Here is a 121896-nt window from a genome sequence, read left to right on the forward strand (position 1 = left end):
AAGAAATGCATAATATATGTAAAAATCATTTATATACCTATTCTGGTTTTAATTACTGAAGTTAAAACAAGTAGATAAATGGAAAAACTATGTCAAAATTACTCTGCTCTGAAACAATTGTCTGGAATCAAAAAATTAATTCTGAGCTTTTTAGATTTAAAACAAAGATGGCATTTTTCATCATTTATTTATTGATCACACTTAAAGGACAACTACACAGCATTAAGGATTACTTGTTATTCTCTGCATTTCACAAGAGGTAAGTTTGAATATGACAGTGAAACAACACACATTCAATGATGAGAACAAGTAATTTTATTTCTACTTATAACTGATTTTTTTGTCTTATAGTAATATGTATCAAAAGTCACAACCACTAGAGTGCTTTTCAATGTCATTTTGAAAAAAATAATTACTAAGGAAAACATCTCATTGTTGCGAGAAAAACAAGCAAAGATTAAGAGGATCCTTAAACTTCTGAGAATTCCCTCTGAGACCAGATTTTTAAAAACTCTTCCTTTTTATAATTTTGAAGAATTAGAAGCAGAACTGCTTCTGAATGTGAAGAAATCTCTTTCATTTAGAAATGGAAGAGACTTGTAATGTGTTCTCTCTGTGGATTGCTGTTTCCCCAGTCCCCAATACACTGGATTTTAAGAGCCAGATTCTCCCCAGAATGAAAGCTATATACATACACGAGGTCTAAAAATAATCTTGTAAAACTACATCAGCTAATAAAAAAAAGGTACAAAATGGCAAATTGAAGAACACATATTCTAAACAATTAGATTTAGCTCTTAATGGAAAATACACTAAACAGTACTTAGTATCACAGAGCTCCAGCTAACAAATAATTAATTCCCCTTTACTGAAATTACTGATAGTAAGGAAATTAAAATGACACTATTTAAGACCACAAACTTTGTGGGGAAAGGAAGTCTCATGTGTGTAGTCTTTCAACCTCCCACTCAGTCAGATAAAGATGAAAACCTCCTTACCAAGAGAGAGGAGCCCACAGGGCCTGTGCAGGGCTTATCACCTTTCCCGAGAGTAGCTTTCCCTCTGTCAGGCTCAATGAATGCCCGTTTGTCTCAGCTTAAAGTATGTGTGTCATACATTACATGAATCCTCACTGTTTTATCAGTCCTCTGTGGAGAGGGGACAGCACAAGAGAAGAGTGCATATGTAAACTGTCCTGCACTGGCCACTGGGAGAGACTCATTGGCAATGGGGTAGCAACACCCACTATTAAAGGTAATCTTGCTCTGTGTCCTTCCTATGAAAGTAAAGCACTGTGCCATCTACTGCTTGTGTTTTCTTTGAAGACTCTGACACCAAGACGCAATGGGGAGAAGTGTTTAGAGTCTTCCCCTGGGATTGGTAACCAGTGTATGGTACTGCTTGACAAACGTGATAATCATAGGTCAGTAGAAGGCAAAATTCAGCCTCAGATAGTCTTCTGCTATGCGCAAGCATGTATTACTGATTATGGAAATACCCAAAAGTTGTCATTGTCAACAGGATGACCTGGCTCAGTTCTATGGACTCCCTGCATTTTGAAATTCGAGTGTATTCCAAACTAGTACGCACGTACATAAATGCAATTGAAAGTAAACTTCATGAAAAGCATACCTACTCAATAGATATGATGTGCTCTGACAGTTTCTACTCTGTTGCGTTTTATTTCAGTTTTTAAAAAAATTCTGTCACTACCAACTAAATATCTATCTTGCTAAGTTTGCTGTAAAGATTAGATATTTGGTATAAAAAATATAATACAGTGCCAGACATACATAATAGGTACACAATAAATTCAGCCATTCTCATTGTTATTGATATACAATGATCATTTGTTAACTGAGTGGTATGCAGGGTAATCTGTGGAGACCAAGAAACCATCTCAAGAGCATGGTGGTAGTGAATTTTAAAAATGATAACAACCGGGGCTCCTGGGTGGCTCAGTGGGTTAGGGCCTCTGCCTTCGGCTTGGGTCATGATCCCAGGTCCTGGGATTGAGCCCTGAGTCGGGCTCTCTGCTTGGCGGGGAGCCTGCTTCCCCATCTCTTTCTGCCTGCCTCTCTGCCTACTTGTGATCTCTGTCAGGTAGATAAATGAAATCTTTTTAAAAAATGCTAACAACCAACAAAATCACTGGTCAAATTGCTCTTCCTTTCTTGCCTCGCATCTCTACTATCTGTGCATTTTGCAATTAAAGTTCAGTAGAGAATGTATTTGTATTAAAAAAAAAAACAGTAACACATGGTAGGTAAGGCCAATGATCTTTAGAGCAAAATGCACATCAAAAGAAGTGGTTTGCTCTGTGAAATCTTCAAGGTATCAAATACTGAGTCTAGGTATTTCTGAATTCTCCTTATTAGTGTTATCTCTACAGTAACTGGGGCAGCTGGTGGTTCTTTGGCAGGCATCCTATTACTAGCAATGTAACATATAGAAATATCAAAGGAATAAATTACAAGATGTCCAAGTGAAGGTAAAATTTTATATACTGTTCCAGTTTGTTGAGGGAACATTCTAAAACCTCTGACACTGAAAAGGTAGCCCAAGCAACTAATGTTATCGGAAGCCTCCCTATGGTCTACCTTTCTCCATGACCATCTTATCATCTGGAAATGGGTGAGGAGGAAGGAGTTAGTAGAATGACTGGTTCCTTTTCTTTTCAATGGAACATAAAGTCTTCATATGTTAGGAAAATAGAAAGATAATAATATCTTTATATAATGTAACAGTCAAGACTTTGTGGTTACAGGTTTATTTTATCTCTAGAAATGTAAACTAGCTTGAGAAAAAAATACTTTATTGATTTAATTTGGTCTCTGGGAATAGGACAAAAATAAACCCAGTGATAATGGTTAGAATTCAGTAATTCAACTTCTTTAAAATGAAGGGTTAAGAGGGGCACCTGGCTAGCTCAGTTGGTAGAGCCTGAGGCTCTTGATCTCGGGGTCACGAGGTCGAGCCCTACATTGCATGTAGAGATTACATGAATAAATACACTTTAAAAAATGAAGGATTAAGAACATAAAAATAGGCAAAAAGCATGTAAGATACTCGATATCATTAGCTATTAGGGAAAGGCAAATCAAAAACACAACAGGATACCACTTCACATCCACAACTAAAAGTGTTGATGCGGATGTGGAAAAACTGGAATCCTTGTACATTGCCGGTAAGAATGTAAAATGATAGAGCTGCCATGAAACAGTTTGGAAAACTCAGAAAGTTAAATATACAATTGGCATGTCACTCAGAAATTCCACTCCTAGATACCTAAAATAATTGAAAACATGTACTCAAACAAAAACTCGTACACAAATTTTCATGACAGCACTATTCCCAACAGCCATGGAAAATGATTCATATTCGTACAGTGGAATATTATCCATGTAGTGGATATGAAGCAATGACACAACACGGATGAACCCTGAAAACACTATACTAAGTGACAACATTATGCTAAGTGACAGCTGCCAGACATAAAAGGTCATTTGTTTATAGGAAATATCCAGAATGGGTAAGTCCATAGGGACAAGAAGCAGAATAGTGGTTGCCAAGGGCTGGACAGAGGTGGGAATGGGGATTGATTGCTTAACTGGCACAAGATTTCCCTTTGGGATGATGAAAATGTCTTGGAATTAAATAAAGATTATGGTTACACAACATGGTAAATATAATAAATGCTGATAACTTGTATATTTTAAAATGTTACAATATGTGAATTACCTTAAAACAACAACAATGGGATTACTTTAGCTAAAAGTCTAAAGTGCAATCCTGTAGACTAAGCAAACTGGGGCAGAAAACATGGAATAAAGGGGTCCTTTTCTCCCTCCCTCTCCCTTTGTCCTCCCTTCTGCTTATATGTGCTCTCTCTCTCTTTCTCAAATAAATAAATCTTAAAAAAAATAAAAACAGGAGTGTTAAAACCCAACAGGATTGCAAAGATGAGTATCTACAGATTTAAGAAACAAGAATCTCACATATAAGAAATAGATATGTTACCAAATCTGGTCTGTATGTTGACTTTGATTCATATCTTTCCCTCAATATTGGCTCTTACTAAATACTTTCAGTGTCTTGACTTAAAAGTAACATTGCAGGGGCACCTGGGTGGCTCAGTGAGTTAAGCCTCTGCCTTCGGCTCAGGTCATGATCTCAGGGTCCTGGGATCCAGCCCCGCATGGGGCTCTCTGCTCAGCAGGGAGCCTGCTTCCTCCCCCCTCTCTCTCTGTGCCTGTCTCTCTGCCTACTTGTGACCTCTGTCTGTCAAATAAATGAATAAAATCTTTAAAAAAAAAAAAAGTAACATTGCATTTCCTTCCATCCAGATTGCATTTATCTCAGACCAGTCTTTCCAAACATGGGCTCCAAACAAGGCTTCAGCTGCAAGGGTCTGTACTCAAATGCATTAAGGGCACTTACTGTTAAAAAGAAATTATGTTGAGTTTGTACGTAAAGTGCCACAAAACTGTGAATAATCACTTGTAATAAGGTCTTCCTAACAGGTCTGAAAGTCACATGTAATAAGGTCTTCCTATAATTTACACACGACAAGGTTCCCTCATTTGAAGTGTACAGTTCACTGTTTTCTTATGTATTTGCAAAGTTGTGCAAATTTTACATAATCTAATTTTAGAACACGTAGTAAGTTCTCAAGTCTGAACTTTTCTGTATCTTATTTGCAGAGACATAACATACTTAGAGAGACATTCATTAGAAGTGCCTTCCAAGTTGGTTGGTAAGAAGTCCATATATTTTCAGCATTCAACCAGTGGATTCCCCACAGCACCATATCCATATTTACAACCTGTTTAAAACGCCAGTAGGAATAAATTTTTACTTATCCCAGTCAGTAAACACACCACGCTTTTGTTACCCCACTTACATATGACTCCATAATAAAAGTAAATCTCTCCTCATAGTCCTATAACTTGGTCACAGTTGTCTCCTATCAGGATCATCTTCTATTTTCTTTTTTTTTTGTTTTAAAGATTTTATTTATTTATTTGACAGTGAGAGATCACAAGTAGGCAGAGAGCAGGCAGAGGGAGAGGGAGAAGCATGCTCCCCGCTGAGCAGAGAGCCCGATGTGGGGCTCAATCCCAGGACCCCGAGATCATGACCTGAGCTGAAGGCAGAGGCTTAACCCACTGAGCCACCCAGGCGCCCCAGATCATCTTCTATTTTCAAAACTACCTCTTTTCATGAAGTCAATCCTTTGGAATAAATTCCAAAATCCTTTGGAATTTACTGTGTGTGCTTAATAGGATTCATTCTTCTGATCTCCTGTTTTTCTGTGAAGTATTATGTTCCTTAAAGGTGGGGTCCTAACATAAGATTACCACATTGTCCAGTGATCCCACTTCTGGGTATATACCCAAAAGAACTGAAAATAGGGCTTCAAGGAGATATTTACATATCCATGTTCATAGATGTATTATTTACAATAGCCAAAATCTGGAAATAACCTAAGTGTCCACTGACAGATGAAAAAATAAAATGTGGTGTACACATACAATGGACTACTCTTCAACCTTAAAAAGGAATGAAGTTCTGACACATAAGGTACAACATGGATGAACTTTAAAAACATGCCAAGAGAAACAACCACTCACAAAAGGACAAATATTATATAATTCCACATACGTACAGCACCCGGAGTAGTCAAATTCATAAAAAGTAGAATAATGGTTACCATGGCTTGGGGGTGAAGGATAATGGGGGTTATTGTTAAATGGGTTTAGAGGTTCAGGTTGGGATGGTGAAAGTTCTGGAGATGGATGGTGGTGACAGATTCGCAATACACATATACAATTGACTCTTGAATAAACTGGGGGGTTAAGAGTGCCAACCCCCAACACAGTCAAAAATCCACATATAACTACCCAAAACCAGAAGCCTTGACCAGAAGTCTTACTGATAACACAGATAGTCGATTAACACATATTTTGCATGTTACATGTAATATATATGCTATATTCTTACAATAAAGAAAGCTAGAGTAAAGAAAATATTATTAAGAAAATTGTAAGAGAAATTTATCTACAGTACTTTACTGGGGAATTGTGAGTATAACTGGATCCATGCAGTTCAAACCTATGTTGTTAAGGGTCAACTTATTTAATGCCCCTGAACTGTACACCTAAATATGGTTAAAATGGCAAATTTTATGTTCTGTATATTTAACCACAATAAAAGACAAAGTGGGGTTATTTAAGGTTCAAGCATCTGAAATAGGAGGATAAATCAGAGCTGGCCTTTAGAATACACTATTTTCATTTTACTTTTCCCTTGTGACAAGATGTCTATATAATTTACCAAAAAAATGTATCTTTACTAGCATTCAGTTCTTGCAATAAAGGTATGACTTTCTGGAAGTTATATTCCCTTCCTTGTAGTTTCCCCCCATCAACTACTGAATAAAAATATTTCTAAAAATACACATATAAAAATGTCTCTTCTCTAATATTCAAGTTATTATTTATACATTCACTTTCAGGTTCTGTGTGTAAGTATCCTATGAGAAGCAGCATGTCTTATGGTTAAGAATGTGGGCTCCAGTGTTAAACTGTCCTGGTTCAAATCTTGACCCTACCATTCGTTCTGTAACTTGGCCTAGTTATGCACCCTCTCCGTGTCTCTCTTTTCTCATATAGGAAGATAATACCTACCTCATAGAGTAGTCATGAGACTAAAATGAATAATATAAAGGGTTTAGAAAAGTACTTGGCACAAAGTACATAGCAAATTCCAAGAATGATCATTATTAGCACTTACAGAAAGGTTACATCAATAACTTGCTTATAAACATAAACATCTCTAACATATTTTAACATTCTAACATATTTTGCACTATTAAAGGAAAAAACTGACTGTGCACCTACCCTATATATGATACTAGACTAGACTCAAACACTAAAGATTACTTGTATCACTTGTATTAATGTTTTGGCACACATAGTATTTCTGTATTCCCTGCATCATTCCATCAATCCACAACTTACTACTTTTTATCATGAGGAAACTACTCTCCTTTTACTCTAGGAAACTTATGGTGTGGGCTGTGATTTTAGAAGATCTTTGGTCGTATTTCAGTGTTTAGTGACTATTGACACTCCGGTGGAATAATGCTGCTGGAAGGTATTATAGGCATGGTCCTCTTTCTGCTTTTTGATACATGAATAGTGATTTACAATTTTTTCAAGTTAAAATTAGTTGTTTAGAGTAACCCTCTAACTCTCCCACACTGCTCATGACTATTGCTTTAACTTGAGAAATCCTTTAAATATCATGTAGAAGTGGAAACTATGTAACAATTCTGCCTTCCAAGAACTGTATGAGCTGGTTATTATCCCCAGTGCAGATATGCCCTAGTGTCTAGACATTCTCCATACTGCTGGGATTTACCAACAGTAGAGAATTGAATCCTATGGCATACCATGATGTACCATCTTGTTGATTTGACCTCACTACCAGTAGATACCCATGACTTTATTTCATTGTGAGAGTTATGCAACAATATTACCCTGTAAACTTGCCTAAGTCTGTAATCTTGCCTAACCAAACTGCGAAATCGTGAATTCCGAGGTAGGAGTACATCATGTGCTAGCCTAGCTCTACTAGTTCTCATAGCCATAAAATAGACCTAACAGTAATAGTTCAGTGAGCACTTCAATCTTTACCATAATTCCATGCATCGAAAAATATTATTTTTCCCATTTTCAGACAAGGAAATTAGGCCTGATTAAGTAATTTCTTCAAGGTCACACTAAGCTGGGCCTAAAGCCCACGTCTGTCTGACATCAAAGTTGGTGTTATTAAACCATGATATTGAATTTTCTCTTTCCTCTGAAATTTTTACCATTCTTTTGATCCTCAACTTTTAATATCTTTAGTGTATATTTTATGCACAATATCTACATTCTAACAGAGGGTTTTCTAAGAGATAATAAGAGATAACTTTTTGTCTTCATTTTCTTATCTTTGTTTTTTTGCAAAGGATTGCTTGCATGAGCTAAGATGCTGCTTGTATCTTACCAAAGAGAGGAAGGAGGGACCAGGAGGGTGTGTTATTATAAAAACTTTAGACTCACCTATTAATTAAATTCATTTCAACAAGCTGTGCTCAGGCTGTTACAGTATTTTCTCATATATACGTACCACCTCTTCAAACTGATAAAGTACTGAGACAACTAAAACTATTATGGCATGCTTCTTTGTATGTGGCTCTAACTTAGCCCTGGTGACTTGCAATGATAAATGTATAAGACATGTTGTGACTGGTCGGGAAGACTATAGTCGTCAATAAAGAACTGATTAGTTTGAGATGGGACTTCAGCGCACAGCTAGAACTGTACATTTGAGTAGGCCGAATAGAGAAAGCACTACATAGCAAAGGGATCTAACATTGTTTTTTAAAAATATTATTTATTTATTTATTTGACACAGAGAGATCACAAGTAGGCAGAGAGGCAGGCAGACAGAGAGGGGGCAAGCAGGCTCCCCACCGAGCAGAGAGCCCAATGCAGGACCCTGAGATCATGACCTGAGCCGAAGGCAGAGGCTTAACCCACTGAGCCACCCAGGTGCCCGGGATCTAACATTATTAAAGGTTCATCCCTGAACTGAAGGCTTTATGGCCAATGTTCGGGAGTAACTCTTGAGACATTACCACTTGGCACTCTCCCTATCCGGGAATTTCATTAATTGAAATAGTGATGAAGAAGAAAGAGCAAAAAGAAAGAGGGGTGCTAGGGTGGCTTAGTGGGTTAGAGCCTCTGCCTTCGGCTCAGGTTATGGTCTCCAGGTCTTGGGATCGAGCCCCACATCTGGCTCTCTGCTCCGCGGGGGGCCTGCTTCCCTTCCTCCCCCTCTCTCTCTGCCTGCCTCTCTGCCTACTTGTGATCTCTCTCTGTCAAATAAATAAATAAAATCTTTATAAGAAAAAAAAGAAAAGAAAAAGAAAGAGGAGAAAGTGAGTGGCTTGAAAGTCAGAAAACTTGAGTTTCTGTCATTTACTGAGTCGATCCAGCTTCTACACGGAGGCGTAGAAGACTCAAAGAACCTCCCAAATCCGTCTGCCTTTGTCTCTCCTGTTTACATACGAAATAATAAATACACTAGGTCAGGAGGGAAAAAAACACTCCCTTGGTACTCTTCACACAACTGACCTCCAGGGGTTTCCGGCGGGATACTGGAAGGACTTGGGAGTTCACCTTGTTTTTTAAAGGACTTGCCCTTCTTTCTGGTTTCTCCCGTCTCCTACGGTGCACTGGAAATTAACATTCACTGTCCCTCTGCCACTGACTTCATCCACTCCCGCCTACAGGTGCTGACCGGGGGACAGAGCGCAGTGGACTTAGGTGCTCTGGCCACCCGCCGCCTGCCCAGCCCCGGGCCTCGCGTGCCCCAGCCCCGGAGATCCCCGACCGCGCTGGGTATTCACCTACTGCACTCTCGGCCGCCGCCGCCCCCGCCGCCGCCGCCGCCACCGCCACGGTCGCCACCGCCGCCTTCAACACGCGCGCCATTTTAGAAAGTGACCCACTGAACCCGCGGGTGCTTCACGCGGGGAAAGGAGCTCGGTCGAGGGGCGGGTCCATGCGGCTGGGGGCGGGGCCTACGAGGCTAGGGGGCGTGGCGAGCGTTGCTGCGTGCCCGTGGTGCGGCGGGTGGGCTTGTTCTTACTTTACGTGTTGAAGCCACCCAGTGCGTCTAAAGCAGAAACTTAAACGAAAGACACGTCACCCCTTTGGGCCCCTCAGGGATACAAAACAGAAAGTTTAGAGAAAGTTCAAAGGCGCTAGAACTGCCCAACGGCCCAGTGAAAGTTCTTGCGCTGCCATTGGCTCTGGCGGAGGGGTGGGTCCGGAACCTGTAAGCAGCGGAACCTTCGCCTCCAGGGTTCAGGTTGCGCGAGGGGCATCTTTGTGGCGCGATTTCCGGGTGGCCCACTTCCTGTGCATGCGGCGCTGTGTCCCGGTTAGCAGACGGCGATGGCACCGCGGGTCTGGCGTCGGCGGACCCTGGAGCGGTGCCTGAAGGAGGTTGATAAAGCCACTGGCCAGCCAGAGTGCTTTCTCACGTAAGTGAACGGAACCCGGGCTCGGGGTACGGCCCGGGTCTCGCGTGGGCGCGGCCTGCCGGTAGGTTCTGGAGTACAGGGATGAAGGGAAGCGTGCATCTGTTTGCGCCAGGTTTCACGTTACGCTCCGCTAGCCCGTCAGAAAATTTTAAATGGTCCCATGCCGTGCAGTGCGGCTCTCCCAGTCGTGTGCTAACCAAACTAAGCTCAGTTAGTAACGCCCAGAGGCTTCCACTGAGTCTTACGCGTCCCCCTACTCTCACACACAGCTGCGAGCCCGCTAGATTGGTTGCTCTTTTCTCCAACGGGCTCCCAAACCACCCAGTGCTTACTTGCTCATCATACTTTATTCAAAGTATTAACTTTGTTGTCTGTCTGCCCGCGTCCCACGATGAGCTTCTTGAGAATTAGGACTTCGTAACATAAGCTCTTCGTATTTTGTTCAAGGACTTAACGTACGACTTATGAAAGTGTGGCTCTCAGATACCCGACTTTTCCCTTGAGCTTCAGGCGCACAGCAGCTCCAGCCCTATACGTTCTCAGCATCTCAAATTTCTTATGCCCAAAATGACCTGTTTCTGTCTGCTGTCTTATATTCTGCCCTCCCTGAAATCCTTTCCACACGCACCTGCCTTCCCTATCTCAGTAAACGGCTCCTCTGTTTTTTGAGTCATTCAGACGTGTAACTAAGCTTCTTCCTTGACAGCGTCCTTTTTCTCATTTCTGCTTCTAATTCATCAGCAAATTCTGTCGGTTCTATTTTCAGTCTGTATTCTGAATTTGAGTGCTTGTCACAGTATCTGCTGTTCTAACCCCTGTACAGTGGTCATCCTTTCCCTGGATGACCATGTCAACCTAATCACTGTACTTTCATTCCTTTTCCTCTGTTGGTCATCTTTCCAAAGTGTAAATTACATCATTTTGCTTCTTTGCTTAAAATCTTTTTTTTTAAAGATTTTATTTATTTGACAGACAGAGATTACAAGTAGGCAGAGAGAAAGGAGGAAGCCTGCTCCCTGCTGAGCAGAGAGCCCAATGCGGGGCTCTATCCCAGGACCCTGGGATTATGACCTGAGCTGAAGGCAGAGGCTTTAACCCACTGAGCCACCCAGGCGCCCCGTCCTTTGCTTAAAATTTTTTGATGGTGGGATGCCATCAATCAATCAAGTTTGATTTTACACAGAAGTTAGGCTTTTTTCTCCTTTTAATTCATAGTGCTGTGAAATTATTGCCTATAATTATAAATCTCTTTAAACTTCCTCTCTGTGCTCCCTTAATAGGATTCAAGATGAATTGGCATCAAACTTCACTTCGTTAACAAAAGTACTTTATGATTTTAATAAAATATTAGAGAATGACAGGATCCACGGAAGTCCATTAAAAAAACTGGTGATAGACAATTTTGATGATGAACAGATTTGGCAACAACTAGAATTGCAAAATGAACCAATTTTACAGTACTTCCAGAGTGCAGTTAGTAAAACCATTAAAGACGAAGACATCAGTCTTCTTCCAGAGAACGAAGAGCAGGAGTGTGAAGAGGATGGCTCAGCGGTGGAGTCTGATGATCAGGAGGTCCTCAAACAAGATCTGGAGGAGGAGGAGGAGGCTGACCTCAGTGGTGATGATCCTAAAGTGGATGAGAGAGCTAAAAACTTGAGCAAAGTTGATCTGAGGAAAAGTCCAGTTTTCAGTGATGAGGATTCTGATCTTGATTTTGATATCAGCAAATTGGAGCAGCAGAGCAAGGTGCAAGACAAAGTGTCTAGGAAACCAAGAGAAAAGTCCATAGTAGATGATAAATTTTTCAAACTATCTGAAATGGAGACCTTTTTAGAAAACATGGAAAAGGAAGAGGGACAAAAAGATGAGGAGGAAGAGGAAGACATTAATTTTTTTGAAGATGTTGATTCTGATGAAGGTGAGGGAGAACTGCTTGGAAGTCAAAAACCTCAGGTAAAGTTTTGGGAGAAGAAACTTTCTACCTCCTTAATTTAGATTTTGTTCTATTTCTTGAAAAGTGGTTTAAAATACCTCAAAAACTCACCAGAGCGTTAATGAAATATTAGATCTGTTGAAAACAATGAGCTAGAAAAATTAAACCAAAGCCATCATTTCCTTATCACAGAATGCTTGTTTTGAACATAAGAACCATAGTCACACATGTTAGAGGTATTCAGAATTCCCCTCAAACATATTCCATCAAACACTAAAAATAATAGGGAAAGGAAGGCATTTGTATACTTTAGACAGGGATATTTTAGAAATGATTATAGTTAGAAGCTTTAGAGTTAGGATGTTGTACTCTGTTTTATCAGTTATAAATGAATCTACGCTTCTTTCCAGTTTGTTACGGTCTAGTAGCCCTTACGTCTGGGTGGTGATGTTGTCAGTCACCAGTTCCCCATATGTAATATGCATCCACATACATGCATGATTTAATGTGTTCTTCTGTTCTTAATTGAAAGTTTGAAAAATCTTTTTACTTTAGTCAGGTAAAAGTTCCAGAAACCTTAAATACAAAGACTTCTTTGATCCAGTTGAAAGTGATGAAGACCTAGCAAGTGCTCATGATGATGAACTGGGTTCAGATGAAGAGGAGGAAGAAATTGTTGACGAAGAAGGAGAGGAGAGCATTTCTGAAACGTGAGTATTTTGAATCCTTTACACTGTAAGCTAGAACAGTCCAATTGTGTGTGTGTACTCATAGTTATCAAATATGTTTGTCCTAAGAAGTTATATTCTCTAAGATCAGATAGTCTCAAGGTAGCCAGAAGAAAGTGTCTGAGTTTAAAGGGGCTTTAGAGATCATTTAATGAAGATAAATATCACTGGCAGTGACAGTCAAACTAAAAATACCTTAATGTCATTATTGTGAGATACATTTGTCTTACAGATTGAGGAATAATTTATTTTTTATATATTGCATGCTTTTGTTCTGTTTCACCTAAATAATATCTTCTGTTCCTTAATAAATGAATGACTTTGGAATTCTGACTGTTTGTGTTAGGTATACAACATATCTAAAATTACTAGAGAATTGGTTTTGTTTTCCTAATGAAAAATAGTGTATTATCCTTTCATAAATGTTTTGGTTTACTATAGTGATGAAGATAATGAACTTGAAGAAAGTGAAGACAGTAAGCAACATAAAGAAACCTCAAAAAGAGTGACTTTTGCTTTGCCAGATGATGAGGAAAGTGAGGATACAAGTATCTTAAATGTACCGAAAGATTCTGATGAAGTTAAATCCTCTTTTGAAAAAAGACAGGAAAAGGTAAGAATTGAGAATTTATGGAATTTTTTTTATGTTTACCAGGACTGTGGGACTCATAACTAATCTATTCTGTAGTTCTTGGTGGAATACTTAATTATCCTTTAAAAACAAAACAAAAATCTTGCTGCTACTTCCTACCAGACATTGTATAGAGATGCCCATGTGATAGGTAGCTAATTTGCAAAAATCAGTGCTGCATTCCCCAACCTGTGGCCTTCGATTTGTTTAAAAACCTGTTTTTTCCTCTGTCCCTGGTTTCTTTATACCTAATGGCATGTTCTTTTTAATTAGCTGTCCTGTGAACTTCACTTTGTAGCTGTTTCAGCTGCTCATGAGGATACTGCTTCTTTCAGATATTCTGTAGATGGCTCACATAGTCGGAATGTTAATTAATGCCATCTCAAACACATCTTCCAAAGTTGATAAAAATTATTTCCTTGTGATAGGACTTCAGACAAATCAAGTGTCATTTGCAAATAATAGATATAGCCTGGCTCCAATTATTTGTCTTTACCGTTTAACCACATTAAAATGACATCACACAATTAGAAATGAGAATAGGCAAATAATAAAATATAAAATATATCAATGATATCAAAATAATTATTAGAAAAAGAGAATCTGAGTTAAATCCATGATTGTGGATTGTTTCCAGAAGAGAGAGGAGATTTAAGGGAGGTGGTGGGGAAGCATTGGGAAAGAAAATATGAAATTTCATGGAGTTAGTTTCCCAACCTCCCTGTGTCTTTTCAAAAAAAAGAAAAAAGAAAAGCAGGTTTAGTTTTACTGGAGAATTATATCAAGCTTTCAAGAAATATCACTGAATTTTGTTTAATCAGTTCTCACATATAAAGAGGGAACTTCCAAACTTCTTTTTCATGTGAAGCTATTACAGCATGATAGCCAAACCTGACATTAAAACACTCACACATGGTTTCGTTTAAATATCCAAAATAACACAGTGAAAGACGAACAACACCATAACCAGATGTGCCTCATTTTCTTGATTCAGGATTAGAAAATCTATTAATGTAATTCTTGGTTGTAGCAGAATAAGGAGAAAACCACATGGTTTTTTTCTGATGTCAAAAAGGCATTTGATGAAGTTCAGTATCCATTCCTAATTTTCACTTGCAATGAAATAGAAACACATCTAGCGTGCTGTCCTGCTTAGTGGTGAAATTCTAGAAATATTCCTTTAAAACGAAGAATAAGAAAATGTCCACAATTACTGTTACCACTGTTATTTAACATTCTTGTAGAAGTGTCAGTGCAACTACAAAAGAGAAAGATAAGAGCATTAATATTTGCAAAGGATACTGGAAAAACCTAAGCAGATGAATTGAAAGCTATTCAGAAAAACATGAGAATTCAGTAAAGCAGCTGAGAAGGCTGGTATTCTGTATACTATAAAGTCATTAGAGATATCTTTTAGTAGTTAGCAATAATTTGAACTTTGGAGTGTGGGGTCAAAAGAGGCTCCTTCAGTTACTAATGTTCTAATAAAGGATTAACATTCGAATGCTCTAATAATTAAAGTTGGTAGTGGCTTGTGAATAGATAGATCATTGGACTAGAATAGAGCCCAGAAATCTACCCAAATTCTTCTAGGGGAATTCAGTATATTAAAAACATGGCCATTTCAAATCAGGGAGGGAAAGGTCATCTGCAGCTCCTACCCCACCTCAGGTGTCAGGAATCGGGAGTCACTGTTGGTTAGTTATAAAACGGTGGCGAGAACAAAACAAATGTGTTGAGGAATAACGCATTTCTTGTTTTTGTGTTTGTAAAGATGTTAGTTGCTTCTATTTAGTTATAAGCCTGATTTTGTTTCCTGGATATGTAATAACTTTTTGTCTCTTTCTTAGATGAATGAAAAAATTGCATCTTTAGAAAAAGAATTGTTGGAAAAAAAACCTTGGCAGCTTCAAGGGGAAGTGACGGCTCAGAAGCGCCCAGAGAACAGCCTCCTAGAGGAGACTCTGCACTTTGACCATGCGGTCCGCATGGGTATGTGAGCCCGCTGGGCCCTTGCGAGTGTGTGTTTTCATGCTTTTTCTCTGTTTCATAGAGAGAGTCAGTTTTATTTATTTATTTATTTATCTCTGTCCGTCAAATAAACAAAATCTTAAAAAACAAACAAACTTGTAAACATACAGAAAAGTTGAAAAAATAGTACAGCAAACATATGGGTGCCATTCAGGTGGATTCACCGGTTAACATTTTATATTTGCTTTCCCTGCCTTGTGTATATGTGACCCACGTGTGTATGTGTGTGATCGCATGTTTTGTTTTTTGGTTTTTTGTTTTTTTACAATTAAAAAAATTCGTATTAGAACATTTACAGTCAGGGAAGAAAGAGGTATCTACATCATCAAATGTGGAATGTTGAAGAAATATTTAAAATAAATAAAAGACTCTGAACGTGGTTGGGGCTGGCTCAGGCTGGGGGACTCACAGAGGCCTCCGCACATCAGCTCCAGGCTGCAGGGGCCAACAGCCTAGCCATACTGGCCTCCTCCTGGATGCAGCACAGCAGTGCCTGGGACACAGAGTCTGCCAAGCGCTGATGCGGTCAGCAAGCTCCCTCCCTGCTTTCCTCACTTAGCTCTGTGACAATGTCTGTGAGGCTCTGGAGCCCAAAGAGCCCACTTTTTTCTGCTGATTTACCTGAAAAGTAACTTAGCAATATCGTGACACTTCACTCCTAAGTACTAAGTACATGTATCTTCTAAGAAATAGGACGTTCTCTTACATAGCCACAGTACTCTTAATTCACCCAGGAGTTACTAATATGCTAATTAGTGTCTATAGGGTAACTGATGTGTAATCCATAATGATTTCTGCTAGTGATCTGTATACAATGCTTACTGTCATTGTCCTCTGATTAAATTGTGTGCTCTAGCCAGAAACCCTGGTCATCTCATCAAATTTTTTCTTGTACTTATGAAGTCAAAATGAATTTTCATTTTATTCAGTTCTAGAGAGAATAAAAAAGATGGGGAGAGTACCCAGGTGCATGGGCTAAAAGTATTAGTGCTTATTACCAGATAGTCTCTAGTTTTGTGGTTCTCAAACTGGAGGGAGCATCAGAAGGGTTACTTAGACAGATAGGGTGCTCCCGCCAACTTTCTGATTCAAGAAGTATGGGGCAGAGCCAAAAAATTCACATTTCTAACAGGTTCCCAGGTGTTGATGCTACTGGTTCAATAACCACCATTTGAGGATCACTGGTCTAGTTTATACCTAATGAGTCATGTTATATTTCCTTTAGCCCCTGTGATCACAGAGGAAACCACCCTTCAACTGGAAGATATCATTAAGCAGAGGATAAGAGATCAGGTCAGTAAGAATGAAATTTAACTTAATTTAAAATTCACTGAGATTTTTAGAAATAACATGAGACTGTTTTGGGACCGTCACTCTTTCGTTTTCATAGAAATTTTGTTTGTATCAGTTCTTCATTTAAAACCCTTAATCTACCCTGAAATCTGCTACTAAGTCTACACTGTCCTCATCTTTTGTTATTGCTTTTGTTGTGTGAGACACTGCCTTTCACTAGTGCTCTGGAAGGATGGGCAGTTGTGTGTGAAGAGAAGGGGCAGCCAGAGCCACTGCCGGTCTTCCTTGCCCCTTGTTTACCTGTCTGGTGATGCCTGGTGAAGCTGGTGGAAGGTGACAGGTATGGGGACTGATTCTGAATTGATCTGGTCATCCTTGGGACCCTTCCATCCAAGCACAATGTCTGCTGGGACAAATAAAGGGCTTATTTTTTTCAAATGTTAAAAACCTAGCAGAGTTTTTATTTAAGAATTGATCTTAGATCCCTAGAGCAACCACTTAAAAAGTATAGAAAGATAATGAAAACCAGAATTGATACATTAAAATCAAATACTGAAAAGTGTTTCAGTAACCCCAAATGAGGAGGGAAAGGATATATGTGATGATGGAGGTTGAGAAATCCTGTGGTTTGTCTGCAGTCAAAAAACCAGGAATGCTGCGTCCCAGGATCTGAGACCCAGGGGAGCTGGTGATACAAGTTCTAGTCTGAGTCCAAAGGTCTGAAGCAGTGATGTCCAGGGGCAGAAGATGGATGTCCTAGCTCAAGCAGAGAGCAGATTCACCCTGCCTCCCACTTTTTGTTCTATTTGGGCCCTTGGTGGATTAGATGGTGTCCACCCAAATTAGTGAAGACATCTTCTTTACTCATTATACTAGTTCAGATACTGTTCTTTTCCAGAGACATCCACATAGATATACTCAGATACAGTGTTTTACCGTCTTTCTGTCTGGACATCCCTTCACCCAATCAAATTAACACATGAAATTAACTGTCACAGTAGGCAACTGGGAATGAATCCTGCTGGGGACCCTTGAGGATCTGTGTAGGATTTGTCTCAGAATTTACCCCTCTGGGGATGGATCTGCTGGAATATTTATCCACTAAACTCAGTCCTTAACTGGTTAAGAGCTGCCTCCCGAGGTGTCAAGTCCTAGACACCTCAGAGCTGTCTTGAGCACAAATAGGCAGGATGCCCTCGCTGTCCAGAAAACCCACAGGATAAGAAGCGGAGTGCCACCTTGAGATGGGAAGCTGTCGGCACGTACATACACAGTCTCCCTGCAGCTACAGGTGAACTTAGAGATGGGCTAGGGGATATAAAGCAGGGTGTCTACACAGTCTGCTACACAGGTGTTTAATAAATACCAATCACATGAGAAAAAAGAATTGATGTTATTTTGTAAATTTAGAATAAGACTAGGCATATGACACATACAACAAGGGATGGCATTAAAACGTGTATAATGGGGATGCCTGGGTGGCTCAGTGGGTTAAGCCACTGCCTTCGGCTCAGGTCATGATCCTGGGGTCCTGGGATCGAGTCCTGCATCGGGTTCCTTGCTCGGCAGGGAGCCTGCTTCTCTCGCTGCCTCTGCCTACCTCTGCCTACCTCTCTGCCTTCTTGTGTGTACTCTCTCCCTCTGGCAAATAAATAAAATCTTTAAAAAAAATTTTTTTTAAATAAAAAAATAAAAAATAAAAAAAAACCGTGTATAATGTTCACTTGAAATAGGAAGGATTTGAAGGGTGGTACTATATGTGGACTATCCTTAAATTTGAAATGCAACAAGACAAACTCCATGTTGACTTTTTTAAACAAACCATGATGGGGAAGTGGGGAATTAAAGTTGGTAACCAGGAGAAAGATGCATTTAAAACAAAAAGGAAACTTAAGTAATGCCCTCTTTGCTTTTCATAATACTTATTTTTTGTGACTTGAATAGACATTTTGCAGATTGAAATTGATTACTTTTTGCTATAATTTGCTTACTCTGGACTGCCCACAAACTTTCCAGAGGCAGGGTCCTAAGTGAGCCTAGAATAAAATGATAGGTTTTGTTAATTTATGTTCCTTCCAACTTTCATATTGCAGGCCTGGGATGATGTAGTACGTAAAGAAAGACCTAAAGAGGATGCGTATGAATATAAAAAACGTTTAACATTAGACCATGAGAAGAGCAAATTGAGCCTTGCTGAAATTTATGAGCAGGAGTACATCAAACTCAACGAGGTAAGGAAGCCCAGAAGGCAAAGCCATCATTATTTTAAAAAAAAAAAGAGAAGTAGAGAATCCACTCTGCTGGTTCTACCCTGATGGCTGAAATTCATGAAATAAATCTTGAGCTCTTGGTTCACCTCATTTAAATGTGAGACAGTATGTTAGGAATAGAGGGGTTATAGTATTTATGCCACTGAATGTGAGGGTGTAGGAGAGCTTGTTTGCAGTTATTTATTGGTTACCTGATTGTTCCACAGCGATTACTATAGTAGCTATACTCATTTGTACTTTAGAAGTTGCTGATAGAACATTATCTGGGAAATTCAGATTTTTGGTCTGGTGGGTTATTTAGTTTTTCATTCTTGTTTCTTTTTAGTTAGATTCTTTAAAATATACCTGGTTCAGGGGCACCTGGGTGGCTCAGTGGGTTAAAGCCTCTGCCTTTGGCTCAGGTCATGATCCCAGGGTCCTGGGATCGAGCCCCACATCGGGCTCTCTGCTCACCAGGGAGCCTGCTTCCTCCTCTCTCTCTGCCTGCCTCTCTGCCGACTTGGGATCTCTGTCAAATAAATAAATAAAATCTTAAGAAAAATACATATATATATACCTGGTTAAGTAGGACAAATTCCTATTTCCAATAATACTGTATTACCAATATTCCTTCACACTTGATTTTTTGAGAATGTGGTCAATATGTGCTTGCAGATGAGATGGCATTTTTTTTTTAATTTTTTTTTAATTTATTTATTTGTTAGAGAGAGAGATCGAGCGAGCACAGGCAGACAGAGTGGCAGGCAGAGGCAGAGGGAGAAGCAGGCTCCCCGCCGAGCAAGGAGCCCGATGTGGGACTCGATCCCAGGACGCTGGGATCATGACCTGAGCCGAAGGCAGCCGCTTAACCAACTGAGCCACCCAGGCGTCCCTGAGATGGCATTTTTATTTGCAAGAGCCATTTAAGATTCTTGCCAGATTTGATTAATTAATGTCACGTTAGCGGCAATAGCAATCAGTGCCCTTGATGCCACTGTTAAGTTGAAGTTCGGGAAAGATTTGAATTAATTATTCCTGGCTGCTTTGCAATCCAAAGTGGTAGTTGAAGGAACATGTTATTGGACATTGCCTGGCTACTTTGAGAGGATTCAGTAAATACAGAAAAGCATTTTGTAACTGTGAGAGTTAAAAATTAAATATGTAATGCGACAGCTGTACCTGCTCTGTAAATATTGGTTTTATTTATGTCTCAGAATTCAGCAGCCAGTTCACAAGTTTTTGGGTATGGACTTAATTTAGGCTAATTCTGCACCCATTCCATTAAGAGTTCATCTGGGGGGGATGATGAGTATTTTCCGGTTTAGTGTCCATCCTGGAGGTAATAAGCAAGGTGATGGTACACAGCACATGAATGAACTTCTAGTTGTATATGTATAGTATATAGTTGTGTATGTATAATTTCATAGCCATCAGTGTGGGATGAGGTAAACATGTTCAGGATTAAAAAATGAGTTAAGTTAAAATAAGCAGTGGTGAGTGCTTCAATGTGGCTGAAGGTGGGCTCTAATGACCGACGTTGGAGGCAGACCCCAATGCGTCTCTGGCCTCAGGGTCATGGAGGCAAAGAGCCAGTTGCTTCCCTGTTTTGGGTGTGTTTTGTTTTGTTCTGTTATGCTTTAATAAAACAAATAAAAACAGTCTTGGCCTTTTAAAATATACATTATGGGCAGAGGGAAAAGGATTATGAGCTTTTGGGTTGTTTCTACTTTTTGACTGTTGGGAATAGTGCTGCTCTGAACAGTTATATTTGTTTGAGAACCTCTTCTTAAATTCTCCTGGATATTTACCCAAGGATGGAATTGCCGGGTCACATGGCAGTTCTCTGTTTCACTTTCTGAGGAGCTGCCCCATTCATTTCCATTGTGACTGCACCATTTACATCGTCACCAGCAACAGTGCACAACGGGTCCAGTTCTTCAGCATCCAACCCTTGTTACCCATCTCCCCTTTCTTTTAATGAGAGCCATCCGAGCGGGAGTGGCTTAGTTCTTGACAGAAGTAAATACCAAGGGAATGAAACTGTAAGTTGTGAATTGTAGAGGGAGGGTCGCTGCAGCTCCGAAGTGCACACCACATTGCTTCTTAGGCTGGTGCTGGCACCGGCATGGTATTGATAACTCTGATTCTGCCTTGTAATGTGTCTTTGAAGCTGAAACCTTGATAATAAGAGATGGGGGCATATCCTTATTGAGCTTTGTGTTTTGTCCTGTGATGTGTATTAAGCTGCTAAGTCTGATGTCACTGAACTTATTTTCTAAGCAAAAAACAGCAGAAGAAGAAAATCCAGAGCACAAAGAAATTCAGAAGATGATGGATTCCCTCTTCTTAAAATTGGATGCCCTCTCAAACTTTCACTTCATCCCTAAACCAGTAAGTGTGTTAACAGTTTTGTGTGTAATCAGAGCAAACGTGACCTTAATTCCTCTTTGAGCTTCTGTGAAGCTAGCTTTTTGTTTGGTTTTAAGATACAAACCTGTAGGAATTTCTAGTCCCAGGCAGTTCTGGCTTCCTCTGCTGATCCAGCGTGATCTCCCCATGGGCCGTGCTAGACCTAAAGTCTCTTCATTTCTCATTCTTCTTGTTCAGCTTTCAGTTGTGTTTTCATCCTGCGGTTGGTCTTGAGACCTGTGATGTCTGTACCTGATATTTTCTGAGTACCTGCTATTTGCCATACTAAGTCCTTTATGTATATTAACCCCTTTTCTCCAATTTTATTAAGATATAATTGACATGTAATACTGTGTAAGTTTAAGATGTACAACGGTGGTCTGATAAATAGGTTCTCCCACCATCAGAAAGCAAAATGTTCCTATAAAACCTGTCACAAGCCTAAATGGGGTAAAGCAAAGAAGCAATTACCATTAATTAAATGGAAAGTTTTTTGAGCTTTTCAGACTCCAAAAATAACCTGTCCTAGGCTTTCCTGATACTTGAGGACCAATCTTGTAATAGATGCACAAATAAATCGAGATAAAGCACAGATGCTCACAGACACTGTTTAAAGGTATGGTGGCTTGATGCTGAGAAACCAAGTGTAGTTCCTGAGGAAGGAGCTGGGCAGAGCCGCTCACAGCAGAATGCTGAATGCTATTTTTCCTTTCACTTTTTTTTTTTTTTATAAAAGTGAAAATAAATCTGATTTCTGTCAGTTAGCAAAAACAGGTACTCATGTAGGTCTTTTGTGAAAGCAAAGTGGCCTTGCGTGAACTTTCGAAAGGCATGACATACGGGAAATGTGTATATTGGGGAGTGACTACTGTGTTAAGTTTAGTTAATAGCCATCACCCCGTATAGTTACAGTTTTCTTTTTATGATGAGAGCTTTTAAGGTCTACTTCCTTAGCAACTTTGAAATATACAATACAATAGTATTAACTCTCGTCATGCAGCTGTTCTAAAGGAGAGCAGAGCTTTATTAAAATAGAATCCAGGGGAAGAGCGGGCCAGTAAAGAGAGACAAAGGCCCCAGAAACTCTGGGATATGTGCTTCTATGACTTTTTTCTTTTGGGAGGGTCCTAGGGTAGCAACATTTGAGTGACAGTCCTGGATTATATAATAATTAGCCAAGTACTCATGTCCTTTCCAAGATGTAGTCTAAGTGCTTGCAAGAGTGGGCAGCTGCAACATTATTTCTGTTCTAGAGACATAGTTCAAATAAGGACAAATGGCTGCTTTCTGCATAAGTGCAATAAGCACAACAAACTTAACTCTTTTTCTGCTGGGATGTCGCAAGCCAAAACCTGCTGCTAGATGGGTAGAATGTGGTGGTCCTCGTGCGGGGCTCTCCAGCAGGACATCTAAGGTCCATCCTCCTGTTGCACATGCCTAGTTCCTGCCTAACAAGATCACACTGTAATTTGTCTTTCTCTGTTTGACATATCTCAATATAATGCCCTCAGGGTACATCAGTGTTGTCATAAATGGCAGGACTTCCTTCTTTCTATGGCTAAATGGTATTCCATTGTGTGTGTGTGTGTGTGTGTGTGTGTGTGTATTTATGTATGCACCATATTATCTTTATTCATTCATCTCTTGATGGACACTTGTATTGTTTCCATGACTTGGCTGTTGTAAATAATCCTGCCATGGTCATGGGGGTGCAGAATCTCTTTGAGCCGGAGAGGGGCACCTGCTTGGCTCTACAGATGGGCAGGCTGCTGGCTGGGATCTCTACTTGGGCACTCCTGTGAAGAGGAACATGGTCTGCCAAGATCCGGTACTGGTTGCTAGAAGCCCTGCCCGTGTTCTTCATCCCAGTCTGATCCTCAGTGTTCAAGTCCCCACTGACTCCCTCTGTGATCCCCATGACACAGACATGATTGGGCCTGCTCAGAAGCGTTCTGCAATGCTGGGGAGCTAGAAGGCCACCTTGGGCTCTCTTCTCACTGGAGAAACCATAAGCCAAGTCTCTCTCAGTGGGGCACTGTGCTGGCCTGGGAGAGGGATGAGATGATGAGAGTGTAGTCTCTCCTACCCTTCTAAATGTGGTGCTTCGCAGTCCGTGGCCTGGAGAGTTGCTTCAGCCTCACCCTTGGGTTCTGGGATTTTTCCAGTGCTGTCTCGTGTATGGATAGTTGCTGGTTAGTTGGTCTTGTGAGGAAGACTAAAGTAGGGATTGACCAGTGTTGTCGTCTTGATGACGGTAGTGGCCCTGTCTGTTAATTCTTCATCCACAGAATACCAAAGCAGGTATTAACTCTTTCTGTTTGCAGATGAGGAAACTGAGGCTTAGGAGATTGGGAGGGTTGGATGTTCTCGCTGTTGCATCATGTTCCCTACACCAGGCTCAGACCTCCAGTGATCTCCCTGTCTGTCTTACGCCCACCACACTTGGCTCAGTGCTTCTGTACCTTTTAGAGCTTCCTTCTCACTGTCGTCTGTGGACCCATAAAGCATGCGGTGCCATGTTTTTGGTACTTGTTCACCTATTGCCCCTTTGTGTCCCTTGTGTTTTCTAGAAATGAGGTACCATGAATCTCAGGGACTAGTCTAGAAGTCAGAAACCTGTATTTGATTCTCCCCTAACTAGCTTTGTGAATTAGGCAAATTGCTTCACTCTCATCTATAAAGAAGAGGTAATCTCCAAAATCCTTCTAATTCTTTGATGGTTAAGTGTTTTGTCCTGTGTGAGTGTCTTGTCTTCTCAGACAGTCAGCATTTATCACCTGCTTTGTTGTTGTTGTTAATCAAGTGTAATTTCTATTAAGTTTTTGATGGCAGGAGCCATCTTTAGATACCAAAGCACCTAGTGTGGGCTATGTAAGGGATGAAGAAAAGAGGAATTCTCAACCCCTCTTGGCCACAGGTCCTACTGTGAAAAAGTTACTGACGTGAAGAGCATGATCCTTTCCTGTGCCTTACAAGGCCCCACGTGATCTGGCTCCCTCTCACCCGTCTGGTCTCCACAGCTTTCTGTCCCCCAGCCACACCCGTCGTCTTCCAGTGCCTTCAGTGGGCAAAGTGCCCCCTTCCCCACACCTTCCTCCTGGGCTCTCCTCTGCCTGTTAGGCTGCACTGCTTTTTTCCATGACTGGCTCCTTCCAGTCTCTGCCATCTCCCTCCTCCGTTCCCTCATTTCCCTCATAGCTATGATCGCCATTGGTCGATTGCTGATCGTTCTCTACTCAATATCAAGCTGGCACAAATGTGTTTTGTTCACTGCTGTTTCCCTGCGTTTCACTGCTGTGTCAGTCACACTAACATGGAGCCTGACATGGGGAAGTACTCAGACCTTCCTTGGAACCTTGGGAATTGAAGAAGGTGGGAATAGTATATGGGCCTACATGCCCTATTTGAAAGCTTTTCTTATTCCTCTTCAGAAATGTAGGCTTTTTGGTATTGGTTCCCCTTAATACAAACTTTTTTCATATTCAGTTTCGTATTTCATGAGCCCCGGAAACCCTCTTGACCTTCTTCTTTTTTTTTTTTTTTTTTTAAATTTTCTGGGTTGTCTCCCATTTTCTTTGTATTTCTCTTTAAATTGTAGATTGGAACACAGTGTTCCTAATAAATAAGTGAACAGTGGTCCAATGGAAGAAAACATTTCTTTCACACTGGCATTTTTTTCAATTAGAATCCACGATCCTGTTGTGTGTATGACTTATTTTTGTTCTATCTGAAATTTCCTGGGGCACACATCTGCTAGCTGATTGGCATATGGCCAGGAATGCATTTTTAAGGAAAAGATGTGCGAAGGTATCAGTGACACTCTCTGCAGTAGAGCCCCTTTCTCCTCAGTCCTGTGTTCTCTCCAGGGCACACTTCCATCTTTTACTTCACTCCAGCGACAGAGTCCCTGTCCCTGTCCCCTGGTGCTCCTCAGAGATGTGCAAGAATTAGCTGTAAATGAGATGTGTATTAGTGTAAGTGTAGGTAAATAATTACTAGTGTTCTGCTATCACCATAATCTGTATGAAGCTTGTTTTAATTTCTGTCTTTCCTGGGCATTTCTTTAAAAAAAAAAAAAAGGCTGTTCAGTTACCATCACATTTCATGACATTGCATAACATTTCTCCTTTTTATAATGAATAGATTTGATTTATGTCAATACTGCTTTAGTTTTCCAAAGCAGTTCTTGATCATCTCACATTTGTTTATAAAGCTGTGTTTTCAGTAGCTGAAAGATGAGAAAATTTGTTTATCCAGTAGCCTATTTTGACTCTTGTTCTGATAAACATTTTTCCTTGTATCTTTTTCTGTATATGTCTCGTAGCTGACCTTTTTTTTAATAACTAAAGACAGGATAATATTCACAAAAATCAATAGATTCTTTAACGTTAGATAGGATTGTTGGAAAATGTCCACATCCATGGCAGATGGGAATAGTTTAGTGTAATAGGCGAAAGAATGGGTGTTTGAATGTGGTAGAAATGTCCTCCAAAAGTGTAGAAATAAGTGTTCTTGGTGCAGCAGTGAGACAGAGAAGACCCTTGAGTACTCAGATTATCAAAAGATTCCTCAAGCAGCCCATGCTGCCCACCAGCACGGCTGTCATTCCAGTTAGCTTTGCTATCAACCATCTCACATTCTAAATAATCTCCATAAAATATTTTATTTTTTTAAAACCTGGGAAAGCTTTTTGTAAAGATTGATTGATTTATATGAGAGTGAGTGGGGCAGAGGGAGAGAATCTTCAAGTAGACTGTCTGTGGAGCACAGAGCCCTATGTGGCGCTTAACCTCATAACTCATGAGATCATGACTGAACCAAAACCAAGACAGACTTTTAACTGACTGAACCACCCAGGCTCCCCTTTATAAAGTATTTTATGTATTATGCTTTAAATTAATAGGTTCACACCTTAACAATAGAGAACAGACTGAGGGTTGCTGGAGGAGAGGTGGATGGGGTGTGGGCTAAATGGATGATGGCTGTTAAGTAGGGTACTTGTTGGGTTGAGCACTGGGTGTTGTATGTAAATGATGAACTACTACATAAAAAATAGTAAAAGGATATTAAGAAAAATAAATGGGTTCACAGTACAGATATTTTATATTAGGATTATTTATGACTTCCTCTTACAAACGTTGTCTCTTTTCTAGCCTGTTCCAGAGATTAAAGTTGTGTCAAATCTGCCGGCCATAACCATGGAGGAGGTAGCCCCAGTGAGCGTGAGTGATGCAGCTCTCCTGGCCCCGGAGGAAGTCAAGGTAGGAAACCAGTGTGGAAACATTTAGTTTTTTGTTTGTCCTTTTTTTTTTTTTTTTTAATAGTTGTTTATAGCTAGATCCTTACTCAGTGTCATTATCCTGGAGTTTGTAGCTTTTATTCTAATGTATCAGCAGTTTTTAATTATAATCAAGCTAATAGTTTTACATAGTATTCAAACATCAGTCTTCTATAATCAGATATCATGAAGTACAGTTATGAGAATTATTATAAAGGCTTCTTGTAAATATCTGATGTCTATATCTTGTTATAATCCAATTTGAATACTGGCAGTGGTGTTGGGTTAACATAAATGGTTTATGTTGCTCTAAACTATCAGTCCTTTAATGCCAGCATTTTCCCCATTATTGTATCCATTTAATGCTTATCAATAATGGAATTGGTGTCTAGAGTAGAACATTTGGATTATTAGAAGAAGTCGGAGGTAACCAAATGTAGGCGGTCCCTGGCTCATGAACATTGATGCTCATGCATTACACCGGAAGATGGTTCCTGCCAGGTCTCATCTTCCTGGCTGGTGTTGCAGCATGGCTCTTTGTCCCTCCACACTTGCTTTGCTGCACCGACACCCACCCCTTCAGGACCTCTGCCACCTCTATAGGTAACAGCCCTGGCAGGATAGGCTGGCAGCTGAGGAGAATAGAGAGGACATTGATCCTCCCTGAATAGATGTTTCCCTTCCATTTCTGGGAGCCCCTCCTGCCAGCCAGTAGCTGTCCTCAGCAGCTGAGGCTGTCTCTAATGCCCATCTGGAGTCTTAGGTGCTTTAGGGGGCCTGCTTCTGGGACTGTCAGTGGGATAACCCGGCTCTTCAGGCTGCCTTTGCAATGTAGTTTGGGAGCTGAACTGCTGCTGGAGTCAGCTTTATCAAAGAATGCGTTCCAGGTCTTAAAGAGCTGAGCTCCCAAGGCTCTGTGGGGTGCAGATGGGTGCTGTGCGCTCAACTCCTGGCAGCAGGTACAGCCCATTGGCCACGCTCTCTGGAATAGCTGCTCTTCCCATTTCCTGAGTAGTGTTTATAAGTTGGATTAACTGGTATGCTGGTGGTTACCTTTAATAGGAAAAAAATAAAGCTGGAGATGTAAAAACAGCTGCTGAAAAAACAGCTACAGACAGGAAACGAGAACGGAGGAAAAAGAAGTATCAGAAGCATATGAAACTAAAAGAGAAGGAAAAGCGGAGAAAACTGCTTGAAAAGAACAACCCAGACCAAGCAGGGAAATACACAAAGGCAGTAGCTTCAGAGAAGTTAAAACAGCTGACCAGAACAGGCAAAGCTTCGCTACTAAAGGTAAGGATGCAGGAAAGAAAACCGCTATAGGGGGCCCTTGTGGGCAAGGTCGTGGCAAGCAGTGGTGACATCTGCTCCACTGTGAGCCTGCTGATGCCACCCATGTGCCGGTGAAAGGCCGCTGGCACCTGGCTGGAGTAACAGCTTGAAACTCTGGGCCCTCACGGCACCTGGGGCCTGGCAGCAGTGCTCTTCCACTCCCTCCTCCCTTCAATTAAAAGAACATTGCAGCGGTATAGAAAGCTTATAATACCTCTGTGCTGCCTGGTGTGATTTTTCATAATATCTTCTCAGTTTCTGGATTTTTATACTTTTATACTCCGTTGTAAGCATTTGGCTTTTTTTACTTACAAGCACATTTTATAGCATGAGTGTGTTACTATTTTTAATTGCAGGATGAAGGTAAAGACAAAGCCTTAAAGTCGTCTCAAGCATTCTTTTCCAAATTACAAGATCAAGTAAAAATGCAAATCAGCGATGCAAAGAAAACAGAAAAGAAAAAGAAGAAAAGACAGGATATTTCTGTTCATAAATTAAAGCTGTAACATTTTGAATATAATATAAATATTAAGATGTAAGTTTATATTCTGTCATTGTTCCCTTTTATAATAAATTTTTTGAGAACTTCTCTTTGCATACATGGCAGATATTTGAGAATTCCTTATTTTAAAAAGACAAATTCCAAACTGTCATTGGAAAGCCCCAGATTGCTTCCTCTGTGAAGCTGAATGTAACCCCCAAAGCCCTTTCCACACTGTGTTCTTGCTGGGGCAGGTGAAGGCCAGCTCGGGCACTGGCCAGTAAGCAGGGGCTGGCCTGCAGGCTGACCAGGGCCCAGGAGGCAGCTGTCCCTGTCACAAGCAGCTGTCTACAGCAGGGGTCCTCACTCTTTGGGTCCTAGTTTTCTTCTCCCACTGCCCTGTCATCCTTCCACAAAACAGGTGATCTGCCATCCACCTGAACGAAGGCTTTGTTTAGGCTCTAGAGTATGGTCAGATGCATAGAGGGCAGGTGTGACTTAGACAAGATGGAAGGCGAACACAGCAAGGAAGGCAGACTGGCAGTGTGGTGAATCTTCATGACTCCCCGGTGCTCACCTCCGCATCGTGGAGAACTGCCTTTTGTCTCACAGGACCTCATGCTATGCTCTGGTGGAAATGCCCTAAACCTTACCTCAGAGGGAAAATGAGAGCAGCGTCTCCTGAAGCAACAGGGAAAGCCCTTCTGGTTTTTCATCTACAGGCGACCATCAGCAGGAAGGAAGAGCTCGTGGGCGTGTGCTTTCTGCATTTCTGCTTCCTAATGCAGCAGCCGGCCACGTCAGGGGAGAACCAGGCTGGCTGGGGCTAGCTGGAGCACCAGTCAATACTACATGGTCATTTGTTGGAAGTTTTATTCAGGAGTCTTCCCTTCACCATTGCGCCTTTGTCTTCTAAACAGGTTGAGCAACCCCGGGTCTCCATCTAGCCTCAGTGGAAGTGTCATTTCATGTTAGTGGTGTGAGTGTTCTATGGCTCTAAGAGTTCCTGCTTTCTTTTCAGTTCAGTTTGCCAGTCCCCATTCAACTGCTAGCTTAGTTCTCTTTCCCTTGAGTCTTTCTTTCATAATCATTCGTCAGGATCCGAATGTTTGATCCTCAAGTGATGATTCACTTTACCTGCCCAAGGGCAGTTTGATGTCTGCCTAGTTTGAATCCCTTTTATCTTCATTTCTCCCCTCTACCTCTAGGTGAGGCGTATCTGTTCATTCACTTTTTTAATGTAATATTTGATACATTCTAAAGATTATATTCTTTTCTATACTCTGCCAGGCAGTATTCTAGGGAGCAGGGATATAACTGAACAAAACGGTTCTTAAACTTCAGAAGTGTTCATTCTGGTGGAATACATGCATACTTTTTATACACAAATTAGAAGCACCACATAACATTGTAAAACCACCCTTTATCTAAAAACACAAAACAGGGTCATCTGGCTGGCTTAGTGGGTGGAACGTGGGACTCTTGATCTCAGGGTTGTTAAGTTCGAGCCCCACATTAGATGTAGAGATTACTTAAAAAAATAAAATCTTTAAAAACACAAAATAATATTCAGTGGTGCTCTTCATCTTGCTTCACTTAACTATGTAAGGAGGTAAGAAGGAAGTCGTGGTTCTGAGTAGTGTGTTCATCCTTCCTTTACATTCATGTATACTTGGCCATGTGTGTACCTTAGTGCATTGTTTACTAGTACTTGAATTTTATGAAAATAGAACACTGGGCACTCGCCTATGGCTTGCTTTTTCACTCTTGATTTCCCTCATTCCTCCATAATGCTACTCATTTTTACTGCCACATAGTATCGTATGCATCTATCACGATTTTATTTACCCTGTCTTGTGAAGATACTTGTTTTGTTTTATACCATTAGGAATAATGCCATTTTGAACATCCTGTTCCCACACAGTCACTCTCAGGCTCCAGCCTCTAACACCCTTCAGAGTAGAATTGTTGGGTAGAAAGTGCAGACAGAAGATTACGGCCGTCTTGTTTTTCAAAGTAGTTGTACGAGCTTGCACTTAATCATATCCTTGTCAGACTTGGCATTGGCAAGATTTAAAAAATGTTGTGCCTTTCTGCTGGATATAAAATGATATAGCTGTGTGGTATTAATTTATCTCTCTGCTAATGAGATGGAGCATTTTCTTGTGTGTTCTGTCTCATTTTTAGCTAGTTTTTTTATATTTTAAAATTTATATAAAAGATACATAAATATAAAAAATATAAAATAAATATCAAAATTTATATACAGTTTTTACAGAAAAATTCCAGGAAGTTTAGCTCCATTTGCTTTATGAACCTTGTTTTTTCTGAACATTTTAAGAGGAAGTTAGAGACATTGTGGCCCTTTCCCCTAAATACTTCAGTCTCTATTTCCTAAGAATACGAATATTCACATAGAGCTGCAGTGTAATTACCAAAATCAGGAAATTTAACATCAATAGGATGCTATTAGTCCATAGTCCATATTCAAATTTTGTCAATAGTCCCAGTAATGTCCTTTCTAGCTCTTTTCCCCTGGTCCAGGATCAAGTAATTCTAAGATTCCTCATTGTATTTAGGTGTTATGTCTCTGTAGTTTCCAATTCCTGAGCCTTTCTTTGTCTTGACTAACATTTTTGCGGTATAGGGCCACTTATATAGACTGTCTCACAAAATTGGATTTGTCTGTTTTCCCAGGAATAGATTGAGGTTAGACATTTTTGGCAGGAGAGCCAAAGCAGAGGTGTGTCTTTAGTACCTCAAATACAGAGGGTCAGGATAATCCATTTGTTTCTGTGAAGCTGGTGATGAAAACACTTCATGTTATGGTGATGACCACCAGGTTTCCCCACTATAAAGTTACTGCTTGTCCTTTTTACTTAGTAATGTTAGGGAGATATATGAACCTCTGAATTTCACATTCCAGTTTGGCATCCACTGATGATTTTCTAACTTAATTTCTTCTATATCTATTATTTGGCCTTCTGTAAGGGAAGTTTTCACTTCTTTTTTATTTCAGTATTGACTGATTTTTATATTACTCAAAGTTTTTTAATCCTTTTTTATGAATTTTGATTTTCTAGTTGTCCCAGGCCAGTACAGTGGAAGGCCCTTCAAACTAATTTCTGAGTTCTGTTACGTTTCCATTATTCTCTGAGCACTTCCTTATTCTCTGGGGCTAACCAGTGTTCCAGGCTTATCCTGTCTTTTCCCTGGAATTGGCCATTTTTCCACAGAACCCTGGTTCCTCTTGGAGAATGGTATTTTGAAACAGATGTGGGTGCTAAATGTGCTCGTTGCTACTGTTGCCACTAGCCCCACTCGCCAGACCCAGAAAACTGTGGTTGTGCGGTGTGTGTGTGTATGTGTGTGTTATATTCCATACATGAGTGCATACCAAAACCTACAATTCTAATCCAATACCCCTGTAGATTAAATTCTAGTATTCACTCTTTCCATATTTGTAATGCCTTTTCCAACAGTGAGAAATCTTGCTCCTGTTATCCTTAGTATATTTATTCATTTACTCAAGCCTAGAATATACAAGTAGTTTTCAGAATTAGTAAACTTATACCACTAGGAAAAGGAAAAAATCTGTGTCCATCGGTTGTTTAATATAGTGTTCTGTATTTCAGTTAGTCCAAAGCTTTGGTATTTTTGTTCAGTTATTATGTATCCTTACAGATTTTTGTTTGTTTAGGTCTGTCAATTAGAGAAGCATATAAATTTTCTAACTATGATTGTGGATTTTTCTCTTCTTGTAATTGTATCAGTTTTTGCTTCATGTATTTTGAAGATCTATTAGGTTTATACCCATTTATGATTTTCATGTCTTTCTCACAAATTGATCCTATTGATTATAGAATGACCTCTTTTTCTCTGGTAGTACTCCCTGTCTTGGAGTCTATTTTCAATATAATACTACAGCTCTTTTGATTTTTGTTTGAATATTATGTTATTTTCCATTTTCTTACTTTCCAATTGCCTGTGTCTCATATATATCACATAGTTAGGAATTGCTTTTTAAGTCTAATCTGACAAGTTCGGTCTTTTATTTGTTTTTTTTAAAGATTTGATTTATTTATTTATTTGAGAGAGAAAGACAGCATGAGCAGGGGAGCGGGAGGGACAGAGGGAGAAGCAGATTCTCAGGTGAGCAGGCAGCCTGAGGCAAGCCTACTCCAGGACCCTGGGATCACTACCTGAGCTGAAGTCAGATGCTTAACCAAGGACACCCAGGTGCCCCTGGTTCCGTCTTTCAATTGAAGATTTTAGTCCATGCATATTTAATGTAATTATTGGTTTCATTGTACTTGGTTTTACCATTTTGCTATTTATTTTCTCTTTGTCTCTCCTAATTATTCTCTTTTCCTCTTTTGCTTTTAAAATCAAATATGTTGATATTCTAGGAATATCAAGGGAATATCTCTCCATGTATTAGCTCTCCATGTATTGATTTTCAGTTGTTTAGGAATTACAGTATGCATCCTTAACTTAAAACAGTCTACTTAGAGTTAATATTTTACCACTTCAGATAAGATGTTAGACCTTTGTAGTGATATATTCACATTTACCATCTCATCCTTTTTGCTATTGTTGTCATCTGTAATTCATCTAGGTATGTTAAAATCCTATGATGCATTGTTACTATTTTTGCTACTGACCCTCCAGTTTCTGCCTACTTTGGGTCATTCTCCAATGTTTCCAATAGACTATTTTTCTTACACTTTATAATTGTTTATAATTTAAAATTATAATGAAACATTTGTTTCTGTAATTTTTATATTGTTTGTAATTTTTACATTGTTTATACTTGTGATATGCAAGATTTTTAGCCCAATAAAATATAAGCTACAAAGCCATTCTAGAAAGTTTTTAATTTAACCCTAGTTGAGTTTGTCAATCTCTTATTTTATGGTAGCACTTTTTCTCTTATTTAAAGGAATCCTAAAATAAATAAATAAATAAATAAATAAAGGAATCCTATAATACCTTCAAGACAATAAAATGCTATGCAGGCATATCTCATGTTATTGTACTTCACTTTATTGTGTTTTGCAGATAACTGTGTTTTTTACAGATACTGCATTTATGGCAACCCTGTGTTGAGCAAGTCTACAGGCACAATTTTTCCAATAGCATTTGCTCATTTGCTGTCTCTGGATCACATTATGGTAATTTTTGCAATACTTCAAACTTTTTCATGATTGTATTTATTATTATTTTATGATGTATTTATTATTATTTCATGATTGTATTTATGGTGACCTGTGATCAGCGATTTGCTGAAAGCTCGGATGATAGTATTTTTTAACAAAATATTTTTATTTTTTTTTAAACAGTAACTAAAATACTTTTTTAAAAATTATTTTTATTAACATACAATGTATTATTTGCCCCAGGGGTACAGATCTGTGAATCATTAGGCTTACACATTTCATAGCACATATCCTCCCCAATGTCTATAACACAACTGCCCTATCCCTACATAAGGTATTTTTAAATTAAGTCATATACATAGGGTTTTTTTTTTTTAGACATATGCTGTTGCACACTTAATGGACTGCAGTGTAGTATAAACATAATTTTTATATGCACTGAGAAACCAAAAATTCATTTGATTTGCTTTATTGTGGTACTCACTTTATTGTGGTCTGGAACCAAACCCGTTATCTCTCGAGGAATGTCCATTATTCTAAAAGTTTTGAAGTTTGTTTTTCACAGTTGTTAATCTAGTTATCCTTAATCTTTGTATTTATTTGGTGTGAGGTAGGGATCCAATTTCATTTTTCCACTTAGGTAACTTATTCTCAAAAGCCATTTATTCAATAGTCAGATTTCCCTCAGTAACCTACAACATTTACTATGTTGGGGACTGGATTTATTGCATTCCCATAAATAGTTTGGGATTTTCTTGTGCTGTGCTTATTTCATTACTTGGGCAACCCCTTCCCTTGTGAACTATATCCCATTCTCTCACCTAAGAATATTACTCCAGCAAGTCTTTTCTCTCTCCTGCTTCAGATTTCACCTATCTGAATGTTTCTATCAACATATAAACATATTGTTATTTTTTCCATCTTAAATAAACAAAACTCATGGACCCACCTCCACTTTCAGCTCTGCTATACCTCTCTGCTTTCCTTCACTACAAAACCTGTTAAAGTCTACACTTCTGTTGTCAGGAAGAACTTTTCCTCAACCCTCTTAGATTTAGTGCCTAGGGGCCTGTGAATTAAACTGACAAAAGAAGATGAACAGGAAAACAGGAAAAATTATTCATTTACTTATGGGAGCTTACAAAAGAAGCAGCTTGATAAATGGTTAAAGTTAGTAGGAAAGGAAGGGGGTAGAAAAGGTCTTTGGGGAGGAGCACATGGGTCTCTAGAAGGACAAATGGGAGATAAGAAAGTTTGTGATAATGGTTGTTCATGCAGGTGTTCATGCATTTTTGTGGCCTTAAGATTTCCCTGGAGAGAGAATTTATAGTAGATATTCTCTGGGTCTCCTTCCTGGTAATAAAATCCCAGTCCACACTCACCCCCCAAAGAGGGAACTTACGGCAGTGTTATTTCCTAGAAGTTTGTTTTAGTCAGATAAGGGAAGCTCCAAGAAGGCTTCTTTCCGTATCTGTTGAATCCCAAATGCCTTCAGCTTAAAATAATCTTCATACTAACTCGGGTTTTGAATTGGTCCCTGTATTGTCTCCAATTCCTGTCTCCCCATCTTTCTTGAATCCTATTCAATCATCCCACTGTTTCACAATAATAGCTTTTGTCAAAGTTACCAAATGCCCTCCACATTTCTAGATCTAATAGTTGTCCTCAATACCCATCTTCTGTTTGAGCTGCATCTGAAAACCACCCCCGCCCCATCCGCACCACACATCATTCACCTGGTGTTCTGGATGCCAGCCGTTGGCCTTCTTCCTCACTGGTAACTTCTCAGACTCCTCTACTGTCACTCTCATCTCCCTTCTTTTTATTGTGCCATTCAGTCTTCCTGACCTTTTAATTCTCTATTTGTATTCACTCTGTGGTGTCATATATTGATACCATATAAAGCCTGATGATTCCCGAATTTTTATTTCCTGACCTGATTTAATTAATAAATTCAAGTGTCTTCATCCACAACAATGTCTGATTGGCATTTCAAACTTACATGTTGCCATGGTTTGAACGTTGGCATATGCCCCACCCCTCCTGCCCCAATTCATGTTGAAATGCTAACTCTCGCTGTAATGGTACTAGGAGGTGGGGCCTTTAGCAGGTGATTAGATCATGAGAGGAGCCCTTGTGAAATGCGGTTAGTGCTCTTAGAAAGCGGACCTTAGAGGACTCCCTAGCCCCTTCCACCCTGTGAGGATACAACGAGAAGCCTGGGATCCAGAAGAAGCACCTGGTCACGCTGGCATCCTAATCGTAATTACACCGTGCTGGCCACTGTTGCAAGCACTGGCAAAGGGCAACACGTAGCCCCTGCCCTCAGGAAGCTACCATACAGAATCATTCATGGGGATGCTGGAACCAGCTGGTATCAGTGCTCAAGAGCTGAGTGATACACCTTCTGTTTCAGTTAAAATTTTCCGTTGTTAAGCAGCCATTATTATACACTAAACTATATAACTTCACAATTAAACTATATGAAAAACAGAAATAATGAATACCCCCACACTCACTACTCCCTAACTACTTGGCTGCATTTTACTGTTCCTTTGCTCTTGAGGTTATTCACATCTCCTGTAGCAAGCGGCTAGCAGCACATCTTAGGGAAAGTCGAGCGCACCGCTGAGCCTTCCACGTGGACTCGCGGGCGCGGGGTCAGTGGAGCCCCCGCGTGCATCTGCTCACAGGAGGCCGCTTCGCCCTGACACTGAGCGCGCCCCCCACCCGTCCCCCTAGGCCACCTTCCCACAGACTCAGGACAGGGGTTCCCTCCGAGTGCACGTGCAGGGAGGGGTCTCCAGGTGTGCTGGAGGAGGTGCACGGGGTCGCCCCGGACGGCTCTGCCAGCACCGGCTACTCAGGATCGGGGTGGGGGGGGCGGGGGCGGGGTGGGGGGGGGAGACCTTAGAGTGGAAGAGAGGAGGATCGATCACTCGGGCCTCTACTTGCCGAGCCTGTGGCGAGCCGAGACGCGGGGATCGGCTGGGAATGCCTGAGCGCGCGCGGAGCTCCGTGGGAAGCGCGGGGCGGCCCGCCGGGGTCGCGGGCTGGCTTTCTGGTGGGCGCTGCGGGCTCCGGGGATTCGCGCGGGCTGCTGGAGGCGGCGGGGCGGGGAGGGCGGAGGAGGGAGGAAGGGCTGGCGGGCGTGGTAGCGGAGTCCAGGTGCGAGTCCCAGGTGCGGGTCCCAGGTGCGCGCACGCGGTCCCAGGGGAAGGGCCGGCCGTGCTCCCCAGAGCCTCAGAAGTTCGGTGGCTGAAGCTGCAGTGGGGGCCCCACGCATGTTGACGGAATGCCCGCGACATGGAGGGTTCCTCTGTACGGGCCTGTGAGACCGAAGTGACTCCGGGGATCGTGCAGATAGGCATTCTCTCTCCGGAAAAGGTTACTGATGCAATGGTTTTAAAAAGGGATCTGTAATAGTCAGATTCCCCCCTTAAAAAAAAATGGATAATTTTAGAGCGTAAGAAATCTCAGAAGTTATCCCTGCGGAGCGCAGCGCTGGTCATTTTATGGCTAAGGGTCACACCGATACTGCATGTGGACCCGGGATTAGAGCCCTGGTCTTCTGTCCCAAGTCCAGGATTTTCCTTACCTCAAGGGATACTGCCATTGCATGTTTTACTTTGCCCCCTCTGTTGAATTCATAAGTGTTTTTAATCCACGTGTGTTTTATTTTGTAGGAAGAAGAAATTGACTAAATGAAAAACATGAAGTCAAATAGGATTAGAGTCCCACTTGTTATTATTTCAAGTCAGGGAAGTAAAAGTATACAGGTGCTGGCACTCCGCAGTGATATCCTGGGTTTTATTACAGGAAACACCCCGTTTTTCTAATACTCACTATGTCAGAAGGGAAATCTCCTGCAAAGAAAAGAGCTCGCAGAAGTTTATCAGTCAGTAAAACTAAAAAAAATGAGTGTAACTCTATTATTTCATTTTTTAACAATGTCCCACCTGCTAAACTTGCCTGCCCCATTTGTAGTAAAATGGTGCCAAGATTCGACTTAAACCGGCATCTCGATGAAAATTGTGCTAACAGTGGTGACATCATTCCAGTTGATCTGAGGCAGGTTGGCTTAATGAATTCAAATGCGTCCGCAGTAAATTTAACCCATACTGTCTTAGAAAATGTAACGCCAGAAAACTTGTCACCATCAAAGCCAAGTTTAACCCCTGACCAAAGTGGTTCAGCAAAAATGGGCATAAAACAGCAGACCAGCCCCTACTTTAAAAATAATAATGACTTGGTGTGCAAAACTCAAGATCAGCTGAGACATCATAATGTGAAAGTCATTACTCTGGGAAGCCTGTCATCTAAACTGTCCAGAAGATACACAGAAGCTAAAAGATCAATATGTAAGAAGAATGAGGAATTTGCCAGTAAGAGTCCACAGAGTCCCCCATCCACGGTGGTTAGGAGCCCAGTTTATAACTGTTCAGAGACTGAGGACAAGGATGAAATTTTGGAGAACAGTTCTCAAAAGGAAAACGTGTTTACCTGTGACTCTCTTAATGAACAGAGAACTCAGGAACATACTGTAGAAGGCACTAAAACACTGGAAGCTGAAAGCCAAAAGGCTACCCAGGAATGTGGGAGATCACCCCTCACCCCTGCCTTCTCAGATAACGCTTCTGTGTTGTTTTCACCAGACTTAACTCTTAGGAATCCATTGGGGTCTACTTCAGAGGACAGTCTTGAGTGGGAGACTGTCACAGGAATAGACGGAAAAGATGTTGAAAAATGTGCGGCAGGTAGTTGTGAAGACGTAAAAATGACTGTTGCTTCAGAAGCTAAAACACAGTTGTCAGATTGGGAGGCAGAATCTCATAGTTCTACACAGGATGACTCTAAAGGCTGTAACATCCAGGGCCTTCTGGAAGGTGACGGTGACTTAAAGGATGAAATCACTTGCAGAATTCCTTCGGAGCAGGGGTCAAGATGTGATGTTCCTGATAAAACAATTACAGTACCACCCAGTCATCCTTACTACCTTCGGAGTTTCCTGGTGGTGCTGAAAGCTGTATTTGAGAACGAAGAGGATAGGATGCTCTTCGATGAACATGAGAAGGAAATTGTAACTAAATTTTGTCAGTTATCAGGTATCTTAACCTTGTGTGCTTTCAAGTGTTTGTTTTCCATTTGCTGTTCTGATTTGGGCAGTACTCATGACCACAAGGAGTCAGTGTGGTTCTTTGAGTCCTCTGGGAATACTCATGGGAATCAGCCAGCTACAAGGCTTGAGAAGAATATGCATGAAAAAGAGACAGGATTTTGTGTTTGCTTCTGCAGTCGCCTCTCCTTACAAGCTGTACTTTGGTTATAATGGAAGCAGCTATTTTTCCTTTATGTGTATATTTGATGGTTGTAAAACAGCCTTTTTCACGTTAAGAAAAAAATACAGTGATTTAGAAGAGCGTACTTTGCATTCTGAGCATGTAATCAAGATTAACTTAGGTGGTTCTGTTGTTTTCACTTAACCATTTTCTCAAAAATGAAATAAAATACAGGAAAGAACAAACCAAGGCATATTTTTTCCCTCCGATAATGTGCTAGGTTTCTGGGCTCTGCCTTTTAAGGTCAGGGTGAGGAGGAATTGGAAACTTTCAGGCTAATTTGGTGCATTTAAAAATATTGGTCTATGCCTCAGTTCTTAGGCAGCCAGTGGTGGCTCTAAGCTGGTAGTGCAGATTTGGAGCAAAAGCCACTCTTGTACTGTTAATCCGAAGGGCCATGATGGCTTTATGGAACTGAGTCCCCTCTGAGGTAGGAAAAGCTTATTTGGGGGCTACATTGATCTCTCATAATTTGTAGTCAAATCTGACTCCAGTTGAGTTTAAAAAAAAAAAAAATACCTTAAACATTACCAGTAAGGTTCAAGAGAAGGATTTTTGTTTTAAGTAAACACAATGGAATTACAGACTTTGTATTACGTTTTAATGTGTGAGTGATACTTCTCTGGGCAATGTTGCATAAATTATCTACATAGCCCCCCATCTCTGCTTGTGCGGTCCTCACCAGAACATGGACATAAATGATAATCACATTGACTCTTCTGTCAGTGTGATGGGTGCTGGTTGCATTCATGTGAGCATTCGAGTGGTCCATGGCTCTGTGCTTCTGTGTGACGGAGAAGTACGAATAGTTTCCCTAGTGCAAGTTCTGTAGGTTCTTGTGTATGGCTCCCTACAGATACTATTTGCAATGTCTCTGTGTCAAAATAAGTACTGGTAATAAGAGTTTGCCTCTTTAAAGAAGGGGGAAAAAAGTTGAAGATTTAAGAAGTATAGTTATACCATTTTAGAATTGGCAGAAATTTAAAGATAATCCCAATAACAGGAAAACTGATGAGGTTAATTAAATGACTTTACCAAGATCACTGAGTTAGGGATGGCTGCCTAACCAAAGCTACACATATTTTGAAAATCTTTTTCAGATTATTTTCAGCCAACAATAGAATCATGCATAGTGAACTGAAAGCAGAGAACAAAATAACTGGAGTTTTGGGTAGGGCTTCTCTGAAGGAGGAAAAATGGTGGGGGTGGGAAATGGGGAAACCTGGTTCTTTGAAGTTTGTTTGTTTTTTTTTTTTTTTAAGAATTTATTTATTTATTTGACAGAGAGAGATCACAAGTAGGCAGAGAGGCAGGCAGAGAGAGAGGAAGAAGCAGGCTCCCTGCTGAGCAGGACACAGGGCTCAATCCCAGGACCCTGAGATCATGACCTGAGCCGAAAGCAGAGGCTTAACCCACTGAGCTACCCAGGTACCCCTACCTCATCTTTTTTTTTTTTTTTTTTTTTAATCTTTTCACCAACTTTGAAAGGAAGATGGTGTTACTGCCCCAGTCCCCACCTTTTTTTTTTTTTTTTTTTTTTAACAGAAGAGAAAATGGAGTCTCAGTGAAGTTTACAAACTTGTATAATTCAGAAGTGGCAGAGCTGGCCCAGGGCTTCCCACCCTGGATGCTCTTCCTGTCCTGTGGTGACAGGTACACAAGACAGGGAGATGTCTCCATGAGGACTCCTATTTGAAATAAATTATATTTTCCAAAGGAAGAGAAATATTTCCGTGGAAGATCAGTTGAGTAAGCATTAGGTGTATTTATTTTTTTAAAGATGTGTTTTATTTATTATATATAGAGAGCATAAGCATGCATGTGAAGTGAGGAGAGGCACAGGGGGGGACTGTCAAGCAGACTGCCCAGGGAGCCAGATGCAGGGCTTGATCTTACGATCCAAGAAATCATGACCTGAGCCGGAACCAAGAGTCAGATGCTTAACGGAGTGAGCCACCCAGGTGCCTCAGCATAAGTGTATTTTTAATAGAATGTATTTTACTTTTACACTCAATTTTTAAAACATGAATAGTGGTGGTTTTGAGAAGAGTGCTAATATTTTTCACCATTTTTCTTAACTTTATTGCAGATAGTGCTCAGAAGTTATATGTAAGACTTTTTCAACGTAAATTCAGCTGGATTAAGATGAATAAATTAGAATATGAAGAGATCGCCCCTGACCTAACACCTGTGATTGGAGAATTGCAGCAAGCAGGCTTTCTGCAGACAGGTATGATTGGTCAAAGAAAATGTAAAGTGAAAACGGGACATGAAGAGCTAGGTTCTGCAGAACGATGGTGATACCAGTTTGGTGTCCTCTCCTGCTTGGTGCCTGGTAGATAGTAAATGTTTTTGTTTTGTTTTGTTTTTAAATTGAGTTTTTAACCTGAGGACAACAAATTATTCATGTGAAAGCCATTCTTAGCCTGGGTGAAGACTACTGTTGTTTTCTTGACTGTCTCATGTTTAGGACGAGAAAGTCCCCTCTGGAGAGCCACGTGGCCATGGGCCACCGAAGAAACTCGTCCCTCCTCAGCTCTCACCTTCCAGCAGGAATCTGACTCATTCAGATGGCTCATCTTTGTGAGAGAATAAAGCTGGTTTGCTTGCAGCTAATATTACTTCTGAAATCTCCGTCGACCCGCTCCTGCACACACAAACAGCTCTTACAGTTTTGGAGTTGGTTGCCTCAGAAGTTCGTTGATTTAAGCGGAGGAGACTGTTAGACTGAGAGCCTTGCTTGTCTTGTCAGTGGCATTCCTTAAGCACCTACCCATGCTGAATGCAGTATTGTATCAGAAACGTGGGTGGAGTGAGAATGGGAGTCTATGGTAATTGCCGACAGTTTAGACTGAAACAAGCAAATCAGGCGAAAGCGAAAGCCGGGTGGTTTCAGTGTGGAAGTTTGTCGCAGAGAGCAGTTGGTAAGGAGAGGGTAGGTGAGGTGGCGGGGCTGGGGCAAAGGCAGAGAGGCGCGGTGAAGAGGCTTGAATGCGAGAGACTGGGCAGCGGGACACGGGCCCCGCTTGGAGCACTGTTTCCCCACACGTCAGTGCCCTAAGAGCCACCTGGGAGCTTCTGTCCTCAGCTGACTGGGAGGATTTGGTGCAGATTCGTAAATGCACAAGTTTGGCAGGCGTGCCAGGTGAGCCTTGACTTACCTTTAAATGACCTTTAAGCAACAAAACCAGAACCCCAGTGGCTCACTCTTACAAGTCAAGTCCAAGTCCTGCCCTCGATCTGTATGGCCCCTGGCTCTGCTGTCCTTCCTGCTTGCTCTGCCATGGCCACGGAGTCCTCCATGTTCTTCATTGTGCTCGGTGCGCTCCCCTCACAGGGCTTTGTGCTTGCGGCCACATGCTCCCTCGCTCCCTCCCTCATTTCCTCTAGCTCTGCTCTGTGTCACCTCTTCGGAGATTTCCTGACTGCCCTGTGTATACGCCAGCCCTCCCACCATGTTTGCTTTGCCTTGGTCAGTTTTGTTTTTCTTTCTAGTCGTTACCAGCACGACATATATACTTGCTTCTGTATAATATAAGTATATAAGAATATGTATTTATATTTATATATATATGTATATGTATATATACTTGCTTATATTTATACAAGGTGAGCTCCTTGTGGGCCAGGAGGTTGTGGTTTGTTCATTGTAGTGTGCCCAGAGCCATCGAACGTTCCTCGGCATGCAGTGTGCACCCCATAAGTAGTTACTAAATGGAGGAAAAAGACACTGCCCTAAGCTGTAAACCCCTTGAAGGCAGACACCAGCCAGGTATGACTCAGCTGAGTCCCAGCATGGTGTCTGGCTCCCATAATAGCAGACATGTCTATGTATGTTGAGTGAGTGAACCCATGAAGGGGTGTCCTGCCGGAGCCTGTGGGGAGGGGAGGAGAGCTGATGGTCAGTTTACTACCTTACCTCTTTGGGAGAGGTCTGGTTGGAGGCCTTGTAATCAGAGAGCAAATACACCAGTGAGTTTTTTAAGAGGATGTCCAAGTCATAGTAGCTATCCATATGTGTCTTTATTTTATTCAGTTTCCTTTAGTTCTTGGTGAGAAATTCTGTTCTATAAACTTTTATGAGATACCTACCATTTTCCATGTTTTGTAATAATTGGTTTGTCAAACTAATTACAGTTTCTTTTTAAGAGAGGAAAGGGGGTGGGGCCGAGGGAGAGGGGGAGAAAGAATCTTAAGCAGGCTCCATGCCCAGTGCAGAGCCTGATGCGGGGCTCAGTCTCGCAACCCTGAGATCGTGACCAGAGGTGAAACCAAGAGTGGGCCAGCTTAACCAATGGAGCCAACCAGGGCCCCTACTAATTACGATTTCTGCAGTAGAATTTCATTATATTTGCATCTAACTAAGCTTCATTGTTCTTAAAGTAAATCGATCTAAAAAATAGTAAATATCTTTAAAACTATGTTTAACCTTTTTTTTTTTTTAATCCATTTCAGAGTCTGAGTTGCAAGAACTCTCTGAAGTGCTTGAACTGCTTTCTGCTCCTGAACTAAAAACCCTGGCGAAGACCTTCCACTTGGTGCATCCCAACGGACAGAAACAGCAGCTGGTGGACACCTTTCTCAAACTGGCCAAACAGCCTTCAGTCTGCACTTGGGGCAAGAATCAGCCTGGCGTCGGTGCAGTGATTTTAAAAAGGTTTTGCTGGATATTGTTACAGTAAAAAACATTTAAAATGTTGATAGCACAGATTAACTCCTGATAACAAATGGTACTTTTTTTGAATTATAATTGCTTATTTCATTTGCATTTAGATTGAGAAGGCAGAAGAACCGTATAACAATAGTCTGGATTCTTTCTTGGTTTATTATTAATAATTCTTGTAATACTATTCTAGGAATAAGAAAAACAAGGAGGCAGTAGGCATCTGGTAAATTCTCATATTTTATTATTCAAGAAAAATGTAGTTTTAAGTACTATTCCTACAGGGTTTAAGGGTAATATATTAGGTCAAATACTTCCTTAAGTCAACTTTTTATTCAAGTGTAATCTGTCAGTCTTAATATGCAACTTTTTTTTTTTTTTTTTTGGCAGACAAAGATCACAAGTAGGCAGAGAGACAGGCGCAGAGAGAGAGAGGGGGAAGCAGGCTCCCCACCGAGGAGAGAGCCCAATGTGGGCCTCGATCCTTGGATGCTGAGATCATGACCTGAGCTGAAGGCAGAGGCTTTAACTCACTGAGCCACCAGGCCCCCAAAATGCAACATTTCTTGAGTTTAGGACATAAAATTTACCAGAAACTGTGGTTTGTTTCTTTTGCTTTTTTTTTTTTAAGATTGTATTTATTTATTTGACAGAGAAAGATCACAAGTAGGCAGAGAGGCAGGCAGAGAGAGAGGAAACAGGCTCCCTGCCGAGCTGAGAGCCCGATGCGGGACTCGATCCCAGGACCCTGAGGTCATGAACTGAGCTGAAGGCAGAGGCTTAACCCACTGAGCCACCCAGGCGCCCCTGTTTCTTTTGCTTTTGTGAAGACCTTGAACTGTTTCAGTTTGGGAAAGATGTAAATTCGAGAATTTATTTCTTCTACTCATATTATCTATAAAAAACAACCATATTAATTTTAGTCTGGGAATCCACTGTTCTGGAGTTGTTAAGGATGAAGTGAGTGATGCTGTTGAAAACACTTTAAAACAATGTCAGTGTTATTTATTTTGTCTAATATATTGTGTGTGTATCTGAATGTACACACCTTCATACATGTGCATGTGCTCAAGTGACTTGAGCTGTTGTGTGCCAAGAGCCCATCTTTGTTGGGAAGATACTACAAATACTAATACTTTATAAAACATGTGTATAAATGAGGCATGCATTATTAAGAAAATTGTCACTACTAACACTTCAAAAAGTTTATACCATAGATTTAAAAAAATGTTTTAATTATCTATTTATAGCTAGTTGACTTTAGGATTATAAAATCCTCATCTTTCTGGTATGTTAAATGTCTCCTAAGTCTTTTCCTTTTAAATTTTTTTATTTTAAATTTTATTTTAATTCCAGTCAATGTCCAGTATTATATTAGCTTAAGGTGTACAATATAGTGATTCAGCACTTGGGTACAACACCCAGTGCTCATGATGACCAGTGTCCTCCTTAATCCCCATCACCTGTTTAACCCATCTGCATGCTCCTCTCCCCTTGGGTAACCACCAGTTTGTTCTCTGTAATTAAGTCTGTTTCTTGATTTCTCTCTCTCTCTTTTTTTTCCCTTTACTTGTTTGTTTTGTTTCTTAAATGCCACATATGAGTGAAATCATATGGAATTTGTCTTTCTCTGACTTATTTCACTTAATATTCTCTGGCTCCACCCATGTCATCGCAAATGGCAAGATTTCATTTTTTTTTAATGGCTGAATAATAGTCTATTACACACACACACCCCCCCCACATCTTTATCCATTCATCAATTAATGGGCACTTGGGCTGCTTCCGTAAGTTGGCTACTGTGAATCATGCTGCTGTACACATCAGGGTGCGTGTATCCCTTTGAATTAGTATTTTTGTATTCTTTGGGTAAATACCCAGTAGTGCAATTGCTGAATTATAAGGTAGTTCTATTTTTAACTTTTTCAGGAACTTCCATACTGTTTTCCAGCGTGGCTGCACCACGTTGCATTCCCACTAACACTGCAAGAGGGTGTCTATTTCCCCACATCCTCACCAATACCTGTTGTTTCTTGTGTTGTTGATTTTAGCTATTCTGACAGGTACGAGGTACTATCTCACTGTAGTTTTGATTTGCATTTCCCTGATGATGAGTGATGATGAGCATCTTTTTTTACGTTTCTTGGCCATCTGGATGTCTTCCTTGGAAAAATGTCTGTTCATGTCTTCTTGCCCATTTTTAAAATTGGATTATTTGTTTTTTGGGTGTTGAGTTTTGTAAGTTCTTTATATATTTTGGATACTAATCCTTTATTGGATATGTTATTTGCAAATATCTTCTCCCATCCCATTGGCTGTCTTTTAGTTTTGTTATTTCCTTCTCTATGCAGAAGCTTTTTATCTTGATGAAGTCCCAATAGTTTATTTTTGGTTTTGTTTCCCTGCCTCTGGAGACATATCTAGAAAGAAGTTGCTACAGCCGATGTCAAAGAAGTTACTGCCTATGTTCTCCTCTAGGATTTTTTTGGTTTCCGGACTCATATTTAGGTCTTTAATCCATTTTGAATTTATTTTTGTGTGTGGTATAAGGAAATGATCCAGTTTCCTTCTGCATGTTCCTGTCCAGTTTTCCCAGCATCATTTGTTGAAGATGCTGCCGTTCTCATTCTTTCTCATTGGATATTCTTTCCTGCCTTTTTTTTTTTAAGATTTTATTTATTTATTTGTTAGAGAGAGAGAGTGTGCACAAGCAGGGGGAGTGGCAGGCAGAGGAAGAAGCCGGCTCCCTGCTGAGCAAGGAACCTGATATGGGACTTGATCCCAGGACCCTAGGATCATGACCTGAGCTGAAGGTAGATGCTTAACTGACTGAGCCACCCAGGTGTCCCATATTCTTTCTTGCTTTATTTAAGATTACTTGACCATATAATTGTGGATTCATTTCTGGATTTTCTGTTCTGTCCCATGGATCTATGTGTCTGTTTTTGTGCCAGCACCGTACAGTTTGATGACTGCTGCTCTGCGTGTGCCTGGCTGGCTCAGTTGGTAGAGCATGGGATTCTTGATCTTGGGATTGTGCGTTCGAGCCTTAGGTTGGCTATAGAGATAACTGATTACTACAACCTCATCATATAACTTCAAGTCTGGAATTGTGCTTCCTTCAGCTTTGCTTTTCTTTTTGAAGATTGCTTTGGCTATTTGGGGTCTTCTGTGGTTCCATACAGATTTTAGCCTTGTTTGTTCTAATTCTATGAAAATGCCGTTAGTATTTTGACAGGGATTGCATTAAATGTGCAGATTGCTTTGGGTAGCATAGACATTTTAACAGTATTTGTTCTTCCATTCCATGAGCATGGAATGCCTTTCCATTTCTTCGTGTCCTCTTCACTTTCTTTTACTAGTGTTTTATAGTTTTCAGGGGACAGGTCTTTCACCTCTTTGGTTAGGTTTATTCCTAGATACCTTATTATTTCTGGTGCAATTGCAAATGAGATTGTTTTCTTAATTTATCTTTCTGTTGCTTCATTATTGGTGTATAGAAATGCAACAGATTTCTGTACATTGATTTTGTATCCTGCATTCTAAGTCCTTTCTGTAATTGTATTTAAGTATTTTATATTATCCTTATATAACATTTTATAAGTAAATGAACATTAAAATTAGCAGCCCTCTCTCCACATAAACACTAAACATATGAACAGAAATAAAAGAAATAAGGTTAACTTTTTTTTTTTATCCCTGACTTTGGACTTGTTAGGAACATAACATTCTCAAGCCTATTTTAGTTGTACTAAAATCTCTGTCCTTCAGGACTATACTTTATTTCTTCATTTTGTTGTAGAGCCCAGCAGTGGAACCTGAGTCTCTGACAGCCCCCACAGGAGGGCAGTGCCTTGTTACCATACTCTGTTGTTATCACGAAGAAACAAAAAAAGGCACATTATTTATACTTTCTTAATCCCAGTAGATAATCATTGTTCATTTTACCATGTTTAATGGTTCCTTCTGAACTCAGAGACCTGGAGGTGGAAGAAGTGGGCACTTTATATCAGTATAGATGAATGGTTCTCAATTCAGTAGTGGTGTGAGAGGAATCTCACTTCTGTCCCCTCATGTACCTGATGGCGGCAGTGATTTCTGCAACACTCCTGGAGATGCAGCACTGCTTTTGGGTTAATAGCTGCTGGGATGGATGGGAAAAGTGAGGTCTCCCACTAGGCCAGTGGTGCTCAACTGGGGGCTACTTTGCCCTCCAAGGAACATCTGGTAATGTCTAGAGGCATCTTTGATTGTCCTGATGAAGAGGGAAGTGGGTACTGCTGGCTTTAGTGAGTAGAGACCAGTGGTGCTGCTGAGCGTCCTCTAATGCCCAGGACAGCACCCTCCTCCCCAAAAAGAATTATCCCGCCCTGGGGCGCCTGGGTGGCTCAGTGGGTTAGGCCTCTGCCTTCAGCTCAGGTCATGATCACAGGGTCCTGGGATCGAGCCCCGTGTCTGGCTGTCTGCTCAGCAGGGAGCCTGCTTCCCTTCCTCTCTCTGCCTGCTTCTCTGCCTACTTGTGATCTCTGTCTCTCTGTCAAGTAAATAAGTAAAATCTTTACCAAAAAAAAAAAAATTATCCTTCCTAGATGTCAGTGGTGCCAAGTTAGAGAAACCCTGTTCTAGATGGTATCCAAGTTGTACGAGCCAGAGGGCCCAAGTGGCCCTGAATTTAACTCAGACCTCCAGGCCTACCTCGAAGGCATCCAGAATCAAACTGAATTTCCTCCCAAGTTACCCTGGAGTGGAGATGTTTCTGGACCACTTTGCAAATCACAGAACAGCACCAAATCTTGCTACTACTTCTTCGTGCACAAAATAATGCTACCTAACCACCAGCTTTTGATAATGGCATTTTATTTCACTTTTTCAAAAAAATTTTTATTAAGTAATTTCTGTGTCCAACGTGGGGCTCAAACTCACAACCCCAAGATCAAGAGTTACATGCTCTATCAACTGAGCCAGCCAGGAACCCAAATAATGATGTTTTAAATAGGTAACTATTATTTAATCTGAATGTCACTTGTCAAGAGGTGAGAATGGCTAATGTCGATAGATAATACTTTTATGAATTTTCCTGGTATTCTACACATTCACGACCCATGTAAACCCTATGTTGCTATTTTGTTGCGCCAAACTATGTGTGCAACCATTTGGAGATGGAATTTCACATAATCTTCACCATATTCCTAGGTGGGCTCTGAGCCCCAAAGAGGCTAAGTCAGGCTCTAGGGTTGCACAGCTGGAAGTGGTAGATTAACTCTAGGCTTAGAATAATGAAGGCCACTTACCTTTATTTTTTCGGAAAATAATTTGTAAACTCTAACATCCAAATGCTTTTTAAAAAAACCAGAAAGTTATTTCTGAATTGTACATTTTTCAGAGCTAAAGTCTTGGCGGGACAGTCACTGCGAGTCTGTAGAGGTCCTCGAGCTGTTTTCTCCCGGGTCTTGCTGCTGTTTTCATTGACGGACTCACTGGACGATGAGGATGCTGCCTGTGGAGGTCAGGGACAGCTTTCGACTGTGCTCTTGGTCAATCTTGGCCGAATGGAGTTTCCCAGGTACACCATCAATCGGAAAACCCAAATCTTCCTAGACAGAGACGATCTTATCAGGTAAGATCATATTAGCTCTTAGTAATAACTGTGTCACTTTACATGTATGTAAAAGGTTTCATTATTATTTGTTTGCCTTTTACAGTAGAAACCTAAGTCCATAGCCAAAGCAGTTTTTGAAGTTTTTTATGTTTTTGTTGTCTTTCTGCCCGACTTGTATACGTTGCTGGGACTCTAAGGAGAATGTAGAAATGTGCTTCGATTAAGGTTGCCAAAACCAATGAGTTTTGAGTTAGAACTACAAAAATTTTCCCTGATTCATTTTCCCAAGTAGCTTTGGCAGGAAATGTGTTGTAAATACAGACATTTGAACAAAGCTGCCTTGTGAATATGTTGTTGGCATGAACAAAGCTGAAGGTGAGTGTTTTCCTAGCAGTAGTGCTTCAGCTAAAGCTAATACTAATTTGTGTGCATATACTCGAATCATGCACATGCTAGGTTAGAGATTGTCACCGATCTGTTTTGGTACGTGCACTCAGTGAATGTTTGATCTGACTGTCAAAAGTAGGTTTAGGTAAAGAATGGTATAGGTCTTAGAGAAAAGAAAATACTTGGATTTCCTTTAAAAACTCATCATTTATAAGAAAGATAAATTCAGATTCCTAAAATGGCACTTTTGATTCTTCACTTAAAGTTTATGACTCAGATGTAACTGAAATTGATTCTGATATTTGATTTTAGGAGAGTCATTTATGTTTGTCTAATGTGTGCTTTAAAAATAACACCGAAATTATTGAATCAAAGCAGCGTTCATATAAACTGACTCTAGCCCAGTTTTCTTAGCTCTCAGGAAGCTCGCTGTCTTATTTGTGTCTGATTGGAATAAATTCTTCTAATAAGAATATATCCTTACTCTGTTTTGAGTTGTCTTGTATCTTTTTACCTTTTCATTTTTAGTGAGTTTATGCTGTTGTCTTTTGAGAGACTGTGTACACTGAAGCCAAGTTCCAATCTCTCTGTACTAATGAACTATGAAACCACCCTGTGCCTCAGTTTCCTCATCTGTGAATAGGGAGAATAATAGTATATTCCTCCAGATCTGTCTTAATACATGTAAAGTGCTTAGAGCCTGGCCCCTGGAGGTGGCTTAGTACATCTTAGTTAGCATTATAAGTGTCCTTATTACTGGCATATCTAAGGTTACTTTTTGGTTCTGTGATTGCAGAACCATGCCAGATTCCTTTGAGAAAGTAGGTATCCTGTAAATAATAACTAAAACTCCTTTTGTTGTACAAAGGACCTTAACATATAAATGAAATTGGGTTTAACTGACTTCAGGAATGGTAATTATATGAGACCTGGTCACATGACACCTGGTCCGAGAACTCTTATTGGTCACGATGGTACTTGAAATAATTTATCCTGTCTTTCCTTTTTCTTCATTTATCAATATTCTTGAGATGAGTGTTGAGTACCTATTATGTGCCTATGGTGGGGTTCCAGCAAGAACAGAGAGGGTCTTTGCCACCATGGGGTTCTGTTTTCCTGGGGGAGACAGGAAATAAGAATTGTAGTGTGTGAAAAGTGCTGTGATGATTGAGGGGCAGATTGGGCAGGTTCCACGTTGCAGAGAGTGTGTCCCTGGAGAGGTGATGTTCGGATTGAGCCTCATGATTGAGGGGAGGGGGTGTGCATTTGGGCCATGCAGGGAGCATGCATGAGGCAGGAGCGAGCTTGCTGAAGTGGAGAAACTCTGAGGTGGAGAAGACCTCTGTGACCACTGAGCAGTAGTCCCGGGCAGTAGTCCAACAGGAAGGCAGGGCCAGGGATGCTCAGCCTCAGAAGCCCCGTTAGCAGACTCCAGTGGTGTTCTCTGAGCAGTGGGCAGCCGTGGAAGAGGTTTAGGCAGGCCAGTGATCTGCTTCACATTTTCCAAAAGCATCCTGTGGAATAGGAGGTGAAAGGAAGCAAGGGAAGCCACGAGAAGGCCGGCCTGACCTTGCTGGTCTTGACTGGGCTGGTGGCAGTGGCGATGAGGTGAATATGGAAGGAGGAGAGACAAGCCTTGATTATGATTATGATTATGATTATGATTATGATTATGACTAGATACTGTGGGAGAAGGACAGGCATGAGTCATGGAAGGCTCTGGTGTTCTGACTGGGCTGGGGATACCACCCATGAGTCTGGGGATCAGGGAGGGATGGCGGGAGGGATGGCAGTGCTGGGTGGGGATCACTCTTTGGGATGCCCACTAGCCGATCAGGTGAAGCACCGGACGTGCCGGCAGGTGCTCAGGGAGGAGCTCCAGCCTGGAGAGAGCATTTGGAGTCACCAGCACATGGATGGTGTTGGAGGCCCTAGAACTGGATAGAGAGACCCCTGAGCAGGGATGCAGAGGACCGAGCTATGGCAGCCAGCGTTCAGAGGTCAGGGAGAGAGCAGGAGCAGTGAGGAAAGTCGGGGTGGGAGGGATCAGGAGCACGTGTGACGTGGAAGTCTAGAGAAGAGTGGCTCGGGGCGGGGGAGGTCGCGTGTCTGCAGTCCCTCGGAGGCTGAGTAGTTGTGGGGCTGGAAGTAGAGCCGTTGGATTTAGCGAGATGTGCGCAGCTGGTGGCCTGTGTTAAGAGCCGCTTCAGAGAAATTTGTGGAGGGTGACGGTGAGGACAGGAGCCATTCTGGGAAGAAGGGGAGTCAGGTTGGCTTCGAAGCAGCTGCTGCTGCAGTGGAGTGTGAGGGCAAGCAGTGTTGTTCTGCTGTTTTGAGGGCACAGTGGGAGGGCGTTTGTGTACTCGGGCCCTGACCACCGGTGGAAAAGACAGGCTGACTGGAAGGGAAGAGGGGACAGACAGGAAGGGCAAGCCTTGGGGAGACGGGAGGGCCTGGGGTTCGGAGCACTGAGGGAGGGTAGAGTGGGAGCAGGGGTGAGGCGGCTGTGATGGGAAGCTGTGAGCTTCCCCTCCCACGGCCTCTGTCCCTGCGGGAGAGGTCTGATGGGGAAGCTTGCATGGGGAGTGCAGTTGGGAAGGCAGAGGTAAGACACAGCAGTCCTACAGGGTGGGCAGGTGGGCAGGCTCCCCGGGGGAGCAGGGCTGGCCTGAGGCGTGGTCTTGGATTACAGTGAAGCCTACCAGCCTGGCTCAGCACAGTTCAGGGAGCTGGGTGCAGGCTCAGAGGGAGTGGTCACCATGGACACTGTGTCGAGGGTGGGCCCGATGGCCAGTGCGGATTCGGCAGTGAATAGGGGGCTGGTTGACTCTGCGGGGAAGAGGTGGGAGCCCGCAGGACAGAAGGCTCTGTGGCTGGAGAAAAGGGCCATGGTGGGTCTCGGTGAAGTTGGAGAACTGTTTCCATCAATAAGTGAGCCGGAAGGATTGGAGGTGGAGGTCAGTGAATGAAATGCCCAAAATGAAGATTTTGAGGGTGATGCAGTGCATCGGAGGCAGCGGTTCTGAGCGGCCGTGGGCATGTGGGTAGCAGAAGGGAGGTGGAGAAAGGGTTATTGGCTGAAGGTCTCAAGACTGGGCGTGCCCTTCAGGGTCACAGACGTTGAAGTCTCAGGCCATTGTGGCTGGAGACACCAAGCAGAGCAAGACAGAAGACAGGAGGCGGGCTGGTGCCCACAAGGAGGGAGCATAGGCTTCCAAGGAATAGGGGGCTTTCAGGGAGGAGGGGACAGTAAGATTTGGAAGCAGCTGGAAAGAAAGGGAGTCTCCTCCATCTGTCCCTGGGTGGGGGGGTTGTGAGAAGAGCTATCCCCCATGTGAGAGGGCTGGGGGTGCAGCATGGAGGGGGAGGCCGTGTTCTTAGCTGGGGTTTAGAGGAGGCAGGAGACACAGTGGCTGGGGGAAGGGGTGAGGAATTGGGAGAGGGGCTGATGAACGGGAAGTTCCCAGCAGGACTGGGAGGTACGGATGAGATGAGAGCCGGTAACCCTTTCCAATGGCACTGGAAGTGGATCCGGAGATGAGGCACGATGAGGTTGGTCTCAGTGGCCCCTCGAAGGGGGACTTGTTCAGACCATAGGGCTGGGAGTGTGGGGGCTGCTCCTGACGCTCCTGACCATGGAGGAGGTCCTGTGGGGCCGGGCCAGCTTTTGGACAGTTCTCCCTGTTGCATTCCCTTTTCTTATCAACCTTAGAATTATCCAGTAGCATTTTATGAGAGAATTAGATCTAAGAGTTCGTGAGCAAATTTTTACATTGAGAGGCAATTTCTTTTCTTCTTATTTGAACACATTTGCCCATAGTAATATAGTAATGACCTTGCACTCAAAGTATCACTTGGGCAAATGTCTTTGTTTTTGGTACCTAAGGAGGCAAGGAGAAGTTGTCTTCGTTCAGCTAAGTGGTTTCACAACCTTTCAGCATTGCTGTCTCCCAAAGAGTGTCTTTTTGGGCAGCCTTTGCTGGGCTACCTCTGACCAAATGACTGTTACCAGATCTACGCCCTAATGTGATTTCAAAGTCAGTTATATGTTTCTGGGGTTGCTGCCAGATTTTTGAATGAACAAATGAGTACCAAGAATCAGAACTGATGAGCTGATCAATACTACATTTATATAACGGAATGTATTATGTAACGATATGTGAATGTTTTTATCTTTCCAGCTGGCTAGCCTGTGTTCATTGTTTCAGGCTACTTCAGGGCAGTCGTACCGTGTTTTTACTAGAATCAGATTTAAATACCCTTCATATTTTCAAAAAACACACTTTTGCCCTTCAGGTTAGATCTCGGGGATAGGATGTGGTGTGTGTTATGTAAATGTTCATTCACATTTGAACTTGGATGCTGTGGGGTTTTTTCCCCAGATATGCGGCTGCTGCGCACATGCTGAATGACATTTCTACTGCGATGGCCAACGGGAACTGGAAAGAAGCTCACGAGCTCTCTCAATGCGCAAAACGTGATTGGAACAAACTGAAAAGCCACCCTTCCTTGAGGTGAGATCTTTTCCAGGTACCTGTCAAAATTTACTTCTCTAACCAAGTTGTTCTTGCCACTTGAGGTAATTCTCTTCATGAAGCACTTAGTCCTTTTGTTCCGTGGTCAGATCAGCTGCACAGTTGAATTCCCCACTTGATTTGCATAGTCAGTGTCATGTGACGAGGAAGGAAATGTCTGCAGGTCTGAAGTGAATTTGCTATAACTCGGATCGCTATACAACAGGCATGGGAGTAAACAAATGGCTTTCCACTTGCCTTCTTTTTTTCTTTTTTTAATTGAGATGTAATTGACATAACATTGTATCAGTTTCAGGTATACAGGATGATGATTTGATATTTCTGTCTTGCAGAATGATCATCACAGTCTAGTTAACATCCATCACCATATTTAGAAAATTTTCTTCTACTCTCAGTAAATTTCAGTTATGCAATACAGTATTATTAACTGCAGCCCTCATGCTGTACATTACATCCCCATGGCTCACTTATTTTGTAACTGAAAGTCTGTACTTTTTAATTCCTTTCACCCTTTTTATGCATCTCCTATCCCCTTAACTCACCATGTTTTGGTATGTTCGCTTCTCTGAGCATTGGTCAGCTGAATTTAAATGTTCGGGAAACCCAGAAGCAGGACAGAGGTGGTAAGAGCCATGGTAGATGTGTTCTTCCAATGGAAATTCAAATAGGTGTTAATCTGAAAAAGAAAACTAAATTAACATTTTCTTTAAAAGTTCAAGTACACAGCACATGTTTTTTTGTTTGTTTGTTTTTTTGCTTAATCAATGTTAAACATATTCTGTATTTGTTAAGAGATTTTGTTTCTTTATTTTTACATAGGGGTGAGAAAAATTTGTGTTACTCAATAGCTCTTTTAAAAAAACCTTTAGGATATAAAGTTCATACAGAAATGATAATGACTTAAAAATCATCGCCAAGAAAATAGCCTTTAAAGTTAGGGGGAAAAAAAAAACTGCATTTGCCCATATTTCCTTTAGAAGTATTCTGTAATTCAGACTGAAAATTAAGCCATTTCCTTAAAGGCCTTTCTAGAAATGAGATAACTAATGTAGAGTCGCTACTTCTGTGATACCCATGGACACTGGAAGATCTTCTTATGACAAGTTAGGTCAATTTATTAACATTTCTCACACCAAGCAGCAAGACAAATGGTTAAAACAAGTTAGTAGGTGATTTTCTTCATCAAAAAAAAAAAGAAAATCATAGCCAGGAAGTTAGATGACTGTAGACCAAAGGTTGGTAGACGACTTTCATAAAAGGCTGGCTGGCTTCTGTGGCAGCTGCTGACCTCTGCTGCCCCCAGCAGAAGCAGCCCCAGGAGGAATGTGAACGAACCGGCGGGGCAAGATGCCAGCACTATTTATGGACTGAAATTTGAGTTGTGCATAATTTTCACATGCCACAGACTATTCTCCTTTTCATTTATTTTAACCATTGCCAAATGGGAAAACCATGCTTAGTCTGCAAGACATAGAAAATCAGCTGGTGGGCCCAGGAATTGGCCTGGGTTTGCTGACCCCTGGCTTAGAATATTTCAGTGGTTCTTATTTTATCCCAAGGAGTGCCCTAGGAAATGGTGGCTGGCTAGAAGAATGCAGGTTTGTGGTGTAGAAAATTGTGTACCACTGACAGTATTTGGAATGTATCTTTTTAAAAGCTAAGAAGTCGGTCTGCTTTTTCGCTTTTTATAATTGTTTTGTCACAAATAAATCAGATTGCTAAACTGCTGGTGTCCGTCTTCATTTTAGATACCATGAGAACTTACCAGTGTTTCTGCGCTGTTTTACTGTTGGGTGGATTTATACAAGGATTTTGTCCCGGACTGTTGAAATATTGCAGCGACTTCACATGTATGAGGTTAGAGCACAAGCCCCGACCCCTGGCTTACCGGGAGGTCAGCGGTAAGCTATACAGGAGAGCCCGCCTGTCAGCATTTTCCACTTGCTCAGCATACAGGAATGTCACAAAATGTCACGAAAGCATGCTTGATGTGGGCAGCCTGCTGTCTTCAGGGTTAGTGGGGAGATGGCCAAAGAGAACCAGCCGTCTCTTCTGCATGTGAGTGGCTGTGCATGCACCAGAAGAGCCTGGGGGTCCTGGACGGAGCCATACGGGGAGCCCCAGTCTGAGTGAGTCTCTGTCAGGACTCCACGTGTGACTTGGGAAGGCTCCCAAAATCTCCGAGGTGGAAACCTCACCTCTGCTCATGTTTCCCTGACAGCTGGCAGGGTCTGCCTGGAAGTAATTTAAAATCACAAATCAGAGATTTGGTCCCATCCCTCCCTATACAAAATGTTGTGAGAGTGGTAGAGTTAGCTTTTGTTATGTTAACGTTTCTATATGGAAAATTGCTATTTTACAAAGAGGATACATGGAACTTGGGCTTCTTAACATGGGTCCACGAAACCCAAGAGGGTCCATGAGATTGGCTTTGGAGAGTCTATGAACCCCACAGTTGCGAGTATACGGGCATTGTGCTGCACGTTCTGCAGGGAGTCATTAGATGTTGAAAGAGATCGATGAACCATAAAACTGAACAGTTTGTGTACAAATCTAGACCCAAAAGACTCCCTGCTGAGAGGGGTGTTTGGATGAAGACACTGCTCACTGCTTTCTGCCCGCCCCATTCCTCACACCATCAGTCGGCCCTGTGACCTGCTGTGTTCCCAGAAGCAATGGGCTCGCAGCCCCAGAGCAGTGCTCAGCTGACCAGAACTTGATTGTGTGCGGCCCCACGCCCGTGGACTTGCTGTGCAGAGAATACCAGTCCGCAGTGTTGACAGAGCTCCGTACACTCACTCACCGGTTGGCGGGCGATCTGGGAGAAAAGTAGGGATGCCTCAGGGGCGTGGGCCTGCTCCAGGGGGATGTCTCAGAGTCCTTTTCTCATTCCGGGGTCCTTGGCCTCCTTTTAGGATGGAAGATGGGCTTTCTAAGTGTACTTTGCCAACCTTATTGGTTACTAAATGTAGTTCCTTTTTTGGAGTGTACGAGTCTAATGGGCTTTCTCTGTTGTTGTTGTTGGAACAGGAAGCAGTCAAGGAGCTTGAAAGCCTCTTGTCCCAGAGAGTGTATTGTCCCGACAGCAGAGGCCGGTGGTGGGATAGACTGGCGCTCAACTTACACCAGCACTTGAAACGCCTTGAACCGGTATTCAGTAACTAGCTTCACCAGAGCCTTCTTTAGCTTCTGCCTAAGTGAAAATGCATAGCCTAATGTTAGTACCTTAGAAACCTAAATGTAATGAGAATATATATTTTTTAACCTTCTTTTGTCTGTGTTCTTCCAACCCCCCCAAAAGCTAACAGAAGCATTACAACGAGGACAGGACACTTTACACTGATTCGGGAGATGCGTTGGTAGTGGGCTCTGTGTTGAGGTTTAGGAATTAAGGGAGCAGGAGAATTAGAGGTCCTGGTCCTCAGCAGGTGCTTTCAAGGAAGGTCCTTTTGTTTTGGAAATGGTGATTTTATTCATTTGTTGCCTGGGGCCTCCAGGTAGAAAGTCTGGTGGAAGATGTTTCCTTCCCCTGGGAAGGGTGTGGTCTGATGAATGCTGAGCAGGCCTCTTGGGAGTGCAGGGTGCAGCCTGAGCTGAGCAGGGCGGGGGCCCCCAAAGACAGCTTCTGCTGAGCCCAGAGGTGACAGTGGCTCTTTGTGTGGCTGCCTGGGGTTCCTCCCAGGCAATGTTTGCATTGAACGGAGGGGACTGTGGCTCTGGAAGCTTTTGTTTTTTCCAGCGGCAACATGGAGTGAATCAGGGTGAGGTGAAGGTGGAAAAGTTGACCATGGGTGTGGAAATAGGACAGACTATTTTTACTGCCTTAAACTGAGAAAGTGCCTTGTTACCTAAAGCTCTTCAAGCTGGTGAAAGCTGTTTTCTTTCTTGGAGGTGGGTGTGGTGCTTCCTTACCTCTCCATGTTGACTCAGGCTGAAATAGCAAAAAACGGCGTCTGGTGGCCCCATAGCCAAAGGCAGAGAAACCCTGTATTTATGCTGCTTCCTTCTTCTTTTTTTTTTTTTTAATATTTTATTTATTCATTTGACAGACAGAGATCCCAAGTAGGCAGGGAGGCAGGCAGAGAGAGAGGAGGAAGCAGGCTCCCTGCTGAGCAGAGAGCCCGATGTGAGGCTCGATCCCAGGATCCTGAGATCATGACCTGAGCCGAAGGCAGAGGCTTTAACCCACTGAGCCACCCAGGCTCCCGTACTTCCTTCTTTCATTGAAATAAAGGTTCCAGAGGGTTTGGATTTACCCCTTGTTCACAGTTGCTCACAGGAGCACAGAGGTAGATGAGCCTTGGAGATATTTTTGAGATTGACAGAAAATCCTCATTCCTCTTGGCCTTTTCTCAGAGATCTTCCTGGCCACACTCATAGTCTTCATCATTTCGTCACTGTCGCGTTTCTTTTTTTACATCCGTCTCCGGTGGAGGAATCTGTGGGCAGAGCGCTCAGCGGCTGGCCAGCCCCTCCCCGTGGACGGGGTCACAGAGCCCAGGTCTCCTTTGCCCTTCCTGTTCCCTTGACCATTCCACTCCTGATGGCCTGATCTTTCATTGATTTTCAGCATGTTTTTTTATTAGTTTGGTTTTTTACTTTTTATTCTCTTATCGGAGGAACTAATACAGAACATTCTGGTGGCATTGGTTACAATCACGGTTTTTGTGCCGGCACCACCGCTGTCCGTTTCTAGGCTTCATCATCGCTCCACACAGAAGCTCTGCAGCCAGCTAGTCATTGCTATTTGTTGCCTCCCCACAACAGCCCCTGGTAATGGTTCGTCCGCTGCCTGTTTCTAGGACTTTGCCTGTTCTAGGTATTTCCTATATTTGGTCTTTCTTGTCTCTGGCTTGTTTCACTCGGCAGCTTGTGCTCCAGGTTTGGCCCCGCAGTAGGAAGTGTTAGAATTTCCTTCCTCTTCGAGGCTGAATGATATTCCATTGTGCAGATTGACCATGTTCTGTCTGTTCAGTCGTCTCCACATGGACACTTGGCTCGCTTCCACCTTTCGGCTGTTAGGAATAACACCGCTTATGAACATGGTTCTACAGGTATCTTCCAAAACGCTGCCTTCGGTGCTTTCGGGGATGTCCCCAGATGTGGCATTGCTGGATTGTGCGGTAATTCTGTATTTAGCTTTTTGAGGAACCACACATTGACTTCCCCAGGGTTGAGTCATGTTTCATTCCTGCCAGCAGTGCACGTGGGTGCCGGTTTCTCCCACATCCTTATCAGCACTTACTGTTTTCCTTGTTTCTGATTTTAGTCATCCTCTGAGGCCTGAAGTCGTATGTTATGGTATTTTCAGTACTTTTGTTTTTTGGTCCAACTTTGAGTAGCCTTAAGAAATGCATTTAACTTCTCCAAACCCAAGATTCTTCTTCCCGTAAATGAGGAGGAGGTTCCTGAGTGGACCCGAGCATTAAAAGTGGCAGGATGACAGGGCATCTGGCTGGTTCAGTCGGTAGAGTGGGCGACTCTTGATCTCAGGGTTGGGAGTTCAAGCCCCATGTTGGGCATGGAGATTACTTAAAAAAAGAAAGAAATGGAACAGAATGAGATCTAAGGAAATACCCTTTATCTCTGGAAGTATTGCTTTACCAATTTAGTGATTAGCAAAATTGAATAATTAATTAACAGTGGGGTTTCCTGTCACATTAAATTAGCGGACGCTGCCATGAGCTCTTTCAGGATCCTCATGTGGGACCATGTTCTTCGCTAGGCTGTTAAGTGCATCACAGAAGGGCTGGCTGATCCGGACGTCAGGACGGGACATCGTCTTTCACTGTACCAGCGAGCTTTGCGCCTGAGAGAGTCTCCGAGCTGTCGGAAGTACAGGCACCTCTTCCATCAGCTGCCAGAAATAACTGTGGATGATGTCAAACATGTAAGTAAATACCCTTTGGGCACTTTGGACTTCAGTGGATATGCTGGTTTTTTTCCTGAAAGGAAACAGCCTAAGAACAGTTTCTCCTATGCATTTTCTTTTAGACATAGAAAACTCCAGTACTCATTTAGAACAGGACTCCGTTTTCACACCAGTGCCTCCTACATCAGAAGCTGGGCTGGCCGGGTCGTGGGTCTGCTTGAGCCCTGGGCTGAGTGACTTTCTGTAAAACTGCTGAGTCAGGAGCTCACAGCCTTTGCCGGTGTCTCCTGCTTGGTCAGGGCGCCTAGAGAGCAGCTTTGGGGTCCATGTCTCCCCCGTTCCGGGGGCCTGTCCACACCCTCACAGTCGCCAGAGCATGGGTCACATGGTCTCGCGCTCTGCTAGAATAGGTGGCTTCCAGGGAGCAGAGCAAGGTGCGTCCATAGGACATGAAAGTCAGGTTTGCAGGGACTACAGCTCGAGGGAGACTGATGGATATTCTCCTTCTGCTGTCGCAGGTGACCATCACGGGCCGGCTGTGCCCGCAGCGTGGGATGGGCAAGTCTGTGTTTGTGATGGAGGCTGGCGAGCCCACCGCCCCTGCCGCAGTCCTGTGCTCTGTGGAGGAAGTGGCACTGGCCTATTACAGACGCAGCGGCTTTGACCAGGGTAAAGCACAACGTTTCTCCCAGGCCACCCGGTCCCTGGTGATGGGTCGTCAGCAGGGGGTGGCCGCCATCTCTCCGTCCTGCCCTGGTGGAAGATCTGCTGACCTGGGAGGGCGTGGAAAGGGATTTTACTCACGATATTTGTTAAAGGCCGTCTTCTTCCATTTAGCCAGCATCCACCGCCAAAAGCCTGTGAGGAGCAGCGCTTTCTGGTGGGATGTTAGAAGCGAGTGGGACTGGTTTTTTCTTTCAGAGAGCTTTTGTTGGGCCTGGGAGGAGAAGAAAGGGCAGAGGATTCCAGAGGTGCTGCCTGGTAGCAGAGCCCGTTAGAGGAGGTAGGAGCTGTGGAGCTGGGCCAGGCTGTTCTGGAAAGAGTGAGCAGGCCTCATAGTCAGCCAGCAACTTTCAGGGGATTGAAGGACCAAGTCCTGGGATGGGATAATACCAGAGGAACCAGAGAAATTGCTAGAAAGAGCAGTGCTTTTTGTTTCAGTTTTCTTTTTTGTACATTTTTTACTAAAATTCTGGTTCTTTAATATACAGGTTATGTTAACCCAGGAACAGCAAAGTGCTTAGTTTCTAAATAATTATCTCTTCTGGAATTGCTGGTGTTTGTTTATCCGCATCAGCCCCTCTTTCTTCTTACTCTCATTTTGATTTTGCTCTCAGACAATCAATGCTTTATCTGAGGCCCAGGCAAAGAGGAGACGTTGGGAATTTGCCTTCTGATGAACTTGTCACTCTGTCCTTAGCAAATTGTAGTACTGACTAGAAAAAGTAAAATCAAATGCTGTGAGAGAGGAATTGCAAAGGAAGCACCCATCGTCCACCCCCAGAGACAAGGGGGAGGGCAGGGCAGCTCCGCTGGGGAGGCCACTCTAGTCATTCTTTATTTTTTAAAACTGTTGGTCATGGAAGCTATTGAACGTGCCCTTGTACCGAAGCGGAGCGGTGCCGTCAGCCCTGTGTACTCTGGTCGCGGTGTTCCTTCCAGCCTCCCTACCCTCAGGCCTTGTAAGCCGACCCCGCACCCTGGTCCACATGCCTGCACCCTGGTCCACATGCCCGCTCCCGGGGCTGCCCACCAAGCCCATCCTTCTGCCAGGCAGGACTCCCCTTGCCCATGCCGAGGGGTCACGAGGATTCAAAACACCCCGATACCTTCAAATTGGTGAAAATAAGGACATTATTCCATCGAGTGTTACGTCAGCATTCAGAAGATTAATGAGGACCATGACATGACGACGAGTGTTAGAACGGTTAAGATTAATGTGTGTGGTATCTTTATTGCTCACAGGGAAGGGAGATGCTATAAGGGAAGAAGTACAAACCTCAGCGAAGACAGAGATACCACAGACTTAAAGGTTAGAAATAAAAGAACAGAATGAAGAGCTGTCCTCAGAGAAGCCACAGGAGACACGTAAACTGGGCAGTCGAGGGCAGAGGGCATGGGTATTAGGGCGTGTGGTGGGCAGGCTGTGAGGCGAGCACAGTGAAATGCTTTCAGTCTAGCCATGAGCTTGAAAAACGGACAGGCGATTCCATTTCCAGAGTATAAAATATTTCCTTCGTTTTTAAAAAATGATGCAGTGAAAATGAGTGGAACCCTTGCTGTCAGTCTGTTTGAGAGGAGATTTGGAAGTAAGGGCCATCTCAGGCCCCCTTCAGGGAAGTTTATTGCGGAGGGACTCAGAAGGAGTTCACCAAAAGTGACTTCACTTCCAATACAAATGCATGGTGTAGACCACTTAGGAGTGCAGGAATTCTGACCGCCAGTGTTCCTGCCTGGAGGGTGGACAGTGTGCACTCCCGGGCAGAGAGCATGCTGGAAATGAAGACCCAGCATTACCCCTGGCTGGGCAGGAGCCCGGGATCCTGGTATAAAGCTTGCTGGTGAAAACGGCTTGGCTCCAGCCCAGAGGCCTGAGTGAGAGCCCTTCTGCCTGCCCATTGGGACAGGGTCATAGGGGTCAGCACGTCATTTCGCCGAGGCCGAGAGGCACCCGTGTGGGCACCATCCCCTGTCAGGTATGTTGAAGTGCAGAGCATTTGTCTGGGAGATAGGTCTGCGTGCTCTGCTAAGACTGAGCCTCTGGTCTCCTCAACTCTGCTGTGAACACCTATGTGGCCTGGACACATGGTCAGTTGAGCTCGTGGTTCAGTCAGTACAGTTTGTGTGGGGTGTGAGGCAGGGATCTGAACTTGGTGGTCTCTAGGGTGGAAAGTTTCTAGGAGAGCCCTGGTGCTCTGGGGTGGAAGGTTTCTAGGAGAGCCCTGGATCTCAGAAACACTGGGCACACTTGTCCAGGACAAGCAGTGGAACACTAGGTCCAGTGAGGTGGACGGAGACGGCACCTGCTAGGTCAGAGGGCTCGGGCTCCTGGTGCTGGTCTTTCTCCGATGAATCTGTTCTGAGAAGCCGTTCTGCAGGTTTGGCTGCGGGACCCTGCACAGAGCCCCGCACGGGGCTCTTGGCCCACCCACACCCGCCAAATCGAACCCCAGGAACCTGAGGAGGGGATCTGCTTTCATTTATTTATCTTTAAACACGTTCCTTACATTTCTCACTAAAGTTGGAGAACTGTTACTTTATGGGTCTGAGTTTCCCCATAATTACTAAGATTTTTGCTTTTAAATGAGCCTTCTGTATCTAAGCAAAGTGATGTAAATAGATGAGTTAGGAATGGCAAGAAAACAGCTTTTGCATTTGAAACTAAAATCTATTATTTCCTTCAAGTTGAGTAAACAGTAGGTTATGGTGTGTTTTTAAAAAACAGAAAAACCTGACTTTGCTGTGTGTATTGCTTTGTCTTAGGGATTCACGGGGAAGGGTCCACCTTCAGCACGCTGTTTGGCCTCCTCCTGTGGGATATAATCTTCATGGACGGGTTACCAGACGTCTTCAGAAATGCCTACCAGGTGCGCAGGTCACGCCGGACCCTGGGTGTGCTTTTTAGGCGAGCAGCGGCTCCTGCACTCTGTGCCTCGTGCCCGCCTGCGGGCGGTGTCTGCAGCCATCAGAAGCCTGCCAGTGACGGGCTCTGGGATGGTGCTGATTCTCTGTAAGAATAGTCTTTATTTTTACATTCGGATTCATAGATCTTAAAATGTAAGTCTGTTAAGTTTTCACCTTGAACCTACTTTACCTTCATTCCACTTGAACTTGTAGTGTGGGTTTCTTCAGCTTCAACCTTGACCAGTCAGTCTCCTGTCAGGGCCAGGCCTCCCTGCGTGTGCTGTCGCACGCGCCTGCTGAGAGCACCGCCGATGTAAACCGAAGGCTCTTTTTACTGATTACGACTCTGACAAACCAGTGCAATAAGTTGCTTTATGTTTGATTACTTAATTTTTTACTTCTCTTTTAAGAAGAAGAATGTGTCAATTGAATACGATTGGCCGGTTTCCCAGATTTTATGGTATCGAGTGTTCTTCTGATGACCCCGGCTCTGCCCGGGCACCGAACGAGGGCTTGTTTTCCCCACGACGCAGGCCTTCCCGCTGGACTTGTGCACGGACAGCTTCTGCGCCAGCCGGCGGCCGGCCATCGAGGCCAGGCTGCAGCAGATTCACAGTGCGCCTGTGGAGAGCCTACGCGCCTGGGTGGCAGCCACGTGGCAGGCCCAGGAGGGCAGAGTGGCTTCCTTTGTCAGCTGGGATCGCTTTGCTTCTCTTCAGCAAGCTCAGGTGAAGATCTGCAGGGAGAGTTGGCCAGAAAGTACCACCCCCCAGTGCTGGGTGTGCTTCTGGCAAGATCTGTACACATGTGTGCATGTGTATATGCACGCATATTTCTCTGTGTGATGGTCCTGCGCATACATTCGTGGAGATGCTAGTCCCCTAGTCCAGATGCCCCTGTTATCAGTGGGACCATATCAGGACACAGAGTAAGCCCAGTGTTGCTTTCTTCCCCTTAGCTGACAGCTTCCCTTTGCCTGACCTATGACCCTCAGCAGGGAGGTGCTCTTCCTGTCCCTGCAACTACTGGCCTTCATCCTTGTCCTATTTCTGAGGATTTACACCAGATTCCCTCTTCTCAGCTGTTCCCCAGAGTTTTCCCGACTAGACAGAAGACTGACTGGGCAAAGGAAACCTGGTTTCCCAGAGCTTGTGGTGGGCATTTTGGCCAGTGGCCCTGTGGCCTTGGCCCTGGGCCAAGCGGCAGAACGACCCTCGTTCTTGGAATCCTTCTCTGTGGAATTACAGTTTTCTCTGTTTCGTGATCAGTGAAAGTATTCTAGGATTTCTGTTCTAAGGCATGGCTCACCAGCCCTGTGTTTTGTGTTCAGGACCTCGTTTCCTGCTTGGGCGGCCCCATCCTCAGTGGTGTGTGCCGGCGCCTGGCCACAGACTTCCGACACTGCCGAGGGGGCCTCCCCGACCTGGTGGTGTGGGACTCCCAGAGCCGTCGCTGTAAGGTCAGTTGCATCAGAATGGAAAGTCCTATTTCCATGATAATTTCATTAGCAACTTAAGCAAAGGCTCCAGTCTAGGCGTTTCTTGGATGATTGTTGGCAAGATCGAATCCCTTGAAAGCTGTTGGACTGAGGGCCCTGGTTCCTCGGTGGCTGTTGGCGGGGCCTCCACACCAGGGGCTGTGGAGGCCTCTCCTCTCCGCCGTGCAACACTCCACCTAGCAGCTCCTTCATCAGAGCATGCAGGTAAGAAGAGCCAGAGTGTGAGCAAGATGGGAGTCAGTCTCTTATAACCGGATCTCGGAAGGGATCTTCCATCACTTTTGCTGTATTCTTGTGTTAGAAGCAAGTCACAGATTCCAGGGACCCCCTCCAAGGGAAGGAATTCTGCAGGTGTGAACACCAGGAGGCTGAGATGATGGGGTGCTGTTCTCTAAGCTCCTAGGAGTAAATGCCTTGTCGCATGTTCAGGGCCGAGGGCCACCTTGCCTCACCTTGGTCTTCCCCTGCTGCCCATCCCAGGTTTGTTTTTATTACTGAGTTCTGAGATTAAAATAAAATTCTAGATACAAATCCTGTATCAGATATATTTTATACCAGGCTGTGGCTTATCTTTTCATGCTCATAATAGTATCTTTTGAAGAGCAGAAATCTTAAATTTTGGCCAAGTCCAACTTCTCTGTTCTTTAATGGATCATGGTTTTGGGGTCATGGGATATCTCGGACTGGAACTGTGGATTTGTGTATTTCTCCTTGCAGTTAGTTCTCTCCAGTTTGCTTCCTATATTTTGAAGCTCTGTGATTAGATGTATAAACTTGAAGGCCTGTCACATCCACTTGATGAGTTGATCTCTTCATCGTCGTGAAATGACCCCCTTTTATTCCTGGTAGTGTTCTCCACTCAGAAATCAACCGATACTAGTAAATAGCCACTCCAGCTTTCTTTTGATTAGTGCTAACAGGACGTATCTTTTTCTGTTCTCTTACTTTTAACTTACCTCATCTTTAACAGGCTTCTTGTAGGCAGCATTATAGCTGGGTATGACTTTTTAATTCACTTTGACAACCTCTTGCCTTTTAACTGATTATTTGGACCATTTACATTTGATGTGATTATTGATGATTGGCTTTAAAGCTACCATCTTGAGGGATGCCTGGGTGGCTCAGTGGGTTAAAGCCTCTGCCTTCAGCTCAGGTCATGATCTCGGGGTCCTGGGATGGAGTACTGAATCGGGCTCTCTGCTCAGCGGGGAGCCTGCTTCCTCCTCTCTCTCTGCCTGCCTCTCTGCCTGCTTGTGATCTCTGTCAAATAAATAAATAAAATATTAAAAAAAAAAAAAGCTACCATCTTGATACTTGCTGTTTGTCTGAGCTTTCTTGTTCTCCTTTTCTCACATTTTTCTTCCCCCTTTTTTTTTAAGATTGTGTTCTAATCCTTTGTGTTAGTTTGTTAGTTATAATTCTTTGTTGTGTCAACACTCCAGTGTTGACTGTGTAGATCTTAAACTTCCCATCTTTCAGGTGATGTTGTGCCATCCCTTGTACAGTATAAAGAACAAGAGTATGTTTTTTATCTCCTCTCCTGGTCTTTTTGTACTGTTCATACATGGTATTTCTACATGTTACAAACTCTACAATTTTTTTTGCTTTCTACAGTTGATTTAAGAATCTTTGTAATTACTCACATAGATAGAAATTATTTTTCCTCCCCTAGATACAATTTTTTTCAAAGATTGATTTAATTATTTGAGAGAGAGAGAGAGAATATGAGCAGGGGGAGGGGTTGATGAAGAGGGAGGGAGAGGGAGAGAATCCTCAAGCCTCTGGTGAGCGTGGAGCCCAGCGCAGGGCTTGATCCCAGGATCCTGAGGTCGTGACCTGAGCTGAAATCAAGAGTTGGATGCTTAACTGAGTGAGCCATCCAGGCACCCCCTCCACCAGATAAAGTTTCTGCTTGTTATTCCTATGTAAAGATCCACATTTCCATGCTTTGTCATCCTCCTTCTGCTTAAAGAACTTTACCACTTCTTGAAATGGAGGCCTCCTAGTGATGAATTATTTAGGTTTTCTATGTCTAAGTCTTTATTTCATCTTTGCTTTTGAAGGGTATTTTCTCTGAAGAAAAAAATTCTATGTTGATAGCTTTTTTCTTTCAGTATTTTGAAATAATGGTCCATTGTCCTCTAGTTTGAATTGTTTTTTAATGATATATGTGTAATCTTTCCCTTTAGGCTTTAAAAAATTCTAGCTGCTTTTAGAATATTCCCTTTATCACCAATTATGCGACATAATTCTTTGTGTAGTTTTATGTTTCTTTTCTTGGGGTTCATTGATCCTTGGGTTTATAGTTTCCGTCAAATCTGGAAAATCTGAATAGTTTTTATTGCTATTTTGAAGTTCATTAATCTGCAGTGAATAAAACTGACAGTGTTCCTGCCTTCATGAAGCTGGTATGTAATGCACAGTTTTGTCTTCGGATAAATGCTGTGGAGGAAGTGCATAGGAAGGACCCTGCTTAGAGATGAATTTAAGCTAAGCATTGACGGGTAGTAAGTCAGACATGTGAAGAACAGGAAGAAATGTCCCGGGCAGAGGGAAGAGCAAGCATGTGGAAGGGCCATTCAGTTGGGAAGAGGTTGGTCTTTCTCAGGAACTTTGGAGTGGTTGGCACGGTCCAGATCCTAGTTTTAGAGGTCCTGGCAAAAGTCAGATTTAACTGCAGATTTAACTGGCAGATTTAACTGCAGATTTAACTGGCAGATTTAACTGCAAATATACAGAAAGTAATCAAAGGGTTTTAAGCAACAAATCAAAGGGAGCAACAACCTAGCATGCTTTAAGACTGCTTTTCAACTGTATAATCAGAATCAAATTACTAATTCTCTATGAAGAACTGCCTACTTTCTATAGAGTAATTCTGAGTTCCATACATGTATCTTTATTTTATATATGTAAGTAGAGCAGTATAGGTGAAAACTACTATAGCATACTTGGCTATTGTTTCAGTAAGATACTAACAACTTTTTTTAAAACTTACATTCCAGCTGGTGGAAGTTAAAGGCCCCAACGATCGTCTTTCACATAAGCAAATGCTCTGGTTGGATGAACTGCAGAAGCTGGGGGCTGACGTAGAGGTCTGCCACGTGGTTGCCATCGGAGCTAAGAGCAAAAGCCTCACTTAACTAAGCTGTGGAGTTGGGGGTGTCTGGTGACACATGGATTGATTTTCAAAAGTATAAAGCATCATTATATTTTATTTAACTTTGATTTTGTTATGTCAGTAATAAACCTGAGAGTTTAAGACCCATCATTGTACAGTGTCTGTGTGTCATAAAACTTGGTCTTGGCTCAAATGTACTCACTGATCACACAGAGCAGGTAATGAATTTTCTAGAAGGTCAGTACCTTGGTGGCCATTTTAGGAAATGGATGCATCTACGTTATTAAAGTAGACTTGCAAAACAGCTGGGAAAAAAAAACAAATGGGATGTTTCACAGCTTTTGGTCTTTCAAAAAAGTAACATTCTCGATGTTTCTAGTAAGTACATTGGAGAGACCTGAATTTAAGGTTTTCTCTACTGCCCTGATACACTCAGCTATTAAACATTCTTGCTTTAGAATTATCTAAAGGGCACAAATTCTCTGGGAATTAAAAATAAATTCTCATTAAGTTCTGTAACTTTGAACTTGCTCTTACTAATTGGGCCTAGATTATCAAAGGAATGAACAGTCTTTATCAAAGGCAACTGTCCCTTTTCATCCCTAGCCTAATGACTAGAGGAGCAATTTTCTATATAGACGGTGTAATTGCAATAGGGCTCTTCCCGAGAGCTCTAAGCCAAGGAAGTCTATGGTAGGAAGGAACTAACCAGAACAATAGGACCAGGAGTCCGGGATGGGGGCCCCAATTTACCCCCAGACTAGTTCGGAGACCTTTTTAGGGAAATGTTACTCCCCAGCTTGGTAATTGAGTGAATGGAAGGACAGGTTAGGGCATTGTCCATTAATACCCACATGGCCTTAACTATAGCCAGTTCTGATTAGAGCAGGCAAAAAAATGGAGTGGATGAGACCCACACAAGTATTGTTGGAAGAAAATGCCTTCGCTTCCTGAATCACTGCATTCTTGTAGATGATTTTGTATTGATAACTACAGCAACCAATTTCTGTGGAAATTTTATTTAGCAGTCAAAATTTCCTTCACATTCATCACTGTTGAACAAGATCTCTCACTTCCTGCTCATCCTACTTTAACTCAAGTCAGAATTTTAGGCACAAAGGTTTTAGTTTTCTCTCAAAATCAAGTTCTAACTACTTGAGGTTGCTGCTACGGCAGGCAGGTTTTCTTGAAGGTATGCAGACTAATTTTCACCCTTTGTTAGCACAAATTAATATACTTTTCTTAAATAAAGTTAAGACATTTTTGGTTTTAAAACTGGTTTCCATCATAAAATAACAGTTAAGACATTGTACACCTTTCAGTTCAGTACTGCAAAGTCCCAAGCTGTGAGGGCTGCGTGGCGTCCGGTCGGCACATACTTGGCTCGCGGGGCAGAGGGGCCGGAGCGTGAGGCGCTCTTCAGCGTGGCGTCCATAACCACACACAAGACTTCGGTCACCACCACGGCCTTTCTGCCAGCACAGGTGCCGGGCAGCTCTAGGACAGTCAGGACTTAAAGCCGGTATAGTTGTTCTTCATATTATGCACAGTAAATTGTGGCACAATAATCATGATATAACAACTGTCCAGCAAAAATAAAATGAAAAACCATTTTTAGTACATTTGATTATCATACAAAAATATGCACATTTTCTATTTTAAAACAGTATTAATAGTACCTAATTTTTTAAGCTTGTAAATTAACAACAAAAAAATTGCTAAAGGGGTTGAAATAAGTCTGTGAGAAAAGAGAAGTATAAAGAAATAAATGTTCAACAATCCCTCTCCAACGCCCCCCAATTTAGGATAATCTGTAATAATAAAAAGGCAGCTTAACCAAAAAGGGAGAATTATTACACTTTCTAAGGCAGGACACGCTGTGAGATTTTAAGGGTATTGGGACTGGTTTCCAATCAAGGACTATAAAATGTTTAATGGCAACAGTGCTATTTTTTTTATATAAACTGAAAAAAAGCCCTTATCTTCTAGGCAACAAGCTGGCAAAAACATTGGGTTTAGCCACAAGATGAATTTCTTAAGGCATTTTCTAAAAACTTCTGTCCTTGAAGTCCAGAAACATCATTTGTAAAAAGGAGAATAATTCAAATAGAAACACTAGTCATTACACATTAACAGTAAAATACGGCTTCGAAAAAAATTTTGTTTTAGAAAAGATTAACCACTTCACTATAAAACTTCTTTAAAGCTTAAGGTGGCAGTTTAAGAAACTCTAAGTAACCGCCCAATTTGAAAACATCCATCCTATAAACAGGGACCAGGGTGTGGTGCCGACCGCCATTGCCATTTCGAGCCTTGCTCGGGGCCCCCACTGTGTGGCCTGGGTTCCTGTCCCACAGTCTGGCCAACACACACCTTTGTGTGCTTCTCCATCTCGATACTGCCGGCAGAGGCCAGGAGCGGGGGGCTTCTCTCCACATTAAGATGGCAGTATTTTGAGAGGAGTACCCTTTTATTCGTCCTGTTGGCTATACCTAACCACTAAGAACTTTGTCCGTGGGAGAAGGGCCTTCTGTACAGGTGAGCAGACTCACCACCTCATTAGTGATTTCCAAGGGTAAGTGTCAGCAACAGTTAACCGCACCGGAAATCCTGACGGGCAATGCCCCGAATGCCTGAGCATGACCTCTATTTTCGAGGGTGGATTTCCGCACGGACAGCACTCACCGCTCCTGCTGTCACCAACCTGGTCTTCCCCACAGGACCTCGGTGTCCTCGCTGACTTTCAGAGGGAAGGAAATGTAGTTCTGGGCACTCCTGGCTATTGGTATGAAGCTCAGTGGTGAAAAACCTGTTTCTAATATGTAGGCTTTTAATACCCTAATTTTAAAAACTGAAATTGTGTTTTACTTTGTGTTAACGCATACCTTAATATTAATGTCAAAGGCACTTCTAAGTTTGTATTATCTACAGCAAATCTTTTAAAGTCAACAGTGCATATTAGTCCTATGAAGGTAAAAGCAAACTCATTATTTTAAAACACAGTGATCTACGGTACCAAACAAGGTGACCTCCAATAAATTATGGCCCTGGAAATACTGAACCCTCAGGTGAGTTCAATTAGCGAGAACCAAGTGACCAGAAAAATATACAGATACCACCTAACGCCTGTGGGGGGCGCTTACCGGATGCATCTTGAAAATCTACTTAAAATGAATTTCTTAGCTTTCCTGGTGTCTGCTTCTTTGGGGTGTTCACCAGGACCAGGTAACCTTCAGAAGGTGGCAGGAGAAAATGGATGCGGACAAAATAAATGCCACAGACAAAACCTGATTCGTTTGCTCACAGTATTCAGAGTGGGGGAATGTGTGCCTACAGATCACCTAAAACTAAGCTAGGCCGGAAATGACAAAAGAGAGGCCATAAAAAAGAAAGGTTCTGCCTATTTTTTAAAAAAAATTATGAAAGACACATGATTCAACATATTTTTAAATATTAGTGCAAATTTCAACTGTTATTCTGACAGAAAATTCTTGGAGCCTCAAATGCCTAGGTTAGCAATTTTAAGTCAGAGGAAAAGTTTATGGCTGCCCTCAAAATGTTCAGAAAATAGTACATTTCAGTCTTCATTTGCTAGCGTCTCAGTAGATAACCATATTTTGGCCCCACTTAGAAATTTGCTTAATGGTGTTCCTGAAATGCTTCGTCTGCAGAGGTTGCCTACGGGGGAGAAGGGGAAGGAGGAGGAAAGGAAGTCGGGCGTCGCCGAGGCATCGTGCGGGCCGCTGGCCCGGAAGTACATCCTGCTCTTGTCCAGCTCCGAATAGCAGGCTTCCAGAGGCCCAGCCCGCTGCTGCCGGAGCGTCCTGCTGAGCACGTCCACCTCGTCGGCCAGCAGGGAGAGCTTGTGAAAGGCAGTGATGAAGCCCCCGAGATTGATCTGGGCCTCGGGCACCCAGCGGAAGTAGCAGAGTTTCCAGAGCTTCATGTGTGTCCCGGAGAGATGCGGCAGGAGGACGCCGTGCAAGTCGGCTGGTTTGGAAAACCACTCCCTGAAATACCGCTCCATCCCGCTGCTCTGGCCGTCGGGCTGCTGAGGAGGGTCAGGCTTTGCTTTTAATATTAATGAATTTCTCCTCGGAACTAAGTCTTGGTCACCGATGATTCCGTTCTTTAAGGAAGCTGGCATTCCTCTCAGTGTGGAGCTGTAGCTTTTCTGTGCAGAAGACAGGGTTTCGCATTATTTCTCCTGGGCTCCCCTTTTTGGAAAGACAGTAAAGGGGCAGTGGCAAACAGAAGCCTAGTACTATGAGAGATGGTGAAACTGCGGCCATAAAGAACATTTTGTTCCTGCCCTGTAATACTCATCCTGATCCTCCTCCACCGGAGTTCCACGTTTTAGGAACGGACTCTGGCTCTCAGCACTTGCCTGCATGGGGGTGGGGAGGGGATACATCCTGTTCAGTAATTTGCTTAAATGCAAATTTCTAAGACTTCTCGGTTAGGAAAAAGTGTGGACCTGGCTCATTCTAGAAAGAACAGGCAAGTGGACGGGTTTCAGGAATGGGGCCTCCCAGGCTCAGAGCTCCTATCTGCTAAATCCCAGAGGCTGAGCGAGCTCCGTGGGCTTCAGTCACCAAGAAGAAAAGTCGGGGCAGGGTTATTTCAGGTACAAAGCAAATGATCCCTCGGAATCTGTTCTGGCACTGTCGTTAAGGGAAGTGACTTGGCTCTTAATACTCAGTGTTCTGAAAATATACCTTGTGTGAGGTGTGAGCAGATACCAGGTTTTTATCGTCAGTGCCTTTTTGTAATTTACCTTTGTCCGTTTGAAAGATTTCACAGAACCATTCTGCACACAAGGCGTGCTCTTTCCGATGTACAAGGGGTTATGGAAAAGGGTGCGATCCTTTGCTGTAAACTGAAGAGACCAGTCCCAAACGGAGGGGAATTTTAAACCCTTTTCATCACCCAACTGGATATTTCTGCTGATAGCAAATTCCTGCAAAATAAAATATTTGAACATCTGTGAAAAGATGTCAAATGAAAGATTTCCTTAAATACATTCCTTTTTTGTAATGAGCTACTCATCACTATTTAAGCTGAATTTTCTCAACTATAGCAACTCTACTCCCCGAGGGCAGCATGTTTTGCTTTGAGAGAAGAGACATTCTTGGCACCATGCCTCAGAGGGACACCTCACATGCTGTGTTTACGAGCAGAAGGCCTTTTCTCCTGGAAGCCCCCAAGGAAGCGGGGCCTCTGAGCAGTGAGCATGTGATTAGAAGTGAAATTTCACAGAGATGATACCACAGAGTCTGAAACATGTCGCGGTTACTTCTGCACTTGGAGCATTTTACTTTTTGAGCACACGATGGTACACTTACACATTTACTGGCGAATGGATGTGCAGGACAATCTTCGGATGGAAATCACCGACGTCTATTTTACCCCATTTTTCTAAGTGGAGAGACACCCTGCACTTACCCAGTGACCTTTGATATCCAAACCATAGCCCAGGAGCAGCAAGGAAGGAAGCCACCCCCACACTGTGCACAGTCCTGGTGTCTGGCCACGACCATGAAGACCATGCACGGAGGCCGGACCACCTGCTCCCCAGGCTCACGCGGCCCAGGGAGCCAGCAGCACTAGGCTGCGGGCTGACAGCCCACTGTGTCTGCGTGGAGGAGGTGAGGAGCATCTCGAACCATGACCCTCATCTCGGCTGAGTGACAAAAGCAGGTTTATGCAGATTATTAGCTCTCTGGAGGAAATATCTCAAGATACTGATTCTCTGGATGGTGGGAGACGATGGATTCTTATTTTCTGTGTACCTTTCAGTATTCTCCAAAAAACCAGTTTCTTTGGAAATTAGAAAAAAAGGCAAAGACTAACTCTCACCAGAAAAGGAGCGCTGAAGTGAGGAGGCCAGCTCCATGCCACACGTGTGACCAGGTGTGACCCAAGCCACGTTGACTGGGGGCCAGCCGGAAACAGGTAAGCTATCTAACAGCACAGGGCAGTTTACAACATTGTCTATTTCAAATGAGTAAAACTGAACCCATTAAGCACCAAATATATTAAAAGAAATTTTTTTTAGTTATTTGAGATTTCATCATATATGTGCATATAGAAATAATCTGTTTGCTTAAAAAAATATTATTGTTAAGAGTTGAAATCTAATAAAACATAAACCCCAACCTGTTTTAATGGCCTACTTAGGAAAATATATAGAAATCAGTCATTTTTTTTTTAATGTGAAAACTAAAAATATCTCCAAGGAAGATTAGATTTTCCACAAATAGTACCTGACCATGAGCATCTAAGGTGGCCTCAGAATGGAGAAAAGAAGGAAAAGTCTTTGTAGAAGGGACTGAGAACAGCGGTCGTGCTAAAAATCAGGACCTCAGTTTCCCAGGGAAGGCAGAGGCGGCACTGCCGGCCTGTAGTCTGGCTGTAAGATCAAATCATGAATAATAAAGCACCGAGGGCAGGAGAGATCTGATGTTAGTGCTTGCCAGGAACAGCTTTTGAAAAAAGCCAAGTTAAAAAAATATAGCACTTGAGGACAGACCAGGAAAAACAGATGATACGCTTTAAAAAAATATTTAACTTTTATTCCTCCATAGAAATCTATTTGTAAACCTATGTCGACACATCCAGAATCCAGCCAAGAAGGAGGGGGAGGAGGGACTGTCTCTAGGAGGCCAACCTGGGCTCCACAGAGCGCCCCCCACCCCCACACACACACCCAAGGCACGGGGACCGCCAGGCTGACGTACTGGCATTTTACATCCAAGGTTTTACCGTCTTACAAGGCTGTCTCATTTCCTAGCCTCATGCACATTTTGAAGGCTCACGTGTGTGTAGTGTGTGTGTGTGTCTACGGGTGTGCTCGCAGGGCAGTGAAGGGAGAGGAGGGGAGAAGCACCAGGGCAGGCAAGCAGTGTCATGCACAGCACCACCACAGCCCAGCAAGGATGACGGCCAGTGGACGAGAAACAAAAAGGAGCAACTCAGAGTCCATTAGTTTAGGAACAGAGTTCACCACACTTCAGGAGCCCAAGCCCACTGCTGGTCTCAGCATGGGACTGGGATAGGTTACATTCTTCTAGGGAAGCAGAGAATATATTTTATGAAAATCTCCTTCCCAACTCTCCAACCTAAAATAAATACCCTATGACAGTGCTAAGCTTCTCCAACCCTGAGCCCCTGGAAAGCAGCACCACTGAGACATGGCTCACCTACTCTGAGCCCAGACCTGCTTCCTCACGTCTCCCGTCTCTCGTAATAAGCCTCCAGGTCTCCTCCTTTACTTTGGGGTGTTCCTCATTAATAAAGTTCTTCCTATTCGTATTACAACAGCCTGAATAAAATCATCTCCTTAAATGTCCAGTGTACTTTGTCTTTCATATCCACATCTAGAACGATTCATTTCTTTAGAAAACAGTGCAGCAGAATGCTTCACAGCTTACAAAATGTTTTCAATTCACAGAATGAGGCCAAAGGTAATACTGTTAGTCTGGTGGGTCCATTTTTACAGATGAGGAACCTGGGCTCACGGTTCCCCCAGACCTTGGGCGGGACTCACATTAATCCAGGCTATGTAGCCTGGCCGAGGGCCTTACTGCCAAGGCTGAGGACCCTACCCCTCACCAAGACGGCAACCTCCTTCTTAGAAAGTCTTCCGAGAGGCCCACAAGAGCTGCCCTTTTTGTTTCTCTCAATGGTTATCACAGCATATACCAGCTGTTCCCACTGCTGGTTCAAATGTGGGTGAGCCAGAACCTGTGGTTCCGGAAGGTTCTACCAATGGCAATCAGAAGTTATTCTCAAGCTTGGCTTGAGACCCTCCTTAGTCACGATTCTTCCTCTAGGTCAATGAAATGTGACTAGAAACTGATAACCCTACCCCAATAGGACTGCTGTGTGGCAGGTGACACAGATCCTGAGATTACCTGGTAAACCAGCAACCACTGAGATTCTCAGTCTAGCACCATGGGTACCCTTCATCTCTGACAGTCCTTCCCACACAACTCTTAAAATAATCTTGCTTTGTACAACTTTTATTCCAGGAAATAAAAGTCCTCTAGCAGAACCTTTTTAATTATCGATCCGGACAGCCCAAATGTGAAAATATAAATATAAAAGTACAACATTTACAGTGGTTAAAATAATTTACATCTTTAAAAACTGGTTTTTTTTTAAATTGTTACATATCACATTTTCTTTTTCTTTCTCTCTCTCTTTTATGTAAGCCCCATGCTTAACAAGGGTCTTGAACTCATGACCCTGAGATTAAGAGTCACATGTTCTCCCGACTGAACCAGCCAGGCGCCCCTAAAAACTGGTTTATTATGAACAATGTACATCGGAGAAAAATACCTAACGTGCTCACTCATAAAATGAAACAGGTTCCTAGATTTTTTTATGTCTTTAAATAATTCATTCAGAAACTGCAGCTTAAAATGGTAGCTAAGACAGTTTTAATTGATGTATTTTCAGCATGCAGTTAACTGTACTCTAATTCTACCTCCATAAAGCTGTAAGACAAACCGAGCAGTTGCTATCGCCACACATCGCTTACCGTGCTTTGTTTCACACGCTGGTGAGGAGAGTTGAAGAGGAAGGTGCCAAAGAGGGAGATGCGGGTGCTGTCGTAGAGCACTGCTAAGTACGTCTCTGAGAACTCGAAGGCTGCCGGATACTGTTCTAGCAGCTGCCACGTGGCATCCAAAAACAGCAAAAATAAGGGAGACTGGCAGACACAGACAGAAAATGGGATCATTCGATGTTGGCCTTTCAATTGTTCCCATTTATTTCCAAATTTACGGCTCACATTAAGGAAGAGATTACTAAGAAAACCCCTCAGCCTAAAACACTAAGCTCCCAAGCTGAGCCAAGGCTACGCAGGCAGGTTAAACATGGCTTCTGTCAAAGCTCAGAAGTAGGTTCAACTGCCATAAACATCACAGCCCTTCCTTGCCGAAGAAGCCTATTGAGCTGAAATGGCAAAGTCAACAGGCAGGTTGGCGCTGTATGAATGGGGGACATTAAAAGATGTGATGAAGCCTGCCCTGGAAATAATTCTTTAGAACACTGAAAAAAAGAAAAAAATCATCCCAAAGCAAAAAGCGACTTCTGTATTCGCTTCTGGTGGACTGTGCAGGCTCAGCGTCCAGAAAACTTGGCAGAGTTTCAGGACGCGGTTGGCGTCAGTCTCTCAGTCATATGGTGGGTCGCCAAGTCCAGCAGCTGAAGACAGCCATTGTATCTCGGAGTCCCGGCAACTTAAAACTGAAGCAGTCACTGCTGGGATTTCCTCAGAAGGCGCAGTGTGTGGTGAAACAGAGCCCGCGAGTCAGGCCGCGCTCCCCACAACAAGCACATCCGTCAGAGGCGTGCGGGGCCCTTCAAAATGCCCACAACCCTCACAAAGATGACCCTCTCCAACTTTCCATTCTCCACACATGGGTCCCATTTTAAGAAAATGTGATATTCCAAAACTGATTTTTCAAAATACCTAACGTGCTCATTATCTGCTTTGCAGAAGAGATAATACAGCATTTTTCAAGTAGTTTTCAACTTGGAGAAACGCAAGTCAATTTTTTTTGAATTTCACTTCTACAGTTATAGTCATCTTTATAAGTACATCAATTTGGATGCTAATCCATCACTAGTCTTAGACTAAAGAAGCTAAGAGGTACCAAAAGCACCATTTAAAAAGGCTCTTCATCCCTTTACAGACAGAACACCCCTTCACAGGATGACATGAATTTTATCTTGTATACATTTAAGGACTCCCTCCCAGGGAGCATTATGATTCTGTTACCTCTTTCTCGGATCTCTTTAAGTGGTTGCATCTGTCTAGGAATTGATATCCGGCCATGACCCACTCCTTCTGGATGAGACTCTGGAATCCTGCGATTGTCCTAAAATGGGGATCCAGCATCACTTGAATAAGAGAAGCTACAATACAGCTCAAGTCTCTTCCCTCTTCCTCTGTCAAGAAAATGGAAAGAAAATGAATACTACTCAGAAAAATGCTGAGAGAAGGGGAAGAAAGACTAAAGTGGGTAATACATTACTCTCTGCCTAGGCTGCCTTCAAAATAATCCAAGTTAGGAAAGTTCACTGGATTCCAGCAACTCTAAAACATTACAGACTTTCAGATCAATTAGTGTCTAATGGGAGATAGTCTTTTTTACATGAATATTTCCAGAAAACAGAGCACAGCCCTCATACTTTTTACATTTCAGTGACTTGTGGTGGAAATCTTGCATGAGTCTGTTCTACTTCTGTTTCCTAAGAACATTAAATATACTCTTTCTACTGGCAACTCCATATGGTGACTCAGAAGTGAATGAGGGGGACGGACTGTCCACCATCACCTGAAAAGGTGGCAAACATTTTCCTCCTATCTTTTATAGCTTGCATCCATTTCAATAATGCCAGTAAATACCCTGATATCAAAGCCAGCCAAAGAAATCAGGAAAAAAAAAATCTACCAGTATCCCTTGTAATTAGATTACAAAATCATTAACAAAATATGAGCAAGTCAAATTATCTCATGAATGCAACAATCTATTCCAGGAATGCAAGGTTGGTTTAACATCCATCTAACCAAGTAACATTTCATATAAATAAAATCAATGATAGAAATAACATAATCATCTCATTAGATGCATAAAAATTGTGTGATCAAAATTCAAAGTTCATTCTCGATAAAAACTCTCTTATCAAACGAGGAATACAGACAGATACTTCAACCGCACAAGAGGAATCTATGAAAACCTACAACCAACGTCATTCTTTAAGGATGGTAATTCCTAGAATTGAGTGATTCCGCTTTTCTAAGCACCTACCCACAAGAAATAAACAAGTATGTCCCCATGAAGACTTTTAAAGAAATGTTCACAGCAGCATAATTCATAACAGCCACAACATGGAAATAAACCCATGTCCATCAATAGCTAATATATAAATAAAATCTGGTACTGACAAAGGAACACTATTCAGAAATAAAAAGAAACATGCTACATGCTACATGAATGAACCTCGAAAACATGTATGTTAAATGAAAGAAGCAAGAAGCAACAGATCACATACTGTATGACTGTTTCCATGACACATGCAGATAGAGCCAATCTACAGAAACAGAAGACTAGTGCTTGTCTGGGGCTGGGACACAAGGAATGTTTTTGGTGTGATAAAAAATTTTTAAAACTGGACTCTGAACTCTACAGGTACTCTGTATATTTACTAAAAAATATTGATTTCTACACTCAGAATGGGTGAATTTTACACTAAGTGAATAATAAACTATTTCAAAAACACGTTCTAAAAAAAAAAGTGTTAGTAAAATGCAGGCTTGGTATCTCTTCTAAGCCTTTTGTATTATAACAAATGCTTCAAAACATGCGCTAAGTAGGATTTTGCAATAGGGTAAGAACACCCACTGGCTCAGAGGACAGATTACTGGGTTGCTGGGTTCTGCATGCATTTGTGAATTAAGTAACTCTGACTGCATCAGTTAAGGATTACTTGAAATAGTGCATCACTATTCTTTTCTCCCCCGAAAGGTTTTAAATATCTTTACTTTGCTCAAGTCAGTTAAATTCGACAGTTGGTAAAAATACTTTTGTCAGCTCTAGTAGCATAGCATATTCATAAACTATGCAATGTGAATGTCATAAAATAAGGTAGCTCACGGTTTATGAAACTTCATCGTTGGTAAGCTTAGAAATTCTTTTAGCTGTAAAGTTATTTCACATATAATTATCCTTTGCTTAACTGAAATATTTTTATATTGTACTGTACTGCTCCTAAACATCAGACAAACTTCACATTATTGGCTATTCAACTCAATTTTTTGATACCCAACTCTTTCTTTAGAGTCCAGTCCAGCGTGATCCAAAGGCATTTAAACTGAAATCTGTATGAATTCAAAACGTCTAAGATTAGAGAGAAAGGACGCTCTGCCAAGATTAACACTTTGTATGACTCCAGCGGGAGCTGTGACCCACACTTCTCATGCTACAGGAAGGAAGGTTTAACACAGGGCAGAAAAGTGGACTCCCTTCTATTCCTCTGTCTGCTGCCACTGGACCACAGCTGTCCTGGACTGAGGTGCAGAAGCTGTAGTGTCTGGTGGCACTGTGGACAGTAAGAGATGGCTAGGAGTCATGTGACTGAATGGACTGCAGACAGTCACTGAGCTGCCTGGCATGGTGACCAGTGTCACTGGTAACAAATTACCTTGTAGGATGACGGAGAGATGCCGGCTTTCTAGAATGTACACGAGTTCTGCTGAATGTTTAAGGAATGCCCTGGAAAGAGAAAGGGAAAAATACTGTCAAAAAATCAGATTTCCACTATAAATATTCCCTTAAAAGTGTTTGAAATCAAACACATCTAATCTTCTACTATACTGTATTCTCAATAACCTTTATGAATTTCATCAGTATTTATGTGATTCTTCAACAGAGTATCTTTTGATTTTTTTAATCAGGGAAACTCATTAACCCTTTTATAAAAAGGGGATTGCTTTACATGACATTCTTTTTTTTTTTTTAAGATTTTATTTATTTATTTGACAGAGAGGAAGAGATCACAAGTAGGCAGAGGGGCAGGCAGAGAGAGAGAAGGAAGCAGCCTTTCTGTCGAGCAGAAAGCCTAATGCAGGGCTCGATCCCAGAACCCTGAGATCACGACCTAAGCCGAGGGCAGAGGCTTAACCCACTGAGCCACCCAGGCGCCCCGATTTACATGACATTCTTGAAATCACAATCACAAAACACAGAGATCAGTGGTTGCAGGACAGGGGTGCGGATACAACTCTGAAGGGGCAGCACGGAGGCCCGGTGGTGACAGAGCAGGTCTCTATCCTGACTGTGGCAGCTGCAGGGATCTATATGTGCACAGATACACAGACTGCCGCACGCACGCACGGAAACATGTATAAATGGGTGAAATCTGAATAAGGCCTATACATTGTACCACTCGGGTGTGGTTTTGTTTTGTTTTAAAGATTTTATTTATTTGACAGAGAGAGAGTGCACAAGCAGAGGGAGCAGCAGGAAGGAGGAGAAGCAGGCTCTCTGCAGAGCAAGGAGCCTGATGCAGGACTCAGTCCCAGGAGCTTGAGGTAATGACCCGAGCAGAAGGCAGATGCTTAACCGACTGAGCTACCCAGGTGCCCCGTGCCACTTGGTTTTGACACCATATTCTAGGTATGGAAGATGTTACCACTGGGGGGAAGCTGGTGAGGAGTGAATGGAGCACTGCACTGTTTTTGTACCTCCTGTGAGTCTGTAATTATTTCAAAATTAAAAAAGTTAAGTTCAAAAAAAGAAAGTGACTGTACAAACCTTACATATTCTAACCACCGAGTATTTTCCAGTGAAGACAACCATTTTTCTTCAGTTTCTTCAAAAGGCTCTGCAATAAATATGGCAGTTATACACACATACATGTTTAAGCATTTTAAAGAACTTTACATGACCAGTATCAGAATTAAGTGATACACATCACAGTTTTTCATATTTAAAAGCTGGCTTTAAGAAAATATTATGCATTTTCATTTAACAATATAAACATTAAGAGACATGTTTCAGGCCCATAAAAAACAAAACAAGGATTCCCTGGGCCTTGGTTTCCTTCACTCTGGCTTTCAGGGAAATTCTGGAGAGTCTCAGCACCTCTGCCTCCTAAGAGCCAGTGGTTCTCACTTTCCTGGGGAGCCTCTGCTTGGAATCGGGAGCCCGCACTCACAGCTTCCTGCCGGCAAACCCTGCCCTCCCTGCCTCTCTCCGCCTCCCTTGCCGCCCTCACTGCCTCCCAGGACACGGTGTCTGTGACCATGGCAGGAACAAGGACACATTCCCGGCAGGGCTTGTATGCCCTCCCCAGTCCTGCCCGGCCTGTTTCCAGGTGTCTCTCGCCTCATGAACTCCAGGCTCTAGTCACATTCCAGCAGACAGCCGAAAATCATCCATGTCACTGTACTTTTTTAACACCTCCCCCCCCCCACCCCGCCAGCTCTCCTTCCAGGCCAGTGCCCCCTCGCTGTTGCAGACCTGCCCCAGTGGCTGCCTCTCCTGGCTCCTGGGTAACAAGAGGCCCTCCTTCAGGAAGGACTCACTTCACACCAAAGATGCTTCCGTGAGTCACCCCCACCCCGGGACACACTGAAAGCACCTGAGAAGCACCTGCTCAAACACAGGATTAGAACTCCGAGGCCACACAGATTACAACACGGCTCAGTCTGAAATCCGTGTCAAGTTCCATATCTCACAATGTAACCATCTGCGTTAAAATCTCAGTACGTTTGTCTGGAAGGTAGCTCACTGTTCTCCTTGACACTTTTACCAAAGGATCCTACCATGACAGTTCACGCTTTGAAAGTGATTTCATTGGTTTATTTCTTTCCTCCAAAACAAAAAGCAGTTTAAACACCTCATTTTCTAAGAGCTTCTGATATTGTCACATATAATAATTTGTACAGATATTTCAATGCACCTCAACTTAAATATGTCCATTTGTGTATTTTCAAGGAATATAACTTTTTCTGACATACCTCATGTAATGCTGTAACCCCCATTCATTATATACATACATATATATACGTATACACACACACACACGCACAAAATGAAATTACCATTAACGCATAGTTGCTTAAGTTTCACAAAAGCCGCCTGTATTTCTTGGATATTGGGCAAGGTCTTATCCAAATCTGATTTGTAAACATCACTTCTCTGTGGATGACTTTTAGTTACTGCGTTACAAATCCTAATAAAGACAAAATCCTTGAGTCATTCATTCATGCCACACATATTTTTTGAAGACCTATTATGAGCTAAGGCACTACTCTAAGGGCTGGAGACAGACGAATGAGACCGGTGGGGCCTCTGCTCTCACAGAGCTTCTATGCTTGGTGATGGGAGGATAAATGAGCAAGTAACAGGCTGGCATGAAGGCCATGGTGGCTTCACCGAATGAATACAGGCTAGTTCAGGTCACGTGGTTGGAAAGGCTTTTCTGTGAAAATGATACTGAAGCCAAACCCCAAATGACTAGAAGCCATGCAAGATCTGTGGGTAAGTGCTCTAGGCAGAGGTATAGTAAGGGCAAAGGTCCTCTGGTGGACACAAGCTCGGCTGTGGAGAAACCTAGAGAAGGCCAGCAGGGCTGAGCTCATGAGTCTAAGGAAGAAGGGGTGGAGAGAGCTCAGACAACGAAGAGAATCTGTCTTACTTATGAAGGGTAGGAGAGCTGGAAAAACAAAGGAATTAAAACAATTTGCAGCTTAATAAAGTTAAAAGATTAAAAGTGCCACTGGCTGTAAGAGTTTAGAAAGAACCTGGGCCCAGCAGTGCTGCAGGCTTCGCTCTCACAGCAGCGCCCTTCCTGAGCACTTAAGGAGCAGACACGTCAGTCAACGCTGGCCTCGGAGCATGACACGACAGACAGGTCACTTTCAATGTGACCAAGGTAAAAAAATCCATCAGAGATTACGTGAAGGCAGTCACCCTCCTATCCAGAAACCTGAAGGGTCCTTTGAGGGTCACTTGTCGGCTATTTGCTTCAACAAACATGGCTTTCTTAGGTATGCCAGTGTGGAAAAAAACCCTAACATCTGGCTGGCTGTACCAATAATCGTGTGTAATATACAATTTGAGGCTCTCTGAGCCAGTTTTCAAAGATTTGTTCCTTTGTTCCTCATCTATTTAGTAAGTATTGAATAAGTATCTGATACAGAAGGTATTTCCTGAGTGCTGAACGTACAACGGACAGTGTCCAAAATGTAGTCCCTTTAGCTCACAAGCTCACAGCCTCGTAGCAAAGACAGGCAGTAACCAAACTAACACACATATACAATTAAAAACCAAAGTAAGTGTTACGATGAGGCGTGATCTAATTTAGGAGGTGAGGGACAGCTTATTTTCAGGAGTGATGTCCGAACGGAGATATAAAGAATGAGTGAGCACTGAGTGGGTGGGGTAGAGAGTGCTTGAGGATAAGCATGAAGACAGCCAGCCTGAAAAGGGAACAGCACCAGCGAACATCAGGTGAGAAAGCCCGGCATAGTCCACGGGGCCAGGGCCCAGAGCAACGGGCCAGGGCCCGGAGCAACAGGCCTGGTACTGGTGAGACACGGAAGGAAGGCATGAGGGCCCCTGACAACACACTGGGGGGTGGAACTGGAGTGGATACACATGAGTTCGTAAGATTTTGAGAAAGAGAAGAGACAGAATTTGATGAACTGAACGTGGGGAGGGAAGGGGAAGAGAACATATCCAGGATGATTCCTGGGTTTCTGAGAACAGGCTGGGAGAGGGCATGGTGCCCGTGCTGGAGTCTGAGTTTGGACATCATGAGTTTAAAGGGCCTTTAAGACTTCCACGGAAGAGGGGCACCTGGGTGTTAAAGCCTCTGCCTTCAGCTCGGGTCATGATCCCAGGGTCCTGGGATCGAGCCCCGCATCGGACTCTCTGCTTAGCAGGGAGCCTGTTTCCTCCTCTCTCTCTCTCTGCCTCTCTGCCTACTTGTAGGATCTCTGTCTGTCAAATAAATAAATAAAATCTTAAAAAAGAAAAAAAAAGAGACTTCCAGAGAAGATGTCACATTAGGGATATAAATGTTATGATCACTGAAGCCACAGCCACAGATGAACTTCTTGAAGGAAATAGAGAATGGGAAGCCTCAGACAGCTTCTAGGTAGTCTTCAAAGAGCCAGGGCTGCAGAGGGCACACAGTACCAGTGAGGAAGAGGGGCTGCAGGAGAGTGGGAAGGAGCAGAGCGCTTTAGGGACAGGCAGAGCAGCAGTGATGGCTGCTGCCTGCTGAATGCCCACGGCTTTAATGACAAGGAGCTTACTGGTAACTTCAGCAGCAGATGCCAAACTTGTTTGTGGTAGCTAATTAGAACACAATTCAAGCTACTGTGACTCTAAGACCTTAGACACATTCAACTAATAGAGAAGTCTGATTTATCCTGAAGTATCTCAACTGGAAACCACTGTACTTTGGAAGTATGTTAAAGGTGACACTGGTATACCAAGACGTCAGCAACGTAAGATCCTCTGGTGTCTTACAAGCCAAAGGGTTAAATTATGTTTAGTATAAACTTCAATGTAAATTTTAATATATGCACATTTTTTTTCAAAATGGTAATTCATGTATAGAATACATGTTGCTAACTAATTAATAAAACTATGTCGTTTTCCAACTATTTTCAAGTAGTCAGGAGTTTACTGTATTCATTTAGGATAACTAAAAATGTCCCAAGTAACAACAGCCGTGTCTTAATTACCTCTGGTCAATTTTCCTCTGCTGCAGCACATCTTTTATGAGGGCCATTCGCACAAGAGCACTGCCATTCGAGTGGCTCCAGCACCAGAGCTAGGAGAGAAGCAGAGCCTTTACTTAACTGGGCAGAAGAAAAAGACATCGGAGTGAATGAAATCCAATAGACATCACTTACTGGCATCCTTCTTCCAACAAAAGAATGGGAAAAGATCTTCAGATCTTGGTCTGCTAAAGAACTCGGCACTACAAAGTATTCTGGAAGGCTGGAGAGGAAAAAGCAAACCGTGACACAACAGTCCTGTGCTTTAGGCAAGTAAATGTGCTTTCCAGATGCCATATATACACATTTATGCCCATTTAGTGTGTTTCCTATGTGGCGGCCACATGGCATCTACTGTGGAAGACGAGGCAGACCCTAGACATCTCTGCCTTAAAACATGTATCATGGGGTCAATTATCACAGAACTAATATTTACAGCAGGGGAAAACAGCCGAAGGAGATGTGTGAAATATTCTCCAAAACGATTTTTAATCAAAGATGTATTCGGTTTCTGAAAAACATATCCATCTTTGTTCTCTACGGGCGAGGACAAAGGGTACAGAAGACAAAACCAAACCCGAGCCACAAACCCAAGAAGCTTTAGCTCCTTCTCTCCATCTTCTAACCGTTTCCATCCCCAGAAAACACCCAGACTCTGGGACACTGACTGGACAGCAACTCCTAGCAGGCAGGCTCACTGCGCCCGAACACATCCTCCTTTCTCTCTTCTTCCCTTATCTTTAAAACACCCATGGAAGCACTATTAAAAACAAAATGTTCCATTCATGGTAACGTGAAAGTCACCAGAGAGCAGAGTCTGATTATTACGCTAAGAAGTCTGGACTCACCAAGTGGAGATCATGTAACCCTCGTTAATAGAACACACTCTCCAGCCGGAGGCACCCGTCCTCTTGATTTCTCGGTCCCAGTCCGAGTATGTTTCGAAGAGCGGAGTTTTTAGGGTGCTGCCCCCGCCAGCTCCACCGCCGCCTCCTGAGGGTACTCCATTAATTTTGTTGGCTACAAGAGAAAGCGGTATTATTAATTTTATTTCAAGGTCACATTTCGTCCCACATGCCCTCTCCGCTCTCAGCGCCTCCTGTCAGGAACACGCGCGGACGGGACGTCTCCTCCCTGCGAGTCTCTCAAGTGTCCCTCAGATGTTCCAACTGCTCCCAATGGTCCTGAGAAAGAGGCAGCCCTCCTCTTGTCAGAAGAACTCATTTTGTTTCATCCTTATCAGCTCTTTCCCGACTCCCTCAGCACCGTTAGTTTTTCTGTCCTCCTACTGGCCCTATCTCCTCTGCCTTCGAACACAAATAGGTCACCTTGATTTTGAAAAGACTTTCACTAGACCAAGCTGCACCACTCCAGCTACTGTGCTATATATACATTTTTCCCTCCTCCCCATTACTGATGATCTTCCCGAAATGATGAACAATGCCTGCTACCCAGATCTTCTCCTCTTCCATGGTCTTCTATCCCTATCGTTTCATGGAAGCCACTCACAAGCCTCCCTCATCCCCCTGCCCTAAACTGTGGCGTAAATTCAAATCCTTGCTCATTTTTTCCACATGTTTTGCCTGGAACAATAAATGCATCCGAACATGTCTGCTCTCGACCAAATCTTTCATCCTTCTAATATTGACGCCCCGCTCTTTTCTACAGTTCATTATAAAATTCTTGGTCTCCTGTATCTACTCAAATTTCCTTTGTAAGTTCACAAGGGTTCCTTGTACTCCATCCACCACAGGGCCACTCCCATCTGGGGATTTCAGCAGAGGGCCTACACCTGAATTTCCTCAGCAAGAAGCCCTCTCTCATGGAGAACTGCTATCCTCTGTGACATGCCCACAGACTAAGGAAAACCAACAGAGTGACCAGAGGGAGAAAGAGTGTCTCAGCAGTCAGCCTCAACTACCCTGGCAATCTGAGGTGACAGACGGCACAATCTTTCCTGGTCCTGTGTCTCACTGCTGCAGGTGGCAATGGTGGTGGCAAGTTTCTAGCCTGACATCCCCGACACAACGTTCTGCAGCACTCAAACCAGCCTGTAGCCTGCTGCAGGACCCAATGCCCCAAAATGGTGCTTTCGTGATGCCATACCCTTGTCCCAAACTTTTCCTCATGGTCATTTTCCAACTTCCTCAAGCAAACCTAAATGGTTTTGCTAAAAAAGCCCTTAGATAATCAACCCGAACTTTCATTACTGCCTAAGCCCCGTGCTCCCCTGTAACCACAGAAACCCCTTCACTGTCCCACGAACATGCCATGCCATGCCCACTTCTGTGGACCATTTATTAACACCTGGTCCAGAGAGGTAGTTTTGGAGAACTTCCCATGTGCTAAGGCCTGAAAATTTAAAAATGAGTGCAGTTTTATCTGTATCTTGAAAGTGCCAACAAGACAGTGGAGAGTAAGCTCGGCCCCAGTTCCAGTGAGCAGGATGTACAGGCGCAACGACAGCCCAGAGGAGGGTGCCCTTGGCACTCACTGGAGACAGAGGCTGGGGCACGAGAGGCCTCAGGACCTGACCAAACCTGAACAGAGACCTAAGGAAGGAGCCCAATGTTGCCAGGTGGCTGGTGAGATGAGAAGAAGGTAGGTCTGCTGGGTAGAGCAGAACATAAAACATGGTGTAATTGTATAATATCAGCTAGAGCATGAGGGATGCAAGGGATGGTGGAAGAGATGCTGGAAAATGAGATGGGGCCAAGATTCTTGGTCTCTGCTGCCCCAAACAGTAGCCATTAGCCACATGTGTGATTGAAATAAACAAAATAAAATAAAATAAAGTATGCAGGTCCTCCGTTGTACCAGACACATTTCCAGTGCTGAACAGCTGCATGTGGCTAGAGGCTCCTATACCAGCAAATGCAGAGGAGAGAACATTTCCCTTCCTGGACAGCGCTACTCTAGATTAGAAAGGGTCTTATGCACCATGTTCAGAATTCTGAATTTTATACTTTAAGTGGCATCAGAATTACCCAGTCATTCTGATTTCAGCAGAGCTTATTTAATATTAAAACGCTAAAACCAAGCACATATCCTGGAGTGCCACTCCATCACAGAGCCTTCTCCAGAGGAGCTATAACCGGAAAGTCTGCTGAGGTACTTGAGAGCTGTAATCTTTCCGGGAGGCAGAACCTTCATGGAATGTCCAGGCAACTGTCACTATACTCACAGTGTTCCAGAACACCAAAACCACAGAAAGCTATTCAACATTAGAAGATATAATTCATCACATGATCAAATTACGAAGGAAAAACAAACCCCTTATGATCAGTTCAAAGTGCAGAAAAATATTTGATCAAGTTTAGTACCTACACATAATTTAAAAAAACAAACTTCAGTAAACTGGGAATCAAAGGGAAATTCCTTACTTTATAAAGGGTAATTACCAGAAACACACAGTAAACATCATCATCAAAATCCAAAACAGAAATGATGCCTGCTATCCTGATTACCAGTCAACACTTTACCAGAGGTCCTCACCACACAATGAGACAGCCACCACCAAAAAAGAAGTAATAAAGAGCACATTCACCATTTTTAAAGAGCTATCTATGTAAACAGCTTGGCAGGATACGCTCAGCTAGGAGTCTAGAATGGAACACTTTGAGTATTTTCAAGTTATAGACTTTAGTAAGCTACTGAGAACCTACAGTTTATGAGATGGTTTCTCTAGCAAGATGTAGGCTGGTCTAACTACAAAAAGACAAATTTTCTGAACATCAGGTGAGAAAACCAATAAGATATTACACTGTTTACTATTTTACAGGTTTTGGTTGTTGAAAACCTGTCCATTTCGCAACAACTAGAGCTAGGTTATATGTTTACATCTTCTTCAGTGACAGCTTATTAGAGAATGTGCAGCAGATATTTAATATGGCATTACAGAGTCTGGAAATACTAACGCTTTCCAGAAAGTCCCAAAGGCCTGATGCCTGTGGCCTGCTCTTCAAGCGGATTACTAATGCGTGCAGCAACAGACTGGCAAGATCAGTCATCTTACGAAGATCCAGCTTCTCTCAGAGTCACCTGAGGTTTTAGGACAGCTCCTCAGCCAACTGAAAGTGAAAACCAGATAGTAAGCACTCCTGACCTTGGCTACCTTCTTCTTCTTTTTTTTTTTTTAAAGATTTATTTATCTGACAGAGTGAGGGTGAGAAGAACGCATGCGCACATGTGTGCATAAGCGGGGCAGGGGGAAGGGCAGAGGGAGAGAGAGAGAATCCTCAAACAAACGTCCCACGGAGCGCGGAGCCCGACGTAGGGCTTGATCCCAGGACCCTGAGATCGTGATCTGAACCAAAATCAAGAACTGAATGCACTTAACCGACTGAGCCATCCAGGTGCCCCATCTTGGCTATCTTCTGTGACACAGCTCAGAAGTCTAATCCCATGCCGTGCTGAAATTATCAGAGAATTTCCACTTAACTAGCCCCATCTACATTTAGAATGGCCCCAAACAACAGCAAAGACAGTAAAAATGGTTAACATATGAGAAGAAAGCCTATCGCTTTGACGATACTGCAGGAAACAGAAGTCATAAAGGATGTCAAGGTTTGTAAAAAGCAAGCTGTGATGTTATGTTCAACAGGGTGAGTCAACGAAGTAGTTCTAACCGGGAGACTTGGACTTTGGGCCTGGGGCAGAGCTGGTATGGATGCATTTCTAAAAGCTCCTCCAGGGATTTTGATACAGAAGGCTGGTTGGGAACCACTAGTATTCAAGAGACAGCTACACTGAGAATCTTAAAAGAACTGACCGGCAAAAAACTTTAAAAATTTCTACAGTTTCAAATGGACTATGTACTCTGCAAGTGGTTTTCAAATAAGCATTTAATGGAAAAAATCTAATACCAAGGCCTATGTTAATAAAAAGGAGAAAATCACAAAATAAAATAAACCACTGAAAATGAACATTTTCTGCCCTGAGACTACATGACAACTTGAGATTATATCACAGCATTTGCAAGCTCTGTGTCTGCCATGGAGTAGAGCTGCTAACATTGAGGCTACAGATAACTTCATGAGGTTTTCTTTTCTTTTCTTTTTTTTTTGAGCAGGGGAGGGGCAGCGGCAGAGGGAGAGAGAGAATCTTAAGCAGGCTCCATGCCCAGGGCAGCGCCTGATGCAGGGCTCGATCTCACCATGCTGAGATCACAACCTGAGCCGAAATCAGGAGTCAGACACTTAACTGACTGAGCCACTCAGGTGCCCCAACTTCATGAGGTTTTCAATTCTCCAGACTGGAAGCATAATCTGACATCTTACCAATTTAACTACAAAGGTCCATCTGTACTTTTGTGACATTATCTGCCCAATAACAACCTGACTGATGAAAGCAGAGTCCTTGTGGTTTCTTTCAAGTTAAGAAAGAAAGAACCCAGAACCACTGTGTTTGTGCCAGCGCCTCTTGAGGGGTTCCAAGCCTAGGGGTGCTACGCATTGTCCCTTTACTTTGGGATCCTCACAGAAGTACTTGGATGACTGGTGAGCTCTGCAGAGATGGTGTTTTCACTCAAGGGATGCCGAACGTGGAAGAAAACCTCAGAGTGCTTAAGGCCGTCTAAGAGAGTCTTTCCCTAGGTAACTGCAGGGGATATCCTCTAACTCCAAATCTTATTCGTGGAAACAGCTTTGTCACCTACCTGCCTGCAAAAAGGACTTCTTTATTCTTTAATCCAGCCAATGAATCAAGGTGGCATCCAGAAGTTCAAGAGTGGATTATTGGGCATCTTTCACTCACAAATTAATGAATTCTGACTGCAGTGTGTGGATAGTTCAGGCTTCTTTTGATCTTAAGGATGCAGTTTATGCTTCTGCAACAGCACGGAAGGATATTAAAGGGTGTTACCCTATGAGGAATCGTAACAAAACTCTGGCCAAGTGTTATGTTTATGAAGTACCTGTCAAAGCAGGAGATGATTGAAGGATGTAATAAAAAAAAGTGTCCCTGAATATTTAAGTATTAATTATCAAATTTTATCAACAAAGCTTTACATAAGAAGACATATAGAACCGATTGATGTAAATAAGAAAATCCCGTAGCAGAGCTATGGGTAGAATAACTATTTAAAGTACTGTTAACCCAGAGATGCCCACAAGGAATGGATGAAGAAAACTGAGAAGTAACCGGAGCAGGCATCAGGTTCCCAAACACATAATGAAGTTTAGTGCATTTGCTGAGCTCAGGTCATTACATTACCGCAGAAATTATGAATCTATATCCTGGACAGAATCATTTCTATTAGAAAAAAAAACCGCATCAAGAATTGATCTGTATCATAAATTAAAGTGGGAATCAAAGACTCTTAGAACTCTTGGACCTCTTGAAACTTTCATTTCAGCTACTCTCTTGCAAGTGTGGGTGAGGATCTTATTGAAAATAACCTTGATGATCATGGTCTGTAGCTTGATGATGACTCAAAGAAATATTCACCTAATGAGTAGTGCAGGATCTACAATACTTTTATGTTTAGGCAATAAGTAAATGTATAATTTATATTAAGAAATAAACTTTAAAAATAATTTGTTCAAGCCTAAATTACAATCGGTTACATTTTGATAAGAAAAATTAAGTTACAAATACTTTGTCTTTCATTTCTATAAATACAGCACTATACGATAAGAGCTACTCCTTCTGCAAAGCGTGACTTTCACATGCCGTCCCTATGGTGTTTACAAAGATCTTTTAGAGTAGTGAAAATACACTTATACCATATGCACCTGTAGATACTCTGTATTGTTCCTACATCTTAATGTATTTACAATATAATACTCAAATATGCTTTTATTACATAGATTAAATTACTACAGTATGTTATGTTTTGAGATAATAAAATGAAAGACCAGTACAATTAATAATTTGTAAGATCCTTTTCCCCACCATGTTGGGGTGAACTGATCTTTCATTGTAAATACATAATGGATTTATTTTTCTTCCTTAATAGTGGGAGAACATGTGCCTTAGTAGGTTGAGTCAACGTGTGGTCCCTAATCCACAAGGGGCTAATATGAGACATGACCCTTTTGTTTTTCCTCTATCCCTTTATCAGATTTTTAAAAATGGCTGATTAAAATTAAATTTGCATGTAAGAAATGTACAGAATTACATGATCATCTGGAATTTTCCTTGGTGACGTCATCACTGAGTAATCACATAGTCAGTAAGTATATGAATAGTACTACTTTACTTTTACAAAAACTGCCTGGAATGTACTTGTCCTTTGGACAAATGCTCCTGTTCCTTTCATCAATTTTATTAAGAAATATAAATTCAGTATTTTGATGACCTCAATGATGATCTCTCCACTAAAAAGTTTAACCACTTCAGCTTCTGCATGAAATCACACCATGTCAGAAAAGATCATGCACTTCAAATATCTTTTAATTTTCTGTTTTCTTTAAAAGTTGAGACTATTTCAACTCAAGCTATCAGTTAAAAATGGGGAGGAGGGGGATCTTTCTTGACCGTAAAATACAAGCCAGGGACCATCGGTAAAAGACCTAACATGATTCTTATAAACCTATGTTTATAGCTACTTACAGGTTCTTCCTGGTCACTTTCTAAAAAATAATCTAACAAATCTCCCCTCTTTTAGTATATAGTGCTTTATTCTCTGGCAGTTATGAAGCTAATAATTCTACAATCATTAAAGCTCAAGTACTTGGAAGCCTCTGATAAACATAAGAATAAAACTTATACAATGTAAAGTTAGTTACAATATTTAATATTTTCATATTTACCTGAATTGTGGTATTTTTTCCCAACATATTCAAATGCAAAGAGTAGCTGGAGGTCTGTTGGCTGGGAATAATGAGCTATTGCAAGGCATACCTAGGAAAAATTCTACATTTAGAATTTGATTTTAACACACTTATTTAAATGAAATGTACAATAAGGCCTTGGTTACTGGGAGCATCATCTTGGGTGGGCCAGTGATTAAAGATTCTTATTTACGTGTTTTTTTCTGTTGAAGCTAGAATGGGAAACAGCTCCCTAAGGCCAGGTATCTCATTCATTGTTGTGCCCCCAGGACACTGTTTATAATCTTTAGGGAGTACATGGTTAAGTATTTAGTAAGTGCTTGCTGAGTTGAATTTTAATAGGAAAGTAATTTTATTCAAATAAAGAAACTTGAAACCTAAAGAAGCATTCTCCAAAAAGGTAGTGACATATAGATATAGATACAGATACATACATACTCCTAAAGAAAGGATTAAAAAAAGTTTCATTTTTGATGGACTGTAATGATTTAATACCAGCAATCTGGAAGGCTTAATGTAAGGTATGAAATTTTAATGTTCATAACCTCATGGATTAAAAAAAATCTAGACTTAATAGGAAAGTTACAATCACAAAAAATGAAAACTAGCAAGAAACCCAAAAGTAGAGGTGACTCAAAGACATACATTTTAAAAAAACAGACAACTGTGTTTAAGAAAATGGTTTGAGACTACGTCTAGGGTGGAGTGTGGGCTTCTCCATCGAACAGATCAGGCCATGAATTGTAGTGTCTACCAAACACTTGCTGTAAATGATATAAAATCAGTTCACCTCCCTGAGCCTTGGTTTGTGCAACTGTAAAATGAAGATAATACCTATGGCTATAATAAGGATTAAATCTTAATGCATGCCTTGGCCTGTGCAGAAGCGCCATACATGGAAATATGGTTGATGTTATTTTAACTGAGGCTGGAGAGAAGGAAGGACAGACAGTGCACTATGTTGACAACGCCCTGGACTAGACTGCAGAAGAAAATATTCTTGAATGATTGGAACAGAAAGAAGAAATTTAAGACATATGAAAGGAGAGAAGAGAAGATCTTACTTAAAAAGATTAAATATTATTTAGAAGGAAAAGCATTAAGCCAAAACAATATATTTCTGACAGGGAGCAAGCAGGAAAAGTTTAGTTAATTGTTAGTCCATGTTGATTAGTGGTGTTTGGGAGGGTTGACGCAAATTCTACTAATGGGTCAACTATGTGTCAAGTTCTTGTTTAACATGTATATTAAAAGTCTTCTATAGAATGTTTCCTGTCTTACTAAATTAGAATATATACACAAATAAAAGGAGTTTATCACTAGTTTTAGTTTTGACTAAAAGCAACAACAAAAGATTCTTGAAACTTTTATGTAATACCTCAATTTTCTTGACTACAAGGAAAGCCTTCTAGAACAGTGCCACTTACGGAATTAGGAGACAGTAACCTACATTCCCACCCCTAATCGGTCGAATAGTCTTCCTCAGAGAGATTCTTCTAGCAGCAAAACTACTGACCTCTGTACCTTAAAGAAGTCCTCAACCACCTCCTATTCTTCTGGTTACCATATGTAGTTTATAAGCTTTGTTGTACTTTCCTGATTATCTTTCACTTTTGTTCCATTTCCCTGCACTACCACAGCCATATTCTTAAGCCATACTCACCTTTCGGCATTTCTGTGAGGTTCCCTATATTCTGGGAAAAAAAAAAATCCACAATGCCTAAGAAGTCTCTTCTAAAGAGGAAATTCTGACCAGCAACTGTGTTTCCCAGATAACCTGCTATGGTTCCCAGATACTTGCCTAATAAAATAAATCTTCTCATTCTTGATTCTTTACCAAGCTGGCTCTTCTCTACCAGACATCCCTTCTTTTCCCAATGTTCCCTCAGTGGTCTCTTGTCAGAACAACGTATCTGCCCATATTTCATATTTTGCCTGCCTTACTCCCAGCCACCTACCCGTCACACTCTGCCTGAGAAATCCTTCCCACTGCTCGGCCAACCACGCTGTCCCTGAAACTACGAGCTTCGTTGAACTCGAATCTCTTCACAGGCCTTCCTAGTCCGAGCCGATTTCACAGTATTAACTGCAGAAACCCTTCTGTTCTCTCTGAAGAACAACCGCCCTGATACAAAGTGTCTCTTCTGTTAGCTGTGCTTGTGTAGCTGAATGAATTTCAAAGTATTCACGACACAGTTTTGAGTGTAGATGTGAAAGGCACAGGGGTTCTTCGTTTTATTTCCACCATTAAATTCAATCCCTCAAGGGTAGATGCTGCCTCTGTCATTCATTGGACAGGTATTTCCTGCCTGTCCACCACATCCAAAGCCCTGGGGCTGCAGCAATGAACAACACAGACGCAGATCCCCGGACTCATGAAGCTTACATTCTAGAAGGGAAAGACAGACATGAAGCAAGATAAACAAGAAAAACGATAGTAAGTGAGATCATCGTAAGAGCTAAAGGGAAAAAAAAAGTCCAGCGGGGGAGGGATATGAAGTGTTATGGTGAGGCAGAGAAGGGAGTAGGTTAATAATGTAGAGAAGGAGACCAGGAAAGACCTTTCTGTGCAGAGCTGAGTGAAGACCTGAAGACTTCTGCATTTTTGGTTTTCCTCAGCAGCTTTCTGAAGGTGCTTTGCGTACAGCAGCAGCTGCACTAAAAATACTAGTTGACAAAATTATTTACTAACATAATAAGGAAAATGCTCTAAGCCAATGAAATGAGCATATCACGTTGTCTGACACATTTAGAAAGCAGCCACAGGCCTTGTTTACACAAAATAAATTCACAGATCATTATGGAGTATGTTGTTTATGGTCACAAAGCAAAAACAAACAAAGCAAACCCAACGTAGCCCATTTTTAGAAAGCCCTTGAGAATAGCACATCACATCTATAAAGGGTCAGGAAACAAATGAGTATGCCTAATAGCATCTCCAATGCAAGAAGACTACGAACAATCTGTGAAACCGAAGCTGGTTAATCACCTACGCAACGGCTGATGGGGGGGTGGGGGCAACAGGGGGCACAACTTGAACTAGAGCTGGTGCTGAGTAGTGTAATTACAAGTGTGTGTAACTTACTTCTACGTAACCTAAGCAAGGGGCCTTCTTGGGGACCCAGATAAAGGCACATACCACCTGAGCTATCTGGGTTACATTCATGCTGTTATGTAGGACATTTTGAGAAGAGAAATAAAGCCAAGAATCCTCTCCCTCAAGCTTTTCCATACACGTTCTTTAAAAAGCTTACGTCCATATTCCTAGCTTCCGTCACTAAGAGCTTGAAAGACTCAAAAAAGTAGGTCTCATTTTCATGTAAAATTATTCTAATTTTGCAACGTGCTCCATAAGCATTAAAAATTTTTAGAAAAACTCTACATCTTTAAACACTGCTTCTGAAAATGGTTCATCTGCCCTGGCTGTCTTAGGGAACGAAGGATATCTTGGTATTAAAGACATTAAATTATGGAGGGAAAAAAGTAAACTACTTCTGAAGTGATCTGTGGATAAAGGACAATCTTACGGACAGAAGCCGGAAGTGCCCACAGTTGGTTTCTCCTCTAAGACCAGCTAGGGGCGCAGCACTGGAGAAGCTCAAACCTCAGCAAGTTCTAGCACACTAACAAACAAAACTGGTTTCCTTATTTTGTGTTCTGAAAGCCACCAAGGAGTAAGTCTCAGATTCAAAACAAAAAAAGCAAAAAAAAAAAAAAAAAAAAAAAAGTTCAGGAAAAGCCAACTATTCTTTAAACAGATGGGCTGAATTTTCACTTTTAGAAAGTATGCCTGACAAGTGGTTCACAACCAACTAATCTGAGAATAAAGTAGAAATAAAGGGCATACATTTCACTTACCATCTTTATATACATGTACACACACATATATATATTTTGTAAGTAATAAATCATTAAAAACAATTTCTTTTTTTGCTCCTCAGTTTTGAACAGAGGTTTTTCAAAAGGAAAGGGTGGTTCCAAGTTGCTTTGAGGCTAGACACCCAATTCTGCAAAATCAAATTCCTTTTTGCTTTATACAGATCTGTCCCAAACATCCTACTGACTTGTGACAGACCCAGGATAAGGAAGATGAACGCTAATGGATGCAGCAGCACAGTGTCATCTAACTTTGTCCTATCGCAATTTAGGCAACACCAACTAGACTACCAGAAGGTTATAGAGCAATATTTAACAAAATGTGAACCAATTTAGCATTTCGAGATTTCATATTTCAACTAGAAATATAAATGCTTTTGGTATTTCAAAGCTAATCAGTGGTTTACCCACCAGAGAACTCTGAATGTGCATCTGGTCATTTTAAAACAATTTATAAAATCAGAGCATTTCCACAGAAAATTTAGCATTCAAAATTTCTAGGAGGTAAAAATCAAGCTGTAACTTCCCAACTGTTACCTAATTTTAGTTGAAAACTTTCACTTGAAATAAAAGAATATGCTAGAATTCTTCTTTTTAACTCATGAAGCCAGTAAGTTTTGGCAGCATACGTGTCCTCACCTCTGTCTCTGAAATGTAAGTCAGGGAAAAAATTCTCTTTATATTCTGACTGCCTCCAATTTTCTTTTCTGCACCTGCAACCCCCACCCACAACATGACTGTACGAAAGACAAAAAGAGCATTTCTTTCAGGCCTGAGGTTACATGCTTTTAATATTTTAAGACAGAGGAGAAAGGATTTGTGCCAGAAGTCTAGTCTTGGGAAAGGGCATAAATGGTTGGACTAGGGTGTTTCATGTAGACAGTTCCATGCAGTCCCCTTCACCACTTACCAGCAGCACAACAGACAAGGGATATCCTGAATTCCAGAGCACTTAACTGTTTTCATCTGGCAACTAATCACTTAACATGAAAACATCTTTTATGCCACTACTTTGTACCACTCTTCAATTCTCATGTGTTCCTGCTCTAATCTTCTCAACTAAGCACACAACCTCACACTTAAAAAATGACCAGCAGGTATTTATTAGAAGGCTCAAGAATGAAGCCAAATAATTATGGTTTCCAATTACTGAAATAGAATCATCTGAAAAATGGAGTTGACAGTGGGAGAGAGGGAAAATTTCTGAAAGAATATTGGGCCACTGTATCAATTTCTTACTTAAAAAAAACCCTATCCTAAATCTCTTTAAGATCTATGGTGTCCCTATTCTTATTTTTTTTAATTTTTATTTTTTTAATTTCTTTTCAGTGTTCCAGAATTCATTGTTTATGCACCACACCCAGTGCTCCACGCAATGGTGTCCCTATTCTTGATATGCATCCTGAAATTAAGATTTTCATAAGCAGATTCTTGATGCTTTGACTGATTAAATTACACGTATATATTTAAGCTCAAGAAAGTAACTCAGCTAAAATGTTTTATAATGAGCCTACTACCTAAATAGTCTTAAAGTCTTTCTTTATAAGAGCAAGCATCTCAAGTTAGTAAAATGCCCAAATCACAAACTGCAGAACTGAACAGATGAAAGGGGCCTACAAAACGTGAACCAATGACTCACAGCTACCTAGCTGAATTTTTGATAACGGAGCATGCTGAAAGATGGTTTTACACCTGAATACTTTTAGCCACAGAGCTCGCCACACTCTGGTAGATAATCTAGTCCTCGAGGTCCAGCATGTTCAGATATTTATCTATGCTTGCCTTCCTGTGAGGAAACTGTTGATTCGAAGTTCTAAAAATAAATCCACAATGTCCTCACCAAAGGGTATGAAAACAGCTGCCTTAAGAATTTTTTGACAGCCTCATTTTGATATCAACAGAAATTTCACTGCAGTAAGTCTACTAACCATGGAAACCAAGTGCACCAGAGCATTCTAGGGTGGTACAAAAGCTGAATCATTTCTGAGAGAAGGTTCCACTTCACTAAGAAACTGTTCCTTTATTCCCAATGTGTGGGAGCAGACTTCCCCTGGAAAGTGTTATATTCTCTGCATTTGCTGCATCATAGCCTGTACCCGTAAGGCATCATGTCTACCAGCTTCAATCCTCTGCCAAAGGCAAAAGGTGGGATCAAGGAAGTGGGAATTTTTGCCCACGAAACTCACTCCATGAACAGGAAATAAACATTCCCAGAAGTCAGGGAAAAAACAGAGCCAAATAAAAGTCCCTAGATTTTAACTGTTCCCGTGGAATAGCTCTCAAATTAATTCACTAAGATTTCCTTAAAGTTCTAATAATTATAACTATACCTTTACCTAACCCTTATGTAACTTAAGTCTAACTTTTAGTTCGTTGATGACATTCTAAGGTATTTTCTAAAGTTCTAACCAAGAAAGAAACCAGCTGGTAATGGTTTAAGTGCAAAAGATACACTAATTTCTACATCATAGTTTCTAGTATTGTAGGAGCTGATAAAAAAAAAAATCTGAGCAACTGAGAAAAAAGAACTTCCACACAGAACTGATATTGGTAAATACAGTGCGAAACCCCAAACTTGATAAAGCTTAATAGTATTACCTTTTTGGCACTTTCAGGACCTGATTCATCAAAGCGAAATCTGACAATTCTGAAATCTTTACAGTAAATAATTAACTCTGTTGGATTAAATTTCAGTTTCTGGTTGGGACCTAGGACTTTCTGCTTCCTCTTGTGGTCATTTACTAAAAAGGAAAAAATAAAGAAAAAAATGTGTAAAAATTCTTTTTTGTCACTCACTCTTTAGTATACTTTAACAAATTATTACTGAAAATAATTAGGTTACCCACTACTTAAACACTGCTTCTCTGGTATCTTTTATATTTGTCTACAATTTACAGAACTTGGAAAGGGGATGGATTTTAACTTTGCTTTTGACTATATTTTAAATTATCTTTGCATAAAACCACCACTATCTAGACACATTTAATGCTTAAAATTTTAATTAAAAAGAGGACAGGGTGCCTGGGTGGCTCAGTGGGTTAAAGCCTCTGCCTTCGGCTCAGGTCATGATCTCAGGGTCCTGGGATCGAGCCCCACATCGGGCTCTCTGCTCAGTGGGGAGCCTGCTTCCTCCTCTCTCTCTGCCTGCCTCTCTGCCTGCTTGTGATCTCTGTCAAATAAATAAATAAAATATTTAAAAAAAATAAAAAGAGGACAAATACTTAGAAAACATAAAAAGCTAAATCTGCTGTATTTCCATTTAAAAATAATTTATCAACTTCAGGACACCTGGGTGGTTCAGTCAGTTGAGCATCTGACTCTTGTTTTCAGCTCAGGTCACGATCTCAGGATCATGGGATTGAGCCCCACGTCGGGCTCGGCACTCAACAAGGACTCTGAGATTCTTTCTCTCCCTCTCCCTCTTCCCTCCCCTTGCTCACATTTGTTCTCCCTCTCTCTCTAAAATAAATAAAAGTTTAAAAAAATAATTTATTGACTTCTCTTTCATTAATATTCCTGGGACTCAAATAAAAGGGGGGGGGGACATAAACCTACAGAAAGAAAATTCCAACCCAAATGTTTGAGAGGTGTGATTCTTCAAGCAATACTTCCTGAGGAGAATCAGCTTTTATGGACTGAGTAAAGAATACTACATACCTGTGACAATTTGCTCAATACATGTTAAAGGGACATCATGCTCACCAAGAAGAAGGTTTCTGTAGTGGAATTTCTGAAATAAAAATTATGTTCACGTTAGGTCATTCCTCAACAACCTCAAATGGTAGTAACTGCCTTACTCTACCATGAAGACTATCTCTAAAAAGAACAAAAAGCTTTTGTCCCCAGAACTATGAAAGTTCTAAGGAGGGAGTATCTCAGAACATACTTCAGTCATGAAAAGGAAAAAGAAACACATGCTGTGTTCACACTCTCTCCACCTTTCTCTCCATACTTTTATATATGAAATGAGGTTAAATTGTATACAATAATACGTTTGTAATATCCAAGATATGCAATATTATCAATCACTTCATAGGAACCATTTGCGTGTCTGGCTCTGGTTAGACGGTCATTAAAATAACAAAGAAAAAGGTACTCTTATGTCATCAGATTTTAATGGGCAAAATCATGGCTTGATTTTACAAAGGAGACTTTGGAAAATCACTCTTTAGAAAGTAATTTTTAGAGCAGAAATTCTACTAGAAATAAAAGTCTTCAGGCAAACTAGAGCTCATTTTATTTTAATCTGTCAACAAACACTTTATACCCATTTTTAAACTAAGAACATAGTTCTCACTATTAACCAGCTGTCAGTAGAGCACTGGTTTATTTCCCCTACCAGTGGTATGAGATGTGGCTATTTTAATTAAGTATATGCATCTCATTTACAGTGAAGTCTGCAGCCACAGATAAAAATGAATCTAAAAACGAAGAGGAAAAACCCAGGTCTATAGCCAAATTAGTCAGTGTGTCTACATACTAGGTACCTATAAATGCCTTCAGTCTAAATATACCTACAATAGTTTGCAATAAACACACAAATATAAAGTAAACATTTTGGTAAACTAATAAAAGCTATATGAAATATATGTATCCAGAGTCAGACGCTTCAGTCAAAAGTTTACAATTAATATCCAAATATTTGATTAGAGAACAATTCCTATCATAAGTAAAAGTCTAGGGGATAAAAGTATATAACACTTTAGAAATCAAAATAGAAGAGCCAACGAAAAGTCCAGAATTTTTAAGTTAATCAAACGAATACTTGAATTTTTAAAAACCAAAATTAAATGGTATTACTGGTTTCCAGTGAGACCATAAAATGGCAAGAGTGTTATTAAAGAAAAATTTTATCAGTATTTTTCTTCATTCTAATTGGACCAGTAAATTGAAATTTCAAACTAGAATTTGATGTTTTGGAAAAGGAATTAGTTAAAAATACTATGAAATCTATAAAATCCACTGTGTTTACGCAATTATTTGCTAAATAATTAAGCTTTTCTCTTTAGGACTACTTCAAAAAAAAAAAAGGATAGCTTCATTTTTAAAAGCAGTTTAAAAGATGTAGAAGAAAGAAAATACTAACTCCATTATTGAAAGGATATCTAAGCAATAATCACAGGAGATAAAAAAGCAAGGTAACTCAACCATCTCACGAATTCTTCTCCTTGAGTCCCAACATTCTCCTTACGCTTTATTTTCAATTTTAATATAATACATTCCCAATGTTGTTAACTGCATAATAATTTTACTATAATTTTCCATACTTGTGCTTTATGTAACTATACATACTGCTTAGAGTCAAATCCTTGATACAACTAAACAGCACACAAATAACACACACCTGTAATGGCATCGGGTCATCCGTAATAAAGGAAATTTTGAAGTTACTGCAGATCAGCTTTCCCCACAGATCGTATTGACTTGTGTCCGTTGCAATGCATTTTCTCACAAAATTGACTTCATTTACAACAATTTCCCCTTTGAAAAAGAAAAATATTGTGTGAGCTACAACTATACCATAAAATGTCTACACTCACCGTGTGGCCTATGAGGATTACTTCATGATGACCAGAGTAAGAATGAACCCTGGAGGCTCACCAGGTGCCAGGTGCCAGGAAAGCTTTCATCAAGAGCAACAGTAACAGTGAGGCACTGCCCACCACTGTAAGATACAGAAACTGAGGCACGAAGAGCTGAGGGGTCTGGGATGGTTCAACCAGAAAGGCTGAAACCGAGTCTGCACTTAATACTATGTGATACTGCCTCTCATTATCTTTTATTGAAAGGCCTTCTGGAGAAGAGATAAACTACACTCTCTTCTTCAGAGTATTGTTTGGAGTATTTGTGTTTTATTAACATGTGACTTTACATCCCAAACCAATGTCTTTGATTCCTTTACTAAGGGATGAGAAATAGAGTTTGGACCTAACCTCAAAATCAATAACACAATCTATTATTGGTAAACAGGGTTCAGGATGGTGAACCCTAGGAACACCCTGAACTCATCTCCTCTCATGGACATACTGAGTCTACAGCTACATACAGACAATTTCCTTTTAAACCCTAAAGGCTAGCTGAGTGACAGCTCCACACTGGACAAAGGAGAACTAAACCATATGCAAGTAAGTAGGAGAGGCTGGGACATAATTTCATTATATATATCACATCCCTGCATGGTGACCCACAACCAGGATGGAACTCAAAACCCAGAGTTTCTCCCTGAGGAGTGAAGGGTTCAAATGCTACATCAGGCACCCCAAGTTTTAACACATACCCTGAGAGACATGCCCCCCAAACATGGAACTTTAAAAACCAATGAGGTTTGTGTCCCAAGACCCATAAGACCCTAGAGATCTGAGAAACTGCTCTTAAAAGGCTAAGACACTTGGACTCACACACCTGGGGCCCAGGTCGCAGGCAGTGATGGTGGCCAGACTTCAAGCGAAGGAGGCTTACCTGCTTATATTAAAGCACTAGCCTGAAGGGCAGGTGCCTTATTTAACACATCTATCTAGGAGCCTGTTGGAACACTCTCTGGGGACAGACTAGTGGGCGCCATATCCACACACTCCCTCTGCTGTGCTCCAGACCACCAGTATCTCTCAGAAGGCAGCTTTTACATACATCTGGTACCCTGATTTTTGTGGTTGTCTCCTGGCTCTCGTGGCCAGTAGGGCTTACACCTGTCGTCCCACAAGACTATATGTATTTGCATACCTTAAAAAGTTGATGCTTGAGGGTTTGGCTTCCAGTCAGCCATATCGAGGCACTGAGATCCTCCCCTCTGGGACACTGACTGGTTTGGCACATCCTAAATTACTGGGATCTACTAAAAATATAATAGACTGATTGGACAAGCAGGATTGTTTGAGAGATAACAAAGAGCTGGGGAGGGCTGAACAATAAGGTTCATCTCCTACACAATGCCCTTCCTTCAGGATTGGGAGAGGTAGTTGTTTCATCTACTATATAGACACCAACATAGAGAGTCAAACAAAGTGAAGAAACAGAGGAATATGTTCCAAATGATAGAACAAGATAAAACCTCAGAGAAAAAACTTAGTTAAATAGAGTTAAGTAATTCACCTGATAAAAAGAGTTCAAAGTAATGGTGGTAAAGGTACTCACCGAAAATGAAAACAGTAACTCAAAAAGATAAATATATTCCTATGTTTACCGTAGCATTATTTACAATAGTTAAGACATGGAGAAACAACGTAAGTATCCATCAATAGACAAATGGATAAGGAAAATGTGCTATATATACACAATGGAATATTACACAGCTATAAAAAGGATAGGATCAGCCACTTGAGACAACATGAATGGACCTAGAGGGTATCATGCTAACTAAAACTAGTCAGATTGAGAAACATAAATACTATATGATTCCAGTCATAAGTATAATCTGAAAAAAACAGATAGATAAAAATCAAAATCAGAACTATAAATACAGACAACAAACTGATAGTTGCCAGAGGGGAGGAGAGTGGGTGATTAGGCAAAGAGCAGGAGATACAGGTCTCCAGTTATGCAATGAGTAACTTATAGGAATAAAAAGCAGAGCATAAGGAATATGTCACTGATATTGTCATAGCTATGTAATAGGACAGATGGTAGCTACACTTGTGGTGAGCAGTGCATAATGTATAAAGTTGTCAAATCACTAAGTCATACACCTGAAACTAATGTAACATTGTGTGTCAATTATACTCAGATTTTTAAAAATTGCATTTAAGTGAAAAAAAAAAAGAAAGAAAAAAGAAAAGATGATCACCAAACTGGGAAGAAAAAAAAAATGCATGAACACAATGGGAACTTCAACAAAAAAGATGGAAGATCTAAGAAGATACTGAACAGAAGTCACAGAATACAATAACTGAAACAAAAGTGCCCCAAAAGGGTTGATGAAAGGTAGATGAAAAAAAAAAAAAAAGGAATCAGTCAACTTCAAGAAAAGGCAATAGAACCCACCCAAATCAGAATAGCAAAAAGAAAAAAAGAATGGAAAAATGTGAGGATAGCTTAAAGGACTTACTGGACATCACATGGACTAATGTTTGCATCATCGGGCTCCCAGGATAAGGGAAAGGGAAAATCTTACTAGACTGTAGACTGTAATAGACAGAAGTTGTTATATTTAAGCCTCACAGTTGCAAAACAAAGCAAAAACCTATACTAAATACACAGAAGATAAAGAGAAAAGAATATAAGCATACCACTAAAGAAAGCCATCAAAAAAAAAAAAAAAAAGCCATCAAACCGCAAAGGAAGAGAACAATGGAAGAAAGGAACAGAGAGGAACTACAAAAACTGCCAGAAAACAAGTAATAAAATGGCAATAGGCACATACCTCTCAATAATTATTTTAAATGTAAATGGACTAAATGTTCCCATCAAAAGATACAGAGTGGATGAATGGATTAAAAAACACTTGTCTATATGTTACCTATAAGAGACTTACTATAGATTTATGGAAAGAAGGACGGAACAAGGGCTTTTCCATGCAAATAGAAACCAAAGCTAGAGTATATATACTTACATCAAACAAAATAGACTTGAAAACAAAGACTGTAATAAAGACAAAGAGGGTGCTACATAATGATAAAAGGGTCAATTCAATGAGAAGATATAACATTTGTAAACATTTATGCGCCCAACATTGGAGCACCTAAATATAAAAAGAAACTATTAGCAGACTTAAAGGGAGAAATAAGACGGCAATATAATAACAGTTGGGGACTCCATTCCAGTCAACAGTTTGTAAAAGCACAAGAAAATTACAGGCCAATTTCCCTGATAAACACAGATGCAAAAATCCTCAACAAAATACTTACAAATAAGAAAAAATCAATAATACATTAAAACCATCATACACCATGATGGAGTGGGATTACCGCAGGGATGAAAGGATGGTTCGACATCTGCAAACCAGTCAATGTGATACACCACATTAACAAACTGAAGGGTAAAAATCCTTTGATCATCTCAATAGATACAGAAAAAGCATCTGACAAAATTCAACATCCATTTATGATGAAAACTCTCAACAAAGCCAGTGTCGTGGAAAACATACCTCAATATAATAAGGGCCATATATGACAAGCCCACAGCTAACAATAAACTCAATAGTGAAAAACTGAAACTTTTCCCTCTAAAATCAGAAATAAGACAAGGATGCACACTTTAATTCAACACAGTACTGGAACTCCAAGTCACAGCAATTAGCTAAGGAAAAAACCAAAAGTCATCCAAATTGAAAATGAAGAAGTAAAACTGTCATTACTCAAAGATGATACGATATATATAAAACCTTAAAGACTTCATCAAAAAATGGCTAAACTAATAAAGTCAGTAAAAATCAATATACAAAATTTGATTACATTTTTATATACTAATAATTAACTACGAGAAAGAGAAATTCAGGAAACCCATTTACAATTGTATCAAAAAGAACAAAATACCCAGATCTAATTTAACCAAGGTGGGGGGGGGGGGCCCTGTTTATTGAAGACTATGAGATGTTAATGAAAAAAATTAAAGATGACACAAATAAACAGAAAGATATCTCATGCCCATGACTGGACGAATTAACATTGTTAAAATGTCCACTCTACCCAAATTCAATGTAATATTAAAATTCAATGTAATATTCTACCAAAATTCAATGTAATATTAAAATTCCAGTGGCATTTACCACAGAAATAGAACTATCTTAAAATCTGTATGAAACCATAACAGACCCCAAATAACCAAAGCAATCTTGAAAAAGAACAAAGCTGAAGGTACCATGCTCCCTGATTTCAAGCTATATTATAAAGCTATGGTACTTAAAACAAGGTAAACAGACATATAGATCAACAGAACAGAATAGCCCAGAAATAAACCCACCCACACACATACGGCCAGTTAATTTCTAACAAAGGAGCCAAGAGTATACAATGGGGAAAGGACAGTCTCTTTAATAAATGGCATTTAGAAAATTAGATAGCCATAGGCAAGAGAATGAAACTGGACCACTATCTTACATCATACATAAAAACTAACTTAGAATGACTAGAATTTTAGAAATTAAAGACTCCATAAAACTCCTAGAAGAAAACATAGGTGGTAAACTCCTTAACAAAGGTCTTGGTGATAATTTTTTGACTTTAACACCAACAGCAAAAGCAACAAAAGCAAAACAAACAGGTAGGACTACATCAAACTAAAAAGTTTCTGCACAGCAAAAGAAACCATCAACAGAATGAAAAGGCAACCTATTGAATGAAAGAAAACACTGAAATTATGTAAGAGGCTAACATCCAAAATATATAAAAAAGACTCATACAACTCAACAGCTAAAACAAAACCAAACCCGATTTTAAAAATGGCCAGAAGATCTGAATAAGAATTTCTCTAAAGAAGACATACAGATGACAAACAGGTACATGAAAAGATGCTCTATATCATTAATTTGTCAGGGAAATGCAAATCAAAAATACAATAACACATCACGTCACATCTGCTGGAATGGCTATTACCAAAAAGATCAGAAATAACAAGTGTTGGCAAGGATTTGGAGAAGAGGCGATCCTTCTACACTGTTGGTGGGAATGTAAATTGGTGCAGACACTGGAAAACAGTATAAAAGTTCCTCAAAAATTAAAAGCAGAAATACCATGTGAAAAAAAAAAAAAAGAAAGAAAGAAAAGAAATACCATGTGATCCAGCAATTCCACTTCTAGGTATTTATCCAAAGAAAATGAGAACATTAACATGAAAAAATATATGCACCCACATGTCACTGCAGCATTATTCACAACAGCCAAAATATGCAAACAAAGTATTCATCAGTGGATGAATGAGTAAAGAAGATGCACACATTACCCCCATTGCCCAGGAATACTATTCAGTCATAAAAGAAAATGAAATCTCGCCATCTGCAACAACATGGATACACCTTGGGGGCATTATGCTAACTGAAATTAGTCAAACACTTTATAATCTCTCTTATATGTGGAATCTAAAAAACAAACAAACAAAAACAACCCAAGGTCTTAGATACAGAGAATAACTTAGTGTTTGCCAGAGGTGCAGGATGGAAGAAATGGGTGAACTGGTTTGGTTTTTTTTAGTTTACATAAACTGAATTTTAAAAATTTAAATAAGCTATATTTTATAAAGCCGAAGTGAGTTCCCCTCTGCACCCAAATTATAACTTACTTGGCAATAAAACTTTAAAATATAGTTTCAAAGTTAAAAGGGAAGATTAAAGAAAGAAATGTAAGAGGTCAAAACAAAATTTATAATGTGCTTTGAAGGAAACTATTTATTTAAAGCGTGGTCTTCATTAAGATAAACCTTAATTTCAAGATCTAAAATTCAACGAGACCCACGGACATTTTTAAGCACTCCATCTTCAGGCTCAATGGGAGAAAAGGGAGGGCACTGATCTACTTCATCTATATTTATCATTATAAAAACCTTAACAGTGGTGGATAGAACCTGTTTGCTGACAAGCCACAAAAACCTAACCAATTCAAGAATGCAACTATGGTCTCAAAGCGATGCTTTCACTCAACAAAACTGTTATAATAAATCTGAGTTGCAATAATAGCTTTTAAAGTTCTTAAAAATACACAAGATTATTTTAAGAACAGCAGCCTACTATTTACTTGAAGATTTAATTCAAATTTACTCATGTCAAAGTCTCAGCTTAAACCAACTGAATAATCTTCCATCCTGAAGACAAACCTTCTGCACATGGCCTGTTGAGGCCCTGCGCTCCTCACCCTCTGCCACTGTCCTCCTCACCTTCACCCTCACACCACAGTGCTCTTTTAATCCCTCTTAGGGATCATACTGCTCCCACTGGATGCACTCTTTGCACATGCTGTTCCCATTTCCCGGAATATTCTCCCTTAGCCTAATCACTTTCTCAGAAATGCTTTTTATTTTTTTTTTTAATCTCCCTGCCTAGATTAAATCCCTCAATCCCAGCATCATACACTTGTAATTCCTAGCATTTACACAGCTACAATTATATATATATATTTTTAATTACTGCCTGTCCCACCCTTAGGATCATATGCTCCATGGGGGTAGAAGGGGGAATGATTTTTCCATAATGCTGATATGTCAGTTCCTAGACAAACGCCCAGCACAAGGTAGGTGCCTATTAAATGAGTGCTGAACATGTGAAATCACTTCTCTGCTTCCTGGTTCACCAGGCAACTACCAACAATGGAAGAAGAGGTGCTCCAGACAGAACAAAAACCAGGAATTTAACAAGGCCAAGCAGCCAAGAGGGTGAGGAGATAAGATGCATGGGAAATTCACATCAAGTCAGAAAAAAGGAACAGAACTGCTGTGCTTGCCTACCACATACATAGGGAGCTGTAAAATATACCAATGGGAGTTTCTCAACATTTTTCCTCTTTGATTCTTTCAACAACCCATAAGGTATGGCAGATAAGTTACTTGGATCCAAAGAAGTTATATCACTTTCTTAAGATTTAAAAAATATTAAGAAGTAAGTTTTCAATTTAGAACCAAGTGTTCTGATTTCAAATCCAGTTTTCTCTATTCTTACATAAAATTAAACCTATTGTACCTAGAAACAGGAAGCACGAAAACTGAATAAAAGATTCAAAGTACTAGTCTTAACTGGATTCTAATGAGAAAAAAAACTTTAAATGACAAAAATTTACGTTGAAACTCATAAAATAATTCAAACACATAAAATTTAAATCTTCCACAGCTCCTTGAGCCCAATGCTTCCCAGTATCGTGGGATATTGGGATATGCCTCCCAAGAACATGGGCCTGTCTTCCCCCCAAGAAATCTTAGCTACCTATTATAAGAGGGCCCTTAACTTAAAAAAAAAAAATACCCTAAATTAATTATTCACATTGCACACAGATGTCATACTCCTGCAACACTGATTTCTTCATATAAGAACTACTGGCTCACGAAGTATAACCTACATCACTTCATGCTGTGCCACCTTTCTCAACTAGCAAACTCATCTGCCCAAGGACTCTCAAACCAATGCTACGAAAAGTCATTCACTTCTAACTCTAAAGATTCATATACATTTTTTATGTATGGTATACTGAAAAATTAACTTAAAAAAAAAAAAAAGCCACACCACAGGATTTTAGGTTCCTGAGAAGGGGAGAAGACGTGATAACAGAAAAAATAGATGAAGGTCTTGGGGGACAGGACATGGCCACCTCATAGCACCATCGGCCAATTGTATTTATGAGGCACACACTCAAGGACAGCCCTTCTTCTCTAGCAACATGATCCTCTTACTGATGGCACGAATGTAAAATGTCAAGCCCATGAACGCAGGGAGAATGAGACAAAGATAAAAGGGGAATGCATTTAATGAGTCCAGGGGATGGCCAAGCACAGCCCACAGATGAAGTCCAGCCCCGGTTTTTGTAAGTAACATTTTACTGAAACGTATCCATGCTTATTTGTTTGTGTACTGGCTCTGACTGCTTTCACGGACAAAGGCAGAGCTGAGTACTTGCAACAGAGACTTTTTGGCCTTCAAAGTCCAAAACATTTACTGCCTGATACTTTACAGAAAGTTTGCTAGACATGGTTTCTTAAGAACTTTTACATATATTCAGATGGATACAGAAAAACAAAGAGATGTGTATATATGTGGATTAGTAACACAGGTGCATGTTTTCTACTCTGGCTCCTACAGGCCTAAAAACAGTTAACACTCCAGCAACAAAGTACATTCAGCACACGAACCTTGGTATTTAAAGACCATTCTCCAATGACAGGAACTTGCAATCCTTGCAAAAACAGTTAATTCCAGGACTGGGGCAGAGGAAACACAACATAAGTAGGGAGTCTCTGGTAGGCTGAGAATGCCAGAAAGGAAGGAAGAAGAAAGAGAAGGGGAGAGGACATTTCAAAAGGATACAGGCACCAACATGAAAGAAGTCATCACCATCAGTAAAAATGGAGAAACTGTCAGACTAAAGACACTAAGGAGACATAATGACTAAATGCAATATGGTATCCCTGATGGCCTCTTGGAACAGCTAATGGACATTAGTGGAAAAACTAGGGAAATGTGAATAAAACTTAGCATTGTTTATTTCTTAATTTAGCTAAATTTAACAGGATCATGTAAGATACTAACTTTAGGGGAAGCTGGGTGAACAGTATATGTTAACTGCACTCTTTTATACAACTCTTATAAATCCAAGTGTATTTAAAAATAAAACTGAGAGGGCACCTGGGCGGCTGAATCAGTTAAGCCTCTGCCTTCGGCTCAGGTCATGATCTCAGGGTCCTGGGATCAAGCCCCACATCGGACTTTCTGCTCAGTGAGGATTCTGCTTCTTTATCTCTCTCTGCCCCCCACTCATGTTCTCTCTCTCAAAAATAAATAAAATCTTTAAAAAATAATAATAAAAGTGAGAAATAACTGGACAGAAATAGAAAAGTAACAACAACAAAAGCTGAATAGGGATTCTCTGGGCTGTGGTCTTTAAGGAAACTGAAGTGTCAACCAGCGCTGAGAGCAGAAAATGGGAATGAGCCCTTGGAAGGGAAGAGAAATTGGGCGGGATCGAGGGGAGGACGGAAAGGAGGGCACTGCTGGAGAAATGCTCTGCTTGAGTCGTATTATTATAAGCATATAATTAAGTAAGTGTCAAGTTAACCCGGCTTGAGTTTATTTGATAACGCTAAATTATGTTCACATGCAACCAGTCTTTAAAATGGTTGGCTCACATAGCACAGCTATCTGCTCTCCTAACAATTTTCTGCTCATACTCCATAAAAAAGCAGTAACACAGGGTAGGAGCTGTTAAAGCTTACTCCAAGTACTGCAGTACTGTTGAGCTTAGAGACAGGAAAGAAAAAGATACTAAATGGGCTCTTCCTAGAGAGGACGGATACAAAATACAAGACTACTGAGACTGTCCTTGCTGCACCTTGAATTAGTGAGCCCTAAGAAAGAAAGCACCTGACAAAAGCTTCAGAACTCCAGGAGACCATGAAGTTTTCCCAGGGACGACTCTGGCATCTGTCAGGTGGCAGAGCAGTGTTGTGCTAGCCGGCCTGCACTGGCTCAGGAGAACCTCCAGTTCCTCCCTGTGCCCCTGCATGCCCCCCAGCCCAGGCTCTGGGCCTTCAAGATGACAGCTCGCGATCAGCCCTAGTGAGAGGATTTTCACCACCAAGCACTTCCCAGCACACCACTGGAGGGAAGCCACAGGGAGGTCTCATGGAAGATAAAGCAGGAAATTTGTTTCACTGTGGGGTAAGCAAAAAGCACCCCAGAAAAAGCTATCTAAATCAGATGATGGGTCAAGAGTTTGTACTACAACCTGGAAAGGGATCAAGAAATCATCAAAATTTCTCTTCACAAGACCCTTCCACCCAAAAAAATAAATAAGAAAGGAAATATAATTAAAATTAATAAATCTTCAAAAATGGTAGAGCTAAGGTTTTTAACTTTCAGAGAACCAAAAAATCAGTCATGTTATATCTCTCATAATACCTTCCACATTTAGGAAGTCAATACATTTAGAAAGTCAATACATGACTCATGAATAAAAATAAATTTTCCCATAATACATTTTAGCTTAAGAAATAGTTTAAGACAAAGCCAACTGTATACAGTGGCTAATTAACTTACAGAATGTGTTTAAGCCAATACAGAGTTCAGTACATGGCTTTACATACGGTGACTGGCTGTCTGCAACTTTCAGCATTAATACAAGGATGGTCACAGGCAAAGGGGGACCAGTTGTCACCCTAGCTGTACATAAATACAGGAATTAAAGTAGCCTAAAAATTATTAAGGGACGCTGCATCTACATGGAAGACAAACACAAAACGTCCGATGCCGCCATGGGTACTAAGGGTCCAATTTTGCAGATGACACTATACAGAAAAGCATGAGATCAAGGAGCATGTCCAGTAAGTGCCACCTACAACGTGGGCTGAAGGAGAGTTAGAAGTGCAGACCCTGGGAAAAACCCAGAAGGAAATCCTGAAGGCAGAAGAGGACAGAGATAGAACATGTGATGACAACAGTGACAAAGGCCTAAATGAGGAATCAGGCATTTGGGAGAGAGAAAGGAACCAGCCTGACTGAGGCAATTATCAACGCTGGGAAACAGTGCAGAGGTCAGCAAGGTGGAGTGCTGGCAAATCACAGGGGTTACAGAATTGGATTTTTACATTGGGTAAGCAGGATTTTCCTCATGCAAGTTCATGGAGAGATTCTGAGCAGAAGCCAAGGTACAGAGAGACTGATGGTCAGAAGCGAGGAAGCGAATAACGAAATTCTGGCTCAAGGTCCTGCAGCGGCATCTGAGGAGGACCGCTCTGAAGGCTCCAGAGGCGAGGGACAAACATAATAGTTACATGCTTCGCTGTTCCAAAATGGAGTTACAGGTCCTTCTGGGCTTTCAAAAGCAACATATCTCTGAAGCAAGACACTACAAAAAAAAATCAGTCTACAAATCATCTCTAAGGCCGATCTATAAAAAGGTATTAAAAAACAACACAAAACATAAAACACCCAAAAGAGAACATCTACCTTCAAGGGACTTACTGTGCAAGCGAGGAAGTAAGAGTTACAGCGAGGCAGAAAACAAGAATGGTACATAAATGGTCTAAACAGTGAATATGTAAAAAAATAAACAAGACATCTACCCAACAATGGCTATTTTCATTTTCCAGATGGCCCAGGGTCGTATGCTTTCCTGATCCGATTACAAAAGACTCTGACAATGAGTGCATTCATTATCGATCTAACAGTTAATCTTGATGCTGAAAGCGCTGCTGGCATTACAGATGGGAAGGGGGAAAGAGCTGAGCTGACTCGGCCTTAGCACAGTGGCCCAGGCTCGGCAGGCACTCAAGATGCAGAGCAGAAGTCATTTCCTGACGCCTCCCCAACCTCAAATCTTGCTTCAGTGACCTTCCTCTGAGCCCTCACAACTGCTCTCCTGAAGCATTTTCCCCAATGAACTGAAACTGTCTAAGGGCAGGACCCCAACCTTTTTAGCTTTTTACGCCACATGCACTGGAAACCTGTAGAACGATTAACTCCTTACTATTAGCCACAGCACTTCAAGCCATCCCTCCCTCCCACCTCACAGATCCTTAACAAGATCCCATCCCAGAGTTAGAAGACAGAAAAGGCCAGCAAGCCCACTTACTGCAAAGCTCATCACCTCGTGACAAAGCTGCTGGCATTCCACCAGCCTCTGCTTTGGCACAGCCAGTGACAGGAAGTCCCCTGCCTCCCAAGGCAGTCCATTTTTCTGGCAGCTTAAATTGAAAGTTGCTCCTCAAGTTGGGTCAAAATCTGTCACTGCTGTGGAAAGGGCACAGCTAAGGACAGAGCTCCTTTTACCCCACTAGAGAACTTCTAGGCCGACATCCAATCCACCCTCTCTCCAGTTCCAAAGCATAAATTTGTACCCTAATGTCCCCAGTGCAGTTAGGTAGGCCCTGTTGCTTAGTGGTTAAAGGCACAGCCTGGGAGCTGGGCTCAGAATTCCAGCTCTGCCATACAGGGAAAGTGACTTAGCATGTGCAACTACAGTCCTCTCATCTGGCACACGAAGATAAAACGGGTGCCTCCCTGAGACAGCTGTTATGAGGAGTAACCTGAAAGCTATGTATTAGTTAGGGATTTTAGTTGAAAAGTGTCAGAAGTGTACCTGGAGCCAGCTGAGCAAAAATAAATCTGGCTTTTGTGTTGGCTGGACTTCAAGCAATATGGAGCAGCTTGAACGCCTTCACAAGTCCCCCTCGGTGTCGTACCCCTGCCTCTCTCTAAGGATTTCACTCTTTGGAGCAGGTTCTCTGGAACTATGGCCACTGGCAGAACTACCAAAAAGGATCTCTTCCCTTAGTACCGATCTGAAAATAACAGAGGCCCAGCTGTGTCCATTCTTGCAGTCTGGGGTGGGTTATTATCCTTGCTGGCCACACTAGAACCCAAGGCAGTGTGGGGACGGGGAAGTTTGATGTGTCAAAGGAGAGAAGGTATATTTTTCAGAAGACAGTGAAACAATTCCTAGGCAGACAAAATTACTGATGTTCTCTGTATAAGTGCTCATTAAACTGTAGCTATGAGGGGCGCCTGGGTGGCATAGTCGGTTGAGTGACTGCCTTCGGCTCAGGTCATGATCCCAGGGTCCTGGGATCGAGCCCTACATCGGGCTCTCTGCTCAGCGGGGAGCTTGCTTCCCCCTCTCTCTCTGCCTGCCTCTCTGCCTACTTGCGATCTCTCTCTCTCTGTCAAATAAATAAATAAAATCTTTATAAGAAAAAAAAATTGTACCTATGAGGGGCACCTGGGTGGGTCGGTCGGTTAAGCATCTGTCTCTTGGTTTCAGCTCGTCATGATCTCAGGGTCTTGGGATCCAGCCCCACCCTGGGCTCTGTGCTCAGTGCAGAGTCGCTTGGGATTCTCTCTCCCTCTCCCTCTGCTCCTCCCACTTGTGCTATCTCTCTCCTCTCTCTAAAATAAATAAATAAATAAATAAATCTTTTAAAAAAATCCTATCTATGATGTTATAAAAACCTCATCAAGTGGTTTCTAACCCAGATTCCACAAATCAGGTATACCACAAAAACAATTCATGCAACCAACATAGAGTTCTTAACCTTTTATTTTGCTAACTTCTTTATTTATTTTGCTACTATCACCACCATTTAACAGAGAACATATCTATACCAAGGAAACTGGAAGGACAAAATCTCAGAAATACAGGACAATCGTTTAAATCAACTCAGCTCTATGGGGAAAAGCTGCATTTTTTCTTAATTTTCTCAGTTTGACCAAGGGCTGTTAAAAACTTCGTCCAGATCTGACGCCAGCCAGACTCTGGGATAGAGTAATATAGGTCACTGTCTTCTACCTCGTCCACAGGCTTTGCTGTGATCCAGGCACATTACTCCTCCAGCACTTTTATTCATCTAGCACAGAGCCAGGCCCCCAGCTCAGGTGCTCAGTGAACTGCTTCACCAGTCCAGCAGCTATCCGAAAAAGATATGAGCATAGTCTGGGGTGCGTGGGTGGCTCAGTTGGTTAAGTGACCCATACCTGATTTGGGCTCAGGTCATGATCTCAGGATTCTGAGATCGAGCCCCACATTAGGCTCTGTGCTGGGTGTGGAGCCTGCCTAAGATTCTCTCTCTCTCTCACCTCCTGTACCCTCCCCTCCAAAATACATGAATATAGTCCGGCAGTTTTTGCCCTTAATAAATATATGCTGAAACATACATGCACGCACACATGTATTTAAAAATTCAAAGTCTCTGGGGCGCCTGGGTGGCTCAGTGGGTTGGGCCTCTGCCTCCGGCTCAGGTCATGATCTCAGGGCCCTGGGATCGAGCATGTGGGCAGGGCTATCGTAACAATTCAAGATGGTGTTCTAGGGGTTCTTTCATTTAGTCATCACTCACTCAGCAGCTCAGTGCACCACACTAGACATCAAGGCCAAAAGCTGAATTAGGTACAATCTCTATCTCAAGGAAGTTCATGAACCATGCAAATTGAAAATTACTAACATAAAGCACAATTGAAATTAAATTGCCAGTTTCTTCTATTTTCTTCACTTAATAAAAGATGGAGATAATTTTAAATTTAGCCTTGTTAAGTTCCAAAGGAACACACAGTAACTGCACACAATTCATTTCGTGTCTAATTTTCATCCGTTTGTAAAAGTTCAAACTTTGGGCAACTACAGTAGGATATCCTTGAACCTAAGGCTCTATGCCAAAGGATAACATGCAATACTATATCTCTGAACAATCACTTCTTGTTCCGTGTGACTGTGTAAAGCCACAGGTGCCTTGGCCAAGTTTCCTTGTGGTTTCTGACTATAACGAAGGCAAGAACTGTATTATTAAGCCCTCTTAGTAAAAAACCCTAACCTAGCCCAGGTCTTCAGATCACCAATGCCTCAGTTACTTTCCAGCTGTCTTCCAGATTTCACAGGTCAAGTAGTAGGATGCAGGCCAAAGGAGGAGTAACGGAGGTTCTAGTGCTGGTCAGACAGGTAGGGGGCTCAAGGTGGGGAAGCAGGAAACAGAGACCAAAATGAGGTGGCAAGACAGAAAGAAACTGGGGAGTGTATGGGAAGGCCAAGATGAGAAAGTAAGAACAGAAGGGGTGAGGAAGGAAGGCAAAAGACACACTCAGCTAGGACTGGCTAAATGTTTTGTAGGAAACAGGTTAGCTGCAAACACAAATCAGAATGTCTAGAATCAGCTGCCCCTTCTAGGACACATAAACCACTTAAAGGCAGGAAATGAGTTTATATCTTCCCTCAGAAAACTGTGACTTTTTAGTAGAAACTAAGTTTTTAGTTAATTCTACAGAAGGGATAATCCTTCAGTGTGAAGTTCTTCCTGCTCGTTGATATTCAATAACATTTTCATAAGCATATCTTAAATATAAAAGACAATCCTAAAAAATCAAATGCTATCATTTATATCTAAGACCTGTTGTTTATTGATGCCAAATCATCACATCAGAAGAGGGAAATCAAGGCCTAAGAACAGGGCCTATTCAGAAAAAAGTAAAGGAAGCCAAAGTTAATAGCTCACAGGCCCTTACTTATTTAAGATGAGTACTGTTTCCCACAGCTGACTTTTAAATGCCTGGAGTGACTAAGGCTAAAACAGAGCACACAGGGGGAGCAAAGGTTACTTATTAATTCTATTGTTCACTCTCAGGAAAAGCACAAAGGATTATTTAGTACACACTGGTTGGATAAAAAGCATTAACTAAATAAAGGCCAAATATTTATAACTAAGTCCCATAATAAAGTCAAAAACAATTTTTAAGAGTTAGCATCTATAATATTGAACCATAGGTTGACTGCAGTATGTTAGTTTCCACTTAACATTTAAAATTTCAAAGCACAAAATTTAAAGTTTCCATATCTGTTCAGGTATTACCTATAAGTTCTAATCATTTTACTAGGTTTAGCATTAAGTAATGACTAAGATTTTTAAATGTTGACAGTAGCCACACAAATTGGTATTTGATTAGATTTCAGGTTTAAAACAGGCTTTCCTAAGTATCCGGCTACTCCCCACAAGAATCATATTAAACAACTAAATTTTCCATTTATTATTCAATTGTCATACAATTCAAAATACCAATTAAATAATATTTTATATGCTTTAAAACTTCTATCGCCAATTCCTATCTCCACCTCTTAAGGTGTTCCAAGGTAAATTTTGTTCTAAACCAGTGCCTCTCCACTGGGAGGAGATTTTGCTCCCACAGGCAAAAGACAAAAGTAAGTTTTGGCAACATCTGGAGACATTTTGGTGGTCACAACTAGGAGGTGGAGAAGGGGGTGCTACTGGCATCTGGTGGGTAGAGGCCAGGGATACTGCTAAACATCCTATAATGCATGGGACAGTCCCTATTACAAAGAATTATCAGTCCCCAAATGTCAATAGAGCCTCTGTTGAGAAACTCCATTCTAAACTGAAACAAGTAAATTTGCAAACACAGCTGACACCTTCCCCCACCAAAAAAAAAAAAAAAAAAAAAAATTGCCAAGTAATTCAAAGTTCACTAAGTTTTGTTATTGGTATAGAGACCCAAACATAATAAAAGTTGCTTTTCACACTATTAAAACAATGACCTATTAATCATTAATGCATGAAGTTGCAGACATGAAGGGCAACCAACGAATACTCTCACTACCTATCCAAGTAATGACTCCTTTAAAAATGAACATTTCAGGAAATAAAAAACGACATGAGGTAGTGATATTCTTGACAGCTCTCTAGAGTGCTTACATTTTCAAGGACAAACACCAAATTCAGAACTACTTTTTGTTGCTGTTGTTTAGTTCTAACAAGTTTTTCTGTCATCTCAGTCGTTAGATTTTTAACAGGATAAAGTTTAACATAAATAAATACAAGGGAGAAGTTAACCACATGGTACTAGTTGGGAGAATCATCTTGGACCAAAAGACTTTACTGAAGTATCTGTTGAAACTCTGATGTTTACCTGGCAAAAGGACTGGCTCCAGTTTTTTAATCTTCGGTTCTGAATTAATCTTATCGTCAGTCTGAAATACATTAGCAAAATAAATCAAGATCAAAACCCTTCCTCCCCCATGAGATTCTAAAGGAATTTTTGTTTTCTAAGTGATGACACATGCAACAGACACACATTTCCCCCGCCCCCCCCTTAAAATCTTTCACATCACCAGATCTTTTCAAGATCTGTTCATTATCAATTGCGAGTCCGACAAAACCATTAAAACTGCTGTGCCGCGTCCAGGTGTTCACATTTATGACAGATAGGTAACGTCTTTCACCAGATGCTCAGAAGCGATGCGATCATGCTGGCGGCCACAGTGCGGACAACTGCCAGGCGAAGAACTAAATAAATCCAACTCCAAACACTCCCTTGAGTCTCATCACACGGTAAACTACGGATCACAGGTCTCTGAGCTGAGAATGGCTGCGGCGAAGTTTTACAAGTTTCCACCGAGCCAGTGGGGGCTCCCGAGAAGGCGCGTTCCCCGGCGTCGGGGCTCCGGCAATCGCGCGGCTGGGAACGGGGAGACTGGGGGAGCCTCCCGGGGGTCGGCAGCTCCCAGTAAGCGCCAAGGAGAGGGTCGCTCGTGGGGTGGGGGTTGTTTACCTGGGGCGGCGGCAGGAGGTAGGACCTGAAGGTGGGTCTGGGAGGCTTGAGGGAGAACATGGTGTTGCCGCCTTTTCACTCTGGCCGGGTCGCAACCCGGGACCCGCCGCCGGTCAGCGGTAGCGCCGACGCCTCCCGACGCCCGGGGTTCACAGTTCCCGGTGCGGCCGCCCAGGCCCCGTCTGCGGCCAGCCGGGCCGGGCGGACTGACGGGCGGGGACACGACGGAGCGCCCGCCCGAGCGGGGAGGAGCCGGGGCAAAGTCGGGTCGACTGGGGCGCCGGGGCCCATCCCCGGAAGGGGCCCGGCGCCCCGCCCCGAGAGACGGTGCGTGCGGGCCGGCGGCCGGCCGCTCCCGGCCTCTAGGCTGCGCTGGTGCCGGAACGCAAGTCTTGCACCGCTTGCCTGCTGCCGGGACCTCAGCAAAGGCGCCGGGGGGAGCGGGGCTCGGCAGCCATCTTGAGAGCGCCGGCCGCGTCTACGGTGGCTCACAGGGCTCACGGCGGCCCACGGGGACCTACGGGGGCTCGCGGGGGTCATGGCGGAGGCTGGAGAGGGCCGGCGACCTTGGCACAGATCCCTCTCTTTCTAGGCTGCTCCTTGCTGTCTTTTCCTGGAACAGCTCCCTGGACTGCTCTTCGTTTGTCACCCAGCTCGCGCGATCATTGTGATTTTAAGTCGTGCGGAGGAGCCCGGGCGTTGGGGAAGGGGGCTCTGGTGTCCCGGACTCAGTCCCGCGGTGCATCCAGCGCGTGAGAGACCCGAACTGGGAAAGTGGACCGGTGCTACAGCCAGTGGCCACGATCAAACGTCCAGCGCGGTCTGTGCCGCAGGTGATAAAGCTCCCTTAAAGGACCCACAGTTGGGGGAGATTTTCTTCCATCATCCCGTCTGTTGTCTTTGCGCAAATCTTTGGGTCTAGGATGTCCTACCAGCTGAGCAGACTGCTGGTTTCCAGGGGATGCGCCTGCCTGGCGGCCACTGGCACGTCACACTGGCGTAGGTTATTAACTTTTACCCTCCTTATAAAAATTGAATATGGAAAAAGATATTAAGCAAGTTACCTTCCTTTCTTTTCTTGCCCATCTTCACAGGTAAAGAAACTAGTGAGCAGAAAAATGATAAAAAGCCCAGTGAGAGTGAGGCACTATCAGTGTGGGGGCCTTCAATAGGCCGTGAAACCAAATAGTCCACCCATTAATTGCAAAGAACAGATGAATTTTAGCATATCGAGCACAGGGCATTTCTTAACTCTAAACTGGAGCAGGGGCTTTGATGGAGAGAGACTAGTGATGTATCATTTTGGTGAACCTGTTAGTTGAGACTTGATTCTTGTTTTGCTTTGAAGAATAAAACCCTAATCTAGCGTTTTATAACTAACGTCACAAGGAAGCTGCAATGTAGTCATATGAATCACAATCATACCGACAAGTGTTGCTAGTTGAAACATTAAGCAATTTTAAGATTCAGAAGTTTGCTTTTTCTCTGAAAATAATTTATCCTGGATTCAGAACCCTACTGATCTTTATGGTTAATTTGTTTGGGTAACACATGGTTTCGTTTGCTCAGGAACCACAAATGTACTTTAAAATGTCAAGTCCACGTGGTTATAGGTGTTAAAAACACTTGTGCACATGCATTTCTTAAACTTCTATGAATAGTCTGTGACTTTTCTTCCTTAAGTGGATTAAAAAAAAAAAAAAAACCCTCATGCAAAAAAGATCAGATTTGTGTTTTACCAGAGGCAAGGGTAGGGAGGGGGAATTGGAGGCAGGTGGTCAAAAGGTACAAACTTCTGGTTACAAGATACATATATGCAAGATACATACACTAGGGATTTAATGTATAGCATGATGTAATGTGTAGTTAATACAGCTGTATGACAGGAAAGCTGTTAAGAGTAAATCCTATGATTTCTCATCACTAGAAAAGTTTTTTCTTTGTTTGCTTTCTCTTTATTGTATCTCTATAAATTGATAAATGCTATCTACACTTATTGCA

The 121896-nt window shown here is 41.9% G+C and overlaps 4 protein-coding genes across 8 annotated transcripts in view; 2 read left to right on the plus strand and 2 right to left on the minus strand.

Moving 5' to 3' along the window:
* The window catches only part of MCEE (methylmalonyl-CoA epimerase), a gene marked incomplete at its 3' end in the record, with an annotated part of 72645 nt that extends 63023 nt beyond the window's left edge, over positions 1 to 9622 (minus strand). Inside the window, exon 1 of the mRNA XM_080809660.1 lies at positions 9464 to 9622. Coding sequence (XP_080665786.1) covers positions 9464 to 9548 — 85 coding nt within the window. The 5' untranslated portion in view covers positions 9549 to 9622. The remainder of the gene's footprint in view (positions 1 to 9463) is intronic.
* Positions 9623 to 9941: 319 nt separating this feature from the next.
* MPHOSPH10 (M-phase phosphoprotein 10) lies at positions 9942 to 28594 on the plus strand. Its single transcript, XM_080808866.1, has 11 exons — positions 9942 to 10102; positions 11383 to 12058; positions 12594 to 12748; positions 13208 to 13379; positions 15248 to 15389; positions 16654 to 16721; positions 18815 to 18952; positions 21251 to 21361; positions 26533 to 26640; positions 27720 to 27950; positions 28346 to 28594. The coding sequence occupies exons 1-11, from the start codon at positions 10014 to 10016 to the stop codon at positions 28493 to 28495; spliced, it is 2040 nt and encodes a 679-aa protein (XP_080664992.1). The 5' UTR covers positions 9942 to 10013; the 3' UTR covers positions 28496 to 28594.
* Positions 28595 to 36629: 8035 nt separating this feature from the next.
* Positions 36630 to 68409, plus strand: FAN1 (FANCD2 and FANCI associated nuclease 1; the record flags this gene model as incomplete). Of its 4 annotated transcripts, none has more annotated exons than XR_013967072.1 (14): positions 36630 to 36693; positions 37316 to 38734; positions 41058 to 41198; positions 43424 to 43625; positions 49015 to 49248; positions 54000 to 54131; positions 55901 to 56009; positions 57183 to 57302; positions 59878 to 60042; positions 60543 to 60693; positions 63508 to 63611; positions 64182 to 64376; positions 64979 to 65626; positions 68149 to 68409. XR_013967072.1 is itself a non-coding variant. In XM_080807553.1 (14 exons), exons 2-14 carry the CDS (start codon positions 37477 to 37479, stop codon positions 68284 to 68286), a joined length of 3078 nt encoding a protein of 1025 aa, XP_080663679.1. In that variant the 5' UTR covers positions 36630 to 36693; positions 37316 to 37476. The 4 variants fall into 4 exon arrangements, 3 of the variants coding, with proteins under 3 accessions (XP_080663679.1, XP_080663681.1, XP_080663680.1); XM_080807553.1 differs by having other exon boundaries at positions 64979 to 65107; XM_080807554.1 differs by having other exon boundaries at positions 36634 to 36674; positions 64979 to 65107.
* An 854-nt stretch (positions 68410 to 69263) lies between these two features.
* On the minus strand, positions 69264 to 120362 carry MTMR10 (myotubularin related protein 10). Of its 2 annotated transcripts, XM_080807556.1 has the most exons (16): positions 119896 to 120362; positions 119254 to 119314; positions 102571 to 102707; positions 100884 to 100956; positions 99825 to 99967; positions 93330 to 93420; positions 86424 to 86595; positions 85711 to 85798; positions 85540 to 85628; positions 82885 to 83015; positions 81593 to 81662; positions 80481 to 80551; positions 78055 to 78224; positions 76810 to 76980; positions 73042 to 73224; positions 69264 to 72438 (listed from the first exon to the last, which is right to left on the minus strand). In XM_080807556.1, the coding sequence occupies exons 1-16, from the start codon at positions 119953 to 119955 to the stop codon at positions 71842 to 71844; spliced, it is 2307 nt and encodes a 768-aa protein (XP_080663682.1). In that variant the 5' UTR covers positions 119956 to 120362; the 3' UTR covers positions 69264 to 71841. The 2 variants fall into 2 exon arrangements, with proteins under 2 accessions (XP_080663682.1, XP_080663683.1); XM_080807557.1 differs by lacking the exon at positions 93330 to 93420 and having other exon boundaries at positions 119896 to 120103.
* Between the last annotated feature and the right edge of the window lie 1534 nt (positions 120363 to 121896).

The sequence above is a fragment of the Martes martes genome, assembly GCF_963455335.1.
Source record: "Martes martes genome assembly, chromosome: 7".
NCBI lineage: Eukaryota > Metazoa > Chordata > Mammalia > Carnivora > Mustelidae > Martes > Martes martes.

Coding starts and splice junctions, on each gene's coding strand:
- MTMR10 (XM_080807556.1), bottom strand. CDS start 119,955: ATGTTCTCCCTCAAGCCTCCCAGACCCACCTTCAGGTCCTACCTCCTG. Junction 99,968..100,883: donor TATTGAGCAAATTGTCACAG/GTATGTAGTATT, acceptor TTTCCTTTTTAG/TAAATGACCACAAGAGGAAG. Junction 76,981..78,054: donor TAAAGAGATCCGAGAAAGAG/GTAACAGAATCA, acceptor TGTGTCTGCCAG/TCTCCCTTATTTTTGCTGTT.
- MPHOSPH10 (XM_080808866.1), top strand. CDS start 10,014: ATGGCACCGCGGGTCTGGCGTCGGCGGACCCTGGAGCGGTGCCTGAAG. Junction 15,390..16,653: donor TGACCATGCGGTCCGCATGG/GTATGTGAGCCC, acceptor TATTTCCTTTAG/CCCCTGTGATCACAGAGGAA. Junction 18,953..21,250: donor AGTACATCAAACTCAACGAG/GTAAGGAAGCCC, acceptor TTATTTTCTAAG/CAAAAAACAGCAGAAGAAGA.